The 144,179-nt window shown below is 45.6% G+C and overlaps 1 protein-coding gene across 1 annotated transcript; it reads right to left on the minus strand.

Annotated features, from left to right (window-relative positions):
* Positions 1 to 15,394: 15,394 nt before the first annotated feature.
* LOC101730497 (extensin-1-like) lies at positions 15,395 to 97,913 on the minus strand. The gene is made up of 3 exons (XM_012970608.2): positions 97,667 to 97,913; positions 35,546 to 36,725; positions 15,395 to 15,416 (listed from the first exon to the last, which is right to left on the minus strand). The coding sequence occupies exons 1-3, from the start codon at positions 97,911 to 97,913 to the stop codon at positions 15,395 to 15,397; spliced, it is 1,449 nt and encodes a 482-aa protein (XP_012826062.2).
* Positions 97,914 to 144,179: the final 46,266 nt, after the last annotated feature.

Genomic DNA, 144,179 nt, shown 5'->3' on the forward strand with positions numbered 1-144,179 from the left:
TATAATATCCCTATATGTTACAATAGGGGGCACTTTATTCACTATATATTATAAGGCACTCCTCTGTGACTCATAATATCCCTATATGTTACAATAGGGGGCACTTTATTCACTATATATTATAAGGAACTCCTCGGGGGCTTATAATATCCCTATATGTTACAATAGGGGGGACTTTATTCACTATATATTATAAGGGACTCCTCGGGGGCTTATAATATCCCTATATGTTACAATAGGGGGGACTTTATTCACTATATATTATAAGGGACTCCTCAGGAACTTATAATATCCCTATATGTTACAATAGGGGGTACTTTATTTACTATATATTATAAGGAACTCCTCGGGGACTTATAATATCCCTATATGTTACAATAGGGGGTACTTTATTCACTATATATTATAAGGAACTCCTCGGGGACTTTTAATATCCCTATATGTTACAATAGGGGGTACTTTATTCACTATATATTATAAGGAACTCCTCTGTGACTTATAATATCCCTATATGTTACAATAGGGGGTACTTTATTCACTATATATTATAAGGAACTCCTCTGAGACTTATAATATCCCTATATGTTACAATAGGGGGTACTTTATTCACTACATATTATAAGGAACTCCTCGGGGGCTTATAATATCCCTATATGTTACAATAGGGGGTACTTTATTTACTATATATTATAAGGAACTCCTCGGGGGCTTATAATATCCCTATATGTTACAATAGGGGGCACTTTATTCACTATATATTATAAGGAACTCCTCGGGGACTTATAATATCCCTATATGTTACAATAGGGGGCACTTTATTCACTATATATTATAAGGAACTCCTCGGGGCTTATAATATCCCTATATGTTACAATAGGGGGCACTTTATTCACTATATATTATAAGGAACTCCTCAGGAGCTTATAATATCCCTATATGTTACAACAGGGGGTACTTTATTCACTACATATTATAAGGAACTCCTCGGGGGCTTATAATATCCCTATATGTTACAATAGGGGGTACTTTATTCACTATATATTATAAGGAACTCCTCGGGGGTTTATAATATCCCTATATGTTACAATAGGGGGCACTTTATTCACTATATATATATATATATATATACCAGACACTAACACAATACATACAGAAATAACAAAGCTGAAACCTTAATGGCAGGGCCAGGCAGTAGATGGGGGACCATACACGTATACATACATACATATGAAGGTTAACAGAAGCCCTTTTGTGACCCCCCCTCTCTGTGCCAGATGCAAGAATGCAGGGCTTGTAGGGCTTGTCTGCTCCACAGATTGGCTGATTGATAATGATGTGGGTCGAGCAGGAACGCTCAATGGCAGCACAAGCAATGCCTTTAGTAATAAGTACACACTGGGGCCCTTGTCTGGGTGCCAGTCACCTGACCGGCGTGTCCCCGGCTGGAGCAAAATGCCATTAATTGTTATACATACCTGTTAAATTCTCCGCTCGGCAGTGACACGGTGGGTTTGCCCCCCCCCAACCCACAACCCACATTTTAAGGTCAACAAAGACACATCAGTTTGTAGGATACAGAGAGAAAGAGAGGCCTTTACGTCCCGCTCCCTAGGCGCTCGTTTCACTCCTTGGGGTTTTCGTTGTCGCTTGTAAAACTGCACTTTGGAAAATGTCTGAAAAAGAGCAAAATGGTCTCGGTTCATATGGGTCAAACAGGTGATTTCATTTGCAAAGGACAAGATCGATAATGAAATATTAAGGGGTAATATAAACAGGTAACTCCACCTTTAAGGGGTTAACTTTTAGTATGATGTAGAGGGTGATATTCTGAGACAATTTGCGATTGGTCTTTATTTTTTATTATTCATAGTTTTTGTAGTTATTTCATTTTCAGTTTAGGAGCTCTCCAGTTCTGAGTTTCAGCAGCTATTTGGTTGCTGGGGTCCAGGTTATCTTAGCAACCAGGGAGAGGTTTGGATGAGAGGCTGGTATATGAATAGGAGAGGGACAAAATAGAAAAGAAAGTTACATAAAGTAAAAATAAAACTGGAGCCTCATTGAGCAATAGCTTTTTGGCTGCCGGGGTCAGTGACCCCCATTTGAAAGCTGCAAAGAGTTGAAAGAAGAAGGCAAATAATTCAAAAACTATAACATATAAATAATAAAGACCAGTGGAAAAATTGCTTAGAATAGGTCATCCTATAACATACTAAAATATATAAACCATTCCTTCAAAATAAATACAAATATACAGAGAAGGAATGTTCTGGGCACACAATAAGCTGTACCCCCATACTGTACTGTCTAAGGGAAACACTATGGCACCCCCTACCCATATGTATAAATACAAATATACAGAGAAGGAATGTTCTGGGCACACAATAAGCTGTACCCCCATACTGTACTGTCTAAGGGAAACACTATGGCACCCCCTACCCATATGTATAAATACAAATATACAGAGAAGGAATGTTCTGGGCACACAATAAGCTGTACCCCCATACTGTACTGTCTAAGGGAAACACTATAGCACCCCCTACCCATATGTATAAATACAAATATACAGAGAAGGAATGTTCTGGGCACACAATAAGCTGTACCCCCATACTGTACTGTCTAAGGGAAACACTATGGCACCCCCTACCCATATGTATAAATACAAATATACAGAGAAGGAATGTTCTGGGCACACAATAAGCTGTACCCCCATACTGTACTGTCTAAGGGAAACACTATGGCACCCCCTACCCATATGTATAAATACAAATATACAGAGAAGGAATGTTCTGGGCACACAATAGACTATACTCTCTAGAGAAGACCCCATGTCCATCAGGCAGAGCCCTAAGCTGTAAGACTCATTGGATGTGGTCTTTTTTCACACAGAAACTTAATTATTTTGACAGGAAATGTTTTACAGGTCTGTTCTTTATGGCAGGTTTGTGTTCGGGGAGAGAGTCTGACAACATTCCGCAGTGGAATGAATATCTTAGGTGGGGAACCAATGGAACGAGTGGAAAGTTGGCTGCGAGTATTAAGGACAAAGAATTGGAAGCACAGAAAAGGAGCGAGTCAGCAGAGGAGAAGGGGGGGGTGTAAGATCCAAGTTTTAATATTAAACTAAATCTCTCAACTATTTTATGCTTCCAAGGAGAAGAATTGTCCATCAACCTGATCGTGCACATTCCACTCGTCTCTGCTAAGGGAACGGCATTTGTGTGTGGCTTAAAGGGAAAGCAAACCCCCCAAAAATAACATTTTGCCTAAAGCAAGTGTCATTCTGAGCTTATTCCCTCTCTGCGCTGCTGGTTCTGACTCTTGAAACAAAGTAGCGCAAGTCAGACTAATCGACCTCCGTTTATTTCAATGGGCGTCGGTTCATGTTTTGGGGTTTGGCCGGAGGGAACGTATTGGAAAGGACGCAGAACGTATGGGGGAATTGCGCTTGAACAGATGCCAAGAAAATCTAGCGATGTCGGATCCGCTCGACGGCAGCTGATGAGTGAAGCCAAAGAAAAGGAGGAAAAACAGCCCAAAATGAATATGGTGCCATAGAAACAACGTTTATCAGCCTTTATTTATATATATACAGATGTGGCCCTGCAAAGGCATTTTTGTGGCCCCCAGTTTGCTCCATAGACTTCAGTTTAACCTTTAGTGTGTTATAGAATGGCCGATTCTTAGCAACTTTTCAATTGGTCTAACTTTTTATATAGTTTTTGAGTTATTTGCCTTCCTTCTGCCCAGGGTCGGACTGGGGGGGTGCAGGGCCCATGAGGCTTCTGCCTCAGGGGCCCCTGCACCCCACAATGACCCTGCCGCCTTCATTACCTCCCCGCAAAGGCCCCCAACACCCTCTGACCCCCTCCCCCAAGTACTCCCAAAAGAACTGGGGGGGGGGTCGGATCTGGGCCACCGGGATTTTTCTTGGTGGCCCGGTAGCCCGTTGGCCCAGTCTGACGTTGCTTTCCAGCTTCAAACAGGGGTCACTGACCCCGGCAGCCAAAAACTATTGCTCTGTGAGGCTCCAGTTTTATTGTTATTGTTACTTTTTATTCCTTATCTTTTTATTTAGGGCCCTCCTCTATTCATATTCCAGTCTCTCTTTCAAACCACTGCCTGGTTGCTAGGTTAAATTGGACCCTAGCAACCAGATAGCTGCTTAAACTCCAACCTGGAAAGCCGCTGAACAAAAAAAAAAAAAAAATCAAATAATAAAAATGAGGACCAATCGCACATTGTCTCAGAATTCGACTCTCTACATCATATTAAAAGTTTGTGTATCTGTAATTTGGCCTTTGAATATGACGTATATAGAATAAATTGTCCCACTACATGTAACAAGTGTCATTCTGAGCTTATTCCCTTTCTGCGCTGCTGGTTCTGACTCTTGAAACAATGTAGCACAAGCCAGACCTGCTTGCTTCCTGGAAAGAGACGGATACAGCAATGATATCTACCAACAACTTTACCAAATAGATCTCCGTTTATTTCAATGGGCGTCGGTTCATGTTTTGGGGTTTGGCCGGAGGGAACGTATTGGAAAGGACGCAGAACGTATGGGGGAATTGCGCTTGAACAGATGCCAAGAAAATCTAGCGATGTCGGATCCGCTCGACGGCAGCTGATGAGTGAAGCCAAAGAAAAGGAGGAAAAACAGCCCAAAATGAATATGGTGCCATAGAAACGACGTTTATCAGCCTTTATTTATATATATACAGATGTGGCCCTGCAAAGGAATTTTTGTGGCCCCCAGTTTGCTCCATAGACTTCAGTTTAACCTTTACTATCTTATAGAATGGCCGATTCTTAGCAACTTTTCAATTGGTCTAACTTTTTATATAGTTTTTGAATTATTTGCCTTCCTTCTGCCCAGGGTCGGACTTGGGGGTGCAGGGCCCACTGGAGCTTCTGGGGCCCCTGCACCCCCCAATGGACCCCTGCTGCCTTCACCCCCCCCGCAAAGGCCCCCAACATCCTTCGACCCCCACCCCAAAGCACTCCTAAAAGAAACTTACCTGCAGCGCGTCGGGGGATCGTGGGAGCGCCCTGGGGGGGATCGGATCAGGGCCACTGGGATTTTTCCCGGTAGCCCGGCGGCCCAGTCTGACCTCTGCCTCTTTCCAGTTTTAAATCAATGATCTAGACAATCTAGAAAGAGTTTTAGGGGGGTTTGTAATAAAAGGAACTAAATTTGCCCAGGAGCAGTAACCCCATAGCAACCAATCAGCAGGTACCATTTACTGGTCACCTTTTTAAAAGCCAACATCTTAGTGGTTGCTATGGGTTACTGCACATCTGTGAATTAACACGCAGCAAAACTGGGGGTCTCGGAAAGTTCAGCTGCAAAAGAAAGGAGAACTGGACTTGTCAATTTTGGCAACACCCCTGTTTTTCTTAGGTTTTGGCCAAAAAATTTAAAAAAAAATCCAGTGTCCTTCCCTAATCATCCCTATTGGCAGGGAAAAGTGCATTCGTTCAACCAATGATCACGTAGGATTGAATAATACCTATCTATATATATATATATGGGTAGGTTAGTTTAATAGTAATTGGCCAAAGGTTACCCTATCCCGTAGGGGGGTGGGAGCAGGAATAACTCCTCCCCTTTAGTTCATTGTCGTTAACAAATCCTGCCCTTTTGTGTTTCAAGAAATAACATTTCAGCAGCGAATAGTTTTATGGCGCTCGCCAAGTCAATCTGCACCGTCGTTATGAAGCCAAGTTAGCGCGGGACTCTTCTGGCATAAACAACCCCCCGTCACTTTAATATACAACCTGATACAATCTTATTCAGTTCAAAAGACAAAAAGGAGACAGAATTAAAAATATTCCTCAGCCGAACAACAGAGAGGGGAGCAGCAGAATAGGGAGGCTAATAAGTCATAGTTCCTTCCAACAGGTCCATTTATAGCATACTAATAGTTCATTCAAAGGTAAACTTCCCCTTTAAAGGGGCTGTTCACCTTTGAGCTGACTTTTAGTATGATGTAGAGATTAATATTCTGAGACAATTTGCAACTGGTTTTTATTTTTTAATATTTGTAGTTGTTTAGTTTTTTAATTTTCTCCAGTCTGGAGTTTCAGTAGCTATTTGGTTGCTAGGGTCCAATTTAGCCTAGCAACCAGGCAGTGGTTTGAAAGAGATACTGGAATATAAATAGAGGAGGGGCCTAAATAGAAAGATGGGTAATAAAAAGTAACAATGCCAATAAAATTGTAGCCTCACAGAGCAATAGATTTTGGCTGCCGGGGTCAGTGCTGGGTTGCTAGGGTTCAAGTTATCTTAGCAACCAGGGACTGGTGTGGATGAAAGACTGTTATATGAACAGGACAGGGACTGAATAGAAAAGGAAGTAGGGATGCACCAAATCCACTTTTTTTGGGGATTTGGCCGAACCCCGAATGCTGCATGAGAGATTCGACCGAATACGGAATGCAAATTAGGTCACAGAAGGGTTAAATGTTGCCGCGCACTTTCAACTTCTGTGTTTACATGACAAAAAGTCATGTGATTTTAAAAATTCGGACTCGGTTTGGCCAGGAACGTGGATTCGGCCGAATCTGAATCCTGCCGCAAAAGGCCGAAAATCCCAAACCAAATCCTGGATTTGGCGCATCCCTAAAGGAAAATTACAAAAAGTAACAATAAAACTGGAGCCTCACAGAGCAATAGTTTTTGGCTGCCGGGGTCAGTGACCCCCATTTGAAAGCTGCAAAGAGTCAGAAGAAGAAGGGAAATAATTCAAACACTATTACATATAAATAATGAAGACCAAATGAAAAGTTGCTATGATAGGGGAGGGGGGGGTAGTCCATAGTTGGTAATGTAGCCAACAATGGCAATACCAACTATGGACTACCCCCCTCCCCTATCATAATTCCCCCTTCCCCCCTACTTACCTCCTGCTCCCCTTCACTTCTCCCCTTCACTTCTCCCCTTCTTCCCTTGTGTTATCTGGAAAAGTCAATGAAAATTTCAAATTAAAAAAAAAAAAAAAAGAATTCCTAATTCTAAGCAACTTTTCATTTGGTCTTCATTATTTATATGTAATAGTGTTTGAATAATTTACCTTCTTCTTCCAACTCTTTCCATCTTTTAACTGGGGTTCACTGACCCCGGCAACAAAAAATAGCCATTCTACCCCCCTCCCCTATCATAATTCCCCCTTTCTCCCCGCCTAAAAAAAAAAAAAAAAAGAATGGCTAATTCTTACCAAATTTTCATTTGGTCTTCATTATATATATGTAATAGTGTTTGAATAATTTACCTTCTTCTTCCAACTCTTTCCATCTTTCAAATGGGGGTCACTGACCCCGGCAACCAAAAATAGCCATTCTACTCCCCTCCCCTATCATAATTCCCCCTTGCCCCCCCCCACTTACCTCCTGCTCCCCTTCACTTCTCCCCTTCTTCCCTTGTTTGAATTATTTACTTTCTTCTTCCAACTCTTTCTATCTTTCAAATGGGGGTCACTGACCCCGGCAACCAATTCCCAATATACATTCTGTACTAATGTATATATATATATATAAATATATACATATACTAATGTATATTCTTTCTATTCTAGGTGGCTGTCCCCAGCAACCAAAAATAGCCATTCTATAACATACTAAAAGTTAGCATAAAGGTAAACTTCCCCTTTAATTCTAGAGCTTTCTCCATACAAGTAATATGCCCAGAACTTGCATGGTTTGATACTACAGTGGTGCATCATTAGCGGTGGGGGCAAACTTGCAGCCTTTGCAATGATGCTGGGGGTCTAGGCACCCCCCCCAAGGGGTAAGCAGCATTTTTGTTGACCCCTCTGGCAGCCAAAGGCCCAATCCGCTGATCCGTTTCACACACCAGCTGGCACACAGCAGCTTCAATGTCCTGAGCTATTTTAAACTCCTAAACTCCTGAGCTTCTCATCAGTCCGGTTGTGGGAGATCATGGCGGGCAGGTGTAACTTACTCCCTATACATCTCCCTCCGTGATTTATTGCTTCCTCCACTTCTCTGTGACTACAAGAGACAGATTGTTTCTGTGTCCGTGCCTCGGGAATGATATATGTCAGTCTGGGGTTTTTGTTGGCATCCAGTGGCTTAAATAACTGTTCCCCTTGCCATAAAAATGTGTTGTGGGATTTAAAGCCCAGAGCTGGTTACCTTGTGTGTTACTCAACTCCTCATGCTAACGGGGTATGTGTGTCTGTTACTGCTGTGTGTTTGGGGGTTAGTCACATTTACAGAATTACAATAATAATAAAAAATAACATTCTTTAGCAAATATTTATTATCCCCCCATTGCTACTATAGGCACCATCTCTCCCTACTATACCTGCTATCCCACAGCCCCAGTCCCTTCCCAGAGGCTATTATCCCCCCACTGCTACTATAGGCACCATCTCTCCCTACTATACCTGCTATCCCACAGCCCCAGTCCCTTCCCAGAGGCTATTATCCCCCCACTGTTACTATAGGCACCATCTCTCCCTACTATACCTGCTATCCCACAGCCCCAGTCCCTTCCCAGAGGCTATTATCCCCCCACTGCTACTATAGGCACATCTCTCCCTACTATACCTGCTATCCCACAGCCCCAGTCCCTTCCCAGAGGCTATTATCCCCCCACTGCTACTATAGGCACCATCTCTCCCTACTATACCTGCTATCCCACAGCCCCAGTCCCTTCCCAGAGGCTATTATCCCACTGCTACTATAGGCACCATCTCTCCCTACTATACCTGCTATCCCACAGCCCCAGTCCCTTCCCAGAGGCTATTATCCCCCCACTGCTACTATAGGCACCATCTCTCCCTACTATACCTGCTATCCCACAGCCCCAGTCCCTTCCCAGAGACTATTATCCCCCCACTGCTACTATAGGCACCATCTCTCCCTACTATACCTGCTATCCCACAGCCCCAGTCCCTTCCCAGAGGCTATTATCCCACTGCTACTATAGGCACCATCTCTCCCTACTATACCTGCTATCCCACAGCCCCAGTCCCTTCCCAGAGGCTATTATCCCCCCACTGCTACTATAGGCACCATCTCTCCCTACTATACCTGCTATCCCACAGCCCCAGTCCCTTCCCAGAGGCTATTATCCCCCCACTGCTACTATAGGCACCATCTCTCCCTACTATACCTGCTATCCCACAGCCCCAGTCCCTTCCCAGAGGCTATTATCCCCCCACTGCTACTATAGGCACCATCTCTCCCTACTATACCTGCAATCCCACAGCCCCAGTCCCTTCCCAGAGGCTATTATCCCACTGCTACTATAGGCACCATCTCTCCCTACTATACCTGCTATCCCACAGCCCCAGTCCCTTCCCAGAGGCTATTATCCCCCCACTGCTACTATAGGCACCATCTCTCCCTACTATACCTGCTATCCCACAGCCCCAGTCCCTTCCCAGAAGCTATTATCCCCCCCACTGCTACTATAGGCACCATCTCTCCCTACTATACCTGCTATCCCACAGCCCCAGTCCCTTCCCAGAGGCTATTATCCCCCCACTGCTACTATAGGCACCACCTCTCCCTACTATACCTGCTATCCCACAGCCCCAGTCCCTTCCCAGAGGCTATTATCCCCCCACTGCTACTATAGGCACCATCTCTCCCTACTATACCTGCTATCCCACAGCCCCAGTCCCTTCCCAGAGGCTATTATCCCACTGCTACTATAGGCACCATCTCTCCCTACTATACCTGCTATCCCACAGCCCCAGTCCCTTCCCAGAGGCTATTATCCCCCCTCTTCTACTTTAGGCACCATCTCTCCCTACTATACCTGCTATCCCACAGCCCCAGTCCCTTCCCAGAGGCTATTATCCCCCCACTTCTACTATAGGCACCATCTCTCCCTACTATACCTGCTATCCCACAGCCCCAGTCCCTTCCCAGAGGCTATTATCCCCCCCACTGCTACTATAGGCACCATCTCTCCCTACTATACCTGCTATCCCACAGCCCCAGTCCCTTCCCAGAGGCTATTATCCCCCCACTGCTACTATAGGCACCATCTCTCCCTACTATACCTGCTATCCCACAGCCCCAGTCCCTTCCCAGAGGCTATTATCCCCCACTGCTACTATAGGCACCATCTCTCCCTACTATACCTGCTATCCCACAGCCCCAGTCCCTTCCCAGAGGCTATTATCCCCCCACTGCTACTATAGGCACCATCTCTCCCTACTATACCTGCTATCCCACAGCCCCAGTCCCTTCCCAGAGGCTATTATCCCCCCACTGCTACTATAGGCACCATCTCTCCCTACTATACCTGCTATCCCACAGCCCCAGTCCCTTCCCAGAGGCTATTATCCCCCCACTGCTACTATAGGCACCATCTCTCCCTACTATACCTGCTATCCCACAGCCCCAGTCCCTTCCCAGAGGCTATTATCCCCCCCACTGCTACTATAGGCACCATCTCTCCCTACTATACCTGCTATCCCACAGCCCCAGTCCCTTCCCAGAGGCTATTATCCCCCACTGCTACTATAGGCACCATCTCTCCCTACTATACCTGCTATCCCACAGCCCCAGTCCCTTCCCAGAGGCTATTATCCCCCCACTGCTACTATAGGCACCATCTCTCCCTACTATACCTGCTATCCCACAGCCCCAGCCCCTTCCCAGAGGCTATTATCCCCCCACTGCTACTATAGGCACCATTTCTCCCTACTATACCTGCCATCCCACAGCCACAGCAGTTTCGCTACAATATCAGAAAGCAGTGTGCAAAGTGCCAAAAAGGGCAGGTTGAAACTTTACTCACTGCCCAGGAGGTCATGCAACTGTAAAAAGTACCTATAATTTAAAAACATATTTTGTACCATGTATCTAATTACATAAACTGGATCTATTGATGTCTAGAGTAATTATTTTTCTTTTTAACAATTACAGCCATTTCTCCTGCTATAGAATGGAGAAGCCACATAAACTGCTCAGACAATACCAAGACTTAACTGAAGGCTGGAGCCTGAAATAAAACCGATTGTTTTTGGGAGACTCGGCCAGAGAACGTTGAACATAAACCTACTTTTCATTCCCCGAGCCCCTCATTATTCTCACTGCAACGCGGCTCCCCCTGCCAGCACCAACAGTCCACATAAACTTATTTATGTCTTATTTTGCCTCTCACACAACATGATTGTGGCTTGGAAACTCTTCAGTGCAATCTTTATTTCAGAAACTGGACCTTACAGAGCCGGTTCCCCCGCTCCCATAGACTGGTCACACAGCCAATCAGATGGATCCTGCCTGTGCACTAAAGATACAACAAAGAGGAGCTTATGGCTAGAGCCACACTGGGCAGACTCTTCGCCTGTGGATAAACGCAATGGCTCTGGCACAGCATGGCACTAGCCTACAGGCTTATTAGAATTCCGCAGAGCAGGACTGACAGTTCTAAAATGGAATGAAGGACCCTAGAATAGAAAGAATATACAACCTTGATCTGCCCAAACCCCACCCACCCCCCACAAGCTCTGCCCTTTCCCAATTCACAAATTGCACCTTTATTTCTCTTGCCACCCCGACCGGTGGTGTCCCTGGTCCCCTGTGATGGAGGCCCTGAGTGCAGATCTCGTCTTACTAGGAGTCATGCCGCACTGTGGTCCTGGTTTCGATTCTGAAACTGTAGTTTCACAAACCAATCGTTTTCATTGGCTGCCGGGGTCAGTGACCCCCATTTGAAACCTGCAAAGAATTAGAAGAAAAAGGCAAATAATAAAAAAAAAAACTATAAATAATGAAGACCAATTGCAAAGTTGCTAGGAATGGGACATTTTAAAACATACTAAAAGTTAATGTAAATGTGAACCACCCCTTTAAAGACCTTAGATTGTAAGCTCCACTGGGGCAGGGGCTGATGGGAATGTGATAGGGACCTTAGATTGTAAGCTCACTGGGGCAGGGACTGATGGGAATGTGATAGGGACCTTAGATTGTAAGCTCACTGGGGCAGGGACTGATGGGAATGTGATAGGGACCTTAGATTGTAAGCTCACTGGGGCAGGGACTGATGGGAATGTGATAGGGTCATTAGATTGTAAGCTCCACTGGGGCAGGGACTGATGGGAATGTGATAGGGACCTTAGATTGTAAGCTCACTGGGGCAGGGACTGATGGGAATGTGATAGGGACCTTAGACTGTAAGCTCACTGGGGCAGGGACTGATGGGAATGGGATAGGGACCTTAGATTGTAAGCTCCCTGGGGCAGGGACTGATGGGAATGTGATAGGGGCCTTAGATTGTAAGCTCCCTGGGGCAGGGTCTGATGGGAATGTGATAGGGACCTTAGATTGTAAGCTCACTGGGGCAGGGACTGATGGGAATGTGATAGGGACCTTAGATTGTAAGCTCACTGGGGCAGGGGCTTATGGGAATGGGATAGGGACCTTAGATTGTAAGCTCACTGGGACAGGGACTGATGGGAATGTGATAGGGACCTTAGATTGTAAGCTCACTGGGGCAGGGACTGATGGGAATGTGATAGGGACCTTAGATTGTAAGCTCACTGGTACAGGGACTGATGGGAATGGGATAGGGACCTTAGATTGTAAGCTCACTGGGACAGGGACTGATGGGAATGTGATAGGGACCTTAGATTGTAAGCTCACTGGGGCAGGGACTGATGGGAATGGGATAGGGACCTTAGATTGTAAGCTCACTGGGACAGGGACTGATGGGAATGTGATAGGGACCTTAGATTGTAAGCTCACTGGGACAGGGACTGATGGGAATGGGATAGGGACCTTAGATTGTAAGCTCACTGGGGCAGGGACTGATGGGAATGTGATAGGGACCTTAGATTGTAAGCTCACTGGGGCAGGGGCTGATGGGAATGTGATAGGGACCTTAGATTGTAAGCTCACTGGGGCAGGGACTGATGGGAATGGGATAGGGACCTTAGATTGTAAGCTCACTGGGGCAGGGACTGATGGGAATGAGATAGGGACCTTAGATTGTAAGCTCACTGGGGCAGGGACTGATGGGAATGGGATAGGGACCTTAGATTGTAAGCTCACTGGGGCAGGGGCTTATGGGAATGTGATAGGGACCTTAGATTGTAAGCTCACTGGGACAGGGGCTGATGGGAATGGGATAGGGACCTTAGACTGTAAGCTCACTGGGGCAGGGGCCTACATCTTGCCAAGGGAACCCCATTTTCTGCTAATACATCACTTTCATCGCCCCCCCACATTAGGATGAGGGCAGTGAGGAGGGAAGGTGGCGGCCGCTCAGTGTGAGGGGAAGGAATATGTTGCTGATAAGACGTATAAATAACATCACAGGGCAGAGAAGAGGAGATTTTTTGTTTTTTCCTGTTCTGCGGATCTGAGATGCCAGCGTTTCGCCTGCTCGGCACAATTTCCCGTGTGAAGAACAGACAGGGAAGTCAGTGGGACTGGCCCATTCCCAAACACAAAGGATAAAGCTTTATTTAGAATCAAATATAAATGTGTTTTGGTTCCATTTGTGCCGCACACTTACAGCCAACGAATGAAAAGCCATTAATTGTGGAAAATAATGGATTTAATTATCAGCTCCCGGGGGAGCGATTTGTTTCATGGGGAAAAATACAACTTCACAGCTTTTCATTGTGTGTGTGTGAAACCCAGTATTATATATATATATAATGTATATAATGATGGGTAAGTGGGAGGAGCCTGTACCATATAGTTCCTTCCCCTTATATTGATGGGTAGGAGACATATTGCTTAATGATATAATGAATATCGATATTAGCGTAGGAATTCCCCTGTACTAAGCACAATTCAGCAGGAACAGCCCCCTAAGTTTGCTCATAGCCTGTACAGAGAGATACCATAAAACTATGGCACATAGGGATTCCCCTGTACTAAGCACAATTCAGCAGGAACAGCCCCCTAAGTTTGCTCATAGCCTGTACAGAGATACCATAAAACTATGGCACATAGGGATTCCCCTGTACTAAGCACAATTCAGCAGGAACAGCCCCCTAAGTTTGCTCATAGCCTGTACAGAGAGATACCATAAAACTATGGCACATAGGGATTCCCCTGTACTAAGCACAATTCAGCAGGAACAGCCCCCTAAGTTTGCTCATAGCCTGTACAGAGAGATACCATAAAACTATGGCACATAGAGATTCCCCGGTACTAAGCACAATTCAGCAGGAACAGCCCCCTAAGTTTGCTCATAGCCTGTACAGAGAGATACCATAAAACTATGGCACATAGGGATCCCCCTGTACTAAGCACAATTCAGCAGGAACAGCCCCCTAAGTTTGCTCATAGCCTGTACAGAGAGATACCATAAAACTATGGCACATAGGGATTCCGCTGTACTAAGCACAATTCAGCAGGAACAGCCCCCTAAGTTTGCTCATAGCCTGTACAGAGAGATACCATAAAACTATGGCACATAGGGATCCCCCTGTACTAAGCACAATTCAGCAGGAACAGCCCCCTAAGTTTGCTCATAGCCTGTACAGAGAGATACCATAACACTATGGCACATAAGGATTCCCCTGTACTAAGCACAATTCAGCAGGAACAGCCCCCTAAGTTTGCTCATAGCCTGTACAGAGAGATACCATAAAACTATGGCACATAGGGATCCCCCTGTACTAAGCACAATTCAGCAGGAACAGCCCCCTAAGTTTGCTCATAGCCTGTACAGAGAGATACCATAAAACTATGGCACATAGGGATTCCCCTGTACTAAGCACAATTCAGCAGGAACAGCCCCCTAAGTTTGCTCATAGCCTGTACAGAGAGATAGCATAAAACTATGGCACATTGGGATTCCCCTGTACTAAGCACAATTCAGCAGGAACAGCCCCCTAAGTTTGCTCATAGCCTGTACAGAGAGATACCATAAAACTATGGCACATTGGGATTCCCCTGTACTAAGCACAATTCAGCAGGAACAGCCCCCTACGTTTGCTCATTTTCGCCTTTTCGCAAGTTTTTTAGCCCGTTCGCAAATTTTCCAGTGAAGCCAGACACGGCAGATTCGCTCATCGCTAGTGATTTCTCCTGGTTTCGCATAACGTGCTATAAACTTGCCTCGATGCTCTGCAATCGCTCATTTGTTTTGGCATCGAAGCCATTTCTGTTGACCTTGGAAACACCGTAGAAGAAAATGCGCCTATTCGGTACATCCCGGGGTATAAATAGACAGAATCGCTCTTCTGCGTGCAGTTTCAGCCTCGTCAGCTCTCTGTTTTCCAGATGTGATCATTATTCTTCTTTTCCGTGTTTCCAGCGTCTTTTCCCATGTCGACAAGTATTAAGGACTTTAATGTATAAGACACTAAAGCGTTCCTCAATCCATGTTTATGTATATATCATTTGTCAGGCCTTCCCCGCTCCTGTGGCTTCTACCTCTGTGTCGTCAAATCTAGAACTTGTTCTCAAGTAGCCTGGAAGATACAATGTATATATTAGTAAATATAAGGTTTTACTTGCCCTTTAATAATGCATCAGTCATCTAATTGAACTTCTAATTCCTAGTTACAGCCCAACAGAGTCTGAAATCAGCCACTGATACGACAAATGCAGGTACTGGATCCATTATCTGGAAACCCATTATCCAGTTTTGCAAAGTGCCATCTCCCTAGACTCCATTTTAATCGTATTACAGGTATCGGACCCCTTATCCGGTAACCCATTATCCAGAAAGTTCCGAATTATGGAAAGGCCATCTCCCATAGACTCCATTTTAATCAAATAATTCACATTTTTAAAAATGGTTTCCTTTTTCTCTGTAATAATAAAACAGTACCTGTACTTGATCCCAACTAAGATATAATTACCCCTTATTGGGGCAGAACAGCCCTATTGGGTTTATTTAATGGTTAAATGATTCCCTTTTCTCTGTAATAATAAAACAGTACCTGTACTTGATCCCAACTAAGATATAATTACCCCTTATTGGGGGCAGAACAGCCCTATTGGGTTTATTTCATGGTTAAATGATTCCCTTTTCTCTGTAATAATAAAACAGTACCTGTACTTGATCCCAACTAAGATATAATTACCCCTTATTGGGGCAGAACAGCCCTATTGGGTTTATTTCATGGTTAAATGATTCCCTTTTCTCTGTAATAATAAAACAGTACCTGTACTTGATCCCAACTAAGATATAATTACCCCTTATTGGGGCAGAACAGCCCTATTGGGTTTATTTAATGGTTAAATGATTCCCTTTTCTCTGTAATAATAAAACAGTACCTGTACTTGATCCCAACTAAGATATAATTACCCCTTATTGGGGCAGAACAGCCCTATTGGGTTTATTTCATGGTTAAATGATTCCCTTTTCTCTGTAATAATAAAACAGTACCTGTACTTGATCCCAACTAAGATATAATTACCCCTTATTGGAGCCAAAACAATCCTATTGGGTTTAATTACTGTTTAAATATTTTTTTCAGTAGACTTATGGTAGGAGATCTGAATTACAGAAAGACCCCTTATCCGGAAAACCCCAGGTCCCAAGCATTCTGGATAACAGGTCCCATATCTGTGTTGAATTTCCCTGAATAATCGCGGATTCGCGGAGTAAAGTAACCATGTGATCATGTGAACAGGATACAAGAATGATGTCATGAGTCGCAACTGACCAGAAACGACGCTCGCTGCACTTTGATAATGAAATATCTGTTGTGTATTATAAACTCATATCCTTCCCAATGACTTTGATTCCGTCGGAGGTCTGGTTATAACATATTGTTTCCCATCCGTTACTTCTCTAACCTGGTTTTGTTTTGTTTTTTTGCTGGAAATGCACATTTTGCCAAGAAATGCTGACGGCAGCTCGTGTCCTAAACCCGGGTTTGTAAGGATGTCGAAAGGGGAGAGATGGTTATTGTGTGATTAAAGGGGATGTTCACCTTGAAGTTAACTTTTAGTATGTTATAGAATGGTTGATTCAAAGCAGCTTTTCAATTGGTCTTCATTTTTTTATTTTATATAGTTTTTAATAGGGATGCACTAAACCCAGTTTTTCGGTTTCGGCCGAACCCCCAAATCCATCCCAAGGGATTCAAGTTGGCCAGGACCGCGGATTTGGCCGAATCCGAACCCTGCCGAAAAAGGCCAAATCCGGGCCGAATACCGAACCGAATCCTGGATTCGGTGCATCCCTAGTTTTTAAATGAATTGCCTCTTTCCAGCTTCCAAATGGGGGTCACTGACCCCAGACGCCAAAAGACTTTTACTCTGTAAGGGTTACTTTTTATTACTTACCTTTCTATTCAACCCCTCTCCTATTCATATTCCAGTCTCTCATTTAAACCACTCCCTGGTTGCTAAGGTAAGTTGGACCCTAGCAACCAGATAGCTGCTGAAACTCCAAACTGGAGAGCTGCTACATAAAAAACTAAATAACTGAAAAACCACAAACAATAAAAAATGAAGACCAATTGCAAATAGCACTCTCTACATTATACTAGAAATTTAATTGAAGAGGTGGTTCACCTTTATGCTAACTGTTAATACGTTACAGAATGGCCAATGCTAATCGACTTCTCAATTGGTCTTCATTATTTATTTTTTTGCAGTTTTTGAATTATTTGTCGCCTTCTTGTAACCCTTTCCAACTTTCAAATGGGGGTCACTGACCCCGGCAGCCAAAACCTATTGCTCTGTGAGGCTCCAGTTTTATTGTTATTGTTACTTTTTATTACTTATATTTCTATTTCGGTCCTGACTTATAAATATATCAGTCTCTCATTCAAACCGCTACCTGGTTGCTAAAGAAATTTGAAGCATAGCAACCAGATAACTGCTGATATTTCAAAAGTGTATAGATAAGGCAGTATAGGTGTGTGTGTGCCAGGTTCGCATGGAAAGGTTGAACTTGATGGACGTCAGTCTTTTTTAAACCCAACTTAACTATATATATAAATATATATATATACATATAGAAATATGTGTGTGTGTAATTATGTAACTGGAGAGCTGCTGAACAAAAAGTGAAATAGTAAAAAGAAAAAATAAAGACCAATTGCAAATTGTCTCTCTACAGGACACTCTATATGATTCTAAATGTTAACTCAAAGATGAACAACCCCTTTAAAGGAAAACTTTCCCTTGGCCAGAATTAAATTCCCTATACCCTGCTGTGAGTAGAATTACTGATGATTTGTATCATTTAGAATAATTATGGGGATGTAATTATGGGGTACAGCCAGGATCAGACTGGGCTGGGAACTGGGCACTGGGAAAAAACCTGGTGGGCCCAGACCCAATCCCTTCCAGGGCTCCCCATAGCCCCTTGGGGGGGGTGTGGGGGCCCCTGTGGTAGCAGCCCCAGTGGGCCCTGCACCCCTCAGTCCGACCCTGGGTACAGCAAATTTTCATGTACAACAGCACCTCTGTAAATATCAATGGAGCAATTCAAGGAAAGCGAGGCGTCTCCGAGTTTGCTACATTAGCAGAAAGTGAGGAGGTGGTGATGATGGCAGGGTGTGTGCTCCTTCTGTTGTAATTTCCTCTTCGGATTATCTGGAAAACATAAGGTTAATGTCATTGGTTTTATTTCTGTTTATTTACCTTTGTTGTTTGGAAAAAGAAACAAAAAAATAAAATCCCTGCAGATTTTTTCCATGGATGGAAACCCAGTGCCCGGAGCCTCCAGCGCGTAACGCACAATGTGCCCTAATCACCAGCTTCCTTTTTATCAAACCTCACAATAATACAAAGCTGACGGACAGCTGGGACGCTCCCCTGGTGCCAAACTCCTCTGCAAAAATAAATATTTATGGGCGTTCTGCTGACTTAGGGAAGAGCCGGGAAGGAGGCCTGGGCTCTGCCTGAAAGGAAAACCATTGAAAGTAAGAACTGCTGAGAACAGAAGAGAAGGGGCCCTGGTCAATCAAGGGACATGGGGCCCCCGCATGGAAAAAAAAAAGTACAATGCAAATGAGGAGTCTTCAGCCTCCTCCAGCTGATTTTAACTGCAACTCCCAGCTCCCAACTCCCAGCTCCCAACTGCCAGCTCCCAACTCCCAGCATGCTGTCTTTAAAATGTGGGACAGATGAGGGAAATGAGAGAAGAGCAGGCAGTAACCCTTCCAACACTTTCCACTGTCTCTGCCCCTATATATTAGGTACCTACCTAGTGCTACCAACCCCTATTTCTGTAGGGAAATGAGAGCAGGGCAGGCAGTAACCCTTCCAACACTTTCCCCTGTCTCTGTCCCTATATATTAGGTACCTACCTAGTGCTACCAACCCCTATTTCTGTAGGGAAATGAGAGCAGGGCAGGCAGTAACCCTTCCAACACTTTCCACTGTCTCTGCCCCTATATATTAGGTACCTACCTAGTGCTGCCAACCCCTATTTCTGTAGGGAAATGAGAGCAGAGCAGGCAGTAACCCTTCCAACACTTTCCCCTGTCTCTGCCCCTATATATTAGGTACCTACCTAGTGCTACCAACCCCTATTTCTGTAGGGAAATGAGAGCAGGGCAGGCAGTAACCCTTCCAACACTTTCCCCTGTCTCTGCCCCTATATATTAGGTACCTACCTAGTGCTACCAACCCCTATTTCTGTAGGGAAATGAGAGCAGAGCAGGCAGTAACCCTTCCAACACTTTCCCCTGTCTCTGCCCCTATATATTAGGTACCTACCTAGTGCTACCAACCCCTATTTCTGTAGGGAAATGAGAGCAGAGCAGGCAGTAACCCTTCCAACACTTTCCCCTGTCTCTGCCCCTATATATTAGGTACCTACCTAGTGCTACCAACCCCTATTTCTGTAGGGAAATGAGAGCAGGGCAGGCAGTAACCCTTCCAACACTTTCCCCTGTCTCTGCCCCTACCTAGTGCTACCAACCCCTATTTCAGTAGGGAAATGAGAGCAGGGCAGGCAGTAACCCTTCCAACACTTTCCCCTGTCTCTGCCCCTACCTAGTGCTACCAACCCCTATTTCTGTAGGGAAATGAGAGCAGGGCAGGCAGTAACCCTTCCAACACTTTCCCCTGTCTCTGCCCCTATATATTAGGTACCTACCTAGTGCTACCAACCCCTATTTCTGTAGGGAAATGAGAGCAGGGCAGGCAGTAACCCTTCCAACACTTTCCCCTGTCTCTGCCCCTATATATTAGGCACCTACCTAGTGCTACCAACCCCTATTTGTGTAGGGAAATGAGAGCAGAGCAGGCAGTAACCCTTATAACACTTTCTCCTTGTCCTTGACCATAGCTTCCACCCCATGTTGTGCCTGTGTTTCTTTCTGTCCCTGTAGAAAACTATGACCCAGTCACCCCCTACACGTGTCAGTCACAGTTGTTTAATGACAAATGACTGAGGGGAAGGAGTATCTATTAAAATCTTGGACTGGTAAATCTGAGAATCCCAGTTGATTTTTGGCATGGTTCAAAGCACTGAGATTTTTACACAACAACAGCAAAATGTTTTTCTAAGCAGCTTTCCAATATACATAATCAGAAATTTTCAGTGCCGTTACATTTATTTGTCAATGTAATTGCTGTTGAAAGTTGTATTTTGTTACCCTTTTCCTGTTCCCTGGTTCTGACCCTTGAAACAATGTAGTTGAAGTCAGTTCTGCTCCAGATCTGTGAACAAACAGCGGTGCAAAGATTATTAACATTACATTCATTATTCTTTCATTGTAAAACAATATTTTTGTTAAATTATTTTAATAGGAATGCGGCTTGGAATCACATTTTCTTTCAGAATGTAAATAAATTGGTTTTGGGTGGAGTTCCCCTGCAAAGGAGCTGCTGACCTTGTACGGCAGGTACAGGGAGGCAATTACAGGGAGTTTGATGGCGGACAAGATGAAAAAGAACCAACTTTATGGCTGTAAAGCACCGCTGCCCTGCTGTGCCCCCCCCCTCCTTTTTATTGCCTGCGGCTGATGCAGCCGCTGATAGCCCTGTACTGTACATTACATCTTGATAGATAATCAGCGCTACACTGTTTGGTGATAACGACTATGGTATCTCCGATCAGACAGAGCACAGGGTATCAGGTTTAAACTGTCATAGTCTAATAGTTACTTGCACAGGTCTAACCTACAGGCTGCACTAGTAGCTCTAGTTACCTACCTGTACCTTCAGATAACAACGAGCAGAGCTAAAGGCTACAGAGAGAGGGAAAACAAATTCCAAACCTAGCGCAATATGTCAGATTTTGGGAAAAAGATAAAGATAGATATTTGTGAGTGTCCCAGCGCTGTCAAATGTTTCTATGCTGGGACACTCAAAATATCTATCTTTATCTTTCCTTCTCACTTTCCTGCTATAGCACTTCCTGGTTACCTCACAGGCCGCTTTCCTTCTCTCTTTCTGGCAAAACCCCTTTCTGGTTACCTCACAGGACGCTTTCCTTCTCTCTTTCTGGCTATAGCACTTCCTGGTTACCTCACAGGATGCTTTCCTTCTCTCTTTCCAGCTATAACACTTCCCAGTTACCTCACGGGACGTTTCCTTCTCTCTTTCCGGCTAAAGCACTTCCTGGTTACCTCACAGGACGCTTTCCTTCTCATGTTCCTGCTATAGCACTTCCTGGTTACCTCACAGGATGCTTTCCTTCTCACTTTCCTGCTATAGCACTTCCTGGTTACCTCACAGGACGCTTTCCTTCTCTCTTTCCGGCAAAACCACTTCCTGGTTACCTCACAGGACGCTTTCCGTCTCTCTTTCCGGCTATAGCACTTCCTGGTTACCTCACAGGACGCTTTCCTTCTCTCTTTCCAGCTAAAGCACTTCCTGGTTACCTCACAGGACGCTTTCCTTCTCTCTTTCCAGCTATAGCACTTCCTGGTTACCTCACAGGATGCTTTCCTTCTCACGTTCCGGCTATAGCACTTCCTGGTTACCTCACAGGACGCTTTCCTTCTCTCTTTCCGGCTATAGCACTTCCCGGTTTCCTCACAGGCCGCTTTCCTTCTCTCTTTCCGGCAAAACCACTTCCCGGTTACCTCACAGGACGCTTTCCTTCTCTCTTTCCGGCTATAGCACTTCCTGGTTACCTCACAGGCCGCTTTCCTTCTCTGTTTCCTGCTCTAGCACTTCCTGGTTACCTCACAGGACACTCTCCTTCTCTCTATCCTACTCTAGCACTTCCTGGTTACCTCACAGGATGCTTTCCTTCTCTCTTTCCGGCTCTAGCACTTCCTGGTTACCTCACAGGACACTCTCCTTCTCTCTTTCCTGCTCTAGCACTTCCTGGTTACCTCACAGGACACTCTCCTTCTCTCTTTCCTGCTCTAGCACTTCCTGGTTACCTCACAGGATGCTCTCCTATTCTCATTTGCTATAGTAATTCCTGGTTATTCACATGATACTTTACCTCAAGCTCTTACAGTGCTGTCAACCCACCCCTCCCCCCCACCACCATTTTTTGGGGAGTTACCTAATTTTGCCTTCTTCTCCCCCCCCCGGAGAATTTGTGTTAGATCATATTGAGCTGAATGTCAGTAAATCAGCCCAACGGTCTGTAAATCAGTTTAGTAGCCTAATATTGTTGCAGGGACATTTTTCTTACCCATAATGGTTGCTATGCGTGTTATTTCTCCTGGGGGGTGGGACACCAAAATAATACAGTATAATAGATATATCTCTGGAATCTGCAAGAAAGTAAAGCTGAGAAATATATTGTGAGGCTTGTATGTACTGTAGATATCCTTGCTCTAATATTAGCTGAGAATTGGGGCAAAGTTGTGCTGCAGTGCTATGTAGTAATGGTTATCATTAGTCAAACATAGTCAAAAGGATTTAAGATACCGCTAAAGGTGAGCACTGAAGAGCTTTGTTTTGGTGGATGCAAGTAAGGAGACATTATTAAGTAACATCAGGATGCAAATCCAGGTAGAAGCTACTAAAATACATCACAAGAATAACCAATTGGGCCATTTTCATTCTTAAAAAAGAAACATGCATAAAATATATTGTAAAATATAAGGATATTATAAGTCACTAGTAAGTTCCATGACAATATAAAGGCACAAGGCCGAAGGCTAAATTCTTTTTACAGATTACGGAATTCCAAGATGAAATCTAATATCCTTATATATTATATCAGGGGGTACATTCATTTGTATAATGCACTAGTCTGAGGAGGTCATGTGACACAAATTGCATCATAAAGCACTGTTTATAAAGATATCATTTACAGGATAATTATTCCCAATTCATGTGCATTATATATATATATATATTATCAAGGATAAAGGCCTTAATGTGAACCAAAACAGTGGACACAAGTAATATATGAAATAAATAGTGATGAGCAAAACAAAAAAAAACGCAAACACGCCTATTTTGATGCGTTAATTCCCGCCATGTTCGTTATTTCCCGTCGTGCGTATATTAGCGCACGATTTTATGCACCTAACCATTACTTTCACACAGACTAATGAGATATTTAGTGCGTTTAACACTTCAAATGTGTTTGTGAATCATGCGTTAGTATTATTTCTACGCGAGAATTGACGCAATGCGAGATAAATAACACAGTGCATTTTTTTGCGTATGCGACATGTGTCTTAACGCATGCAAAATGACTTCGATGAATCGGGACTTAATTATCGCATGCTTTTTAACGCAAAAAAAGTATGCTTTAAGTTATTGACCTTTAGTGAATTGGCCCCTATATATTTATCTATCATCTATCTCTCTGTATATTTATCATCTAGCTATCATCTATCTATATATTTATCTATCATCTATCTGTCTATCTCTGTCTCTCTCTATATATATATATATATATACAGGTATCGGACCCCTTATCCGGAAACCCGTTATCCAGAAAGCTCCGAATTACGGAAAGCCTGTCTCCCATAGACTCCATTTTAATCAAATAATTCAGATTTTTAAAACTGATTTCCTTTTTCTCTGTAGAAATAAAACAGTACCTGTACTTGATCTCAACTAAGATATAATTACCCCTTATTGGGGGCAGAACAGCCCTATTGGGTTTATTTCATGGTTAAATGATTCCCTTTTCTCTGTAATAATAAAACAGTACCTGTACTTGATCCCAACTAAGATATAATTACCCCTTATTGGGGGCAGAACAGCCCTATTGGGTTTATTTCATGGTTAAATGATTCCCTTTTCTCTGTAATAATAAAACAGTACCTGTACTTGATCTCAACTAAGATATAATTACCCCTTATTGGGGGCAGAACAGCCCTATTGGGTTTATTTCATGGTTAAATGATTCCCTTTTCTCTGTAATAATAAAACAGTACCTGTACTTGATCCCAACTAAGATATAATTACCCCTTATTGGGGGCAGAACAGCCCTATTGGGTTTATTTCATGGTTAAATGATTCCCTTTTCTCTGTAATAATAAAACAGTACCTGTACTTGATCTCAACTAAGATATAATTACCCCTTATTGGGGCAGAACAGCCCTATTGGGTTTATTTCATGGTTAAATGATTCCCTTTTCTCTGTAATAATAAAACAGTACCTGTACTTGATCCCAACTAAGATATAATTACCCCTTATTGGGGCAGAACAGCCCTATTGGGTTTATTTCATGGTTAAATGAATCCCTTTTCTCTGTAATAATAAAACAGTACCTGTACTTGATCCCAACTAAGATATAATTACCCCTTATTGGGGCAGAACAGTCCTATTGGGTTTATTTCATGGTTAAATGAATCCCTTTTCTCTGTAATAATAAAACAGTACCTGTACTTGATCCCAACTAAGATATAATTACCCCTTATTGGGGGCAGAACAGTCCTATTGGGTTTATTTCATGGTTAAATGATTCCCTTTTCTCTGTAATAATAAAACAGTACCTGTACTTGATCCCAACTAAGATATAATTACCCCTTATTGGGGCAGAACAGCCCTATTGGGTTTATTTAATGGTTAAATGATTCCCTTTTCTCTGTAATAATAAAACAGTACCTGTACTTGATCCCAACTAAGATATAATTACCCCTTATTGGGGGCAGAACAGCCCTATTGGGTTTATTTAATGGTTAAATGATTCCCTTTTCTCTGTAATAATAAAACAGTACCTGTACTTGATCCCAACTAAGATATAATTACCCCTTATTGGGGGCAGAACAGCCCTATTGGGTTTATTTAATGGTTAAATGATTCCCTTTTCTCTGTAGAAATAAAACAGTACCTTGTAATTGATCCCAACTAAGATATAAATAATACTTATTGGACGCAAAACAATCCTATGGGGTTTAATTAATGTTTTATTGATTTTTTTAGTAGACTTAAGGTATTGAGATCCAAATTACGGACCCCTTATCCGGAATACCCTTGGTCCCAAGCATTCTGGATAATGGGTCCTATACCTGTATATCATCTATCTATCTGTCTACCTATCATCTATCCCCCCCTCTGTGATCCAATATTTGGACCAACCCCCCAACAAAATCATAGATATGTGGAAACTATGTCCGGCGCAGTCACTTTCCTAGAGCTCCATTGAAATCCAAGAGTGTAAAGAAGAATTTACCATAAAACCCTCCTACTTCTTTAAGATGGCCAAGCCTTACAGCCTGAGGCTGGGATTAGGGTCAGACTGGCCTGCCGTGGTATGAGCGGATCTCCCATGGACCCCAGTTTTGAAACATTCCCATTAGTCCTCTTTTACCATAAGCTTTAATAACCTCTATACCGTTTAATGCCTGCATCTGTTTGTGGGTCCTGCATGTTCTCTGATGGGCCCTATTCCCACTATAGATCATCAACTCCTTGTGATCACAAAAACAGCGAGGGTGTAAAGAAATGTAATTGAATATTGAACTCATAAGCTCATAACTGAAGCCATCATCTCACACCTTCTTTTCATCAGAAATTCCCAAAGAATAGCCTACGGATACACTTTCCCATGATCCCCCTTGTGCTGTCGTTGGCAGCGTAGTGTCGCTGCTTTGGCATATCGAAGTCTCAGCTTGTTCTAGGGTATTTATAATTCATGGGTCTGACATTTATTTCAATTTGAGGATAGAAAGTTTTAGAATATATCCAGCATAACTTTCCGGACCACCCCTCCAGCAATTTAATCGCGGTTTGAAGGCCCCATACCTCCATGTGTTTATTTAGGAATAAAGGCAGTTAAGAATAGAAAGATATCAAATTAGGTTCAGCTGTTTTCATTCTTTCACTTGACGTGAAGAGATTTTACATTGAGAGAATAAAGGCTGTGAGTATTTATTTCTGACAGGGCAAGATTAAGGGCCTAATGCACACAGAGCTTCCAGTGATAGGGGCCACTTTCCTGGACATTTACATGGCTAGAAATGAGTGAAAAAAATATATCAGGGCGATTCTTCCCCCTACATGTGCCTCAATGTTAAAGGGGATGGAAACCCTTCAAAAAATGTGCCCCCTGTTTCTTTATAGAATATTGCCAAATATTAAATTACTAATCTGTGCTTAAAGCCCCCAGTTGCAGGAACAAAGAACATGGAGTCAGATTGGCACAGATCAGCTGGGATTCTGATTGGAGGACTCTTTTGCGTTTTAATGAAGCTGCTGGTCATGGAGATTTGGGGTAACGTTGAACCAAGCAATATTGTTTTAATACAACACTGATACTCTTGATAATTTGTTAACATACAATACAATGGGTTTTTGTAGTACAGCAACATTTGGGTGTTGTTGTGTAGCTGTTTATATCACCTTTAATATATAAACCCTGTGCGAAGCTTTAACTGGCCAACAGAATTTCAGTATTATAGCAGGTCCGCATTGGTAAATGCAAGTTTCAACATTAGTTTTTCCATTCAGTGAGTGCAATTCACTAGGTGGAGTTGTGTGTATGTGCAACAAAACGGCTCCACCTTTGAGACCAGACATTGCTGCAACCCTGATATGAGTTAACTATAGTGGGGTGACTGTTACCCCAATGTTTCTATATATCTGTAACCTTGTTATGGGCTAAGGGGGCCCAGCCTGAAGGCCAGTTAGGGGGGATTTGGGGTGAGTGCTTATTTGTGCCCTGGGTACCCCTGGAACTATAGCGGGGTGACTGTTACCCCAATGTTTCTATATATCTGTAACCTTGTTATGGGCTAAGGGGGCCCAGCCTGAAGGCCAGTTAGGGGGGGATTTGGGGTGAGTGCTTATTTGTGCCCTGGGTACCCCTGGAACTATAGCGGGGTGACTGTTACCCCAATGTTTCTATATATCTGTAACCTTGTTATGGGCTAAGGGGGCCCAGCCTGAAGGCCAGTTAGGGGGGATTTGGGGTGAGTGCTTATTTGTGCCCTGGGTACCCCTGGAACTATAGCGGGGTGACTGTTACCCCAATGTTTCTATATATCTGTAACCTTGTTATGGGCTAAGGGGGCCCAGCCTGAAGGCCAGTTAGGGGGGGATTTGGGGTGAGTGCTTATTTGTGCCCTGGGTACCCCTGGAACTATAGCGGGGTGACTGTTACCCCAATGTTTCTATATATCTGTAACCTTGTTATGGGCTAAGGGGGCCCAGCCTGAAGGCCAGTTAGGGGGGATTTGGGGTGAGTGCTTATTTGTGCCCTGGGTACCCCTGGAACTATAGCGGGGTGACTGTTACCCCAATGTTTCTATATATCTGTAACCTTGTTATGGGCTAAGGGGGCCCAGCCTGAAGGCCAGTTAGGGGGGGATTTGGGGTGAGTGCTTATTTGTGCCCTGGGTACCCCTGGAACTATAGCGGGGTGCCTGTACTTTATATACTGTAAATATAAAATGGGCAGATGAGCCCTTTTGTTTCACTATGAAATAGGCAATTATATGTCTGTATATGCTAAATTACTCACACTCCGCACATCATAGAGTTCTCTCTGGGGCAGGCTAGATGCCATTAAACTCCAGTCCCCAAACAAAATCAAACAATTTTTATCCATATCAGTGGGAAATCTCAAGAATGTTGGATCTGTGGAGCATTTGGCATTTTATTGTTCTTACAGAGGGCCCTGGGGCCCGTATCAGAGTTCTGAGAAGATAAGCCTGACGGTACATGGGCTGTAGCTAAGAAATACATAACAAAGGAATATATTAGTCAGAGGGAGGGATATTGGTTTAGAATTGTATTATTTTAACATTTCTAGCAGTGTCATGCAACTCCCATCCGGACTCAATCCTCTTTGACGTATGGTGGTGCTGGGAATCAGTCTTAGGCTGTATATTTGGGCTATCACTCAAACGCTCTGCTTGCCTGGGCTACTAAGCTTTCCCTCTCTACTTAGTAGCCAACTACATTGTACTACATGCATTTAAGTTTCTTGGATAACATATATATATATATACTAAATCCCTCATGGTAGGGTCATGATTAAGGTCTATTGACAGACTTGCTACATGCAGAATATGGGATTTATAACTATATAGAGAAGGAGTAGGCAAATGAGGATTCACTGAATGATAAGAAGAATGCACCCTACCATGGGATAAGCAAGCAAATAATTATAAAGGAAATTTCCAGCACGGTCTCCCCCAAAGGTGTTTCCATTTAGAGAGAAGCAAACAAAATGGCACATAGGAGACTTTCGACTACAGGTGTCTCATAGTTGATTAAAGGGTGGGTTTACCTTTATGTTAACTTTAACTATAGAATGGCCTATTCTAAGCAGCTTTTCAATTTCTCTTCATTACTTATTTCTTATACTTTTTGATCTATTTGCCTTATTCTTCTCTTTGCAGCTTTCAAATGGGGGTCACTGACCCCGGCAGCCAAAACCCATTGCTCTCTGAGGCTCCAGTTTTATTGTCATTATTACTTTTTATACCTTTTTTTCTATTCAGGCCCTCTCCTTCTCCTATTCATTCAACCTCCCTGGTCGCTAAGGTAATTTAGACCCTAGCAACCAGATAGCTGCTAAAACGCCAAACTGCAGAGCTGCTGAACAAAAAGTGAAATAACTAAAAAACAGCAAATAATAAAAAAATGAAGACCAATTGCAATTTGTCTCAGAATATTACTCTCTACGTCATACTAAAAGTTAACTCAAAGGTGAAAAACCTTTCTAGGGGCATCACATAGAAGCTTTCTCCTACATGTGCCCCATCGGAATAGGAACAAGCAAAGGAGGACAATTTCTTCCACTTTTCTTCCCAATATTTCCCTTGACCTCCACCTGTACCACTAACGCACCCCATATATACAACATACAAGTAGTAGCCGAGGAGCAGAACATCTGGGCAATGTTTAGAAACTCACAAAATGGTATTTTGGAGCCTGAGAAGTATTTTGCACAAGCGAGCCAAAAATTATTGGCTCCGAATTATTATTGCAGCCAAACAAATCCTGTTTCTTTCAGGGAAATTTTTAAAAAGGTCCAGTTCCCCCAATATTTTGACTTCCATGGTTACAGAGAGAGCGCTCACTGACTGCTGTGAGAAAAAGGTGATTAAAAGGGCACATTTGAAGAATTTTAGCCTTTGAGAATCATTCATTTGTTTCAGCTCCACAAGGGATAAGGGGGTAGAACTGAAAGGGGCAGGAACCAACAGTGGATGTGATACAACTCTTCATGTTCATGGAGAAATGTTCATTGCAATAGTTTTCTAAAACATCAAGGCAAAACACATCTCTGCAGCTGAGTAAATCTAAAACAGTTGGTTTCTTATACAGTATATCTAGATTTGTGCTAGATACTCAGAACAGAAAGGGACACTGTGGTCTCTTTGTACTAATGAATTAAGACACTGCGAGGTAAAGTTACATAACCACAATTATCTACTGTCACCATCTTATTCTATTGTTCTAATCTTGTCCTGCTGTCTCTATTTTGCTCTACTGTTTCCATCTTGTACTACTGTCTCCATCTTGTCCTGCTGTCTCAATCTTTTCCTACTGTTTTTATCTTGCCCTACTGTCTCCATCTTGCCCTATTGTCTCCGCCTTGTCCTACTGTCTCCATCTTGCCCTACTGTCTCCATCTTGCCCTACTGTCTCCATCTTGCCCTACTGTCTCCATCTTGTCCTACTGTCTCCATCTTGCCCTACTGTCTCCATCTTGCCCTACTGTCTCCATCTTGCCCTACTGTCTCCATCTTGTCCTACTGTCTCCATCTTGCCCTACTGTCTCCATCTTGCCCTACTGTCTCCATCTTGCCCTACTGTCTCCATTCTGCCCTACTGTGTCCCTCTTGCTCTACTGTCTTCATATTGCCCTACTGTCTCCATCTTGCCCTACTGTCTCCATCTTGCCCTACTGTCACCATCTTGCGCTACCGTTTCCATCTTGCGCTACTGTTTCCATCTTGCCCTACTGACTCCATCTTGCCCTACTGTCTCCATCTTGTCCTACTGTCTCAATCTTTTCCTACTGTTTTTATCTTGCCCTACTGTCGCCATCTTGCCCTATTGTCTCCATCTTGCCCTACTGTCTCCATCTTGCCCTACTGTCTCCATCTTGCCCTACTGTCTCCATTCTGCCCTACTGTCTCCATCTTGCCCTACTGTCTCCCTCTTGCTCTACTGTCTTCATCTTGCCCTACTGTCTCCATCTTGCCCTACCGTCTCCATCATGCCCTACTGTGCCCCTCTTGCCCTACTGTGCCCCTCTTGCCCTACTGTCTCCATCTTGCCCTACTGTCTCCATCTTCCCCTACTGTATCCATCTTACCCTGCTGCCTTCATTTTGCCCTACTGACTCAAACTTTGCAGATTTACCTGCCCACAATAGATGGCAAGTTAGGCATATTGTTATTGTTATATAGAGTGAAATCCAGGTTTCCCATCAGCAGCTGAATATGATGGAACCAAGAATAACAAAGATGTAGACAAGTGTAAGCTATGAGGACGTGGGAAGAAGGAAAGATTACAGAGCGGCATTGAGCTGTATGAGCTGTAGCCCCGGCTTGCACGGCTGCCTCCCTCCTGTCCCTTTGGCCATTCAGAGGAAATGCTGAACAATCTGTTTCTGCCAAGACAGCAATTTACTCACAGCTGTGCCTTCCCGTCCTGCCGGCAGGATAGTTCCAAATATCAGGCTAAAAGTACTGCATAATAGTCACATTATTATTACTGAAACAGGTTGTATATTGGACCCTATTTTATACATTTTTTTAAATGGTCTGTAGGTATAGATAGTATTTTGTACAGCAGCTTCCAATTTAAGAACCTTTACTGCCAAAAACAAATTAATTCCTATTGGCAATTACTTTCTTGAAGTAGAAGCTTTAGGCAGCTTTTTTTTCTGATAGCTGTGGTGCATGTTGGCATCTGTTATCCAAACCCAATGGGAACTGCAGGTTATACTTTTACACTGATATAAGGTGTTACTGTCACCATCATTTCTCACTGTCCCCTTCTTACCCTATACTATTTCTTAATCTTGCCCTACTGTCTCCAACATGTTCTACTGCCTGCATCTAGGCCTGTCTCCATCTTGCCCTACTGTCTCCATCTTGTCCTACTGTCTCCATCTTGCCCTACTGTCTCCATCTTGCCCTACTGTCTCCATCTTGTCCTACAGTCTCCATCTTGTCCTACAGTCTCCATCTTGTCCTACAGTCTCCATCTTGCCCTACTGTCTCCATCTTGTCCTACAGTCTCCATCTTGCCCTACTGTCTCCATCTTGCCCTACTGTCTCCATCTTGCCCTACAGTCTCCATCTTGTCCTACTGTCTCCATCTTGTCCTACTGTCTCCATCTTGTTCTTCTGCCTGCATCTAGCCCTGTTTCCATCTTGCCCTACTGTCTCCATCTTGCCCTACTCTTTCCATCTTGTTCTACTGACTCCATCTTGCCCTACTGTCTCCATCTTGCCCTACTTTTCTATCTTGCCCTACTGTCTGCATCTTGTCCTACTGTCTCCAACTTGCCCTACTGTCTCCATCTTGCCCTACTGTCTCCATCTTGCCCTACTGTCTCCATCTTGCCCTACTCTTTCCATCTTGTTCTACTGACTCCATCTTGCCCTACTATCTCCATCTTGCCCTACTTTTCTATCTTGCCCTACTGTCTGCATCTTGTCCTACTGTCTCCATCTTGCCCTACTGTCTCCAACTTGCCCTACTGTTTCCATCTTGTCCTACTGTCTCCATCATGTTCTACTGCCTGCATCTAGCCCTGTTTTCATCTTGCCCTACTGTCTCCATCTTGTTCTACTGCCTGCATCTAGCCCTGTTACCATCTTGCCCTGTTGTCACCATTTTCCTGAAATCTATTGACTTACTATAATTGCTATTCCTATCTACAACCAACATTTAATCCAATCTGATGTAGGCCATGTTCTAAAAAATGTATCCTTTCTGCATCAGTTTTAATAATTATGTGTGCACCCGAGCAGTGTTTCCAGCCCAATATAGAATATAGGTGTCCATACAAAACTTTTTGTGCTCCATGATTATTCCCGAGAGTCATATAATTTGTGCATCTCACCATACTTAAGTGTCCTGCTGAACTCAAAGCTCTTGTAGACTCTCTGCTCCTAGTGTGTGTGGGCCAGAAGCAAATCTGTAAGATATTATGTAATAGGAAGTCATATTTGCTTTATTGCAGTAACGTCTTTTCTCTTTGTTTCCATTTATTCCCGAGACAAAGGAGAAGGGACTCGAGCCATCGTTCCAGGCTTCCCAGAAGACAGTCTACTGCTTATGCAATCTAGTGCGTGGGAGGCAGGAAAAGATCTATTAATGGAGTTTGGTCCGGCATTAGTCAGTAACAAAATGTAGGCTTGGGGCCAACAGAACAGATGCCTTTTTGATAGCTTTCAATTTCTGTAATTATGCCAAATATAAAAAGAGACATTTCTATTCAACCCCCACCTATTCTACCCCGCCCCAACCCAAGATTCTGCCACCTCCAGGTTTTACAGTAAACCGCTAAATCCGGTGAATCACATACTGTAGATTTAGTCCCTAAATGCCCCAGGACATGGAATGACGCAAGCGATGGGAAGAAATAATGACTCAGATTTGTTTGCTTTTTTGTGGAGGGTTGTGGGGGGGGGAGTTACTGTGCACAATGTAGCCGAACTTGGAGAACCTTGTAGACATGCTAAGATGTACTGTAATGTTGGCAACTAATTCATCTTTCCTTTGTTTCTCTTAATAGGCTCTGAATGACAGTGACCAGTGGCACGTACACACAGCCCTCTCTGGGCACAGAATCCTCTAGACACAAGCAAAAAGGTTTGCCAAAGTTGGTCATTTTCAGTGGTTTATTCTAGGAGAAACATCTCACAATGTTCGGCTCTGGAGAAGTTCTAAAAACATTTTAACATGGGCCAACTAAAATGTGAAGATTCTTTACATCAGTGATCCCCAACCAGTGGCTCGGGGGCAACATGTTGCTCACCAGCCCCTTGGATGTTGCTCTCAGTGCCCCCAAACCAGGGAGTTATTTTTGAATTTCTGACTTGGTGGCAAGTTTCGGTTGAATAAAAACAAGATTTACTACCACATTAAGCCTCCTGTAAGTTGAGTAAGTGCATAGAGGCCCCTATTAGCCCTTATTGGCACTGACATGAACTTTTATGATGCTTGTGTTGCTCTCCAAGTCTTTTTACTTTTAACTGTGGCTCACAAGTAAAAAAGGTTGGGGACCCCTGCTTTACATGCTCATAGATTAATGAGTTAAGGTGAAACATAGGGAAAAAACGGCTTAGACCAAAGGACAGATACAATGTGAAGAGGCAGTAGGCTCCTTGGTGCACCCCACTCAGGGGCAAGCCCCCTGATTTCTTAAAATTTTTCTCATGAACCTCATTATGGACCGTTATGTCAAAAATATGTTTGTTTTTTGTTTCTATAAGGTTTGCCAAAGCTGGTCATTTTCAGTGGTTTATTCTAGGAGAAACATCTCACGTCTCACATCTCAAGTTTGGCTGTGGAGAAGTTCTAAAAACATTTTAATATGGGCCAACAAATAAAATGTGAATATTCCTTACATGCTCATAGATTAATGAGGTGAGGTGAAACATAGGGGCATGGCCATGAACCTCATTATGGACCATTATGTCAAAAATATGTTTGTTTTTTATTTCTATAAGGTTTGCCAAGGTTGGTCATTTTCAGTGGTTTATTCTTAGAGAAACATCTCACAAAGTTTGGCTCTAGAGAAGTCCTAAAAACATTTTAATATGGACCAATAACTAAAATGTGAAGATTCCTTACATGCTCATAGATTAATGAGTTGAGGTGAAACATAGGGGCAAAAAGAGGTTTAGAAGAGACAGTAGGCTCCTTGGTGCACCCCACACAGAGGCATGCCCCCTGATTTCATAAGTTCTTCTCATTATGGACCATTATGTGACAAGAAGATGTTTTTAGCTCCTATAAGGTTTGCCTCTCCGTGTTTCTATTGGATTCGTTATGCTCTGTATCTGTTCTGCTCATTCAAATGCATGTTCTCTTATTAGCTGCCAAGTCACTTGTTCACCAAATCAGGCAGGAAATTGGTCAGATATCTGCGAAGATCTAATTAGTTATGGACCGTCTGTTGATGCGGTCCTCCTCTGCCAATACGTCTTCATGGGCTGCTTTTATGAGCCATTTGATGGCCTGTAGGCCAAAATCGGATCACTCTGACTTGGCCCAGCACATAGTTGGCCACAAGGGGTAAATCTACTCATTTGGTCACATTTAGGCAAGCAGGTTGGGATTTATGTGTGTCATCTGTGTGGCCTGCAGGGGGTGAAAGCCAGATATCCATTGTGTCTGCCGTTGCTCTAGAAATTACTCATCATGACTAATGGTAAATAAACATGGTTCCTGCCATTTAATCTCAACTTTTACAGTATCTATAAAGTGAAATGTTACAAGGAAGTCATCTGAGTTCCAACCATAACAAAGCACCTTGTGTCATATGTACGGCAAGGACACCGTCCGACTGTTTGTGCTTCCAGCTCCGTGCCCTGTGATAGCCCCAGCACCCAGCACCCAGGAATCTCAGAAGGAGAGGACACACAGTTTAGACTAAAATGTTTCTCTAGATCCCTCTTATCTCGCTAATTGGCCACGTTGAGTCTATTTCTGGGTATGTGGCTGCAGCCTACACAGCTCGTCCCTTTTCCAGGCTAAATATTCAGTCTGTGCTAAAAGGACAATGAATTTGCTGCCAAAATATTATTGTTTTTTTTTCCCCCCCATAATTTAATCGCGCAGTAAAATATTTGCCTGCTGGTGCAGAAATCCGCTTTTATTTTATTTCCTAACTGCATAAAAGCAGCACAGGAACAGATTTTCCCATGTTGTCTGCCTCTAGGAATTCTAATTTACCTTTATGACATCTCTAATCCCATCTTATGAGTGAATTTGTGGCACATTTGGCCTACTTAGTGTAGTTTGCCGCAGACTCAACATTTTTTCTTCTCTCTTCACTCGCCTTCTTTATTCCCTTAATCATTCCGCTGTATGTATTATTATCAGGGCCGCCATCAGAAATCACGGGGCCCCTCACAACAAAATTTTTTTTGGGCCCCCCTCCCACAGGGCCCCTCCCCCAATGGCCCCTCCCATCAGTACAAAGGACACACAGACATAAAAAGTATCAGGGCCCTCCCAAACACAGTGCCCCTCAAACGCTATGCTGGCCAGGGCCCCAAAGACAGTGCCCCCAATTTCCCCCATACACAGTGCCCCCAATTGCCCCCATACACAGTGCCCCTGAAGACGGTCTTCTTTGGCTTCTGCTTTGGCTTCTTCTTTGGCAGCGGCGTCTTCTTCGGCAGTGGCTGCTTCCTCTGTGGCGGCGGCTTCTTCTTCAGCGGCGGTGGCTTAGTCTTCTTCGGCGGTGACTGCTTCTTTGGTGGCGACGGCTTCTTCTTCTTTGGTGTATGTGGCTTCTTCTTCGGCGGCGGTAGCTTAGTCTTCTTTGGCAGCGGCTGCTTCTTCGGTGGAGGTGGCTTCTTCTTTTTCCTCAGCGGCGGTGGCTTAGTCTTCTTTGGTGGTGGCTGCTTCTTCTTTGGCGGTGGCTGCTTCTTTTGTGACTTCTTCGGCTGCGGTGGCTTCTTCTTCTTCGGTGACGGTGGATTCTTCTTTGGCGGCGGTGACTGGTTCTTCTTTGGCAGCGGCGTCTTCTTCGGCAGTGGTTGCTTCCTCTGTGGCGGCGGCTTCTTCTTCAGCAGCGGTGGCTTAGTCTTCTTCGGCGGTGGCTGCTTCTTTGGTGGCGGCGGCTTATTCTTCTTCGGTGTATGTGGCTTCTTCTTCGGCGGTGGTGGCTTAGTCTTCTTTGGCGGCGGCTGCTTCTTCGATGGAGGTGGCTTCTTCTTCCTCAGCGGCGGTGGCTTAGTCTTCTTTGGTGGTGGCTGCTTCTTCTTTGGCGGTGGCTGCTTCTTCTGTGACTTCTTCTTCTTTGGCTGCGGTGGCTTCTTCTTCTTCGGTGACGGTGGCTTCTTCTTTGGCGGCGGTGACTGGTTCTTCTTTGGCAGCGGCGTCTTCTTCGGCAGTGGCTGCTTCCTCTGTGGCGGCAGCTCCTTCTTCAGCAGCGGTGGCTTAGTCTTCTTCGGCGGTGGCTGCTCCTTTGGTGGCGGCGGCTTCTTCTTCTTCGGTGTATGTGGCTTCTTCTTCGGCGGCGGTGGCTTAGTCTTCTTTGGCGGCGGCTGCTTCTTTGGTGGAGGTGGCTTCTTCTTCTTCCTCAGTGGCGGTGGCTTAGTCTTCTTTGGTGGTGGCTGCTTCTTCTTTGGCAGTTGCTGCTTCTTCGGCTGCGGTGGCTTCTTCTTCTTTGGCTGCGGTGGCTTCTTCTTCGGTGACGGTGGCTTCTTCTTCTTTGGCGGCGGTGACTGGTTCTTCTTTGGCAGCGGCTCCGGCAACTTCGGACTCCTCCGCAAGATGGGCCCTTTTATAAGGTTGCGCCCCGTGCGTACTGATGTCACACGTACACACATGGCGCGACCAATCGGATTGGATGACAGGACCCGTAATAAATTAAAGGTTGCCCGAGCTAGGCAGAAAACTGTAGCATGGCTGGGCCCTGGACAACTGTCTTCTCTGTGCCCCTGATGACGGCCCTGACTATTATCTATCCTTCTTTGTTCTCATATAGAAATGGGGGTGGCCACGGTATGGGTCTACAAGGCAGATGGCCAGATGAAAACAAGGGCCCACTCACACCTAGGCCCACCGGGAGTTTCCCTGGTACCCTGGTGGGCCAGTCCGACACTGCTTATAGGCTGCTCGTTATTTCCCAGGTTGCACCTTGAGCCACAGAGGCAGCGCTAATTTGCAGCATATCATAATAACAATAATAAAGAGAAATGAAAATAGAGAAAATGCCATTAGAGACCTTAGATGCCGCGTTATTCTCCCAGCAATTAGCAATGTAAGTCAGCAGTTTTGTCACATTGAGTGTTTTTATGCACAAGTGTAACCCTTTTATTGGCAGGGAGTATTCAGAGTGTAGGTTTTATGGGAAATATGAAATGCAGCCCATTGTAAGCCATGGGAACGCTGTAAATGTGAACATCAAAGAAGCCTAAAAATCATAAAGAAGGAAAATGTATTTAACGTCTTTTATTTTCTGTAATTCGACCTGTCCCGGTAACTAATGGGATCTACCCCGGCAACGTGTGGTTTTTCCTGTAGACAATTCCATGCTCATGATTTTAAAGGGGGGGTTGACCTTTATGTTAACTATTAATATGTCATAGCAACTTTTCAATTGGTCTTCATTATTTATTTCATATCGTTTTTTAATTATTTGCCTTCTTCTGCTAACACTTAACTTTCAAATGGGGGTCACTGACCCCGGCTGCCAAACCCTATTGCTCTGTGAGGCTCCAGTTTTATTGTTACTTTTTATTACTTACATTTCTATTTGGGTCCTGCCCTACAAATATATCAGTCTCTCATTCAAACCGCTACCTGGTTGCTAAAGAAATTTGAAGCATAGCAACCAGATAACTGCTGATATTTCAGTGTAGGTGTGTGTGTGTGTGCCGGGTTCGCATGGAAGGGTTGAACTTGATGGGCATCAGTCTTTTTTAAACCTGACTTAACTATATATATATATATTTTAGGAGCCTTAATGAATTTTTTCCCAGAATCCCTTTGGTCTATTTACTTTTTTTAAAATTGTTTTTCTATTCAGGTCCCTCTCCTGTTCATATACCCTTCTCTCACTCATACTGCTCCCTGGTTGCTAAGGTATTTGGGACCCTAGCAACCAGGTAGCTGCTGAAAATCAAAACTGGAGAGCTGCTGAAAAAAAAGTGAAATAACTAAAAAAAACTACAAGTAATAAAAAATGAAGACCAATTGCAAACTGTCTCAGAAAATTACTCTCTATAGCATAGGGGAACAATTCCTTTAAAGGAGAAGGAAAGTTAAAAATCGCTGGAGATTGGGTAAGGCACCCCCCAATGATTGTAATTGCTTACCTTTTACCCTGGGCTGGTTTAAATTTGCCCCAGCCTAGGGTAACTGCTATATGTTGCCCTTTGAGATAACTTTTAGACTGATGTAGAGAGTGATATTCTGAGACAACTTGCAATTGGTCTTCATTTTTTTATTATTTTTGGTGTTTAGTTATTTCGCTTTTTGTTCGGCAGCTCTCCAGTTTCAGCAGCTATTTGGTTGCTAGGGTCCAAAATACCTTAGCAACCAGGGAACGGTTTAATTGAGAGTGATTATGAGTTATTTTTCCTATCCCTGCTGCAACTGTAAGTATATTAGTAGTGCAATAGCCAAGCTACACGGGGCACTAAGGAAGGGCAAAGTGCCTCTTCATGCCAACTAAGTGCCCACTATATGTCTCACTGTGGCTGTTTCCGGGGGAAGATCATTTTGCAGGAACACAAGGCAATAAGAGCACGTACTTAAAGCTAAATAATTCCCCAGCCGTACAGACAATTACAAGTTCTTTGTGCCTCTATGGGCTGTTAAACGTCCCCACTTACACCCTGGAGTGCACTTTAGTCAAATGTAATATGCAGTGAAGTAATAAAATCCTTGTTGTCTCGCATTCAATATGGGGCGTCTCTGTGTTCCTTGAAATTAACTGTTAGTATGATGTAGAGAGGGCTATTCCGAGACACTTTGCCATTGGTCTTCATTTTTTATTCCTTGTAGTTTTTGAATTATTTCGCTTTTTGTCCAGCTTGGAACTTTGGCAGCTATCTGGTTGCTAGGGTCCAGTTTAACCTAGCAACCAGGCAGTGGTTTAAAAGCAATTGAGGGTTATGAAAAGGGCAGGGGCTGAATAGAAAGATAAGGAATAAAAAGTAACAATAACAATAAAACTGGAGCCTCACAGAGCAATAGGGTTTGGCTGCCGGGGTCAGTGACCCCCATTTGAAAGCTGGAAATAGAAGAAGAAATAATTAAAAAACTATACAAAATAATAAATGAAGACCAACTGCAAAGTTGCTAAGAACAGACCATTATATACATAACCTAACCCCTTTGTTAAAATCATGGAACCCCCGGGATCAGCAGTGAGGCATATGGGGTAGGGGGGTATGACTAGCAAAGGAAGGAGGGGCAACAACAGTTGGGCGTGGACAAAAAGGAGATGGGCGGGACAGAGCTGTCTTTCAGCAGAAGTAACCTGCACCGGCGCCACTTCAATGTCCCCTTTGAGCACAATGGCCAATGGTTGCCTTTTTCCCACACCTACGTGACCGCTAGGTGCCTTTTTTGGCATGGCCGCGCCTTTTTGACATGACCATAAATTTTTTGCTTAGAAATTTTGCTGAAGTTTCGTGAAACAATTCACAAATGGCAAAATGCGGAATTTCTCTGCGAATCCATGCCATGGACGCCATGGCGGGCCATGACGTCAGTGGGGCGGGGAAGGGGTGGGGCAGTGACATCACTGAGTGGGGCTATGATGTGGAGATCAGCGATTGGCCAATCACTGCGTCAATCTCAGTAAGTCCTTTTAAAGCAGAAATGTCAATTGTTATGCACCCCCCCAAGTAAATGTAGGGGAAAACTGCACCGGCCCGGGGTAAATACAAGCAAGTGATTCCCCTTATGTAATTCAGAACTTTCTAGATAATGGGTTTCCGGATAACAGATCCTATACCTGTACTTTTGCCTGGATTGCTAAATTGCGCAAGTAGCGATGAGCGAATCTGTCCTGTCTCGCTTCGCCATAAAATTTGCTAAAGGACAAGAAAATTTCCGAAATGGCGAAAAGCCACCATGTTTCGCGCAATTTTTTTGTCCCCCGCGTCTTTTTTGTCGAACGTCTCTTTTTTTTACGTCCAATCTGACGACTTTTTTTGACGTGAGACTAATTTTTCTGCCGCGAATTTTCACGGTTTTTCAAGTGTTGCATAACAATTCGGCAATGGCAAAATGCGGAATTCGCTGGAAATCCAGGCCTGGCGAAAAATATCGCTCGTCACTATGCGCAAGTTTTGGGTTGCGCTATTTTGTGGGCACCTGCTATTACCGTGGTAACAAGTGTCATCGCAATATGCCAGAAATTTTGCGAAAAGGCAGCTACTGCACAACTTTTTTGACATAACCGCAACTTTTTTGTTGCACCTTTTCCTTTTTTGTTGCCATTTCTTGAAAAAATTCGCCAATGGCGAAATTCCGAATTTTCGCCGCCCCCCCCCCCCAACTAGTCCCTATGGGAGTCGGCGGTTTTCCATTTCCCATGTAGCCAATAGGAATGTACCTGTTTGCTAAACTATTCTCTGTATTCCCAGCACTGAGTCACTGTCAGCGTTATTGTTGTTGTTTTTGGCACAAATGAGCCCCTATTTTTGTGTAATTTGGTGCCAAAATGAACTGATTTACAATGGATTTCTTTTCGCAAACAGACGGCAGGAGCGGCCTGGGATCGACGCGGTTTATACGAGGTTAATTGGCCTTTGTTTGTGTTTGTGCTTTTGTGTTTCGGGCACTTTTGTGGGATTTTGCCTTTGTGTGTGGGGTCGGAGGGTGTGAAGCAGTCATGTGACCGCGGTGCGCGGTTCCAAGGCCGTCTCTGTGAGACGCTGGCGGAGGAGAGGGTTTTATTAGCCCATAATAGGTTTTATCACGAGCGGAGAACTTACGGGGCTCAAGGACGCAGACAATGACTTTTAATAGAACAGGAATTCTAAGCAAATGACAAATTTGTATCATTTTCCTGGAACCCGGGGGCCGATCCGCGGTGAGAAAACGAGGGGCAGGGGGCGGCGTGGTGGGAAGAGGCCGACAACAGAGCTCTCACGCATACACAGCCAGCTTTAACCCCCGGCAACTGTCACTTCTTACACATCAAAAAGCCACATTGGCCTCTCAGCACTAACTCACTCACAGGCCTACTCACAGGTTTACACACTCACTCACAGGCTTACACACTCACTAACAGGCCTACTCATGGGCTTACACACTCACTCACAGGCCTACTCACAGGCTTACACACTCACTCACAGGCTTACACACTCACTCACAGGCCTACTCACAGGCTTACACACTCACTCACAGGCCTACTCACAGGCTTACACACTCACTCACAGGCCTACTCACAGGCTTACACACTCATTCACAGGCCTACTCACGGGCTTACACACTCACTCACAGGCCTACTCACAGGCTTACACACTCATTCACAGGCCCACTCATGGGCTTACACACTCACTCACAGGCCTACTCACGGGCTTACACACTCACTCACAGGCCTACTCACGGGCTTACACACTCACTCACAGGCCTACTCACAGGCTTACACACTCACTCACAGGCCTACTCATGGGCTTACACACTCACTCACAGGCCTACTCACAGGCTTACACACTCACTCACAGGCCTACTCACGGGCTTACACACTCACTCACAGGCCTACTCACAGGCTTACACACTCACTCACAGGCCTACTCATGGGCTTACACACTCACTCACAGGCCTACTCACAGGCTTACACACTCACTCACAGGCTCACTCACAGACTTACCTACCTACTCACTCACAGGCTCACTCACAGGCTTACCTACTCACTCACAGGCTTACTCACAGGCTTACCTACCTACTCACTCACAGACTTACTCATGGGCTTACACACTCACTCACAGGCCTACTCACAGGCTTACACACTCACTCACAGGCTCACTCACAGGCTTACCTACCTACTCACTCACAGACTTACATACTCACTCACAGGCTTACTCACGGGCTTACCTACTCACTCACAGGCTTACTCATGGGCTTACACACACACTCACAGGCTCACATACAGGCTTACCTACCTACTCACTCACAGACTTACATACTCACTCACAGGCTTACTCAGGGGCTTACCTACTCACTCACAGGCTTACTCACGGGCTTACCTACTCACTCACAGGCTTACTCATGGGCTTACACACTCACTCACAGGTTTACTCACAGACTTACATACTCACTCACAGGCTTACTCACAGGCTTACATACTCACTTACAGACTTACCCACAGACTTACATACTCACTCACAGACTTACATACTCACTCGCAGACTTACATACTCACTCACAGGCTTACATATTTACCGGCAGGCTTACATGCTCACTCCCAGGCTTACATACTGACTCGCAGGCTTACTCACTTGCAGGCTTACTCACAGGCTTACATACTCACTCACAGGCTTACATACTGACTCGCAGGCTTACTCACTTGCAGGCTTACTCACAGGCTTACATACTCACTCACAGGCTTACATACTCACTCACAGGCTTACATACTGACTCGCAGGCTTACTCACAGGCTTACATACTCACAGGCTTACATGCTCACTTGCAGGCTCACTCACAGGCTTACACACTCACCTGCAGGCTTACATGCTCACTCCCAGGCTTACATACTGACTCACAGGCTTACTCACAGGCTTATATACTCACTCACAGGCTTACATGCTCACTTCCAGGCTTACATACTGACTCGCAGGCTTACTCACAGGCTTACATACTCACTCACAGGCTCACTCACAGGCTGACATACTTGCTCACAGGCTTACATGCTCACTCCCAGGCTTACTCACAGGCTTACATACTCACTTACAGACTTACCCACAGACTTACATACTCACTCACAGGCTTACATACTGACTCGCAGGCTTACTCACAGGCTTACATACTAACTCACAGGCTTACATGCTCACTTGCAGGCTCACTCACAGGCTTACATACTTGCTCACAGGCTTACATACTCACCTGCAGGCTTACATGCTCACTCCCAGGCTTACATACTGACTCACAGGCTTACTCACAGGCTTATATACTCACTCACAGGCTTACATGCTCACTCCCAGGCTTACATACTGACTCACAGGCTTACTCACAGGCTTATATACTGACTCACAGGCTTATATACTGACTCACAGGCTTACTCACGGGCTTATATACTGACTCACAGGCTTATATACTGACTCACAGGCTTATATACTGACTCACAGGCTTATATACTGACTCACAGGCTTATATACTGACTCACAGGCTTATATACTGACTCACAGGCTCACTCACAGGCTTATATACTGACTCACAGGCTCACTCACAGGCTTATATACTGACTCACAGGCTTATATACTGACTCACAGGCTTATATACTGACTCACAGGCTCACTCACAGGCTTATATACTGACTCACAGGCTTACTCACGGGCTTATATACTGACTCACAGGCTCACTCACAGGCTTATATACTGACTCGCAGGCTTACTCACAGGCTTACATACTAACTCACAGGCTTACATGCTCACTTGCAGGCTCACTCACAGGCTTACATACTTGCTCACAGGCTTACATACTCACCTGCAGGCTTACATGCTCACTCCCAGGCTTACATACTGACTCACAGGCTTACTCACAGGCTTATATACTGACTCACAGGCTTATATACTGACTCACAGGCTCACTCACAGGCTTATATACTGACTCACAGGCTTACTCACGGGCTTATATACTGACTCACAGGCTCACTCACAGGCTTATATACTGACTCACAGGCTTACTCACGGGCTTATATACTGACTCACAGGCTTACTCACGGGCTTACACACTCACTCACAGGCTTACTCACAGGCTTACATACTTGCTCACAGGCTTACTTACAGGGTTACATACTCACTCGCAGGCTTACTCTGAGGCTTACATACTCACACATTTGAATTGTTAAAAAAAACTTACCTAAATAAATGCCCCCCCCCCCCCCCACCAATTGTAGATTTACAAGTGCCTCTCTTTGGATGCTGAGCAAGGCTGAAGGACATCCGGCAATACTAAATGATTGGGGAGCCATCTAGTAGAGGGAAGCTACGTATATCAGATTCGAGGGGGGAAAAAAATTTGATGCTTAGTAAATGGGCCCCTAAGTTTAACTCTTTGTGCCCTATACGTATGCGCCTCGGGGGCATCTCAGGGCCAATAGAAACTGGAATAATTTGGAAGTTGCTTACACTACTGTATTTAATTAGACATAAATTGGGGCGGGGGGGATTGGGCGGGGCCTTACTAGACGCTGCATAATTCACATGCCACGCGCGCCTCTGTGGGGCTCATTCCCAGATCCGAGCTGTAAAACCCAGAGAAGGAGCCTGATATGCCAGACAGGTAATATAAACGGCCCATGGGTAGGAGAACACATTCCAGCCGGAGGGATAGTTTATCAAGAGCTTTGTTTGTATTTGCCGGAGAAAATGCCAGAGACCGGACTCAACGGCTAAAAATACACCCGAGCTCCTCATTGGCCGAGGCCAGAACGCTGGATATAAACCATGTACTCGCTGTCATTGTAAAGGGCCTTGAGCTTCTGCAGGATTCAATGGGTTGCAAGAAATGCGTTTGGCGTCTTCGATAAGAAACTGTCTATGTAATCTCTTCCGTTAATTACTAGAGGCAAAAAGAGACATTTTTGTAGGGGTATTTTGTCCAAGAACATTATTATTGCCCCAGACTCAAGTCCAAGAGCTCAGGTTCCCCTGCCTAGTGGAGTATGGGTCAGTACCTCCATAGGTATTGGGCCCAGTAGGTGTTTGTACGGAGTGCGGCTGCACCTGGAGGCCGGTATGGCAGGGGGGCCCATTCACTGATTCATTCATTTTGAAATTTCCCATGGGGCTAGCCATATTCTTCATTTCCCAGGGTGCCACAGCCATGTGACCTGTGCTCTGATAAACTTCAGTCTCACTTTACTGCTGCGCTGCAAGTTGGAGTGATATCCCCCCCCCACCCCCAGCAGCCGATCAGCAGAACAATGGGAAGGGAGCAAGATAGCAGCTCCCAGTAGGTATCAGAATAGCACTCAATAGTAAGAAATCCAAGTCCGGCTTGGGACTCCTCCAGTTACATGGGAGTAGGAGAAACAATAGGTTAGCTGAAAGCAGTTCTAATGTGTAGCGCTGGCTGAAAGCTCAGACTCAGGCACACTTTACTGCTGCGCTGCAAGTTGGAGTGATATCCCCCCCTCACCCCCAGCAGCCGATCAGCAGAACAATGGGAAGGGAGCAAGATAGCAGCTCCCAGTAGGGACATTTCTCACTCTCAGGACTACGACATTGAGAAACCGTGTAAATAACACCTTAAGGGCTCTGGCACACGGGGAGATTAGTCGCCCGCGGCAAAACTCCCTGTTCGCGGGCGACTAATCTCCCCGAGTTGCCTACCCCTGCCATCCACCGGCGAACATGTAAGTCGCGTCTGCCATCCCGCCGACTCGCAAGTCTTTTTCGGCGATTTCCTGAAATCGCCCCGCCGCATCTGCCATCTCACCGGCGACTTACATGTTCGCCGGTGGATGGCAGGGGTAGGCAACTCGGGGAGATTAGTCGCCCGCGAACAGGGAGTTTTGCCGCGGGCGACTAATCTCCCCATTAGGGGCAATGAAGATGGAAGACTGATCCTCTTGCAGTAACCCGAGATAATAATTCTGTGCTCACACAGGAATTCGAAGATTGAGATTCCTATTCAGCCTCCGTTCTATTCCGCTTGGTTCCATCACTGACTTGTAAGCACCTACTAAGGGTCTAAAACTCTCTGTTAGTTTACCCACCAGTTGGTCTAAAATGTTTTCCGTGTTATATATAAACCATACTTTAAGTATGTAATGTGAGATGGGGGTCAACCAAAACAGCTTCCAATAATGAGCCCAAATGTGTTGTGTAGTGACTAACCTATAGGGTGTCAGTTTATTTATAGGCCTTTTTAATTTCTCCAATGGGGTCCCAGCAGCTACTCCATAGAGCTCCCTTAGCTTTTAGGGTGAAGACACACAGAGCTACTAGTAGCAGCTACTAAAACAGACAATGCTGATCATTTACTGATAATTGTCTCTATGTGTGTTTAGCAGAGGCAATTCTCAGTACTGTCTATGGCAGGGGATTTTCTGGTCATGAAATACTGAGGTGCCACAAAGTACCATGAAATACTGAGGTGCCACAAAGTACCATGAAATACTGAGGAGCCACAAAGTACCATGAAATACTGAGGAGCCACAAAGTACCATGAAATACTGAGGTGCCACAAAGTACCATGAAATACTGAGGAGCCACAAAGTACCATGAAATACTGAGGAGCCACAAAGTACCATGAAATACTGAGGAGCCACAAAGTACCATGAAATACTGAGGTGCCACAAAGTACCATGAAATACTGAGGAGCCACAAAGTACCATGAAATACTGAGGTGCCACAAAGTACCATGAAATACTGAGGTGCCACAAAGTACCATGAAATACTGAGGTGCCACAAAGTACCATGAAATACTGAGGTGCCACAAAGTACCATGAAATACTGAGGTGCCACAAAGTACCATGAAATACTGAGGAGCCACAAAGTACCATGAAATACTGAGGTGCCACAAAGTACCATGAAATACTGAGGAGCCACAAAGTACCATGAAATACTGAGGTGCCACAAAGTACCATGAAATAATGGAGGTGCCACAAAGTACCATGAAATAATGGAGGTGCCACAAAGTACCATGAAATACTGAGGTGCCACAAAGTACCATGAAATACTGAGGAGCCACAAAGTACCATGAAATACTGAGGAGCCACAAAGTACCATGATATACTGAGGTGCCACAAAGTACCATGAAATACTGAGGTGCCACAAAGTACCATGAAATAATGGAGGTGCCACAAAGTACCATGAAATGCTGAGGTCCCACAAAGTACCATGAAATGCTGGAGGCCATGATTTGGGGTTTTGACCAGGAGGAATGGTTCCAGAACAGGCAAAAATACAAGCAGAGTACAAGGTAACTGGCAAGGAATAGGGTCTGGAATCAGGATCAAAAACCCAGGGACAGTATCAGAATGCCTACCTAGAAGACAGGAACAATGGTTATGGTACCAGGCAAGTAGGGCCAAGGTCATGGAGACCTAGGAACTGGCAAGGTGAGGTCAGGGTTTAAATAAGGGCTGACTGGGAGCTCACTGGGGATTGGCTGGACCTGCCCAATAATACAGAGCAGATGAATGTAATTAACAGCACTAGGGACAGCCCTAGGAACCTCAGAACAGGTGAAGCCTATACCTCCAACCTGCCTCAATTGGGAAGAGGCAACAGGCTGCAATATACCAGGTACCTGGTCCAAACCCAGCAAAGGGATGGACAGAGGGAAGATACCTTACAGGCACAGTGAGAAGATAGCTGAGAAACCTTGCCCCCTATAATAACATTCAGCTACATTTATCTGAGGATCTGAAGACATTCCCTATTGGTGGTTCTGATGCCGTCAGTAGAACAGCGAGCTGCCACGATTCCATCACTGGATTGTCTGGTACGTGTAGCTCAAGTCGACTTACAGCAGCAATGTTTTCATTCTAGTTCCTCAGTTTAGGGAGGTATTGCAAGAAAAATATCTAAAATATTCCCTTCAAATTCCTTTCTCCAAAGATCACAATCAGTTAGGAACGAAATGAGTTCCACCTGTGAATCAACCCATTATATCCAGGAGTCCAGCCCAGTTATGTGGCAGGTTCTGCTCGACATGGATTTTTCCCATAGCGTCTTAAATAAATACCCCACTTGCTGAACCCCATTTCTCCCCTACGATATCAGTCTCGGCTAATGGCATGTATTAGCTGGGCCTAAATAAGCCGAATCTGTCATTGCCTTGGCATTCCAACATGGGGTGGGATCAGAACCGCTGCGTTGGTCAGGTTACCAGAATCACGATGGAGAAAGAGATAGGGGGCGTTTGGGCTGTGTCAATGGACGGCTAATTCTGGGCACCTTTTGATTGATAGGTCAGAAAAGAACTCATTAAGCCAACGGTATTGGTTGACGTCCAGTGGTTTTTGATTAGCTGAGGAGAGTGCGGAATGTATCGGTTACAGACTACGGCACTTGGCACGCCTGGTCAATTATTGAACATTTTAGACATCACTCTTCCACATAATGAACTCTGTTTCGCATTTCAGGTGGAAACTCGAACTCCGCGTCTTACGTTACCTTCCTCTGATTGAGGCTCTCCAGTAGCTAAAAGCAGTTGCCGTCCCTCAGCCACGCCGGGAAACGACAGGATCAAACCCGATCTCTGCGTTAACCCATTGCGAGTGTCCATGAATTCCAACTATTTTCCCCACTGTCATAAGATGTCAGCCGAAGAGTTGCCATTTCTGAAAATGATTTGCCCAGTGTAGACGCATCAGGAACAATCAGATTCCGGAGTTTCTTCTCCCAACTAAAGGTGGCCATACACGGGCCGATTGTAGCTGTAGCTGTGTGCTGTCCCTTGGACTGATTCAGCAGCTTATCGGCCCGTGTAGGGGCAGAAACAACGGCCATACCAATCGATAACTGGCCTGAAATTGGCCAAGCGAGCGGATCTTAACGTGTATGTGCACCTTAAGGCAATCACTACCGTTATGAGGGGTCTGGCATATTGGATAAATGAAAAAACCCCTAACCCTGTAGGCAATTATGAATAATATCCGGTGCTGGTTTCCCTTTGGGCTAAACATTAACCCTATCTGTAACAATGGCCCCTTTATTGGAGCTCCCTATAGATCCTCTCAGGTCCCTGTCTGGGTTTCAAATGAGGGGTGGGCGTGTCTTAACGATCCCTGCCAGAAGCACAGTAGGAGGGGGAGAGCCAATCACAGCCCTGCAGTCACAGACAGGCTTCAGTTCCCTATCAGGTCAGTCTAGCGGCTGATTGGTTCCTATCCTACAGTGCCGCCGGCATGGGCGTCCACAGAAGGGGGCAAGAGGGGGCACTTGCCCCCCCCTGGAAAAGTAGCAAAAAAAACCTTACTTTCTGCACTGTCTCCTCAAGCCCGTTTTTGCTGTGCTCCGATTGGATCTTTCTTCTTGTGGATTCTCCAATCAGAGCACAGCTTCCTTGACAGACAGTAAAATTGACCAATCAGAGCACAGATGCACACAGGGATCGGGAGATTTTGCAAACTGGAAACAAATGAAGACTGAAAAGAAGAATCTGCAGCTGTAACTTTACCTGAGAACCAACTCTCAACTTTTGCTGCAGATTTCATCCCACAGGTACTATACACAGGTACTATACACAGGTACTATACACAGGCACTATACCCAGGTACTATACCCAGGCACTATACCCAGGTACTATACCCAGGTACTATACCCAGGCACTATACCCAGGCACTATACCCAGGCACTATACCCAGGTACTATACCCAGGCACTATACCCAGGCACTATACGCAGGCACTATACGCAGGCACTATACCCAGGCACTATACCCAGGCACTATACCCAGGCACTATACGCAGGCACTATACGCAGGTACTATACCCAGGCACTATACGCAGGTACTATACGCAGGTACTATACCCAGGCACTATACACAGGCACTATACACAGGCACTATACACAGGTACTATACCCAGGTACTATACCCAGGTACTATACACAGGCACTATACACAGGTACTATACACAGGTACTATACCCAGGTACTATACCCAGGCACTATACGTAGGCACTATAAACAGGTACTATACCCAGGTACTATACACAGGCACTATACACAGGTACTATACACAGGCACTATACCCAGGCACTATAAACAGGTACTATACCCAGGTACTATACACAGGTACTATACACAGGCACTATACACAGGCACTATACACAGGCACTATACACAGGTACTATACCCAGGTACTATACACAGGCCTCTGTTCTGCCTCTATACAGATTTCAAATGGGGGCCAAAAATATTGCTCTGTGAGGCTACAATTTTATTATTATTATAATTTTGTATTACTTATTTTTCCAAGTAGGCCCCTTAACTATTCATATTCCCATCTCTTGTTTAAACCACTACCTGGTTGCTAGGGTAAATAAGACCCTAGCAACCAGATAGCTGCTGAAATACCAAATGGAGAGCTGCTGAACAAAAAGCTAAATAACTGAAAAACCATTAAAAATAAAAGTGAATTTGAATGCGAACTAGCCCTGATCACAAACACAAATGTTTGCAGATCCCCTCACAGAAATGCGCGTATAAATACTTTAACATACTAAACATTTTAGGGTAAAAACAAAAAAGCCCCCCCCGCACTTTTGTACAGTATCCCTGGGAGTCAGTGGGAACGGCAAGAGGTAGTTGGGAGGTTAACTTTTTACGCCAGCAGCGAATCCACTAAGTGTCACATTAGCTGTAGGTCAGTCTGTGTATGGGCCATATTTAGCCTCCCCTAGTATCATCCTGCAAAAAAAATATATATATTTATATATATATATATATTTGTCTGTTGCAGGATGATACTAGCTTACTTGCCCCCCCTTGGAAAATGTTCTGCGGACGCCCATGGCCGCCGGCCCCCCTTCACAGCCTGGGAAAGGAGGCAGCAGAAAGTGGAACAGATGGGCGGGACTAGTGGGGTTTTTGGAAAAATGTGACAAAGAAAGGGCAGTTTTTTGGGGGCTTTTGTGCAGGGACTTTTTTGTCTCGCCAAATTTTTTTTACGAATTTTTGCTGCAGTTTTACCGAAACACAGAATTTCCCTGGTGAAATCACTAGTCATTTTTTTTAGGAAGATCAATTAGGAAGAACCGCCCCCCTAATTAATCTATAGAATTTCCCGACAGGACAGGCGTTCCATCAGTTTCTACGTTCCCCTCTCCCAGCTCAGCAAGAGAATATTCCCGCGCATCCATGTTTTCCGCAGATCTCATCCTTGCGAGGTCCCCAGATAGCAAAGTGTCATGGCGGCAGAAATATTACCAAAACCTGCACTGGTTTCTATTTCCAATAGTGATGAGCGAATCCGTCCCATTTAGCTTTGGCAAAAATTTGCCAAACTGTTTTTCCTCATTCGCCAACTTTTTTGGGGGATGAATTTTTGCAGCACTTTCATGAAAAAATCTGCCAATGGCGAAATGCGGAATTTCACTTGAATCCATAGTTGCCCCCAAAAATTTGCTCATCACTAGTTTTCTGGATAAATATCAACCAGTCCCAGTAGAAATGACTTAAGCAGTAACGGTTACTGGATAAAAATCTCTTAATACACAAAACATTTTTTCCATACTCATAATTTGTTTACGGCGAGGGGGGAAGCCAGCGCCTGTCAGAGGATCCAGCACTGACGTTAACGTCGGAAAGGTCCAGTTTGGGGAAAATCTTAGGAGTTCTTTCCATTTCTTTCCGTTTCCAGCTTCACTTATAAAAGACCAAAGCTGGAACAATCTTGAGGCTCAGGGAGATCCACACCGAGCCGCATTACAGTATTTCCGGCATAGAGGAGCCGGTCATGGGAGACGCGGCGCACAAGGCTTTAATTAGCTGCAATTAGCATTACTCAGCACCACGGAGATTGGAACGCACACGGCGTGTAACTACCAGTCCATGGAACCAAGACAGGGCTATTTAGCGACTACGGAGAGGGCAATAATATTGGTCAAATAAGGATTTGGGGAACGGTAAATACCGTATATGGGTTTCCTGTTGAGTAAAAGTGCCCATACGTGGGCAGATTCGGGGTCCTTTTGACCGATATGGCAGTTTATCTGCCCTTGTACCAGGCCTAACCGACCAAGATCTGGCCTAAAATTGGGCAATAGTGAGAAGCGAATTTTTTCGCCAAGCATGGAGTCTCTGCAAAATTCTACATTTCGCCATTTCCAAAAATTTTGATGTGAAAAATTTGCGGTTGCATAAAAAAAGGTACGGATGTGTCAAAAAAGGCATGTTTGCATTAAAAAAAATTAGCGCGGGTAGCCGCATTTCGCTAATGTTTCACCGTTTTATGAATATTCGCGAATATTTCAGTGGAGTGGAACGGGACAGATTTGCTCATCACTATTGGCCAGATCTCAATAGGGCAGGTTTGATTTTCTGTATTGGGGACCAAAACGGATCATTGATGCAGTTCTCGGCCTGACAGCGCCTATGCCCACCTGCTTAATTCGATAATTTGGCCCCAGGGCCAAAAGACCGAATTAGCCAGATATTGGCAACCTTAGGTGGGCATATCGGGAGAAGATTCATTCCTTTGGTGACCTTGCCAAATGAGTGGATCTTAAGGTGGCCATCCACGGGCCGATTGTAGCTGCCGATATTGTTCCCTTGGACCGATTCGTGCCCATGTAGGGGCAAAGGACAGCCTGCCCGACTAACATCTGGCCTGAAATCGGCCAGATATCAATCAGGCAGGTTCAAAAATTTAGTCGGATTGAGGACCGCATCTGCTCGTTGATGCGGTCCCCGAACCAACTGTGCCTATTACCGGCATTCTAATTTGATCGTTTCGCCCCAGGGCCAAACAACCAAATTAGTCTGAATTCTCCCGATATCGCCCACCCATAGGTGTGAATATCGAGAGAAGATCCGCTCGCTTGGCGACCTTGCTGTGTGTATGGCCACCTTTACAGTGTATGGCCAGCTTAAAACAATGGGATCTTATCAATACATTATAAATTACATTATAAACGCAGAGCAGTAAATGCTGCCTACTGATTGGTTGTGCTTATCTAGGTTTATGTTGCCTTATATTTATAAGTGAATAAGACCTGTTTATTAAGAACACATGAAAGACCAGATGGACTGAGAGATCACAAAAGGTGTTTATGTCTTTGGCAAATCCCACTCAAAAAGATTTAAATCCTTTGGCCTGTGGTGGCTTTCATGGGGCAGAAGTGGAGGGGTGATTATATTCATAGCTATTATTTTGGGGAAAGCATATCAAAGTCATGGGGGGTTACACAAGTGAGACAACAAGTTGTACTAAAGATCTGAAGTGCTAGTGACGCCTTCTGTACTACTCAGTGTAACGGTGGCCATACAGGGGCAGATTTCAGCTGGCAATTAGGCCAATTCTGCAGCTTATCTGCCCGTGTATGGGCCCCCCTGACAGGCCTACCCCACCGTTTTCTGGCCTAGAATTGGACAGATCTTGATCAGACAGGTTTGATTTTCCCATTGGATAGGGGACCACAACAGCTCATTGGTCCTTGGTCCAATGGCCCATATATCCACCGCCTTAGGTGGATATATGAGTGGATTGCACTATGTATGGCCACCTTATAGGAGATGGAATGGTGCAAACTCAGTAAGCTTTAACAGTAAGGTCTATGTAAATACAGCCATAAGCACTCACAGAGAGTCCTCTATCAAAAGAAACACAGTATTTCTTCTCTTCTTTTATGTACACGTGTTTTTCTGTGTCAGACTTCCTGCTCTCAGAAAAATCCTTCAGGGCATGAGTCTGCGCAGCTTTCTCCTCTGTCCCTTCTCCTGCTCCCCCTCCCATAAGGATTCACTCCCCCTCCCAACTCTGTGTAATCTGAGCTACCAGCAGCCAGAGCTGCAGCAGGAAGCTACTGAGACCAAGCTAAAATGGCAGCTGCTATCTTAAACAAATAGAGGAAGCTTCTATGGCAATTTACTGAGCTATGGTAAAGCTTTCTGCAGAATAAATATAGAGTTCTATCTTGCACTACTGTGGCGAATCTATTGGCAGTAAAAGTCTGATAGGATAATTAATGTCCAGTGGACTCTCTGAACTATTGGGCTCAGTGCTGTGGGCTGCATTTTCAAAATTCAACTTCTTGCATAGCCTTGGGGACCCATATTCCAAGTCCTACCACTAGGTAGGAGTCAGGGGTAATTTACTCTCAGTAATAATAACTTTGGGGGGGGGGTTCAGCCTATTTCATCAGTTTTTGCCGGTGCATTTTGGAGCCTTGTTGCTTGGGTGCCCCCCTAGGGTGCTGTTTTGGAATGATCCTCCTCAGCCATTCTTGGCCCAATTGCTCCGTTCTATTTTCTCATCAGAACCAGAAGGTATTTCTGACACCTCCCCGGCGTTTCCCACATCTGGGCCGTGTTTTGGTACGTGGTCACCTCGTTGCAGGGTCCCGGACACATGGGAGCCATCTCTCTCCAGGTAACTCGTGTTTGCATTAGGCCGGCTTCAAACGACTGTTTCGGGGGTTTTTTTTCTGGGAACATGTATTTATATTTTCCTATAAAAATCTCCAGGTCTATTCCATAGAATAACAAACAAATGAATTCCAGGCGATAATTCCCAGCCCTCTCTCGCCACTCTAGAACATTCCGGCTCTGTTCCGCAGCCTGATGAACCCCCCCACCACCCCCAGTTCCTGCCACTTATGCACCAGATGGAGGCTTAATAGCAATTAAATTCATAGCTGGAATGTACAGAATCTGCAAAGGTTTATATAGCGAGTTCACAATCACATCCGGATGCTTCCCCTGCATTTCTAGCTCAGTATGGATAAATGAACAAATTGTATGGTATGTGCATTACATAACGAACTCTTAATGGTAATTACAGCGGCCCTAGTAAGGCTGCCAGCACCCACCCTGCGCTCAATTACGGCTACAAATCTGTCAATGTAAAATAGCCCAGGATTGGCACATTTGTATCCTTAGTTACAAGTCTGGGGGGGTCAGAATTAGGATGATAATAAAAAAACTTCATAATAAAAGCAATACTGTCATGGGAAAACATGTTTATTACAAAGCCCATCAGTTAATAGAGCTTCTCCAGCAATAGTAAGAAATCCAAGTCCAGCTTGGGACTCCTCCAGTTACATGGGAGTAGGAGAAACAATAGGTTAGCTGAAAGCAGTTCTAATGTGTAGCGCTGGCTCCTTCTGAAAGCTCAGACTCAGGCACACTTTACTGCTGCGCTGCAAGTTGGAGTGATATCCCCCCCCCTCACCCCCAGCAGCCGATCAGCAGAACAATGGGAAGGGGGCAAGATAGCAGCTCCCAGTAGGTATCAGAATAGCACTCAATAGTAAGAAATCCAAGTCCGGCTTGGGACTCCTCCAGTTACATGGGAGTAGGAGAAACAATAGGTTAGCTGAAAGCAGTTCTAATGTGTAGCGCTGGCTGAAAGCTCAGACTCAGGCACACTTTACTGCTGCGCTGCAAGTTGGAGTGATCTCCCCCCCTCACCCCCAGCAGCCGATCAGCAGAACAATGGGAAGGGAGCAAGATAGCAGCTCCCAGTAGGTATCAGAATAGCACTCAATAGTAAGAAATCCAAGTCCGGCTTGGGACTCCTCCAGTTACATGGGAGTAGGAGAAACAATAGGTTAGCTGAAAGCAGTTCTAATGTGTAGTGCTGGCTGAAAGCTCAGACTCAGGCACAAGGCACTGAGATGGCGCCTACACACCAATATTACAGCTACAAATACATTTGTTGGTTGAAGAATAAAAGGTTAAATGGCAGAGGGAATTATTTGCTGTGTAACAGTGTCATTTAGAAATAAACAGCGCCCCATAAATATCATGGCAGGGTCCCCTTAAATATTAATTCGTTAGAAATGTTCATTTGTTTTAACCGTATTTGTAAATGCAACTTATTTTTTTATCCCTGAATGATCTCTGGTTCTGACTCCTAAAACAATGTAGCAGAAGTCAGGGCTCTATGCAGAGGACATAAACAGAAATATTACTAAGAGTTCAAATATTAATTTTGCCTGATATATTCCGACAGGAATGTACGAAAATCTCAATTACACTTTGGCCGGCCCAGTAAATCCACCTGCCTCGTGGCCAGCTCATTCCCGAGCCTCCGTGCCCAGATGCAAATAAAGAATTTCTGAACAATGAGTGAAACTTTTATTAAAGATGAGCAACTGTCCTGCAATTCTTCATTGCAATAAAACATCTGACTCAGTCTGTCTCATAGCCTGGAGCTGTCACTTGTGGTTGTTTTGACATCATTGCAGTTTCTGACCCCATTACTCCCCAGTGCCATGAAATCCAGCAGTCACACATATTAGGTTCCCAGTATGAGCTTTATTTCTACTTAATGTTTCCTCTTTGTAGAATAATTCCTACCTGTACTAATGTGGAATGGTATTTATAAACAATCCTGATTAATATTCAGCCTGCGCCCTGCTACTATAGGCACCATCTCTCCCTACTATACCTGCTATCCCACAGCCCCAGTCCCTTCCCAGAGGCTATTATCTCCCCACTGCTACTATAGGCACCATCTCTCCCTACTATACCTGCTATCCCACAGCCCCAGTCCCTTCCCAGAGGCTATTATCCCCCCACTGTTACTATAGGCACCATCTCTCCCTACTATACCTGCTATCCCACAGCCCCAGTCCCTTCCCAGAGGCTATTATCCCCCCACTGCTACTATAGGCACCATCTCTCCCTACTATACCTGCTATCCCACAGCCCCAGTCCCTTCCCAGAGGCTATTATCCCCCCACTGCTACTATAGGCACCATCTCTCCCTACTATACCTGCTATCCCACAGCCCCAGTCCCTTCCCAGAGGCTATTATCCCCCCCCATTGCTACTATAGGCACCATCTCTCCCTACTATACCTGCTATCCCACAGCCCCAGTCCCTTCCCAGAGGCTATTATCCCCCCCATTGCTACTATAGGCACCATCTCTCCCTACTATACCTGCTATCCCACAGCCCCAGTCCCTTCCCAGAGGCTATTATCCCCCCCCATTGCTACTATAGGCACCATCTCTCCCTACTATACCTGCTATCCCACAGCCCCAGTCCCTTCCCAGAGGCTATTATCCCCCCACTGCTACTATAGGCACCATCTCTCCCTACTATAACTGCTATCCCACAGCCCCAGTCCCTTCCCAGAGGCTATTATCCCCCCACTGCTACTATAGGCACCATCTCTCCCTACTATACCTGCTATCCCACAGCCCCAGTCCCTTCCCAGAGGCTATTATCCCCCCACTGCTACTATAGGCACCATCTCTCCCTACTATACCTGCTATCCCACAGCCCCAGTCCCTTCCCAGAGGCTATTATCCCCCCACTGCTACTATAGGCACCATCTCTCCCTACTATACCTGCTATCCCACAGCCCCAGTCCCTTCCCAGAGGCTATTATCCCCCCACTGCTACTATAGGCACCATCTCTCCCTACTATACCTGCTATCCCACAGCCCCAGTCCCTTCCCAGAGGCTATTATCCCCCCACTGCTACTATAGGCACCATCTCTCCCTACTATACCTGCTATCCCACAACCCCAGTCCCTTCCCAGAGGCTATTATCCCCCCACTGCTACTATAGGCACCATCTCTCCCTACTATACCTGCTATCCCACAGCCCCAGTCCCTTCCCAGAGGCTATTATCCCCCCCACTGCTACTATAGGCACCATCTCTCCCTACTATACCTGCTATCCCACAGCCCCAGTCCCTTCCCAGAGGCTATTATCCCCCCACTGTTACTATAGGCACCATCTCTCCCTACTATACCTGCTATCCCACAGCCCCAGTCCCTTCCCAGAGGCTATTATCCCCCCACTGCTACTATAGGCACCATCTCTCCCTACTATACCTGCTATCCCACAGCCCCAGTCCCTCCCCAGAAGCTATTATCCCCCCACTGCTACTATAGGCACCATCTCTCCCTACTATACCTGCTATCCCACAGCCCCAGTCCCTTCCCAGAGGCTATTATCCCCCACTGCTACTATAGGCACCATCTCTCCCTACTATACCTGCTATCCCACAGCCCCAGTCCCTTCCCAGAGGCTATTATCCCCCCACTGCTACTATAGGCACCATCTCTCCCTACTATACCTGCTATCCCACAGCCCCAGTCCCTTCCCAGAGGCTATTATCCCCCCACTGCTACTATAGGCACCATCTCTCCCTACTATACCTGCTATCCCACAGCCCCAGTCCCTTCCCAGAGGCTATTATCCCCCCACTGCTACTATAGGCACCATCTCACCCAACTATACCTGCTATCCCACAGCCCCAGTCCCTTCCCAGAGGCTATTATCCCCCCACTGCTACTATAGGCACCATCTCTCCCTACTATACCTGCTATCCCACAGCCCCAGTCCCTTCCCAGAGGCTATTACCCCCCCACTGCTACTATAGGCACCATCTCTCCCTACTATACCTGCTATCCCACAGCCCCAGTCCCTTCCCAGAGGCTATTATCCCACTGCTACTATAGGCACCATCTCTCCCTACTATACCTGCTATCCCACAGCCCCAGTCCCTTCCCAGAGGCTATTATCCCCCCACTGCTACTATAGGCACCATCTCTCCCTACTATACCTGCTATCCCACAGCCCCAGTCCCTTCCCAGAGGCTATTATCCCCCCACTGCTACTATAGGCACCATCTCTCCCTACTATACCTGCTATCCCACAGCCCCAGTCCCTTCCCAGAGGCTATTATCCCCCCACTGCTACTATAGGCACCATCTCTCCCTACTATACCTGCTATCCCACAGCCCCAGTCCCTTCCCAGAGGCTATTATCCCCCACTGCTACTATAGGCACCATCTCTCCCTACTATACCTGCTATCCCACAGCCCCAGTCCCTTCCCAGAGGCTATTATCCCCCCAGTGCTACTATAGGCACCATCTCTCCCTACTATACCTGCTATCCCACAGCCCCAGTCCCTTCCCAGAGGCTATTATCCCCCCACTGCTACTATAGACTATAGATATATACACAAATAGACACACACACACACACATATATATAGATGTATACATACAAACACACATATATATATACAAATACACACATATACCTAGAAATGGGTTAAAATAGGCCAGAAATTCCAGAGTTTCAGTCACATGGGTTTCCTGTAAATTCTTGCGAGTGTTTATAATTACAGAGCAGATGTGAGGGGGGCGTTTATAGGGAGCGCACCTGTATATCCGCTGCTTCCAAATATCCTCAGCGCTAAAATGTGACCTTTTGGGGGGGAAAAAAAAGGAAAATAAAGAAAGAGAAACATTGTTTCTGCAGCAGAACAAATAAGCTACTGGCTAATGTGCCCCACATTGTGGTATTCCTCCATTTAGTGCTGCACCGGCTGTGACCCCTAAATATGGAAGAGCCCAGTTAGGGAGGGGGACACTAAACCTGCTGCACCACTTCCTGAAATTACATGAGAAATGTATTGTGTTCTAAACTGGGTTAGATCAGTTCATATACAGAGAGTTGGTTATGTTTCCATTTCAGTAAGTCTGGGTTCATTAATAGTAGGGTTTCATCATTATCTGTAATATACTGTGCAGTCATGTTACCCACCTTCTGGCTGCTAGGGTCATTACAACCCTAACGACCAGGTGCCATTTTGTCGATCTCAACTGCTGAAGAAAACAATTAGAATTATTCGAAATGTATATTATATGGTTTAAAAAAAGATACTTATTCACAGCTAGTATATCCCACAGCCCCAGTCCCTTCCCAGAGGCTATTATCCCCCCACTGCTACTATAGGCACCATCTCTCCCTACTATACCTGCTATCCCACAGCCCCAGTCCCTTCCCAGAGGCTATTATCCCCCCACTGCTACTATAGGCACCATCTCTCCCTACTATACCTGCTATCCCACAGCCCCAGTCCCTTCCCAGAGGCTATTATCCCCCCACTGCTACTATAGGCACCATCTCTCCCTACTATACCTGCTATCCCACAGCCCCAGTCCCTTCCCAGAGGCTATTATCCCCCCACTGCTACTATAGGCACCATCTCTCCCTACTATACCTGCTATCCCACAGCCCCAGTCCCTTCCCAGAGGCTATTATCCCCCCACTGTTACTAGAGGCACCATCTCTCCCTACTATACCTGCTATCCCACAGCCCCAGTCCCTTCCCAGAGGCTATTATCCCACTGCTACTATAGGCACCATCTCTCCCTACTATACCTGCTATCCTACAGCCCCAGTCCCGTCCCAGAGGCTATTATCCCCCCACTGTTACTAGAGGCACCATCTCTCCCTACTATACCTGCTATCCCACAGCCCCAGTCCCTTCCCAGAGGCTATTATCCCCCCATTGCTACTATAGGCACCATCTCTCCCTACTATACCTGCTATCCCACAGCCCCAGTCCCTTCCCAGAGGCTATTATCCCCCCACTGCTACTATAGGCAACATCTCTCCCTACTATACCTGCTATCCCACAGCCCCAGTCCCTTCCCAGAGGCTATTATCCCCCCACTGCTACTATAGGCACCATCTCTCCCTACTATACCTGCTATCCCACAGCCCCAGTCCCTTCCCAGAGGCTATTATCCCCCCACTGCTACTATAGGCACCATCTCTCCCTACTATACCTGCTATCCCACAGCCCCAGTCCCTTCCCAGAGGCTATTATCCCCCCACTGTTACTATAGGCACCATCTCTCCCTACTATACCTGCTATCCCACAGCCCCAGTCCCTTCCCAGAGGCTATTATCCCCCCACTGCTACTATAGGCACCATCTCTCCCTACTATACCTGCTATCCCACAGCCCCAGTCCCTTCCCAGAGGCTATTATCTCCCCACTGCTACTATAGGCACCATCTCTCCCTACTATACCTGCTATCCCACAGCCCCAGTTCCTTCCCAGAGGCTATTATCCCCCCACTGCTACTATAGGCACCATCTCTCCCTACTATACCTGCTATCCCACAGCCCCAGTCCCTTCCCAGAGGCTATTATCCCCCCACTGCTACTATAGGCACCATCTCTCCCTACTATACCTGCCATCCCACAGCCCCAGTCCCTTCCCAGAGGCTACTATCCCCCCACTGCTACTATAGGCACCATCTCTCCCTACTATACCTGCTATCCCACAGCCCCAGTCCCTTCCCAGAGGCTATTATCTCCCCACTGCTACTATAGGCACCATCTCTCCCTACTATACCTGCTATCCCACAGCCCCAGTCCCTTCCCAGAGGCTATTATCCCACTGCTACTATAGGCACCATCTCTCCCTACTATACCTGCTATCCCCCAGCCCCAGTCCCTTCCCAGGGGCTATTATCCCCCCACTGCTACTATAGGCACCATCTCTCCCTACTATACCTGCTATCCCACAGCCCCAGTCCCTTCCCAGAGGCTATTATCCCCCCACTGCTACTATAGGCACCATCTCTCCCTACTATACCTGCTATCCCACAGCCCCAGTCCCTTCCCAGAGGCTATTATCCCCCCACTGCTACTATAGGCACCATCTCTCCCTACTATACCTGCTATCCCACAGCCCCAGTCCCTTCCCAGAGGCTATTATCCCCCCACTGTTACTATAGGCACCATCTCTCCCTACTATACCTGCTATCCCACAGCCCCAGTCCCTACCCAGAGGCTATTATCCCCCCACTGCTACTATAGGCACCATCTCTCCCTACTATACCTGCTATCCCACAGCCCCAGTCCCTTCCCAGAGGCTATTATCCCCCCACTGCTACTATAGGCACCATCTCTCCCTACTATACCTGCTATCCCACAGCCCCAGTCCCTTCCCAGAGGCTATTATCCCCCCACTGCTACTATAGGCACCATCTCTCCCTACTATACCTGCTATCCCACAGCCCCAGTCCCTTCCCAGAGGCTATTATCCCCCCACTGCTACTATAGGCACCATCTCTCCCTACTATACCTGCTATCCCACAGCCCCAGTCCCTTCCCAGAGGCTATTATCCCCCCACTGCTACTATAGGCACCATCTCTCCCTACTATACCTGCTATCCCACAGCCCCAGTCCCTTCCCAGAGGCTATTATCCCCCCACTGCTACTATAGGCACCATCTCTCCCTACTATACCTGCTATCCCACAGCCCCAGTCCCTTCCCAGAGGCTATTATCCCCCCACTGCTACTATAGGCACCATCTCTCCCTACTATACCTGCTATCCCACAGCCCCAGTCCCTTCCCAGAGGCTATTATCCCCCCACTGCTACTATAGGCACCATCTCTCCCTACTATACCTGCTATCCCACAGCCCCAGTCCCTTCCACTGCTACTATAGGCACCATCTCTCCCTACTATACCTGCACAGTCAGTCTCTTCTACTATAGGTGCTGATTTCATACCCAAAGGCAGAACAACTCATACACTACTATATGTCCATTACCTGTGCCCAATACAGGCCGTTATAACTTCTGAAGCAGCCAAATTGTACATTTACTAGCGAGTATAGAATAGCAGTAGTTAAAGCATTACTCAGCATTCCCACATTTATCTGCATGGTTTCTGTAAAACTAAGTGCCTGTTATCAGCTTGCATGTGTTCGCAAGATCCAGAGATACTGCATCTGGCGCGCAGCTTGATAGCGAATGATGAGGCTGATAAGGTTCTATTTTAATATCGTATTTATGGATACCGGCCCAGAACTCTGAAATTCATCCAGGCGGAGGCCATCCGGCAAATTCATCAGGGCTGGAATTTTATTTTCACTTCACATTTAATTTGTATAATAATATTTTAACAGCTGATAGATGGAGAAGGAGCCTAATGGTGTGACAGATGCATCGCATGAAATCTATACCTGTCAAACATCGTGTTATATACGATCTGTTCCCTGCCCTGCCAGCCAATCACCTTCATCTGGTAAAGAATTGTGCATATAGGGCCTCAAAAATTATAAGGCATGCAAGGTACTGTAAGTACTGGCACCCCCGGTGTATAAGAACTTACTGCTACTATATTGTTTCACAAGTCAGAACCAGCAGTTCCCCCTGTCTCTGACCCTATATATTAGGTACCTACCTAGTGCTACCAACCCCTATTTCTGTAGGGAAATGAGAGCAGGGCAGGCAGTAACCCTTCCAACACTTTCCCCTGTCTCTGCCCCTATATATTAGGTACCTACCTAGTGCTACCAACCCCTATTTCTGTAGGGAAATGAGAGCAGGGCAGGCAGTAACCCTTCCAACACTTTCCCCTGTCTCTGCCCCTATATATTAGGTACCTACCTAGTGCTACCAACCCCTATTTCTGTAGGGAAATGAGAGCAGGGCAGGCAGTAACCCTTCCAACACTTTCCCCTGTCTCTGCCCCTATATATTAGGTACCTACCTAGTGCTACCAACCCCTATTTCTGTAGGGAAATGAGAGCAGGGCAGGCAGTAACCCTTCCAACACTTTTCCCTGTCACATCCCCAGCCCCTAACTTATAGTGACGCTGAGGGTTAAGTTACACACCCGTCAGGGTACAGTCCGTTAGGGATACGTCACGCCAGGACATAGTAACTACGTCAGCACCAAGACCCCAGTGACCTGCAAGCAGTAGGGGGTGAGGGACATTAAGTCTCCATCGCACACAGGGGGTGGATTCTCCTAAAACATTTGCGCTTTGTGGGTCGTAAGGTCCCGCCGCAATGTAAGCACAAATTAAAGGCGGCGTCGCTTGAAAGATGCCAACGAAATTCATACAAATGTGAAAAAAAAAATGAGGCCAAATACTAATTTGAATTTCAGTAGGAACATAACACATCGGCTTCATTGTGCCAAATTAAATCTCTTTATTACAGGGAATAGAGTTGCCAAAATGTATAAAATAAGGTCAACTGCGCCTCTGCACCTCGCAAAAATATTGGGGATTTAGATAAACCAGAACTTTGACTTTTTTGATGTGACCGTGATGTATTTGACGCAATCACAAGTTTTTTTAATGCAACTGCGACTTTTTCCTCACTCACCGAAAGTGTTGGCTGCCCACAGAGCAACAGTCATAGTAATAGGCGGCAACAGTAGGGAAAGATGGAGACAGTAGGGCAAGATGGAGACAGTAGGGCAAGATGGAGACAGTAGGGCAAGATGAAGACAGTAGGACAAGATGGATATAGTAGGGCAAGATGGAGACAGTAGGGCAAGATGGAGACAGTAGGACAAGATGGAGACAGTAGGGCAAGATGGGGACAGTAGGGCAAGATGGAGACAGTAGGGCAAGATGGAGACAGTAGGATAAGATGGAGACAGTAGGGCAAGATGGAGACAGTAGGGCAAGATGGAGACAGTAGGGCAAGATGGAGACAGTAGGGCAAGATGGAGACAGTAGGGCAAGATGGAGACAGTAGGACAAGATGGAGACAGTAGGGCAAGATGGAGACAGTAGGACAAGATGGAGACAGTAGGGCAAGATGGAGACAGTAGGACAAGATGGAGACAGTAGGGCAAGATGGAGACAGTAGGACAAAATGGATATAGTAGGGCAAGATGGAGACAGTAGGGCAAGATGGAGACAGTAGGACAAGATGGAGACAGTAGGGTAAGTTGGATATAGTAGGGCAAGATGGAGACAGTAGGGCAAGATGGAGACAGTAGGACAAGATGGAGACAGTAGGGTAAGATTTATATAGTAGGGCAAGATGGAGCCAGTAGGGTAAGATGGATATAGTAGGACAAGATGGAGACAGTAGGACAAGATGGAGACAGTAGGGTAAGATGAAGACAGTAGGACAAGATGGAGACAGTAGGACAAGATAGAGACAGTAGGACAAGGTGGAGACAGTAGGGCAAGATGGAGACAGTAGGACAAGATGGACACAGTAGGACAAGATGGAGACAGTAGCACAAGGTGGAACAGGGTAAGATGGCGACAGTATAGCATTATGGACAGTATAGGCAGGGCCAGATTTAAACTGCAGGCACCCCTAGGCCTGAATGGCTTATCACCCCTCCCGCGCCCACCATGCCACCCCTAAAATTCTGCCGCCCTAGGCCCAGGCCTTTATGAATTTTCCACAAACCCAGGCCTGAGTATAGGACAAGATGGTGGCTGTAACCATTAAAATAAGTGTTGCCCAACCTTTGACCCTCTAGATTGGATTGTTCCACTCTAACTGCATCACTTCCACCACCTTCATCTGTGGACGTTGGAGGGGGAAAAGACTGGTGTAGAGTTACTAAATTTGAAATATATTGTGTTTGTATTACCCAGGAAATTATTTCTGTATATTTGTTCCATAACATTTAGTTATGCAACTTGGTATGACCTCAGTTTTCTTTGAGGTCTCTAGTGACATTGGGGGTCAATGTGAAGCCCAGTGCTGAGAGGCAACACCATGTAGCCTGGGGGAATCCTGGCATAAACCAACCACCATAAACGAACCATCATAGACCAAGGACCATAAACCAACCTCCATAAACCAACCACTATAAACCAAGCACCAACAACCGAGAACCACAAACCGACCACCACAAATCGACCACCACACACCAACCACCATAAACCAACCTCCACAGACCAAGCACCATAAACCGACAACCATAGACCAAGCATCATAAACCAACCACCATAGACCAAGCACCATAAACCGACCTCCATAAACCAACCTCCATAAACCAATCACCATAGACCAAGCACCATAAACCGACCTCCATAGACCAATCACCATAAACCGGCCTCCATAGACCAACCACCATAGACCAACCACCATAAACCGACCTCCATAAACCAACCACCATTAACCAAGCACCATAAACTGAGCTCCATAAACCAACCACCATAGACCAAGCATCATAAACCGACCTCCATAAACCAACCTCCATAAACCAAGCACCATAGACCAAGCACCATAAACCGACCTCCATAGACCAACCTCCATAGACCAACCTCCATAAACCAACCACCATAAGCCAACCACCATAAACTGACCTCCATAAACCAACCACCATAAACCATGTACAGTATTGTGTTGTTTAAAATTACATTATTTCTTCTGGATCATTTCCATTGTTTCCCCAGCGGCTGCTTCCCACATACAATAACCTGGGGAATTTCAGGTAAATAAACCAAGTCATATCCTTATTTCCTGGACTCATAAACCACTTACAGTAAACGGTTATTACTGCCCAACAATCAGTTTACTTTAGGGTTGGGTTTCTTGCTGAATCTTGGTTGTTAGCTGGTTTATGGAACCAATATAAAGATAATAAATGTATCCTTATTACCGACTGCAGACATATCTACCTTCATCCTAAGCGGTTATTTTTGGCTGAATACATTATATTTCCATGAAAAATGCAATGGCTGGTCACCAGAGACGGTCCTGTTGGAGCAGAAGATCCTTAAGGTGGCCTTACACTGTGCAATCAGCTTGTTTGGTGAGGTCCCCAAAGGAGCAGATCTTCTCTATGGTGGGCGATATGGGGCTAATTTGATAGTTTGGCCCTAGGCCCCTTGGGGGTGCCCATACACGGGCAGAGAAGCTGCCAAATTGGTCTGAAGGACCCAAATTGTGTGTATGGGCACTTTTAAAGAACGTTTTGGGCACCAAGTGGAAGGGTCAGTGGGACAGTGGTAGGGTTGCCACTTTTTACTAGAGACTACTTTAGACGGGCAGGGGTGGGTCATGATATAAATGGGTGGGGTAATAATGCCACAGGGGTGGAGTTTAATTGTCAAGGGACTGAGCTGCGATCTGAAGGAATGTAATTAAGTTTAATAGTTGAGTATGGAAAGGAGAAAGGGCAGGGCTAGGGGCGGATCAGAGGTGGGCTGGGGCCAAATTGACAAGATATTAATACCAGCAAGATGGCAACCCTAGACAGTGGACTAGTAATAGGAAGCCAATCACCTTGTCAGTCTTAGAGAAACCGATTTCCCAATTGGGAAAACTGGGCAGGTAGCTTGGACCCAGACGGCTGGTAGTAACCCTAGGGGGCAGTCTGAATTTCTGGCTGGAAACATACAACAAACTTATGCCAAACGCTAATATGGGCAAATGTGGATGAAGCCAGTTGATCTGACCACTAAATAGTCCCACCCAATCCAAGCTTTATACGTTTGCCCCAAACCCAGCAAACTACTAGGCCTGGTCTGTGAGGTTCTGCAGCAGCTCAGCCTTCCGTGTCTCTACACAGCTCTGCTAATCCTCTGGCTTCTGCTACATTGCAGGAAAACAAAAAGCAGGAAAACAAAAAGCAAAATGGCACTCAGGGCTAACGGGAAATATTTCCTTGTTAGAAAGTCTTTATTTGCGAAAAAGATGCAACGTTTCGAGGCCAATCAGCCTCTTTATCAAGCTTGATAAAGAGGCTGATTGGCCTCGAAACGTTGCATCTTTTTCGCAAATAAAGACTTTCTAACAAGGAAATATTTCCCGTTAGCCCTGAGTGCCATTTTGCTTTTTGTTTTCCTGCTGGTTTTTGTGAGGGTGCCGATCCCTCTGGCAATGTGCACCGGGCAGTTAAATTTGGAGAACTAGGGTGTGCGGTAAGGCCTCTGTTGTAACTTCTGCTACATTGCTTCATAAGTCAGAACCACCGGGGCAGAAAGCAGAAACGGACAGACGTTCTTTTCTTTTTATTGTATCTTTAATATTGGCCTAAAGGAACGTTTCTAACATATAATTGGTTCTACTGGGTCACGCGGCTGATTTCCAGACCTAATCTGGGTCCTATTCAAAAACACATTAAGGAACGTAGTTGTGATAGGGCCAAGTCTATCTGTGTGTTTTGTATTTGGCTGTATTTGTTTATTGCCCTTTCCTCTGTTCTGCGGCCCGGCCAGCCCAAACATCTCCGTGATAAGAACTGAATGTTTGAGGGATTTCTTAGAAATTCAGACAAATGTCACCTCATACCCAACCTGAAGGGATGAAAATGGAATTAAAGAGATTTCACACTTGCCTGATTCTTTCTGCAGTCGGGGCTTATTGCACAGAGCACTAGTGTTCTCCCAACATTCTTCTATTCATCGGCATAACAAGTGTGAAAGCCCATAATGTAACCCAAGGAAAAATGAGGGGGAGTTAATACAAACAGTGACTTCAGTCATAGCCAGCAACAACTAATACACAACTCCCATATTGTGTTGTCTCCCACACTGCCGGGCTGCTTATAGGGGGTGAGATCCTGCACATACAGTACTGGGGGGCTGAAGAGTAGGAGCTGTAGGTAAGAAAGGGGGGGGGGTATTAGAAGTACAGTATAGTCGGGCAAGTTCTAGCATCGAGGTAAGATGGTGATCAAAAAATGTAGGCAAATATAGTGACAGAAGTACAAGATGGAGACAGTGGGACATTAGGGCAAAGGCAGGGCAAGGTGGTGACTGTAGGGTCACGATGGAGACAGTAGGACAAGATGGAGACAGTAGTACAAGATGGAGACAGTTGGGAAAGATGGAGATAGTAGAGTAAGGTGGTGACTGTAGGGGTAAGATGAAGACAGTAGTACAAGATGGAGACAGTTGGGAAAGATGGTGACAGTAGGGCAAGATGGAGACAGTAGGGCAAGATGGAGACAGTAGGACAAGATGGAGACAGTAGGGCAAGATGGAGACAGTAGGGTAAGATGGAGATAGTAGGGCAGGGTGGAGATAGTAGAGTAAGGTGGTGACTGTAGGGGCAAGATGGAGACAGTAGGGTGAGATGAAGAGAGTAGGGAAATTTGGAGACAGTAGGGAAAGATGGAGACAGTAGGGCAAGATGGAGACAGTAGGACAAGATGGAGACAGTAGGGCAAGATGCAGACAGTAGTGCAATATGGAGACAGTAGGGCAAGATGGAGAAAGTAGAACAAGATGGAGACAAAAGGGCAAGATGGAGACAGTAGGGCAAGATGGAGACAGTAGGACAAGATGGAGACAACAGGGCAAGATGGAGACAGTAGGGCAAGATGGAGACAGTAGGACAAGATGGAGACAGTAGGACAAGATGGGGACAGTAGGACAAGATGGAGACAGTAGGACAAGATGGAGACAGTAGGGCAAGATGCAGACAGTAGTGCAATATGGAGACAGTAGGGCAAGATGGAGAAAGTAGAACAAGATGGAGACAGTAGGGCAAGATGGAGACAGTAGGACAAGATGGAGACAAAAGGGCAAGATGGAGACAGTAGGGCAAGATGGAGACAGTAGGACAAGATGGAGACAACAGGGCAAGATGGAGACAGTAGGGCAAGATGGAGACAGTAGGACAAGATGGAGACAGTAGGACAAGATGGGGACAGTAGGACAAGATGGAGACAGTAGGACAAGATGGAGACAACAGGGCAAGATGGAGACAGTAGGGCAAGATGGAGACAGTAGGACAAGATGGAGACAGTAGGGCAAGATGGAGGCAGTAGGACAAGATGGAGACAGTAGGGTAAGATTGATATAGTAGGGCAAGATGGAGCCAGTAGGGTAAGATGGATATAGTAGGACAAGATGGAGACAGTAGGACAAGATGGAGACAGTAGGGTAAGATGAAGATAGTAGGACAAGATGGAGACAGTAGGACAAGATAGAGACAGTAGGACAAGATGGAGACAGTAGGGCAAGATGGAGACAGTAGGGCAAGATGGAGACACTAGGGCAAGATGGAGACAGTAGGACAAGATGGAGACAGTAGGACAAGATGGAGACAGTAGGGCAAGATGGAGACAGCAGGACAAGATGGAGACAGTAGGGCAAGATGGAGACAGTAGGGCAAGATGGAGACAGTAGGGCAAGATGGAGACAGCAGGACAAGATGGAGACAGTAGGGCAAGATGGAGACAGTAGGGCAAGATGGAGACAGCAGGACAAGATGGAGACAGTAGGGCAAGATGGAGACAGTAGGGCAAGATGGAGACAGTAGGGCAAGATGGAGACAGTAGGGCAAGATGGAGACAGTAGGGCAAGATGGAGACAGTACAGGATACAGTTGTCCCATGTAATGCACCTATGCATGTTCCAAATGGAAGTGCTAAATGGTGAATGGGTGAGGGGGGTGGCATTGGTATAGGCCATCTCAAGGTTGCATTTATGAGAAGAATTGCCCTGATTGCTCAGGATGCAAGTGCCCTGTGTGTTTTAATAACTAAAGTTGCTAGGTAACGAAACAACCCCCTTTTGCTGTTTTATCTTTCACCTTTTGTTTCTACCGCAACTTCTGTTTATAAACCCGGAGACCCTAAGGATCCAGGAGCGATAAATATAGATCCCCTGTCCGAAACCCTTTCCTTGCCCTTTTGCCTCCTTTGCTCAGCGAAACGCGTTTCATGCCCGCCCCGGCGCTGCCATAGGATAATCCTATGGGGGAAATCATGATCCGGCGAGGAGACAGCACCTGGAGGATCGTTTAGATTACGGCGAGTGTGAGTTACATCCCCAGGAAACGCACACGTCGTTAATCTGAGAAACGAGATGCCTATGTATAGTATCCACGCAGCGCGAGCTCCTCGTCTGATAATGTCCTGTCTTATATATCAGCCTCACTTATACGGCCGAAAATACCTCCCGCGGAATGTGAATTGAGCCCCGAGATACTTCTCAATCACTTACACAAAAGGCAACACATAAAGTTATAGCGAAATCCTCTTCCCTCATTATACCCCCATACTGTACTGTCTAAGGGAAACACTATGGCACCCCCTACCCATATGTATAAATACAAATATACAGAGAGGGAATGTTCTGGGCACACAATAAGCTGTACCCCCATACAGTACTGTCTAAGGGAAACACTATGGCACCTCCCTCCCATATGTATAAATACAAATATACAGAGAGGGAATGTTCCTGTACTGTCTAAGGGAAACACTATGGCACCTCCTACCCATATGTATAAATACAAATATACAGAGAAGGAATGTTCCTGTACTGTCTAAGGGAAACACTATGGCACCCCCTACCCATATGTATAAATACAAATATACAGAGAGGGAATGTTCTGGGCACACAATAAGCTGTATACCCTAATACTGTACTGTCTAAGGGAAACACTATGGCACCTCCTACCCATATGTATAAATACAAATATACAGAGAAGGAATGTTCTGGGCACACAATAAGCTGTACCCCCATACTGTACTGTCTAAGGGAAACACTATGGCACCTCCTACCCATATGTATAAATACAAATATACAGAGAAGGAATGTTCTGGGCACACAATAAGCTGTACCCCCATACTGTACTGTCTAAGAGAAACACTATGGCACCTCCTACCCATATGTATAAATACAAATATACAGAGAAGGAATGTTCTGGGCACACAATAAGCTGTACCCCCATACTGTACTGTCTAAGGGAAACACTATGGCACCTCCTACCCATATGTATAAATACAAATATACAGAGAAGGAATGTTCTGGGCACACAATAAGCTGTACCCCCATACTGTACTGTCTAAGGGAAACACTATGGCACCTCCTACCCATATGTATAAATACAAATATACAGAGAAGGAATGTTCTGGGCACACAATAAGCTGTACCCACATACTGTACTGTCTAAGGGAAACACTATGGCACCCCCTACCCATATGTATAAATACAAATATACAGAGAGGGAATGTTCTGGGCACACAATAAGCTGTACCCCCATACTGTACTGTCTAAGGGAAACACTATGGCACCTCCTACCCATATGTATAAATACAAATATACAGAGAAGGAATGTTCTGGGCACACAATAAGCTGTACCCCCATACTGTACTGTCTAAGGGAAACACTATGGCACCCCCTACCCATATGTATAAATACAAATATACAGAGAAGGAATGTTCTGGGCACACAATAAGCTGTACCCCCATACTGTACTGTCTAAGGGAAACACTATGGCACCCCCTACCCATATGTATAAATACAAATATACAGAGAAGGAATGTTCTGGGCACACAATAAGCTGTACCCCCATACTGTACTGTCTAAGGGAAACACTATGGCACCTCCTACCCAGGAACAGGTTCATTATATACATTTGATACAGTTTAACAAGCCAAACCAGAGAGAGAGCGTTTCAGGAAGGCAAATAAAACAGCCACTTATGGGGCAGAGAGTCCCTAGAGGGAACGTCCATTGTACGAACTCATAAGAGGGGTTTGTAGAACGGTGACAGTGAGGCCTTCATTAGCCCAATGAATGCGGAGTTATACGCCGGCCCTATACCTTGGGTAGACGTGGGTCTCAGAGCCGGTGGCCCGTATATGTGACATTTTATTTAGTTTATCTGAATATAGTCTTGTTCCCTCTCTGTCTGCCCCACGGCTTTATAGCCTCTTTGATTGGCTAATGGGATTCCCCATAAAGTCGTGATTACGCCGCCGAACTCGTTAGAGTAAATCTCATTAAACATTGAAAAAAAAACCCACACACTTCGATAATTTCCATTTAGACCAGTATAGTACCCACCACTAACGTGGGCGCATTTATGGACTGCTTGACGGCCACCAATTACCCACCGCCCGACTAACGAGTCCTCTCTGCAGTTGGTCTTGTTTACCAGAAGACGAGGCGACATAATAGAGACACTGTACGTCCCCAGATACGACGTCGGAGCATTTAAACTCGTACAATTAAGACAATTAAGACGCCATTACCCACTGGAGGTCCCGAGAGACGTCCCGCTGAGACGTACAATGGCTTTCAGATTGCCCGAGACATTCAAGATGTCGAGTATTCAAGCAGAAAGTCCGCTTATGACAGTCGGAGGATGAGAGCTTGAGACGTAAACAAAAGAGGGATTCTTTCCAAAAAAAATTGTTGGCACCGTAATTTTACGTAATTATTAGAATGTGGGGGAGAAGGAACCAAAAAATGTGTCTCTCAAAGAACTCTGACATTTAGTAAACACAACGCGGGTCTGTTGGGCCTTTACCTCATTGGGACAATAAATAATAATGACAGCGGCTGCTACATCTTCTATGTCGTAGGAAAAAGCGGTAAATTATAATCAATAGGAGGGCTTTCTTCTCTCCATTTATGTTCCTGTTTGTCCACATTTGGGCTTTCCATGGTGTATAGTGTGTTGGAATAGTAGGAAAGAAGGGCAGAACATTCTTTTACTGTGTTACTATGGGCAGAAAACAAAGGCAAAGTGATCCATTCATCACTATGCAACTCTTATTTAGGAATGAGTGGTGGTATGATCCATACACTGTATAACACTGCTGTAAGAAAGGAAAATGGTATGGTCCATTGCTCAATATGTGACTGTGTAACTCTCAAGGTGGTATGATCCATACAGTACTATGTCACTTCATAACACTGCTGTAAGAAAGGAAAATGGTATGGTCCATTGCTCAGAAAACAAAGGCAAAGTGATCCATTCATCACTATGCGACTCTTATTTAGGAATGAGTAGTGGTATGATCCATACACTGTATAACACTGCTGTAAGAAAGGAAAATGGTATGGTCCATTGCTCAGAAAACAAAGGCAAAGTGATCCATTCATTACTGGGTCCCTATGCAACTCTTATTTAGGAATGAGTGGTGGTATGATCCATACAGTACAATGTAACTACATAACACTGCTGTAAGGAAGGAAAATGGTATGGTCCATTGCTCAATATGTGACTGCGTAACTCTCATGTAGCAATGTAAGGTGGTATGGTCCATTGCTTATTATGCTTTTGTGTATCTGTTATCTAAAGTAAGGTGGATAATATTCCCTTTTGTTGAATTATTTCATAGGGATCCCCAGTACTAAGCACAATTCAGCAGGAACAGCCCCCTAAGTTTGCTCATAGCCTGTACAGAGAGATACCATGAAACTATGGCAGCATAGGGATTCCCCTGTACTAAGCACAATTCAGCAGGAACAGCCCCCTAAGTTTGCTCATAGCCTGTACAGAGAGATACCATAAAACTATGGCACATAGGGATTAACCTGTACTAAGCACAATTCAGCAGGAACAGCCCCCTAAGTTTGCTCATAGCCTGTACAGAGAGATACCATAAAACTATGGCACATAGGGATTCCCCTGTACTAAGCACAATTCAGCAGGAACAGCCCATCTGAGTCCGGAGAACATAATATAATTATTAGTGGTGGAGTTGGCGTGTGTTTGCTGAATTTAGAAAATGAAAAAATGAAACACGCACTGTGCCTACTGGGTTTAAGGCCTTGACATGCTAGAGCAATGGGCAAGTTTCCGAGGCGGAAAATATTTTCTCCCCAGACCACCAGTAAAATTAGTCTTTTGGCTGTAAAAAATAGAAAAGGGCGATTTTAAACCCTATAAATTCCTGCAGACGCCCCACCCAAACACCTGCACATCCGAACACCAATGTATTAAGTCAAGAGACACCGACATGCCAAGAATGTCTTCTCACATTTTTCCCATTCCTGATCTACATTTCTGCAGATAAACTGACAGGTAGCAGAGATTCTGAGCTGGGGCGGAGGCTGAGGGAGAAATATGTTGGTTCCATTAAGGTTTCATCACTCCTTCCGGAAAGATCCATATGGATAAACTGTATTTCATCTAAATCCGCAGCCGTTAACAAGATGGATTTTGAGGGCATTTGGGAACTTCTGGGTGGTCGGAATAACTGAATATAGAGCGGGGCTGTCAGGTAGGGAAGCCGACGGCAAGATGAGAAGGTCCTTCTATGGAAGAGTGGAACGTTTCCAGTTCAATACGTTTGGAAGATCCTCATTCGTCCAGGCCATGGTATATCTGTAGTAATACGTCAAATCAACTGGACTTGAGTTGAACTTGGACTTGAGTTTTTCTTGAAGACATTTTGCCAGTCATTAGACTGACTTTCTCAATTGAGAAATCTTGAACTGAGGAACGTCTTCAAACGTCTTGTGGTGCTAAATGGTCGAAAAGCCCATCTGAAGCCTCTCCCATTTGCTTCAAAGAAAAAATTCTTGTGTTTTCTCACTTTCTAAAAAGGCTTCCAACCCTTGAAACTACCTCATGTACCTACCAGTTCAACAGGCCCAGGGCGGAGCTTCCACAAATCACTTCCCTCAATATTTAACAAAGTCTTTCCCAACCCTAAGGTGAAACCTCCTTAACTGGATCTATCATTGCTTGAATCATTATCTCGGTAATAAAAATCCCCCAGTAAGACTTGTCCTAACATTGCAGCCTATATGGCTTCTGGTCCTCTCTGAAATCATGAGTTGATACCCCCACCCATCTCTTCATCCTCATTTTCCCTTACTATGCCCAGATCCTCATTCTACTAACCTTCCACTGCTTCCTCACCCCGTGCCTTTTCAGCCTTCTAACAATTATCTCCCCCAAAACAGCGGTACCGTCCATCATCATTGAGGTGCAACCTATCCCATCATTACTGAGGTGCAACTCATCCCATCATCACTGAGGTGCAACTCATCCCATCATCATCAAGGTGCAACTCATCCCATCATCATTGAAGTGCAACTCATCCCATCATCATCAAGGTGCAACTCATCCCATCATCATTGAAGTGCAACTCATCCCATCATCATTGATATGCAACTCATCCCATCATCATTGATATGCAACTCATTCCATCATCATTGAGGTGCAACTCATCCCATCATCATTGATATGCAACTCATTCCATCATCATTGAGGTGCAACTCTTCCCATCATCACTGAGGTGCAACTCATCCCATTATCCATGAGTTCCCATAATCACTGAGGTGCAACTCATCCCATTATCCATGAGTTGCACCTCAGTGATGATGGGATGAGTTGCACCTCAATGATGATGGAATGAGTTGCACCTCAATGATGATGGGATGAGTTGCACCTCAGTGATGATGGGATGAGTTGCACCTCAATGATGATGGGATGAGTTGCACCTCAATGATGATGGGATGAGTTGCACCTCAGTGATGATGGGATGAGTTGCACCTCAATGATGATGGGATGAGTTGCACCTCAATGATGATGGGATGAGTTGCACCTCAATGATGATGGAATGAGTTGCACCTCAATGATGATGGGATGAGTTGCACCTCAGTGATGATGGGATGAGTTGCACCTCAATGATGATGGGATGAGTTGCACCTCAATGATGATGGAATGAGTTGCACCTCAGTGATGATGGGATGAGTTGCACCTTAGTGATGATGGGATGAGTTGCACCTCAATGATGATGGGATGAGTTGCACCTCAGTGATGATGGGATGAGTTGCACCTCAGGGATGATGGGATGAGTTGTAGCTCTTTCCTGCCTTGCATTTACCAAGGGTATATTCACCAATATCAGTATTACACCGATTAAGCTACGCCGCCTACCATGGAACCCCCCAATACCCACCCTGCCCCCGTAATAGAGCAACATCCCCTATAATGCACTCCCTAATACAGGGGAATAGGCCTTTACTACTGAAATGAACAGATCTGTGCTGGAATCTGAGTGCTCACAGGAGCTGTTATTATTGGCGCTAATTGTGTATCGTTAGTAATAACGACTACGGGTGAGAGAGCCCTCCTTTAATTAGCAGTGACCTTTTACTAGAAAATTGCTGTACAGAGAAGGAATTGCAATTACCTGCAGATATTACATTGGTCATTCAGATGTTTTTCCTTTAGATCTTCGCTATGTGCCCAAAGGGGGGGCCTTTCCTGTGATTAGAATTGGGGGGGCACTTTGTAGCTTTCCCCCACCGGCAGAACCATAACTGGGGGTTCCGCTGAAGTCTAGATCTATAAATAACTGGGGGTTCCGCAGAAGTCTAGAGCTATACCGTAGATAACTGGGGGTTCCGCTGAAGTCTAGATCTATAGATAACTGGGGGTTCTGCTGAAGTCTAGATCTATAGATAACTGGGGGTTCTGCTGAAGTCTAGATCTATAGATAACTGGGGGTTCTGCTGAAGTCTAGATCTATAGATAACTGGGGGTTCTGCTGAAGTCTAGAGCTATAGATAACTTGGGGTTCCGCTGAAGTCTAGATCAATAGATAACTGGGGGTTCTGCTGAAGTCTAGAGCTATACTGTAGATAACCGGGGGTTCCGCTGAAGTCTAGATCTATAGATAACTGGGGGTTCTGCTGAAGTCTAGATCTATAGATAACTGGGGGTTCTGCTGAAGTCTAGATCTATAGATAACTGGGGGTTCTGCTGAAGTCTAGATCTATAGATAACTGGGGGTTCTGCTGAAGTCTAGATCTATAGATAACTGGGGGTTCTGCTGAAGTCTAGATCTATAGATAACTGGGGGTTCTGCTGAAGTCTAGATCTATAGATAACTGGGGGTTCCACTGAAGTCTAGATCTATAGATAACTGGGGGTTCTGCTGAAGTCTAGATCTATAGATAACTGGGGGTTCCGCTGAAGTCTAGATCTATAGATATAGTTGAGTGTCTGCAGGAACGTAACCAACCTTTCAAAATGGCTGAACCATTGCGTATGCGTCCCACGGTCGCTATGTGTTATTGGCTCGGATTCATACCCATATTATGACATTAAACAGCGAGGAATCCTCTTAAATAGCAATGAGCGAATTTTTTCACCAGGCGTGGATTCGCAACGAATTTCCGCATTTCGCCATTGGTGAATTGTTTTTCGAAACTTCCGTGAAACATTTGTTGTGCAGGATTTTATTTTGTCGCGCGTCAAAAAAAGGGCGCAGTTGGGTAAAAAAAAGGCGTGGTCCCGTCAAAAAAGTTCCGGCGACAAAACAAAAATCGCGCATCGAATGCATTTTGCAAATTTATTGCCGTTTCACGCATTTTATGGCGAAGCCAAACGAGACAGATTCGATCATCGCTAAATGATGTAGAGAGTGATATTCCGTGGCAATTTGCAATTGGTCTTCATTTTTTATTACTTGTGGTTCTTGAGTTATTTAGCTTTATATTCAGCAGCTCTGCAGTTCAGGATGTCAGCAGCTCTCTGGTTGCTAGGGTCCATATTACCTTAGCAACCAGGCACTGATTAAAATAATCTGTGGCACTGAATAGCCTGCCGTCTCCTCCTATTGGGTTTCCGTATTTATCAAATAGACCCCGCCTATTGAACGCTGCTGTATAGATGGAGCCGGCAGAGTGATCCCCATCTGTATGTCGTTGCCTATAGGAATGGCCGCAGTTCACGTTGTGTTACTTCCTAATGACAACTTTGCAGCGGAGAATGTGGCCCAAACCCACACAAAAGGCGGTCGTTTGGGATATTTACGGCTCAGACATGGTAACGAGCGAGACCCCCCCGGCTCATTAGCATACAGACCCCCAGGCTCATTAGCATATCTGAGCTCCGAGCCAATGACAATGAACCTGTTTCTCAGAACTGGAAAGACCTCAAGGCTCGGCGTCGGCACTTTATTTATTCGCCGTGACTACGACTTTTTTGACACAACCATGATTTTTGTGCCCCAATCGCAATTTACTTGAAATGCCCTCGACTTTGACGCAAGCTTGAGTTACGTGACGGGACTTTACTTTTTTGACACAACCCCGACTTTTGTGCCGCAACCGCTATTTACTTGTCACAACCGTGACTTTTGTGCCGCAACCGCTATTTACTTGACACAACCGTGACTTTTGTGCCGCAACCGCTATTTACTTGACACAACCGTGACTTTTGTGCCGCAACCGCTATTTACTTGTCACAACCGTGACTTTTGTGCCACAATCGTTATTTATTTGACACAACCGTGACTTTTGTTCCGCAACCGCTATTTACTTGACACAACCGTGACTTTTGTGCCACAATCGCTATTTACTTGACACAACTGTGACTTTTGTGCCGCAACCGCTATTTACTTGACACAACTGCGACTTTTGTGCCGCAACCGCTATTTACTTGACACAACTGTGACTTTTGTGCCGTAACCGCTATTTACTTGTCACAACCGTGACTTTTGTGCCGCAACCGCTATTTACTTGTCACAACCGTGACTTTTGTGCCACAATCGTTATTTATTTGACACAACCGTGACTTTTGTTCCGCAACCGCTATTTACTTGACACAACCGTGACTTTTGTGCCACAATCGCTATTTACTTGACACAACTGTGACTTTTGTGCCGCAACCGCTATTTACTTGACACAACTGCGACTTTTGTGCCGCAACCGCTATTTACTTGACACAACTGTGACTTTTGTGCCGTAACCGCTATTTACTTGTCACAACCGTGACTTTTGTGCCGCAACCGCTATTTATTTGACACAACTGCGACTTTTGTGCTGCAACCGCTACTTACTTGACACAACCGTGACTTTTGTGCCGCAACCGCTATTTATTTGACACAACCGCGACTTTTGTGCCACAATCGCTATTTACTTGACACAACTGTGACTTTTGTGCCGTAACCGCTATTTACTTGACACAACTGCGACTTTTGTGCCACAATCGCTATTTATTTGACACAACTGCGACTTTTGTGCTGCAACCGCTATTTACTTGACACAACTGCGACTTTTGTGCCGCAACCGGTATTTATTTGACACAACCGTGACTTTTGTGCCACAATCACTATTTATTTGACACAACCTTGACTTTTGTGCCGCAACCGCTATTTACTTGTCACAACTGCGACTTTTGTGCCACAACTGCACATTACTTTACGCAACCATGACTTTTTAGACACCACCGCAACTTTTTTCCCACACAACCCTGGTTTATTTAACATGACCACAACTAAAGGATTGCAAATTAAAGGGGAAGTACAACCAAGCCGTTCCATTCCAGCCGTTTCATGTCGACACAGGGGGGATAGTGGCGCAACAGCCGGACGTCTACAGTAGGAACTGTGCAAAATAGAAGAAAAAAAATTACTTTCACTGAGATGAATGGAAAGAAGTGCCTTCCCCCCCCCGCTGGGGGCTCTAATGAGGTGGGAACAATGCCCCGAGCCCCCCGAGCCCCCGGCACAAACACATGCTTCAATTCTCCCTCTGCTGGAGCCCACGCTGCTCTGTTTGTGTAGGGAGAACTCAGTGGGTTCCTTACATTGGGCCGAACAGGGAAAGCTCAGGGCTGCGGGATTATATACAGGGTCATTACTCTGCCTGTGAAAAGGTTTATTTATCATTTACAGGTATGGGATCCCTTATCCGGAAACCCATTATCCAGAAAGTTCCGAATTATGCAAAGGACATCTCCCATAGACTCCATTATAAGCAAATTCTAATTTTTAAAAATGATTCCCTTTTCTCTGTAATAATAAAACAGTACCTGTACTTGATCCCAACTAAGATATAATTACCCCTTATTGGGGGCAGAACAGTCCTATTGGGTTTATTTAATGGTTAAATGATTCCCTTTTCTCTGTAATAATAAAACAGTACCTGTACTTGATCCCAACTAAGATATAATTACCCCTTATTGGGGGCAGAACAGCCCTATTGGGTTTATTTAATGGTTAAATGATTCCCTTTTCTCTGTAATAATAAAACAGTACCTGTACTTGATCCCAACTAAGATATAATTACCCCTTATTGGGGCAGAACAGCCCTATTGGGTTTATTCAATATTTAAATGAATTTTAGCAGACTTAAGTATACAGATCCAAATTACAGAAAGATCCCTTGTCCAGAAAACCCCAGGTCCCGAGCATTCTGGATAACAGGTCCCATACCTGTATATAATTTATATTGCACATTTTGTGCCATTTTGCTCATTTTATAGCAGTTTTGTGTATTTTTGGCGACACGAAATGGGACAGATTCGCTCATCACTTAGATGATTAGAAGTAGGGTCAGACTGGGGGGTGCAGGGCCCACCGCGGCTTCTACCTCAGGGGCCCTTGCGCCCCCCAATGATGGCCCCGCTGCCTTCACACTCCCCCCCCCACCCGCCCAACCACAGATAAAATGCTTCATAGAATGAGCCCTTCCCAATTTAATGTACATATTGTTGTTTTCCCAATGGCCCTTCTCCCTTGCCAATTCCCCATTACCTTGACTTCAGCCCTTGATGTCGGCCCTTGGGTTACGCCCAGTCTGACATAACAGATAAGGAGCCAATGGGGTGGGGGGGAGCGGAATTTAAATGAAATAATATTATTTCCCAGGAGGAATGAGGGGAATGCGGTGTTTACACACGGATGATCTAACAGCTCAGTAACCAGCCCATAATATCCAGGGTGTAGGTGTTTTGGTCAGATCCCAGGTTAACTGGGCGCCGGGGGGGGGGGGGTACAGACATATCAATGGGGGAAAATAATGTTTTTTCCAAATTCTTCTGATAATGGAAAGAATGCAAGTTATTCATAGCAGCACCTTACTATATAGCGTGGGGGGTAGGAATATCCAGCGTATTGTGGTGGGTTCATATATAGACATGGACTGACGTACCTTTATAGGGAGCCTGAGAAATGCATTGGGCAAAATAATGTTTTTTAGTTAACAGGTATCGGACCCCTTATCCGGAAACCTGTTATCCAGAAAGCTCCGAATTACGGAAAGCCATAAAGTCTCCCATAGACTCCGTTTTAATCAAATAATTCAGATTTTTAAAACTGATTTGCTTTTCCTCTGTAATAATAAAACAGTACCTGTACTTGATCCCAACTAAGATATAATTACCCCTTATTGGGGCAGAACAGCCCTATTGGGTTTATTTAATGGTTAAATGATTCCCTTTTCTCTGTAATAATAAAACAGTACCTGTACTTGATCCCAACTAAGATATAATTACCCCTTATTGGGGCAGAACAGCCCTATTGGGTTTATTTCATGGTTAAATGATTCTCTTTTCTCTGTAATAATAAAACAGTACCTGTACTTGATCCCAACTAAGATATAATTACCCCTTATTGGGGCAGAACAGCCCTATTGGGTTTATTTAATGGTTAAATGATTCCCTTTTCTCTGTAATAATAAAACAGTACCTGTACTTGATCCCAACTAAGATATAATTACCCCTTATTGGGGGCAGAACAATCCTATTGGGGTTAATGAATGTTTTATTGATGTTTTAGTAGACTTAAGGTATGGAGATCCAAATTACAACTAGACCCCTTCTCCGGAATACCCTTGGTCCCAAGCATTCTGGATAACGGGTCCTATACCTGTATAATAATGTGGTTTGGAACATTCCCTAAGCCCCGCCCCCTGTTCCCCTGCTGATCCGGCTACTTTGTGACCCAAATAAAATATAACAGTAGTCGCCTGTCCCTTCAGCCTGCCTCCTCCCAATCCCACAATCCCCTGCTGCACACATGATGTCAATAAGGAAAGAAACATCCCAGTGCAATGCATTGTGGGTTATGTAGTTCCTGCATGCTGTCTGTAAGCTGTGGAGAAGTTGTTACAATCTGTAACATCAGTGTTTTAGTCCCTCCTCCCCTGCCAGGATTTCAGATGATGCAGAAAGAGAAGAACTGTTTTGCAGCTGGATTTCAGCATATAAACATGGGATTTATTCCTATAGGGATATTAGGGGTTTCTGAGTTGGGGGGGCTCTGTAACAGATATAGGTTTGGGAGCCGGAGTTGCCCTTTAGTATAAATGTATGAGCTCTGGCAGAGTGCAGCAGGACCCATGGGGCTCAGATTTCTGTGTCGGACCCCCCCCCCCCCAGGGATCTCAGCCATCGAGGATTTGTATTTTTGTACCGCGGATCCCAGATGGAGGCTTAATTTACCCTGCCTGTCACATGTTGCTCTTACCCCCCCCCCCCCGCCCCTCGGTCACATGTCTGCCCTGCCCAACAGCCCCTTATAATTCATTGTGGGTTGTAAAGTTTATATATGTAACCAGTACCGTCATCATCATCATCACAAGCCGGGGGGGGGGGGTCACGGATGAATATAAAGTTGTCATTCAGTGTCTTTATTTACCTATCAAAGGGGAGGTTCACCTTCAGGTTAATTTTTAGTATTCTAAGCAACTTTTCAATTGGTCTTCATTATTTTTTTATTAGTTTTTGAATTATTTCCCTTCTTCTGACTCTTTGCAGCTTCCAAATGGGGGTCACTGACCCCGGCAGCCAAACCCTATTGCTCTGTGAGGCTCCAGTTTTATTGTTATTGTTACTTTTTATTCCTTATCTTTCCTATGTACGGCCTCATCTATTGATATTCCAGTTTCTATTTCGAATCACTGCTGGTTGCTAGGTTAAATTGGACCCTAGCAACCAGATAGCTGCTGAGATTCCTCCCCGGGCCTGCAGCTGAAAGGAGCTTATTAGATCTGATGTTTGGGGCTTAACATAATCCCTCATTTCAAAGGATCCAATAGACTTTCGAAGTGTAACATTTCTGGGATTAAATACACATTTACCTTGAGGTTCTACCTCTGTTGTTGTTGTCACTTGGGGTTTGTGTAAAAGTTGCCCCCCCCCCCCCCGTGACTGGGTGCCAATTGGAGTTGATACCTTTTCCCATGGCTGACTCCGGGCAGGGGGCGGTGCTTGACTTTACTGGACAGGGCATCAATATATTGTGTAATATAGTGTGGGCAGGACATATATATAGTGTGGGCAGGCCATCAATATAGTGTGGGTGGGGCATCAATATAGTGTGGAATATAGTGTGGGCGGGGCATCAATATAGTGTGGGTGGGGCATCAATATGGCGTAGGCGGGGCATCAATATGGCGTAGGCGGGGCATCAATATAGTGTGGACGGGGCATAATATATAGTGGGCGGGGCATCAATATAGTGTGGAATAAAGTGTGGGCAGTGCATCAATATGGTGTTGGCGGGGCATCAATATAGTGTGGGTGGGGCATCAATATAGCATGGGCAGGGCATCAATATAGTGTGGAATAAAGTGTGGGCAGGGCATCAATATGGTGTTGGCGGGGCATCAATATAGTGTGGGTGGGGCATCAATATAGTGTGGGCGGGGCATCAATATAGTGTGGGCGGGGCATCAATATAGCGTGGGCAGGGCATCAATATAGTGTGGGCGGGGCATCAATATAGTGTGGGCGGGGCATCAATATAGCGTGGGCGGGGCATCAATATAGTGTGGAATAAAGTGTGGGCAGGGCATCAATATGGTGTTGGCGGGGCATTAATATAGTGCGGGTGGGGCATTAATATAGTGCGGGTGGGGCATCAATATAGTGTGGGGCATCAATATAGTGTGGGCAGGGTATCAATATGGTGTTGGCGGGGCATCAATATAGTGTGGGTGGGGCATCAATATAGTGTGGGCAGGGCATCAATATAGTGTGGAATATAGTGTGGGTGGGGCATCAATATAGTGTGGGCAGGGCATCAATATAGTGTGGAATATAGTGTGGGTGGGGCATCAATATAGTGTGGGCGGGGCATCAATATAGCGTGGGCAGGGCATCAATATAGTGTGGGCGGGGCATCAATATAGTGTGGAATAAAGTGTGGGCAGGGCATCAATATGGTGTTGGCGGGGCATTAATATAGTGCGGGTTGGGCATCAATATAGTGTGGGTGGGGCATCAATATAGCGTGGGCAGGGCATCAATATAGTGTGGGCGGGGCATCAATATAGTGTGGAATATAGTGTGGGTGGGGCATCAAAATAGTGTGGGCGGGGCATCAATATAGCGTGGGCAGGGCATCAATATAGTGTGGGTGGGGCATCAATATAGTATGGGCGGGGCATCAATATATTGTGGGCGTGGCCTCGATATAGTGTGGGCGGGGCATCAATATAGTGTGGGCGGGGCCAATAGAAAAAATAAGGTGCCAATTTCCATCTTAAAAAACTGCCCACAGTAAAGGTTTCCATTATGCTATGAGCAGGGGTTTATTTGCCCCCATGTTTCCTACCGATGGAACAAAAGCGCGAATACCGAATCCCCACAAACGATTCGCCCCAAGTTCCACCCTCATTTGCATATCCCAATTAGTAAAAATCACAATAAAAATTTGAAACAGAAATAATTGGGAACTTCTGGCCTTTCATGAGTCATGGGGGCAATTAGGGCTCAAATTTGGCTCGGAATTGGGCAAAAAAACAAAAAAAATGAAAAATTGTTATTACTTTTTACTCAGGGTTGGACTGGGCCGGCGGGATAATGGGAATGGGACCCTACCTGCCCCCCCCCGCTGCCCTGCCCCCATTACTGCAAAAGTAAGTATAAAATATGCGTGGGGGGAGGGGCTGGCAGTGGGTGAGTGGGCGGAGCTCCTGGGGAAGCAGCTTCACACGCCGCAGTTTGACCCTGTTTTCACTAATGTGAAATAAACTTTCAACTTTTAATATAGATATAGAACGGTCAGTTATAAACAACTTTTCAACTGGTCTTTATTATTATTAATAATTTCATTATTATTTAGAAAATTTAAAAAAAAAAAAAAACTTGCAAATTGAAATGAGAAGCTCGGCAGCAGGCCCCGCCCACTGAGCACCTGCAGGAGCCAATGGGAGGCAACATTCCACAAATTGTATTTTTCAAGATTATTGAAAAGTCAGAAAGAGTGGGATTTTCTGGGCACATCTTTAACCCCTTCCTTGCCTTATGGGGTGGCTGATACCTGGGCTTTAGGGTCCCTACAAGTGTCTTCATTGTAACAGAGGCTTCTCTGATGGTGGCACTGCAAGGGATTATGGGAAAATTTACAGTCATAATCTCCAGAGGGATTGGCATTGCTTCTAACTAGGTTCATGTGTTTAAATTAGGAGCAAATTTAGGGGGCTGTTCCTGCTGAATTGTGCTTAGTACAGGGGAATCCCTATGTGCCATAGTTTTATGGTATCTCTCTGTACAGGCTATGAGCAAACTTAGGGGGCTGTTCCTGCTGAATTGTGCTTAGTACAGGGGAATCCCTATGTGCCATAGTTTTATGGTATATCTCTGTACAGGCTATGGGCAAACTTAGGGGGCTGTTCCTGCTGAATTGTGCTTAGTACAGGGGAATCCCTATGTGCCATAGTTTTATGCTATCCCTCTGTACAGGCTATGAGCAAACTTAGGGGGCTGTTCCTGCTGAATTGTGCTTAGTACAGGGGAATCCCTATGTGCCATAGTTTTATGGTATCTCTCTGTACAGGCTATGAGCAAACTTAGGGGGCTGTTCCTGCTGAATTGTGCTTAGTACAGGGGAATCCCTATGTGCCATAGTTTTATGGTATCTCTCTGTACAGGCTATGGGCAAACATAGGGGGCTGTTCCTGCTGAATTGTGCTTAGTACAGGGGAATCCCTATGTGCCATAGTTTTATGGTATCTCTCTGTACAGGCTATGGGCAAACTTAGGGGGCTGTTCCTGCTGAATTGTGCTTAGTACAGGGGAATCCCTATGTGCCATAGTTTTATGGTATCTCTCTGTACAGGCTATGAGCAAACGTAGGGGGCTGTTCCTGCTGAATTGTGCTTAGTACAGGGGAATCCCTATGTGCCATAGTTTTATGGTATTTCTCTGTACAGGCTATGAGCAAACTTAGGGGGCTGTTCCTGCTGAATTGTGCTTAGTACAGGGTAATCCCTATGTGCCATAGTTTTATGGTATCTCTCTGTACAGGCTATGAGCAAACTTAGAGGGCTGTTCCTGCTGAATTGTGCTTAGTACAGGGGAATCCCTATGTGCCATAGTTTTATGGTATCTCTCTGTACAGGCTATGGGCAAACTTAGGGGGCTGTTCCTGCTGAATTGTGCTTAGTACAGGGGAATCCCTATGTGCCATAGTTTGATGGTATCTCTCTGTACAGGCTATGGGCAAACTTAGGGGGCTGTTCCTGCTGAATTGTGCTTAGTACAGGGGAATCCCTATGTGCCATAGTTTGATGGTATTTCTCTTCTTTATCTGACAATCCCCCATGCCCACACAGCAAGGAAAAACCTGGAATTTGCATTCTACAATACTCCCTTAAACCAGCAGATGGTGCTCTACAGATGTTGCATTTCATGCACTCAATAGACCAGTTGTAATGCTTCTTCCTGAGAGGAAAAGTAATTGCCTTAAATTAAATTTATATATATATACTGCTGCAGTGATTGGCATGATCTTAAAGGGACACTGCCATGATATTTATGGGGCGCTGTTTATTTCTAAATGACACTGTTACACAGAAAATAATTCCCTCTGCCATTTAACCTTTTATTCTTCAACCAACAAATGTATTTGTAGCTGTAATATTGGTGTGTAGGCGCCATCTCAGTGCCTTGTGCCTGAGTCTGTGCTTTCAGCCAGCGCTACTCATTAGAACTGCTTTCAGCTAACCTATTGTTTCTCCTACTCCCATGTAACTGGAGGAGTCCCAAGCCGGACTTGGATTTCTTACTATTGAGTGCTATTCTGATACCTACTGGGAGCTGCTATCTTGCTCCCTTCCCATTGTTCTGCTGATCGGCTGCTGGGGGGGAGGGGGGGGGGGATATCACTCCAACTTGCAGCGCAGCAGTAAAGTGTGCCTGAGTCTGAGCTTTCAGCCAGCGCTACTCATTAGAACTGCTTTCAGCTAACCTATTGTTTCTCCTACTCCCATGTAACTGGAGGAGTCCCAAGCCGGACTTGGATTTCTTACTATTGAGTGCTATTCTGATACCTACTGGGAGCTGCTATCTTGCTCCCTTCCCATTGTTCTGCTGATTGGCTGCTGGGGGTGAGGGGGGGGGGGATATCAATCCAACTTGCAGCGCAGCAGTAAAGTGTGCCTGAGTCTGAGCTTTCAGCCAGCGCTACACATTAGAACTGCTTTCAGCTAACCTATTGTGTGTGGACATGAGCGTCTCTGGCTCACTGGCTCTTGTCCAAATTTAGATTGCAAGCTCTGTGGGGCAGGCCTACAGCTAGCGATGCTCTCCCTATCATGGGTTAAGCTGACATTGTATAATCCATGTGGAGGGAAGTCAGCGCGGCTGTAACTGGAGAACGATAATCACTAAACTCACAATCGCGCTGAAACACGAATCCGCTGCGACTCTGAAACGTGGGGATTGGAAAGCGCTGATTGGAGCGCAGGCAGGGGCCCCGTATCCCTGGGAGATTCCATACACAGGAGAGGTTTATACGTGACTGAGAGCACAGAGGAGAGAGCGCCATTATAGGTTACCCCCATACTGTACTGTCTAAGGGAAACACTATGGCACCTCCTACCCATATGTATAAATACAAATATACAGAGAAGGAATGTTCTGGGCACACAATAAGCTGTACCCCCATACTGTACTGTCTAAGGGAAACACTATGGCACCCCCTACCCATATGTATAAATACAAATATACAGAGAGGGAATGTTCTGGGCACACAATAAGCTGTACCCCCATACTGTACTGTCTAAGGGAAACACTATGGCACCTCCTACCCATATGTATAAATACAAATATACAGAGAAGGAATGTTCTGGGCACACAATAAGCTGTACCCCCATACTGTACTGTCTAAGGGAAACATTATGGCACCTCCTACCCATATATATAAATACAAATATACAGAGAAGGAATGTTCTGGGCACACAATAAGCTGTACCCCCATACTGTACTGTCTAAGGGAAACACTATGGCACCCCCTACCCATATGTATAAATACAAATATACAGAGAAGGAATGTTCTGGGCAGACAATAAGCTGTACCCCCATACTGTACTGTCTAAGGGAAACACTATGGCACCTCCTACCCATATGTATAAATACAAATATACAGAGAAGGAATGTTCTGGGCAGACAATAAGCTGTACCCCCATACTGTACTGTCTAAGGGAAACACTATGGCACCCCCTACCCATATGTATAAATACAAATATACAGAGAAGGAATGTTCTGGGCACACAATAAGCCCCACCCCCATACTGTACTGTCTAAGGGAAACACTATGGCACCCCCTACCCATATGTATAAATACAAATATACAGAGAAGGAATGTTCTGGGCACACAATAAGCTGTACCCCCATACTGTACTGTCTAAGGGAAACACTATGGCACCTCCTACCCATATGTATAAATACAAATATACAGAGAAGGAATGTTCTGGGCACACAATAAGCTGTACCCCCATACTGTACTGTCTAAGGGAAACACTATGGCACCCCCTACCCATATGTATAAATACAAATATACAGAGAAGGAATGTTCTGGGCAGGTTGCTGCGATGTGGATGCAACACCTAGATGTAAAGATTTCTGAAAACGGTTTAATTTCCAAACCCGGGTCTGGGTGAATTCTCTCAGCTCGAGGCTAAAATAAAAATAAAATGAGAAGTTGCTTCTTCAGCAAAATCAGGTTACGGGAGAACCTTTCATACATCAGATTTCAGGAGCAGGAGCTTCCTAAAATAGAAATTCATGTTAATGTAGCGCATCAGCCTCCTGGGCCCCAGAATAAACACAAAAGGCTGATGTTCTTACCCAGATCCATCTGTCAGACCCACCAGAGAACATTCCATCATTTCTGTAAGCACAACTGCCATCTCTTCTTAAAGGGGATATAAACCCAAAAACTTCAGTATTGTCTCATGAAAATAACTCCCCAATATCCATTCATTCCTCATTCCCTTCCCTGCACTGCTGGTTCTGACTCCTGATACAACTCCCCAATATCCATTCATCCCTCATTCTCACTGGGTTTATAGTTATGTGTAACTGTCACTGTGTCTGTCCCTTTCCCTTCCCTGCACTGTTGGTTCTGACTCCTGATACAACTCCCCAATATCCATTCATTCCTCATTCTCACTGGGTTTATAGTTATGTGTAACTGTCACTGTGTCTGTCCCTTTCCCTTCCCTGCACTGCTGGTTCTGACTCCTGATACAACTCCCCAATATCCATTCATTCCTCATTCTCACTGGGTTTATAGTTATGTGTAACTGTCGCTGTGTCTGTCCCTTTCCCTTCCCTGCACTGCTGGTTCTGACTCCTGATACAACCCCCCAATATCCATTCATTCCTCATTCTCACTGGGTTTATAGTTATGTGTAACTGTCACTGTGTCTGTCCCTTTCCCTTCCCTGCACTGCTGGTTCTGACTCCTGATACAACTCCCCAATACCCATTCATCCCTCATTCTCACTGGGTTTATAGTTATGTGTAACTGTCACTGTGTCTGTCCCTTTCCCTTCCCTGCACTGCTGGTTCTGACTCCCGATACAACTCCCCAATACCCATTCATTCCTCATTCTCACTGGGTTTATAGTTGTGTAACTGTGTCTGTCCCTTTCCCTTTCCCTTCCCTGCACTGCTGGTTCTGACTCCTGATACAACTCCCCAATACCCATTCATTCCTCATTCTCACTGGGTTTATAGTTATGTGTAACTGTCACTGTGTCTGTCCCTTTCCCTTCCCTGCACTGCTGGTTCTGACTCCTGATACAACTCCCCAATACCCATTCATTCCTCATTCTCACTGGGTTTATAGTTATGTGTAACTGTCACTGTGTCTGTCCCTTTCCCTTCCCTGCACTGCTGGTTCTGACTTCTGATACAACTCCCCAATATCCATTCATCCCTCATTCTCACTGGGTTTATAGTTATGTGTAACTGTCACTGTGTCTGTCCCTTTCCCTTCCCTGCACTGCTGGTTCTGACTCCTGATACAACTCCCCAATACCCATTCATTCCTCATTCTCACTGGGTTTATAGTTATGTGTAACTGTCACTGTCTCTGTCCCTTTCCCTTCCCTGCACTGCTGGTTCTGACTTCTGATACAACTCCCCAATATCCATTCATCCCTCATTCTCACTGGGTTTATAGTTATGTGTAACTGTCACTGTGTCTGTCCCTTTCCCTTCCCTGCACTGCTGGTTCTGACTCCTGATACAACTCCCCAATATCCATTCATCCCTCATTCTCACTGGGTTTATAGTTATGTGTAACTGTCACTGTGCCTGTCCCTTTCCCTTCCCTGCACTGCTGGTTCTGACTCCTGATACAACTCCCCAATACCCATTCATTCCTCATTCTCACTGGGTTTATAGTTATGTGTAACTGTCACTGTGTCTGTCCCTTTCCCTTCCCTGCACTGCTGGTTCTGACTCCTGATACAACTCCCCAATATCCATTCATTCCTCATTCTCACTGGGTTTATAGTTATGTGTAACTGTCACTGTGTCTGTCCCTTTCCCTTCCCTGCACTGCTGGTTCTGACTCCTGATACAACTCTCCAATACCCATTCATTCCTCATTCTCACTGGGTTTATAGTTATGTGTAACTGCTGGTTCTGACTCCTGATACTCTCCCCACTCTATTGGATAATGCGCAGACAGACAGGGAGACTCTGGAATGAGTCCAAGCCGGAACAGCCGAGACCCCTTTGTTTATTACCCCGTAGGAGGCAGAAGGCGGGGCTACGTTGGGCAATAGGGCACCTATATTGAGGCCTATACATGTTATTCACTTGCTCAATAAGAATAACAAAGTGATACTTAACCTCTGAATATGATACTTCCGACTCCAGCCTCTGCCTATCCCTAATTGAGGGAATTCCCCCATTTCCCAATATTCTCCGGCGCCTTTTTCATTCCCCCCATAGCCCCCGGGTTGTGAGTCACACAGACAATGGCTGAACGTCTCGTTCCCACAATACCTTGCTCCCCCCGTCACACACAGACACAGTGGGAACCTTCAGCCCTTGCGCCGAGTGAACCACAAACTGTATTTATCCGCCTCCGCTTGCCCCAAACCTACCCAGGCCCCACTCCTGCCAATATAATTATCAGTTGGTACAATAGTGGCAACAAACAGAGCCCCCCGCAGGTGGGGTTGGAATAAAAATTATTGCCATGGTAATAACACTATAAGCCTACGGACTATTTGCTGCCATCAGTCGGTATCCATAAGGTTTCAGACTCTTTTCCTCCCCCTGTGCCCTAGTCAACAGTTTTTCGGTCAGTGGTAGAAACCTTCTGGTGGCTCTTGGACTGGTGTGTGCGTGGCCCCCAGAGCTGCTACCCCAGGGGCCCCCCACACCCCCCAGTGTGCACCTTATACTTACTTTTGCCACAATCGGGGGAGGAGGGCAAAGGGGGAGCGACGGAAAGGGCAGGCAAGGATCAGGTTTGGGTTAGTGGAGCCCATTGGGTGTCTCCAGAAGAACCACAGAGAGATGCCTGACTTCTCTGAGCACTACCTACATCTGTACCTAGTGGGTCAGATATAAGTGGGATCTACAAACTGGGGCCCGGGGGAGGCACCCACTTTGGCACAACACCTGGGGCCCAATACCTCCTCCCTTGGTTGTGCATTGTAACCCAATGACCCTGGGTCTCCAGAAGAACCACAGAGAGGTGCCTGGCTTCTCTGAACACTACCTACATCTGTATCTAGTGGGTCAGAATGGTGCCAGACACAAGTGGGATCTACAAACTGGGGACCGGGGGAGGCACAACACCGCCTCTCTTGGTTATGCACTGTAGCCCAATGACACAAGGATATTTGTAGCCAATCATTCTGATGCTATTGTGCACCATGCTTCTGTTAATAAATAAATCCGCCTCGCCCCGCAGAGCTTGCAATCTCATTTACAGGAACTGAGGCAGAGCATTGGACAGGGCCTGCCGCAGGATCCCAAGGAGTATTCGGAGGACTTGATGCCTGAGAAAGCAGTGCCCCGGCCCAGTGTTATTACCAACACACAGACAGATGATGGTTTGGGATAACAGCTGGAAATCTGGAGACGGCCGGAGGCTGCCCGACGTCGTTAGACTGCTGTGACCACAACGCATTTTGTGCATCGCACAAGGAGGAGAAGCCGAGTCATTAGGATAAACAGGGTTGTGACCGGCGGTCATGGGAACCGGGGCCAAAAACCCTCTGCGGTGTGCCATAATTTATGGTCCAATCCTTAATTCTTCAGTTGTTGAAATACAACTCCCAGCATCCCCTGAGAGCAACATTCATAGCTCAACAACAGTCGGGGACTTCAGGCACCACAGCCCAATAGCACAGCCCTGAGCGCACCTAAGGCCGCTATCTGCGCCGACTTTATCCGGACCCCAAACCGCCAGACACAAAGGAGTCTTCTAACTCCGAGCGCCGCACAACCCAAAGGGGAAGAAAATGCTCCGTCAGTCGTTTCCAGGGACTCCTTACGCAGAAGGATTTGTGCTCAGCCATTTGGTTTCCATTACACCAATTAATTTTCTCATTCATAAGCTTCTTAACTCGGCTAGAGGGGGATTTATGTTGCTTTAAACAAGGAGCCCCTCTACCCTTTCACCTCAGCCCCCCCCCCCCCCCCCCCCCCTCTCTTACTATAAAGTTAAGGGGGAAAAGAAAAGAAAAACAACTGAGAGTGAAATCTTTTCTCATTACTGGGATGTGTTTTCCAATCCGCACATTTAATCTGGAAGGCGGCGCAGCTCGCGGAAAGCAGCTGTTTAATCCCTTACTCAGCACTTTATCGGCAGCTTGGAAAGAGACATGAAAGTGCAAGAGAGACGGGATCCCTAGACTGTCAGCTCACTCGCCATTTACACCCAAAACTGAAGCTACTACTCTGGTGCAGTGGGCAAAATTCAGTGGCAAATCTGCAAAATGCCCCAATTCCATTTTAATATCAGGCCTCTCCGCATGGGGGGGGGGTTCAAATGTGCACAACGGGGAAGCAAATTGGTCAATTTGGTTTTTATGGGGGGTCAATAAAAGTGCTATTTACTGAGACAAGTCAGTTGGCACAACAATAAAGGTGGCGATACCTGTGCCAGTAAAAGCTTATTGCCCTCTGTATAGTCCAGATATCAATAAGGCATCAAATCCCATCATGTTGGCACCAATGGACCCAGTGTTTGACCTGATCCATCAGCCTGATTTAGCCCCGAGTGGATCCACCTAGCTTTTTAATAGGTGGAAATGGCTTCCCAAACCCATAGAAGGGGTATCTGGTCACCCCGACAGTTAGGCTGACAGCTGATTTATGGCTTTAGCTATCATTAGAACTGCAGGAAAGTAACTCAGGGTCATTTACTACCTGCAGGGCCAAGAGCTGCCCAACAAATAACTGGCGGCAAAGGGGAACCAGAACCATAAAAATTCTAGATTTGTGCTCAATGGAAAGTAACTTGTCCACAAAGTTAAGGTCCCCACACACGGGCCGATTCTAGCTGCCGATATGGGACTGATTTGGCAGCTTATCGGGCCATGTAGGGGCAGGAACAAGGGGCAAGCCTGACCGATATCTGGCCTGAAATCGGGCAGATATTGATTGGGCAGGTTAGAAAATCTAGTCGGATTGGGGACCACATCGGCTTGTTGATGCGGTCCCTGAACTGACTTTGCCTATACCCGTCATGATAATTCAATCGTTTGGCCCCAGGGCCAAACAACCGAATTAGCCTGGATTCTCCCGATATAGCCCACCCGTAGGTGGGGGATATCGGGAGAAGATCCGCTCACTTGGCGACATCGCCGAGCGAGTGGATCTGAAGGTGTATGGGGACCTTAAGTATAAGTTCTAGACCAGTCTTGTATCTATATGAACATCTGAATTAATCACTAATCAGCTTATAATGTAATTATTATATTGTATATATACTAAGGTTTCTCCGAATCCGGGATTTGGCCAAGGTTCAGCCTTTTTCAGCAGGATTTGGACACGCCGGAATCTATGTGCCCGGGCCACAGCGAATCGGAATAATTCATAAACACGGAAGTTGAAAATATTTAGCCACACGTTGCACGGTTTTCTTTTACCCTTCCGTTGCCTAACTGGTGTATGCAATTGGGATTTGGTTCAGTATTGGGGCTGAATTTTTCAGTGTTTGGGGTTAAGCCGAATCCCAAAATAGTGGATTTGGTGCATCCCTAAAAGAAGATGGGGGGCTACTGGTGGCATCTTGGGAGGCGCCGATCTTCCCTGCTTAAGGGCTGTGGGGGCCTCGGCCAATGATAGGGGTGTAGCATTTCCAGCCTAATTCCTCCCTGGGCTTTACTTCTCCTTTAAACTCTGACTAAGGACATGGAAAAAGCTGGCAGTGAAACATGAAAAGTCAAAAGCCGAGCGAGAGGAATATGAGAGATGTTACGGCTAAATAAAGACCTGGAAGAAACTGCCGTACGGATTAAAAAATGTCTTGGAAATAACTGAACCCTGGAAAGACCTGCCTGAGAATAAAAATCCTGTTTGAACAGATGGATGGGGCTCGGAGCTGCGAGGGGCCGGCTAGCTGCAGAAAGAGACCGTCTCCGGGGGACTGGAACCTTCTTGGTGCAATGACGGGAGATTTACAATGTGATAATCTGCAAGATGAAGAGAGTCTTGCGCTTAATGTTTGTGTAAACGTAGGGAGGATGAATGGGGATGATTGTAATGGGAATGGCTTGAATGGGATGGCTGGGAGGGAATGGAAAGGCGGAGGGGGGAGAGGGGGTTATGGAGACGAAACGGGGCAAATGGGAAGGGGTTGGAATGGGAATGTTTCAGGCATGGAGGGATACTGCTGTGCTGCAAGTTAGAGTGATACCCCCCCCCCCCTCACCCCCAGCAGCCGATCAGCAGAACAATGGGAAGGGAGCAAGATAGCAGCTCCCAGTAGGTATCAGAATAGCACTCAATAGTAAGAAATCCAAGTCCGGCTTGGGACTCCTCCAGTTACATGGGAGTAGGAGAAACAATAGGTTAGCTGAAAGCAGTTCTAATGTGTAGCGCTGGCTGAAAGCTCAGACTCAGGCTCACTTTACTGCTGCGCTGCAAGTTGGAGTGGGATAATGTTGGGCTTTAATTCAGAATTATCGGTACAAGAACTTTAGATCATTATCTTTGCACATTATAACACTGTATTTATTTTTATTTCATTTTATATTTGTTTTTATTCATTTAATTTCCCTTTATTTAATTTTTTTTATCTTTTTATTTTATTTATTTATTTTCGTATATATTTGTATTTTATTTATTAATTTTATTTTTTACATTATTTATTTTATTTCTTATTTTTTTATATGAATTTTCTTTATTCATTTTATTGTTTAATTGTATTAATTCACCTTATTATCTACTTTTTTATTTTTATCTGTATTTTGTTATTTTATTTTTTATTTTATGCATTTTATTTCCTTTTCTTTGATTTTATTTTGTTTCTTGTTTATTTTTTGGGGTTTTTTTTCATTTTATTTTTTTTTATTTTATTTTTTATGAATTTTCTATATTCATTTTATTATTTAATTGTATTAATTCACCTTATTATCTACTTTTGCTTTATTTTTTTTATTTTTATCTGTATTTTTTTTATTTTTTATATTATTTATGCATTTTATTTCCTTTATTTATTCAGTTTATTTTATTTTATTGTTTATTTGAATTTTATTTATTCATTTTATTATTTAATTGTATTAATTCACCTTACTATCTACTTTTGCTTTATTTTTTATTATTTTTATGATGTGTATTTTTTTATTTATGATTATTTTATGACTCCCTTGTATTTCCCTGACCCCTATTTGCCCAATGAGCCCCGCCCCCACACAGTAGCTTGCCCCGCCCCCGATACAAACGCCGCCGGTGTCACGTACACTTGGGATTTCCGCTGACGTTACCGCTTTCCTATTTGTTCTTCTCAGGTTTATATTGATTAATTGAACGTTAGCAGATAAAGGCTGACATCATGGGCAGAATTTCCAGTCTCGCCGGCTCCGGAACTTTCTCCATTGTTTCTCGTTATATTTATATATTTATATAAAGTGCAGTAAATCAAAGGTTTTGTTTTCAGTTTGAGAGTCTGAAGTGCCTGAGATTCCTGCTCATTGTATTCACCAAACATTACATCACGTTTCCCTTATCGGCAGGTGTTGTTGCTATTTACACACCTGAATGCCCCGCCCCTACAGGTGAGAGCGCTTAACCCTTTCCTGGCGCGGCTGGCACCTTGCTGAGCCATTTCAATAAGCCATTAAAGACCCTTTTCATTCCAGACATACAGTTCTGCCCCCCTTTAGGGAACATGGAGGATTATGGGTATTATTGCAGCCCTTGTGTTTCCGATTGACCAATTCTAAGCAACTTTTCAGTTAGTCTTCATTATTTATTTTTTATAGTTTTTGAATTACCTGCCTTTCTCTTCTGCCTCTTTGCGGTTTTCAAATGGGGGTCACTGACCCCGGCAACCAAACCCTATTGCTCTGTGAGGCTCCAGTTTTATTGTTATTGTTACTTTTTATTCCTTATCTTTCTATTCAGTCCCTCCCCTATTTCCGTGTCTGGCTCGCTTTCATACCACTGTCTGGTTGCTAGGTTAAGGTGGCCATACACGTGGCGATCCGACGATGTTTCGTACGACCATCGGTCGCACGAAACATCGTAAGATCCGCCACACACCATTCAGGGCTGAATCGGCAGGTAAGGAGGTAGAAACAATAGGATTTCTACCTCCTTCTGCCGATTCAGCTCTGAAGGGAGAATTTTGGTCAGGCGCCTTCTATGGCGCCCGATCAAAATTTTCAAACTTGTCCGATCGGCGAGTCGTCCGATATCGGCAGCTTCCTGCGATATCGGTCGACTCGCCGACATGCCATACACGCACCGATTATCGTACGAAACGAGGTTTCGTACGATAATATCGGTGCGTGTATGGCCACCTTTAAACTGGACCCTAGCAACCAATTTGAACCCTGTACGTTAACCTTTAGTATGTTATAGAATGCCCTATTCCTAGCAGCATTGCAGTTTATTATTATTATTGAATTATTTCCCTTCTTCTTCTGTCTCTTTGCAGCTTTCAAATGGGGGTCACTGACCCCGGCAGCCAAACCCTATTGCTCTGTGAGGCTCCAGTTTTATTCTTATTGTTACTTTTTGTGACTTTTCTTTCTGTTTAGGTTCTCTCCTATAAATATACCATTCAAACCACTCCCTGGTCGCTAAGGTAGTTTGGACCCTAGCAACCAGATAACTGCTGAAATTCCTAACTCGGAGCAGAGCCAACTTTCTCCCCCCCTCAGAATGATCCCTCCTCTTGTTCTATTGTGATTTGACAGATACTGGGACTTAGGGGCCCATTTATCAACATTTTTTTTTTATATATAAAAAATTAGAATTTAGACGGAAAAGAAAATAGTAAATGCCCCCCCCACCAAAAGTCTACTCTCTATGTTTATTATGATTGTTATTATGTTGGGCTGCCCTGCCAGTCTCCGTGCAAGTTTCTGCGCCAGTTTCCGTGCCAGTTTCCACCTGGTTTCCACACTGGTTTCGATGCCAGTTTCCACAATGGTTTTCCGCACCAGTTTCCGTGCCGGCTTCCATGCCAGTTTCTGTTTTTGTTGTGCCATGCCCCCATGCCATTTCTGTGCCAGTATTTGTGCCAGTTTCCATGCCAGTTTCTGTGCCAGTCTCCGTGCCAGTTTCCATGCCAGTCTCTATATCAGTCTTCATGCCAGTTTCTGTGCCAGTCTCTATGCCAGTTTCCATGCCAGTCTCTATATCAGTCTCTGTTCCAGTCTCCATGCCAGTTTCTGTGCCAGCCCCCATGCCAGTCTCTATGCCAGTTTTTGTGCCAGTTTCCATGGCAGTTTATGTGCCAGTCTCTATGCCAGTTTCCACGCCAGTTTCTGCACCAGTTCTGTGCCAGTTTCCATGCCAGTCTCTATATCAGTCTTCATGCCAGTTTCTGTGCCAGTCTCCGTGCCAGTTTCCATGCCAGTCTCTATATCAGTCTTCATGCCAGTTTCTGTGCCAGTCTCTATGCCAGTTTCCATGCCAGTCTCTATATCAGTCTTCATGCCAGTTTCTGTGCCAGTCTCCGTGCCAGTTTCCATGCCAGTCTCTATATCAGTCTTCATGTCAGTTTCTGTGGCAGTCTCTGTGCCAGTTTCCATGCCAGTCTCTATATCAGTCTTCATGCCAGTTTCTGTGCCAGTCTCCGTGCCAGTTTCCATGCCAGTCTCTATATCAGTCTTCATGTCAGTTTCTGTGGCAGTCTCTATGCCAGTTCCCATGCCAGTCTCTATATCAGTCTTCATGTCAGTTTCTGTGGCAGTCTCTATGCCAGTTCCCATGCCAGTCTCTATATCAGTCTTCATGTCAGTTTCTGTGGCAGTCTCTATGCCAGCTTCATGTCATGTCTGTTTCTGTGGCAGTCTCTATGCCAGTTCCCATGCCAGTCTCTATATCAGTCTTCATGTCAGTTTCTGTGGCAGTCTCTATGCCAGCTTCATGTCATGTCTGTTTCTGTGGCAGTCTCTATGCCAGTTCCCATGCCAGTCTCTATATCAGTCTTCATGTCTGTTTCTGTGGCAGTCTCTATGCCAGTTTCCATGCCAGTCTCTATATCAGTCTTCATGTCTGTTTCTGTGGCAGTCTCTATGCCAGTTTCCATGCCAGTCTCTATATCAGTCTTCATGTCTGTTTCTGTGGCAGTCTCTATGCCAGTTTCCATGCCAGTCTCTATATCAGTCTTCATGTCAGTTTCTGTGGCAGTCTCTATGCCAGTTTCCATGCCAGTCTCTATATCAGTCTTCATGTCTGTTTCTGTGGCAGTCTCTATGCCAGTTTCCATGCCAGTCTCTATATCAGTCTTCATGTCTGTTTCTGTGGCAGTCTCTATGCCAGTTTCCATGCCAGTCTCTATATCAGTCTTCATGTCTGTTTCTGTGGCAGTCTCTATGCCAGTTCCCATGCCAGTCTCTATATCAGTCTTCATGCCAGTTTCTGTGGCAGTCTCTATGCCAGTTCCCATGCCAGTCTCTATATCAGTCTTCATGCCAGTTTCTGTGGCAGTCTCTATGCCAGTTCCCATGCCAGTCTCTATATCAGTCTTCATGCCAGTTTCTGTGGCAGTCTCTATGCCAGTTTCCATGCCAGTCTCTATATCAGTCTTCATGTCTGTTTCTGTGGCAGTCTCTATGCCAGTTTCCATGCCAGTCTCTATATCAGTCTTCATGTCTGTTTCTGTGGCAGTCTCTATGCCAGTTTCCATGCCAGTCTCTATATCAGTCTTCATGTCTGTTTCTGTGGCAGTCTCTATGCCAGTTCCCATGCCAGTCTCTATATCAGTCTTCATGCCAGTTTCTGTGGCAGTCTCTATGCCAGTTCCCATGCCAGTCTCTATATCAGTCTTCATGCCAGTTTCTGTGGCAGTCTCTATGCCAGTTCCCATGCCAGTCTCTATATCAGTCTTCATGTCTGTTTCTGTGGCAGTCTCTATGCCAGTTCCCATGCCAGTCTCTATATCAGTCTTCATGCCAGTTTCTGTGGCAGTCTCTATGCCAGTTTCCATGCCAGTCTCTATATCAGTCTTCATGTCAGTTTCTGTGGCAGTCTCTATGCCAGTTTCCATGCCAGTCTCTATATCAGTCTTCATGTCAGTTTCTGTGGCAGTCTCTATGCCAGTTTCCATGCCAGTCTGGCAGATCCATACGTTGGCCACATGCAGGGCACTGACATCAAACCATCGCGGCTGTTCCCTCCCTGCCAAATTGTCTCCTCGTAGCCTTGTCCCCATTCGGTGTTCGTTCCATGGAACCCTGGGAGTTTAACCCCGCGCAGGCAGTTGATGGTGCTGAACATGGGCTCCCTGGTTCCGAGGGGAAGGGGTGGGCGAGGAAGGGGTTAAACCCGGCTCTATACACCTGGTGAGCAGGCGGCTGGGAAAGGAGATGCTGTCACCATGACATTTCCCAGGGTCATTTCCAAGACAATGAGCAGATGTTCCTGCAGGATAGGGAGGGTCTCGGCATTGTGGCCCCGGCGTGCCCGTGCCGGCACTGTTTGGCTTGGAATTACCTCCCAGACACACACCCTGCCGGGGCTTCTCTGTTCTATGGAGATGGGGGCATTAGTCTTCTATTACAGGGAACAGCCCCCCCCCCCCCCCCAACTCTCTAAACATCAACTCTTTACTAAGCTAAACGCACACAAAGGCGGATTTACCGGCAATGATGGCGCTCGGGGCTCACGGGAGCACCAATTAAATGAGACCTGTGCGGGGGGGGGGGGGGGGCAGCTATTACTTTTGGGTGCAGGGTCTGACTGGGGGGTGCAGGGCCCACCGGGGCTTCTGCCTAAGGGGCCCCTGCCCCCCCCAATGGCCCCCAACACCCAATAGATAGATGATAGATAGATATAGACAGATAGATAGATAGATAGATAGATAGATAGATAGATAGATGATAGATAGATAGATAGATATAGACAGATAGACAGATAGATAGATAGATAGATAGATAGATAGATAGATAGATAGATAGATAGATAGATAGATAGATAGATAGATATAGACAGATGACAGATAGATAGATAGATAGATAGATAGATAGATAGATAGATAGATAGATAGATAGATAGATGATAGATAGATAGATAGATAGATATAGACAGATGACAGATAGATGATAGATAGATAGATAGATAGATAGAGACAGCTGACAGATAGATAGATGATAGATAGATAGATAGATAGAGACAGCTGACAGATAGATAGATAGATATCTAGACAGATAGATAGATAGATAGATAGAAAGATATAGACAGATAGATAGATAGATAGATATAGACAGATAGATAGATAGATAGATAGATAGATAAATAGATCTATATCTATTTACCTATTTATCTATCTGTCTATATCTATCTATCTCTCTATCATCTGTCTATATCTAGACAGATAGATAGATAGATAGATAGATAGATATAGACAGATAGATATATATAGACAGACAGATAGATATAGACAGATGATAGATAAAGACAGATGATAGATAGATGATAGTTAGATAGATAGATAGATAGATAGATAGATAGACAGACAGAGAGACAGACAGACAGACAGATAGATAGATGATAGATAGATAGATAGATATAGACAGATAGATATATATATAGACAGACAGATAGATATAGACAGATGATAGATAAAGACAGATGATAGATAGATGATAGTTAGATAGATAGATAGATAGATAGATAGATAGACAGACAGAGAGACAGACAGACAGACAGATAGATAGATGATAGATAGATAGATAGATATAGACAGATAGATATATATATAGACAGACAGATAGATATAGACAGATGATAGATAAAGACAGATGATAGATAGATGATAGTTAGATAGCTAGATAGATAGACAGACAGACAGACAGACAGATAGATAGATAAATAGATAGATAGATAGATAGATAGATAGATAGATAGATGATAGATAGATAGATAGATAGATATAGACAGATGATAGATAGATGATAGTTAGATAGATAGATAGATATAGACAGATTATAGATAGATGATAGTTAGATAGATAGATAGATAGATATAGACAGATGATAGATAGATCATCATACCAAAAGCTGAATTTATACCAAAACCCCTATTGTTCTACAGATTCTGTCTACTGACCCATATAATGTACATCGCACTGTATATAAACCCCTATCCCTGTACAACACACATATATATATATATATATATACAGTAAATATCCCTAAGAAGCATCTTTAGCAAAGTCTGAGTAGTTTCCCTTTAGCTGAAGGTCACATGACCATGGGTTTGGGTTTCCCGGATAATTCCGAGAGGTTTGTGCCAGTGGAGCAGGGGTTGGTAATGACTGGATCCGGCTGGAACAGAACTGAATGCCATGACCCATGGGGGGCCCAGCGATTGTGCTGGGGGGGCTGGGGGGCTGCCAGCTACATGGCGACAAAGCGCTCTTCCTTCCCTCTAATCCCAACGACAGAATTCCAGCTTTTCTCCCTCAGACTCCAGTTCAATAGAGAAATCCTGTAAAATGAGATTCCCGAGCCCCCCGGGCAAGAAATGTCCCCCCGCTGGCAGCGAGCCCCGCTATTAATTGCCCCGTATGTATCAAGGGCAAATCTGCCCAATGGTATTTATCCGCCAGTGCCCAAGGGGGTCATGGGATATTACACGGCCCCCCAGTGAGAAAAGTCTCCACCCCCCCATAGGGAAACATATCAAACAGGGTTTATTGAATAATCTGGAGAAAGTTGCACAAAGCTTCTTAGATGTGGATTCACCCCATGATTGTACCCCAAAATGTCCTCTGATTCCCAGGCCGGCTGGGCGAGGGGCTCCCTGCAATATGGAAAGAAATAAGAATTTCTCAAATAACTGAAATCCATCCGTGCTGTTCAGGTTCCAGCTTGTAGGCCCAGGGAGCCATTGTGCTCTGTCCCTGCCCAAACTGGGGCGCTGATCCCCAACTCCGATAAACCGTCTGTCTCTGTCGCACTCACTTATTCTATTTCCAACAGCAGAAATGTCTTTTGGTTTCTTCCAGAAATATCCTTCCCTTGTCCTTCTGAAATGGACCCCACTGGCCCCCCAATAAGTAACTATACAGCGCTGTTAGCCCATAACAAGGTTACAGATATATAGAAACATTGGGGTAACAGTCACCCCGCTATAGTTCCAGGGGTACCCAGGGCACAAATAAGCACTCACCCCAAATCCCCCCCTAACTGGCCTTCAGGCTGGGCCCCCTTAGCCCATAACAAGGTTACAGATATATAGAAACATTGGGGTAACAGTCACCCCGCTATAGTTCCAGGGGTACCCAGGGCACAAATAAGCACTCACCCCAAATCCTCCCCTAACTGGCCTTCAGGCTGGGCCCCCTTAGCCCATAACAAGGTTACAGATATATAGAAACATTGGGGTAACAGTCACCCCGCTATAGTTCCAGGGGTACCCAGGGCACAAATAAGCACTCACCCCAAATCCCCCCCTAACTGGCCTTCAGGCTGGGCCCCCTTAGCCCATAACAAGGTTACAGATATATAGAAACATTGGGGTAACAGTCACCCTGCTATAGTTCCAGGGGTACCCAGGGCACAAATAAGCACTCACCCCAAATCCCCCCCTAACTGGCCTTCAGGCTGGGCCCCCTTAGCCCATAACAAGGTTACAGATATATAGAAACATTGGGGTAACAGTCACCCCGCTATAGTTCCAGGGGTACCCAGGGCACAAATAAGTACTCACCCCAAATCCCCCCCTAACTGGCCTTCAGGCTGGGCCCCCTTAGCCCATAACAAGGTTACAGATATATAGAAACATTGGGGTAACAGTCACCCCGCTATAGTTCCAGGGGTACCCAGGGCACAAATAAGCACTCACCCCAAATCCCCCCCTAACTGGCCTTCAGGCTGGGCCCCCTTAGCCCATAACAAGGTTACAGATATATAGAAACATTGGGGTAACAGTCACCCCGCTATAGTTCCAGGGGTACCCAGGGCACAAATAAACACTCACCCCAAATCCCCCCCAACTGGCCTTCAGGCTGGGCCCCCTTAGCCCATAACAAGGTTACAGATATATAGAAACATTGGGGTAACAGTCACCCCGCTATAGTTCCAGGGGTACCCAGGGCACAAATAAGCACTCACCCCAAATCCCCCCCTAACTGGCCTTCAGGCTGGGCCCCCTTAGCCCATAACAAGGTTACAGATATATAGAAACATTGGGGTAACAGTCACCCCGCTATAGTTCCAGGGGTACCCAGGCAGAGCCCCCTTTGCCCCCTCACCAGTGATCCATTACAAACCCCCCAGGGGGGCAGTTGAGGCAGAGCCCCGGGTATTTGTGTTTAATTGTTTGTATTTGCCCCAGTTAGTCAGCGCTAATGAGCCCCCCGGTCGGTATAAATAACCGCTAATGACCATAGCGGCGCTGGGAGTGACATTCCGAGGGTCCGGCGCAGGAGATGCCGTTACTGACAGGGCCCATCTGGAACCTCTCAATGGAACCAGAGCCGGGAAGGTTCAAGTGCAGAATATTTATAGTTCTTTCTTACGTTTGACCGCGCAGAGTAAATACTTTCCGTCTCCTATTTGCAACATGGAAAGAGCCCCCTGAACCTTATAACAAACGTGGGGGTCTGCACCTGCTCCGCCCGTCGCTGCCGTCGCCCTGGAAACTATGCGGAGATATTCAAGGGGCGACCTTGCACCTCCAGTCGGGGGCAGAAGACCGGGTGTCAGTTGCAGTTTCCATTCCATCCCAGAATAAGAATAATGGAGATCTGTGCAAAGCTGAAACTGCAATAATAACTGTTAGTAGGGAATGCTATTGTGATACAATTTGCAATTGGTCTTTATTTTTTATTATTCGCGGATTTTGAATTATTTGGATTTTTGTTTCAGTTCGGAATTTCAGCAGCTATCTGGTTGCTAGGGTCCATTTTAACCTAGCAACCAGGCAGTGATTTGAAAGAGAGACTGGTATATGGATAGGACTGAATAAAAAGATAAGTAATAAAAAGTAACAATAACAATAAAACTGGAGCCAGCAGGGCCCCCCCAGTCGGGGCGTCCGCATCACTGGGTCCCAGGGAACGGTACCACAGCCGACCCAGTGGCGCCATGGGGGTGATTTCCCAGTGTCCCATCGTAAACATGTGGTCGGAGGGGAACGAAGAGGCAACGATAACAGCGCAGTGTCCGGACTTACACCGAACTGAAACCACAAACAGATGTGCCAACGGGTCCAGTCAGTGAGGGCACCATTTGTTTGCTGGTAGGAACCAGGGATAGGGATTCCCCTGTACTAAGCACAATTCAGCAGGAACAGCCCCCTAAGTTTGCTCATAGCCTGTACAGAGAGATACCATAAAACTATGGCAGCATAGGGATTCCTCTGTACTAAGCACAATTCAGCAGGAACAGCCCCCTAAGTTTGCTCATAGCCTGTACAGAGAGATACCATAAAACTATGGCACATAGGGATTCCTCTGTACTAAGCACAATTCAGCAGGAACAGCCCCCTAAGTTTGCTCATAGCCTGTACAGAGAGATACCATAAAACTATGGCACATAGGGATTCCCCTGTACTAAGCACAATTCAGCAGGAACAGCCCCCTAAGTTTGCTTATAGCCTGTACATAAAACTATGGCAGCATAGGGATTCCCCTGTACTAAGCACAATTCAGCAGGAACAGCCCCCTAAGTTTGCCCATAGCCTGTACAGAGAGATACCATAAAACTATGGCACATAGGGATTCCTCTGTACTAAGCACAATTCAGCAGGAACAGCCCCCTAAGTTTGCTCATAGCCTGTACAGAGAGATACCATCAAACTATGGCACATAGGGATTCCCCTGTACTAAGCACAATTCAGCAGGAACAGCCCCCTAAGTTTGCTTATAGCCTGTACATAAAACTATGGCAGCATAGGGATTCCCCTGTACTAAGCACAATTCAGCAGGAACAGCCCCCTAAGTTTGCCCATAGCCTGTACAGAGTGATACCATCAAACTATGGCACATAGGGATTCCCCTGTACTAAGCACAATTCAGCAGGAACAGCCCCCTAAGTTTGCCCATAGCCTGTACAGAGAGATACCATCAAACTATGGCACATAGGGATTCCCCTGTACTAAGCACAATTCAGCAGGAACAGCCTCCTAAGTTTGCTCATAAAGTCATTAAATGGCTCCTGAATACTGGGCTACTCCCCCCACATACACCTTCTGCAGCCCCCAGTACATGTATGGCCCAGGGACACCATCATTACAGTAATAGCCCAACAGCACCCATAATGCTGGTTGCTAAATGCGTTACCGGGGGAGCAGGAATCGAGTAACGCTCCACAGACTCCTGAACAAATCTGCACTGACAGACGATAATGTTAACGCCTGTTGGGTTCTGCTCTCCAAAATGTTAATGGAACTGTTCCTCATGTTTATACCTACACGGGGTCTCTGGTATCTTCCCTGGGGGGGAGGGGGGGGCATGTCATTATACTGATTTGCCTGTTGCCTGGTACTGCCAATGCATCTTGTGCCCACTGTGTCCTTGTTTCCCTTCCATCTTATTCTTCTGTCTCCATCTTGCCCTACTGTCTCCATCTTGCCCTACTGTCTCCATCTTGCCCTACTGTCCCCATCTTGCCCTACTGTCTCCATCTTGCCCTACTGTCTCCATCTTGTCCTACTGTCTTCATCTTGCCCTACTGTCTCCATCTTGCCCTACTGTCTCCATCTTGCCCTACTGTCTCCATCTTGCCCTACTGTCTCCATCTTCCCTACTGTCTCCATCTTGCCCTACTGTCTCCATCTTGTCCTACTGTCTTCATCTTGCCCTACTGTCTCCATCTTGCCCTACTGTCTTCATCTTGCCCTACTCTCTCCATCTTGTCCTACTGTCTCCATCTTGCCCTACTATCTCCATCTTGCCCTACTGTCTCTATCTTGCCCTACTGTTTCCATCTTGCCCTACTGTCTCCATCTTGCCCTACTATCTCTATCTTGCCCTACTGTCTCCATCTTGCCCTACTTTCTCCATCTTGCCCTACTGTCTCCATCTTGCCCTACTGCCTCCATCTTGCCCTACTGTCTCCATCTTGCCCTACTGTCTCTATCTTGCCCTACTGTCTCCATATTGCCCTACTGTCTCTATCTTGCCCTACTGTCTCCATCTTGCCCTACTGTCTCCATCTTGCCCTACTGTCTCCATATTGCCCTACTGTCTCTATCTTGCCCTACTGTCCCCATCTTGCCCTACTGTCTCCATATTGCCCTACTGTCTCTATCTTGCCCTACTGTCTCCATCAGGGTCAGAATTAGTGTTAGGCAGAAGAGGCACCGGCCTGAGGTGCAATGATGAGGGGGCACCAGGCAGGTACCTCTCCTGCTTACCCCTACTCTACACTCCCTTGGGGCACAGGGATGCCTAGGGTGCTTGGTTGACTTGTCCCGCCCCAGTCTCCATCTTGTCCAGATGCCTCAGTCACCATCTTTTGATTCTGCCATCATCTTGCCCAACTGTCTAATTCCTGCCCTACTCTACCTGCAATCCCCCCACGGTTATCTCGTACAACTGCATCTCTACTCGGTGTTACTCTCTGCCGAGAACGCCGCAGTCTCTGCCCTGCCCAAGCCTATAGGAAGGTTCAAGTCCTAAAACCCTAAGAAGTGAGGAAGATCCGGCAAAGTTTGGCCATTTATACGCAATGAAGATAATCTCCATGGAGCAGGCGGTGCTGCGGATTTATCTGCTATTTTATCTCCCCAGATGGAGCGGAAGCGGCGCCCGGCTATAGGGACAGACTGCTGACACTCGGCTTCACTCGCTCGGGGTAATCTGATTGGCAACCGTGGAACCAACTAAAATTAGACTTTCTTTCCTGGAAAAGGTGCTTCATGTTTTTTTTTCCCAAGCCCCCTATTCAGCGATATCATTGTAACGAGCGGCCGGAAAGTTCCGACACGGGACGCTGAGTTTTACTGTATTTACTGTTTTCTACTCACACAAAAACCCTCGGGGGGGGCAGTGATTTCCCCACGTAAAGGTTTCTGCGCCTCGATACCCTTGTTAGTAACACAGGGCCACAAACGGAAATTATTCTACTAAATAGGTAGTCATTTATATTTAATTCAATTGTTTCCAATCTAGTTACATATTAATAGTGACCCCTTATCTGCTTATACTGACCCCTAAAATCCACTAAAGTTGTGTTAGAAAATAATAATCAAACTACTGTCTCCATCTTGTCCTACTGTCTCCATCTTGCCCTACTGTCTCCATCTTGCCCTACTGTCTCCATCTTGTCCTACTGTCTCCATCTTGCCCTACTGTCTCCATCTTGTCCTACTGTCTCCATCTTGCCCTACTGTCTCCATCTTGCCCTACTGTCTCCATCTTGTCCTACTGTCTCCATCTTGCCCTACTGTCTCCATCTTGCCCTACTGTCTCCATCTTGCCCTACTGTCTCCATCTTGCCCTACTGTCTCCATCTTGTCCTACTGTCTCCATCTTGCCCTACTGTCTCCATCTTGCCCTACTGTCTCCATCTTGTCCTACTGTCTCCATCTTGCCCTACTGTCTCCATCTTGCCCTACTGTCTCCATCTTGTCCTACTGTCTCCATCTTGTCCTACTGTCTCCATCTTGCCCTACTGTCTCCATCTTGCCCTACTGTCCCCATCTTGCCCTACTGTCTCCATCTTGCCCTACTGTCTCCATCTTGCCCTACTGTCTCCATCTTGTCCTACTGTCTCCATCTTGCCCTACTGTCTCCATCTTGCCCTACTGTCTCCATCTTGCCCTACTGTCTCCATCTTGCCCTACTGTCTCCATTGTGTCCTACTGTCTCCATCTTGCCCTACTGTCTCCATCATGCCCTACTTTCACCATCTTGCCCTACTGTCACCATCTTGCCCTACTGTCCCCATCTTGCCCTACTGTCTCCATCTTGCCCTACTACTGTCTCCATCATGTCTTACTGTCTCCATCATGCCCTACTGTCTCCATCTTGTCCTACTGTCTTCATCTTGCCCTACTGTCCCCATCTTGCCCTACTGTCTCCATCTTGCCCTACTGTCTCCATCTTTACTTTCTGTCTCCATCTTGTCCTACTGTCTCCATCTTTACCTACTGTCTCCATCTTGCCCTACTGTCTCCATCTTGCCCTACTGTCTCCATCTTGCCCTACTGTCTCCATCTTGTCCTACTGTCTCCATCTTGCCCTACTGTCTCCATCTTGTCCTACTGTCTCCATCTTGTCCTACTGTCTCCATCTTGCCCTACTGTCTCCATCTTGTCCTACTGTCTCCATCTTGCCCTACTGTCTCCATCTTGCCCTACTGTCTCCATCTTGTCCTACTGTCTCCATCTTGCCCTACTGTCTCCATCTTGCCCTACTGTCTCCATCTTGCCCTACTGTCTCCATCTTGCCCTACTGTCTCCATCTTGTCCTACTGTCTCCATCTTGCCCTACTGTCTCCATCTTGCCCTACTGTCTCCATCTTGTCCTACTGTCTCCATCTTGCCCTACTGTCTCCATCTTGCCCTACTGTCTCCATCTTGTCCTACTGTCTCCATCTTGTCCTACTGTCTCCATCTTGCCCTACTGTCTCCATCTTGCCCTACTGTCCCCATCTTGCCCTACTGTCTCCATCTTGCCCTACTGTCTCCATCTTGCCCTACTGTCTCCATCTTGTCCTACTGTCTCCATCTTGCCCTACTGTCTCCATCTTGCCCTACTGTCTCCATCTTGCCCTACTGTCTCCATTGTGTCCTACTGTCTCCATCTTGCCCTACTGTCTCCATCATGCCCTACTTTCACCATCTTGCCCTACTGTCACCATCTTGCCCTACTGTCCCCATCTTGCCCTACTGTCTCCATCTTGCCCTACTACTGTCTCCATCATGTCTTACTGTCTCCATCATGCCCTACTGTCTCCATCTTGTCCTACTGTCTTCATCTTGCCCTACTGTCCCCATCTTGCCCTACTGTCTCCATCTTGCCCTACTGTCTCCATCTTTACTTTCTGTCTCCATCTTGTCCTACTGTCTCCATCTTGCCCTACTGTCTCCATCTTGCCCTACTGTCTCCATCTTGTCCTACTGTCTCCATCTTGTCCTACTGTCTCCATCTTGTCCTACTGTCTCCATCTTGCCCTGCTGTCTCCATCTTGCCCTGCTGTCTCCATCTTGCCCTGCTGTCTCCATCTTTACCTACTGTCTCCATCTTGTCCTACTGTCTCCATCTTGTCCTACTGTCTCCATCTTGCCCTACTGTCTCCATCTTGCCCTACTTTCTCCATCTTGTCCTACTGTCTCCATCTTGTCCTACTGTCTCCATCTTGCCCTACTGTCTCCATCTTTACCTACTGTCTCCATCTTGCCCTACTGTCTCCATCTTTACCTACTGTCTCCATCTTGCCCTACTGTCTCAATCTTGCCCTATTGTCTCCATCTTGCCCTACTGTCTCCATCTTGCCCTACTGTCTCCATCTTGTCCTACTGTCTCCATCTTGCCCTACTGTCTCAATCTTGCCCTACTGTCTCCATCTTGTCCTACTGTCTCCATCTTGTCCTACTGTCTCCATCTTGCCCTACTGTCTCCATCTTGTCCTACTGTCTCCATCTTGTCCTACTGTCTCCATCTTGTCCTACTGTCTCCACCTTGCCCTACTGTTTCCATCTTGCCCTACTGTCTCCATCTTGTCCTACTGTCTCCATCTTGTCCTACTGTCTCCATCTTGCCCTACTGTCTCCATCTTGTCCTACTGTCTCCATCTTGCCCTACTGTCCCCATCTTGCCCTACTGTCTCCATCTTGTTCTACTGTCTCCATCTTGCCCTACTGTCTCAATCTTGCCCTACTGTCTCCATCTTGTTCTACTGTCTCCATCTTGCCCTACTGTCTCAATCTTGCCCTATTGTCTCCATCTTGTTCTACTGTCTCCATCTTGCCCTACTGTCTCCATCTTGCCCTACTGTCTCCATCTTGCCCTACTGTCTCAATCTTGCCCTACTGTCTCCATCTTGCCCTACTGTCGCCAATTTGCCCTCCTGGTTACTGGCCTTCAGCTGTGATTGGTTGCTGGGAGTTATATATCAATTTTAGAACCTTAGCTAAAATCCCCTGATGACAACCGGCCAATAATATTTGTTTTAGGGATATGTGTAGGGAGACCCACCAATCCCCATATGCATGTATTACAGATATCAGTTGGTCCAGGAATCCGGCAGGTTTTGGCCAGTTTGTGGGCCCTGAGGAGCCACAGCTTTTCCTCGCATTTGGCCATTTGGTGGGGCCCTTTGTACCCATTGGGCCAATCTGGTGGAGGCCAGTCGGCCCATTTATTACCACCTTACAGCCTTGCAGTAGTAGTAGGGATTATACATGCAAACAGAAACCTTGGAGCCCCCCACAAGTTATTTATATAGGGCCCCCCATGAACACAAGCGCTCAGTACCAACACTTTGGCCACGCCTCTTGTTCATATAAAGAGTTCCATTGATTGATGTGTTAATAAGTCTATTGGGGGTCAGTGGGGTTTGCCTGTTTAACCCTTTCCCACCTACCTGCCCCTGCTCTGTGCTGTCATTGCTGCAAATGGAACTTACGTGGAACATGGAAGCAATGAATCCGCTGTTTTTGGGTTCATCGAATCCCCGAATCCCAAACCAATTTGTAGATGCAAATTAGGATATGGAAGGGCAGTTGTACCCTCCCCGGCACAGTTGTACCCCCCCGGCGCAGTTGTACCCCCTCGGCACAGTTGTACCCTCCTGGCACAGTTGTACCCCCCCGGCGCAGTTGTACCCCCCTGGCACAGTTGTACCCTCCCAGCGCAGTTGTACCCTCCCCGGCACAGTTGTACCCTCCCGGTGCAGTTGTACCCCCCCGGCGCAATTGTACCCCCCCCGGCGCAGTTGTACCCTCCCCCGGCACAGATGTACCCCCCCCCGGCGCAGTTGTACCCCTCCGGCGCAGTTGTACCCTCCCCCGGCACAGATGTACCCCCCGGGCGCAGTTGTACCCCTCCGGCACAGTTGTACCCTCCCCCGGCACAGTTGTACCCCCCCGGCGCAGTTGTACCCTCCCCTGGCACAGATGTACCCCCTCCAGCGCAGTTGTACCCTCCCCCGGCACAGATGTACCCCCCCGGGCGCTGATGTACCCCCCCGGCGCAGTTGTACCCCTCCGGCACAGTTGTACCCTCCCCCGGCACAGTTGTACCCTCACCCCGGTGGCGGCCCTGCGTGCAGACAGAGACCAGTGATCCATTAAGTTCAGCAGAAAGGAATAAAAGAGAAACACAAGGGGCTGATTGGATGCAGCAAAAAAAGAATGGAAAATTCTAGAAACGCAATAAATCGACAGATTTAGAATTTCCACAATCATAAACCCACTTCCCTCCTGTCTCCCCTCATTAAATGTACGACGTTCTGCTGATGGCTATGGAATACTTCATGGGGGGGGGGTTAATTGCTAATTTCCCATCATGCTCCACATAATGATTATTTATTGGATTTACTTTGTCACTATTCCTCTTGAAATCTGCCCCTAGGGGGCAGTATTTGTAGTTTCACCCAATGAGCTGAACATCATTCCTTTGCCTGTTGCTTTGAGTAAGAAATACTGGGGATTTCTGCTCGTAGGAAACAGCTTTCACTTTGAGCGCACTTCCTGGTTCTGTCGAGTCGCTGTTTTCAGAGGAGGAGCTAGTAAATGAAATGATCAGTCCACAGTTTACTTTGATGGTGAACTTTCCCTTTAAAAGTTCAGTTAACTTTTAATATGTTATAGAATGGCCAATTAGTCTTCACTATTTATTTTATATAATTTTTGAATTATTTGCCTTCCTCTTCTGACTCTTTCCAGGTGTTAAAATGGGGGTCACTGACCCCGGCAGCCACAAAACTATCATTTTTTGAAGCTACAATTTCACAGTTATTGTTACTTTTTATTCCTTATCTTTCTATTCAGCCCCTCCCCCTATTCATATATCCGTCTCTCATTTAAACCACTGGCTGGTTACTAGGGTCATTTGGACCTTAGCAACCAGATAGCCGCTAAAATTCCAAACTGAAGAGTCGCTGAATAAAAAGCGAAACAACTCAAAAGCCACAAAAAAATGAAGACCAATTGCAAATTGTTTTAAAATACCCACTCTCTACGATAGACTAAAAGTTAATTCAAAGGTGAACTTCCCCCTTAAGAAGCGTGGAAAGGGGGAAATGGAGGGAGTTCTGGAGTCTCCGGAGACTCGTGGAATGATTGGGATTGGGTTTGGGAGAGGGGGGGGGCTGTTGTGATTGGTGCCGCCCAATAAATCGCGCAGGTAGCGATGGCACAGAAAGACAACGCAGTTTATATTGGGCCGGAAATAACCCTGGGATCCAGCGCTGAGACGTATTTGTGTTCAGTTAAAATACGATTGTCCTTGGGGATTAAATAAAGCAGAGGCAGGAGTGCGAGGGAACGGCCACGTAGGCTCCGTGTGGGGGAGGCACCTTCTCTCAATCTGATTGGATCCCACCGGCGTATTAAGCGCCTCAATAAGATGGGCACCTAGAAATGTCAGTATGGGGCCCTAGAGATACAGAGGCTCATAATAATGTACTAGTACTGATCACTGGAGGATCCCTGTCCTTTACAATAAACTACTCTATAGCTTTATCCCCAGGCTGGTAGATTGGCTGGTTGGTTTGTTGGCTGGTTGGTTTGTTGGCTGGTTGGTTGGTTGGCTGGTTGGTTGGCTGGTTGGTTGGTTTGTTGGCTGGTTGGTTTGTTGGCTGGTTGGTTTGTTGGCTGGTTGGTTTGTTGGCTGGTTGGTTTGTTGGCTGGTTGGTTTGTTGGCTGGTTGGTTTGTTGGCTGGTTGGTTTGTTGGCTGGTTGGTTTGTTGGCTGGTTGGTTTGTTGGCTAGTTGGCTGATTGGTTGGTTGGCTGGTTGGTTGGTTTGTTGGCTGTTTGGTTTGTTGGCTGCTTGGTTGGTTTGTTGGCTGGCTGGTTTGTTGGCTGGTTGGTTGGGTTGTTGGCTGGTTGGTTGGTTTGTTGGCTGGTTGGTTGGTTTGTTGGCTGGTTGGTTGGTTGGTTGGTTGGCTGGTTTGTTGGCTCGTTGGTTGGTTGGTTGGTTTGTTGGCTGGTTGGTTGGTTGGTTGGTTGGTTTGTTGGCTGGTTGGTTGGTTTGTTGGCTGGTTGGTTGGTTGGTTGGCTGGTTGGTTGGTTGGTTGGCTGGTTGGTTGGCTGGTTTGTTGGGTGGTTGGTTGGTTGGCTGGTTGGTTGGCTGGTTTGTTGCTTGGTTGGCTGGTTGGTTGGCTGGTTTGTTGCTTGGTTGCTTGGTTGGTTGGTTGGCTGTCTGGTTGATTTGTTGGCTGGTTGGTTGGTTTGTTGGCTGGTTTAACAGTAAAATATTGCCCTGAGCCCTGTGACAGTAGGGTATTTATAACAACCAAATTGCAAAAATGCCAGAATTTATCAAAGCAAATTTCCTAATTTTTTTTTTCTGTAAAAAATGAAAACACAATTTTCGTGCAATTTTTTCGCCATTTATTATGCAACAAAATGGTGACAATTCCAAAAACCTAAAAGGGCAAATGGCCCTTTTAGTGATGAGCGAATCGTTCCCATTTTGCTTCGCTGGAAAATTTACTTTGGTTGCGCACATGTATTTATTGTTGTCTATTTTCACACGCCCGCCGCCATTTTTACATGATTTCAGAATTGGGATATGTGGAAATGAGGTCGTTATTTTTAAAAATATATAAAACCACAAAAATCCAATGTTTAATAATTAGAAAAAAAAGACAAAATGTAAGTTTTTATGTCTTTGTTTTTTAAACGCAGCTTATTTATAGTGATGAGTGAATTCTATCACGTTGCATGGATTTGCAGCGAATTCCCGCATTTCGCCATTGGCGAATTGTTGTGCGAAACTTCTGTGAAAATTCGCAGTGGAAAAATCCGTCACACGGAATTTTTTTTTTGTTGCGCGTCAAATTGGGCACGGTTGCATCGAAAAGTGTGGTTGACAAAAAATAGATGCAGGCGACAAAAAAATAGACACGGGCGACAAAAAGATAGACGTGGGCGACAAAAAAAAGAAGCGGGCGACAAAAAAATAGACGCAGGCAATAAAAAAATAGACGCGGGCGACAAAAAAATAGACGCGGGCGACAAAAAAATAGACGTGGGAGACAAAAAAAAGAAGTGGGTGACAAAAACATTGCGCAACAAATGCGTTTCACAAAATTTTCTTGCCATTTTGCGAATTTCTATGGCGCAACGGGACAGATTCGCTCATCAATAATTATCATTTCTTGAGAAAATTCCCTCACACAACAAATAACCCCCCTCAGTGGCAAAATTGACGTTTCTGCCTCAATCTGAAAAAATTACAACAAAACATTTTTTTATTGACATAATTTAGAATTTTGCAGATTTACCAATTGAAAAAGAAAGTCTTAGAAATTCAGAACCAGTAAAACCCGACACGTTTCTGTAGGAGCCGACGGCAGGTGGGTTTTATTTCCCGAATTCTCTCCTCTCCAAAAATATCCCCCCTATCAGTGTTGTTCCTGGAGATTTGTCTCACTTCTTTGGAAGCCGGAAGACGCGCCGGGAATCTCGCTGTCCTTATCAGGAGAGACCGCTCTGCGGGATTCTCACCTCTAATGGAGCAACGTGACGTCTGCTTTGTGATTGGCTGCTCAGCATTTTCTGAATGTATCTGACGCATTGATTGGCTTATCAGAACCAGCGAATCTCCCACTATGGAATCTCTCCTATTCCTGTTGTGTTGGTTTCATCTCTACTAGTGATGGAGTCACTGGTCTAAACTGGGTTAAACGTTCCTTCTGGGTTTGGTTTGGGCCTCTCTCCGGAAACCCGTTATCCAGAAAGTTCCCATAGACTCCATTATAAGCAAATAATTCTAATTTTTAAAAATGATTTCCTTTTTCTCTGTAATAATAAAACAGTACCTGTACTTGATCCCAACTAAGATATAATTACCCCTTATTGGGGCAGAACAGCCCTATTGGGTTTATTTCATGGTTAAATGATTCCCTTTTCTCTGTAATAATAAAACAGTACCTGTACTTGATCCCAACTAAGATATAATTACCCCTTATTGGGGCAGAACAGCCCTATTGGGTTTATTTCATGGTTAAATGATTCCCTTTTCTCTGTAATAATAAAACAGTACCTGTACTTGATCCCAACTAAGATATAATTACCCCTTATTGGGGCAGAACAGCCCTATTGGGTTTATTTAATGGTTAAATGATTCCCTTTTCTCTGTAATAATAAAACAGTACCTGTACTTGATCCCAACTAAGATATAATTACCCCTTATTGGGGCAGAACAGCCCTATTGGGTTTATTTAATGGTTAAATGATTCCCTTTTCTCTGTAATAATAAAACAGTACCTGTACTTGATCCCAACTAAGATATAATTACCCCTTATTGGGGCAGAACAGCCCTATTGGGTTTATTTAATGGTTAAATGATTCCCTTTTCTCTGTAATAATAAAACAGTACCTGTACTTGATCCCAACTAAGATATAATTACCCCTTATTGGGGGCAGAACAGCCCTAAGTCTTTATAATTCTGTATCAGAGAGTTGGCAGGGAAAACTGACAAAAATAAACCAGTATGAGATGATGTATCCTCTCCTGTAAATGATAACGATATTATAATTCACAAGAGAGCTTTATGGTACAATAAAAGAATAGAACTTAGTACAATGTACCCCCTACTGTAAATGATAAGGATATTAGCAGTCACTGAGGGGTTCTGTGCCCCCCATATAAAGGCACAAGGCTGCAGGCTGAGTTATACAGGGAACTCTGAGTATCACTCATGTATTATAAGGGATAATGTACCCCCTACTGTAAATGATAAGGATATTAGCAGTCACTGAGGGGTTCTGTGCCCCCATATAAAGGCACAAGGCTGCAGGCTGAGTTATACAGGGAACTCTGAGTATCACTCATGTATTATAAGGGATAATGTACCCCCTACTGTAAATGATAAGGATATTAGCAGTCACTGAGGGGTTCTGTGCCCCCCATATAAAGGCACAAGGCTGCAGGCTGAGTTATACAGGGAACTCTGAGTATCACTCATGTATTATAAGGGATAATGTACCCCCTACTGTAAATGATAAGGATATTAGCAGTCACTGAGGGGTTCTGTGCCCCCCATATAAAGGCACAAGGCTGCAGGCTGAGTTATACAGGGAACTCTGAGTATCACTCATGTATTATAAGGGATAATGTACCCCCTACTGTAAATGATAAGGATATTAGCAGTCACTGAGGGGTTCTGTGCCCCCCATATAAAGGCACAAGGCTGCAGGCTGAGTTATACAGGGAACTCTGAGTATCACTCATGTATTATAAGGGATAATGTACCCCCAACTGTAAATGATAAGGATATTAGCAGTCAGTGGTGTCCCTTTCCCTCTCTTGCAGACAGAGATCACATCTGGCAGTTGGAACTGGTCCATAGTAATGTGACAAAGGGATCAGGGAGCTCTGCCTAAAACAGACTTTAGTGAAATGGAATGGGTTAAACCCAAATTCATTTGAGAAATAATGAAGAATAAATAGTGAATAATTGTTTTTATGATGATGAAAATGAAATGCCATTAGCAGTGATGTATAAAACCCAATGTATTTAATGCAGCTGACAGTTGCGACTCATGCACTGGGGCCCGAGGGAAAACCGCCAGTTTATCGAGTCGCATCTACAAAGCATTGAAAATCTCATCTGACAAATGAATGGAGCAGTGAGACTCACAGGGGTCTCGTAAGGGAATAAAGGGATAATTGGCCCCAACCCTCGCCCTTTGTTGCCGGAACGTAGAAAAGTAAATCAAGTCACTTTCAATGGCAGGTAAAGTTGTTTTAGAGCCGGGATCTCACGTTACACTGCGAAAGGATAAAGGGATCGGTTTGTACGGATATCGCTTGTTCCACACAGATGTTCCACTCATCCCCCCATTGTCCTTCTGTGTAGCAACGAGACACCCTGAAACCCAACCCTTCTGCCTCCAGGAATGTGGCGCGGAATAGACAGCACTTTACTGTCATTGTGTGTCTAACAGCTGTCTCTTCTGGGAAGTCATGGGACTCACGGAGCCCAATGGGGAGTCATCTCTTTTCATATCTCTCTCAGTTCTACTTCTGTGCTCAATCCCTATCTCTTTATATGGGCACAGAACCCCTCAGTGACTGCTAATATCCTTATCATTTACAGTAGGGGGTACATTATCCCTTATAATACATGAGTGATACTCAGAGTTCCCTGTATAACTCAGCCTGCAGCCTTGTGCCTTTATATGGGGGGCACAGAACCCCTCAGTGACTGCTAATATCCTTATCATTTACAGTAGGGGGTACATTATCCCTTATAATACATGAGTGATACTCAGAGTTCCCTGTATAACTCAGCCTGCAGCCTTGTGCCTTTATATGGGCACAGAACCCCTCAGTGACTGCTAATATCCTTATCATTTACAGTAGGGGGTACATTATCCCTTATAATACATGAGTGATACTCAGAGTTCCCTGTATAACTCAGCCTGCAGCCTTGTGCCTTTATATGGGGGGCACAGAACCCCTCAGTGACTGCTAATATCCTTATCATTTACAGTAGGGGGTACATTATCCCTTATAATACATGAGTGATACTCAGAGTTCCCTGTATAACTCAGCCTGCAGCCTTGTGCCTTTATATGGGGGGCACAGAACCCCTCAGTGACTGCTAATATCCTTATCATTTACAGTAGGGGGTACATTATGCCTTATAATACATGAGTGATACAGAGTTCCCTTACCTGAATACCATTTACAACACTGATTAATGTAGGACAGGGTCTATAAAATAGTGAGGATAATTTTGCTTGCATTTCTGGCATGAACTAGTGGGTACTGGTGGGTACTAGTGGGCACTAATGAGTACTGGTGGGTACTAATGGGTACTTGTGGGTACTAGTGAGTACTGGTGGGTACTAATGTGTACAGGTGGGTACTGGTGGGTACTAGTGGGTACTGGTGGGTACTAATGAGTACTGGTGGGTACTAATGGGTACTTGTGGGTACTAGTGAGTACTGGTGGGTACTAATGGGTACTAATGGGTACTAGTGGGTACTGGTGGGTACTAATGAGTACTGGTGGGTACTAATGGGTACTTGTGGGTACTAGTGAGTACTGGTGGGTACTAATGGGTACTAGTGGGTACTAATGAGTACTGGTGGGTACTAATGGGTACTAGTGGGTACTAGTGAGTACTGGTGGGTACTAGTGGGTACTGGTGGGTACTAATGTGTACAGGTGGGTACTGGTGGGTACTAATGGGTACTAGTGGGTACTGGTGGGTACTAATGAGTACTGGTGGGTACTAATGGCTACTGGTGGGTACTGGTGGGTACTAGTGGGTACTGGTGGGTACTAGTGGGTACTGGTGGGTACAAGTGGGTATTAATGGGTACTAATGTCCATATTTTAGAGGTAGTTGCTAGTGGGTACTAGTGGGTACTGGTGGGTACAAGTGGGTATTAATGGGTACTAATGTCCATATTTTAGAGGTAGTTGCTAGTGGGTACTAATGGGTACTGGTGGGTACAAGTGGGTATTAATGGGTACTAATATCCATATTTTAGAGGTAGTTGCTATATCCCCTACATAGATACAGCTACATGAGGCCTTTATGGGAGAGTATGGGGGATCCCATTGGGGGGCAATACCCTACTAATGCCAGGGGGCCACATTCCCTACAGGTGCCAGACCCCGTACAGGTGCAAGAGGGGGCAGTTTAGAGAATAATGCCTCTATGTTACATTGCCCCGGCTCCCTGCCCCCCCCCCCCCCCCCCCCCCCCCCGCTGATAAACACTTTTTACCAAAAGTACTTTCTTTTGTTGTATTTTACAGATGGAGGTCTGACCCCCCCCCCCCCCCCCCAAGCAGGAAATTCCTGATATGATTGACAGATTGGCAGCTCCATATAATCCAAGACATGTTTTTTTTCTCATAATGTTATTTCTTTAGGGAACATTCTGTCTTTTTTGGATAGAAACAGTATCCGCAGATTATCCGGAAGGCTCCTGCCAGCATCTGCCGGGGAACCGAAAAAGGTCCAAAGGGGCCTATTCTCAAGAGTCCAAACCGTCGTGCTTAAGCTCTTGGCGTGTTCCCATGGCGACAAGGTACGGATCACAGGATTGGGCGGAGGCGACGGCGCGGTTGGGCGCTATTTTCATGAGTCAGAGTTGGTCCCGGGCCCTGATTACGACACCGGCCCATTCCGGGCGGAAGAACGCTTTGCTACGAAACTAATCCGGCGCTTTATCATCGGTCACAGAGGAGCTAAATATCACTTAATGGCAAGTTGTTTAGATGGGAAACAGCAGTGACGTTTATTTATTCCCCACGAAGCAGCCGCGGCGGGATATTGGGGAAGGAATAGGGAACGCTCTGGGCTGGAACGTCCAACCGCCATTACACAATGTCCTGCCGTGATGGATGGGCACGTTTATCTCCTGGAACGTACGGCACGGGGGGAGAGGGAGAACGGTTCTAGACCTCGACAGTTATATTGATATATACAGTGAATAAAGTACCCCCTGTTGTAAAATATAAGGATATTATAAGCCCCTGAGGAATTCCTTATAATATATAGTGAATAAAGTGCCCCCTATTGTAACATATAGGGATATTATAAGTCACAGAGGAGTTCCTTATAATATATAGTGACTAAAGTGCCCCCTATTGTAACATATAGGATATTATAAGCCCCCGAGGAGTTTCCTTATAATATGTAGTGGAATAAACTACCCCTATGCTAACATATAGGGATATTATTAGCCCCCTGAGGCAGTTCCTTTATAATATATAGTGAATAAAGTGTCCCCTATTGTAACATATAGGGATATTATAAAGGCCCCCGAGGAGTTCCTATAATATGTAGTGAAGTAAACTACCCCTATGTAACATATAGGGATATTATAAGCCCCTGAGGAGTTCCTTATAATATATAGTGAATAAAGTGTCCCCTATTGTAACAGTATTAGGGATATTATTAAGCCCCCGAGGAGTTCCTATAATATAGTAGTGAATAAATGTGACCCCCTATTGTAACATATAGGGATATTATAAGCCGAGGAGTTCTTATAATATATAGTGAATAAAGTGCCCCTATTGGTAGTCATATATGGGATATATAAGTCCCGAGGAGTTTCCTTATAATATATATGTGAATAAAGTGCCCCCTATTGTACATATAGGGATATTATAAAGCCCCCCGAGGAGTTTCCTTATAATATATAGTGAATAAAGTACCCCTATTGTAAACATATAGGGATATTATAAGCCCCGAGGAGTTCCTTATTAATAAATAGTGAATAAAGTACCCTATTGTAACATATATGGGATATTATAAGCCCCCGAGGGGGTTCCTTATAATATATAATGAATAAAGTGCCCCTATTGTAGAAACTATAGGGGATATTATAAAGCCCCCGAGGAGTTCTTATAAATCTATATGTGAATAAAGTCCTATTGTAACATTATAGGGATATTATAAGCCCCGAGGAGTTCCTTATAATATATAGTGAATAAAGTACCCCCTATTGTAACATATAGGGATATTATAAGCCCCCGAGGGGTTCCTTATAATATATAGTGAATAAAGTGCCCCCTATTATAATATATAGGGATATTATAAGCCCCCGAGGGGTTCCTTATAATATATAGTGAATATAGTGCCCCCTATTGTAACATATAGGGATATTATAAGCCCCCGAGGAGTTCCTTATAATATATAGTGAATAAAGTGCCCCCTATTGTAACATATAGGGATATTATAAGCCCCCGAGGAGTTCCTTATAATATATAGTGAATAAAGTACCCCCTATTATAAAATATAAGGATAATAGAAGTCACCTTGGATCCATGACCATATAAAAGCACAAGGCCTTCAGTCGTTAGGTAAACTGTTAGTATGTTACAGAATGCCCTATTCCTAGCAACTTTGCACTTGGTTTCCTTTATTTATTTTTTATAGTCTTTGAATTATTTGCCTTTTTCTTCCAACTCTTTGCAGCTTTCAAACAGGGGTCACTGACCCCGGCAGCCAAACCCTATTGCTCTGTGAGGCTCCAGTTTTATTGTTATTGTTACTTTTTATTACTTATCTTTCTAGGCAACCCTTCCTCTATTCATATTCCCATCTCTTGTTTCAACCACCGCCTGGTTGCTAGGGTAAATAAGACCCTAGCAACCAGATAAATACCAAATGGAGATTCTGAACAAAAAGCTAAAAAATTGAAAAACCTAAAACATATGAAGACCAATTGCAAGTTGTCTCTTAATATCAATGTCTACATCAGTAGAGTAAAGGTTTAATTTAAAGGGTGACTATCCTTGGGGAAATATGGGGCTCGATGGGCTGGTTTGTCTCTTAGTTAGTCTCTAGCCTCTATGTCTCTGACTCATAATTCGTAGCTCTAGTCTCGTATCTCTAGGTCCCTAGCTCGTAGTCTCTGGCGCGTTAAGTCTCTAGGCTCTAGGTGCCTAGTCTAGTCCCTAGCTCTAGTCCTCTAGCTCTAGGTTCTGTGCTCTAGCTCTAGCTGCTAGTCCTAGCTCTAGAGTCTCTACTTAGGTCCTAGCTCTAGTCGTCTAGCTCGTAGGTCTCTAGGGCTGTCCCCTAGCCATATCGTTAGCTCTAGTCTCCTGGCTGGTAGTATCTAGCTCTGTCGCCTAGCTCTTAAGGTGTCTAGGCTCTAGTCATCTAGCTCTTAGTTGGCGGTGAGTCTACTAGTTCTAGCTTCTAGTCCTTAGCTCTCGTGCTCTGGTCTAGGGTCTCTAGCTCTGGTCCTAGCCTCTGTCTTCTGGCTCTAGTCTCTTGGCTCTAGTCTCGTGCTCTAGTCTCTAGCTCTAGGCCGCTAGCTCTAAGTATCGTGGCTCTAGTGTCTGGGCTCTAGCCCCTAGCTCTAGTCCCTACTCTAGTCGTCTGGCTGCCTAGTAGTCTAGTCTAGGTCCCTAGTCTCTAGTCTCTAGCTCTCTAGTCCCTAGCTCTAGTTCCTCTGGGCTCTAGTCTCTTACTTCTGAGTCCTTAGCTCTAGGTCCCTAGCTCTAGTCTTGGCTCTAGTATCTAGCTCTAGTCCCTAGCTCTATCTCTAGCTCTAGCTCTAGCTAGCTCTAGCTCTAGTCTCTGGCTCTAGGTTCTAGGCTCTAGTATCCCTAGCTCTAGTCTCTGGCTCTAGTGTCTTGTCTATCTCGTAGCTCTAGTCTTTGCTCTAGTTCTGGATCTAGTCTCTAGTCTGTCCTCTGGTTCTAATCTCTAGCTCTAGTCTCTGGCTCTAGTCCTCTCAAGCTCAATCTCTAGCTCTATTCCTGGCTCTAAGTCTCTAACTCTAGATGCTCTCTCTGGTCTAGCTCAGATTACTTCTCTAGTCTCTAGCTCTAGTCTTGGCTCTATCTCTAGCTCTAATCTTTTACCTGTAGCCTCCGTTGTTCTCTATCTGCTAGGCTCTAGTCTCTGGCTCTAGTCTCTAGGCTCTAGAGTTCTCTAGCTCTAATTCTGCTTGGCTCGAGAGTCTCTAACTCTAATCTCTAGCTCTAATCTCTAGCTCTAGTCTCTGGCTCTAGTCTCTGGCTCTAGTCTCTGGCTATAATCTCTAGCTCTAATTGTTAGCTCTAATCTCTAGCTCTAGTCTCTAGCTCTAATCTCTAGCTCTAGTCTTCTTGCTCTAGCCTCTGTGACTTATCTCTAGCTCTAGTCTCTAGCCTAATCTCTAACGTAAGTCTGCTACTCTTAGGTTTCTTGTCTTTTCTTGGTTTAGCTTTTTTCAGATCTGTTTCTAGCTCTAGTCTCTGGTTCTAATCGTCTGCCTCTAGTCTGCTGGCTCTGATGTGCTCTAGCGTAGAATCCTGAGGCTTATTTCTCTGGCTCTATGGTCTCTTAACTGCTAATCTCTAGCTTCGTAGATCTGCTAGGCGCTGCTAGTCTCTGCTAGTCCTCTTGGCTATAATCTCTAGCTCTAATTGTTAGCTCTAATCTCTAGCTCTAGTCTCTAGCTCTAATCTCTAGCCTCTGGCTATAATCTCTAGCTCTAATCTCTAGCTCTAGTCTCTAGCTCTAATCTCTAACTCTAGTCTCTAGCTCTAGTCTCTAGCTCTAATCTCTGGCTCTAGTCTCTGGCTCTAGTCTCTAGTCTCTAGTCTCTGGCTCTAGCCTCTGGCTATAATCTCTAGCTCTAATCTCTAACTCTAGTCTCTAGCTCTGATCTCTGGTTCTAATCTCTAGCTCTAGTCTCTGGCTCTAGTCTCTATCTCTAATCTCTAGCTCTAGTCTCTGGCTCTAGTCTCTATCTCTAATCTCTAGCTCTGATCTCTGGTTCTAATCTCTAACTCTAGTCTCTAGCTCTAATCTCTGGCTCTAGTCTCTGGCTCACAGGGGACTTCTCAACCCCGGCTCTTACCAACCGTTTCTCCTACACAGGTACAAAGCCAGAAATTCAAACCCTTTTTAGTCTTTTCTACACCTTCTGGCAGGAATGTACCTACGATTCCAAACCCCAACCTGTAAGGTCTCCATTTTTCACAAAACTGCTAAAAAATTCACAAACTTCTCCCCAAATAGCCTCAAACTCCCGATCAAATGAATCTTTCTAATGCAGAAAATCCTGCTTCTCCCAAACACATCCTCGCCTTGCTGGAATGCAGTAAAACAGCTGTCGGCACAACCCATAATTCCCTAATTTCGCTCCATTCTCACTTAAGAACTTTTGTACAAATGGAGGAGACACTTGTCATCCAGTTCTCAGGTGCGACCCCCGCATTCTACTCATCTCTGGCTGAACTCGAGGATTTTTATTTGTATTAAAGCTCAGCTCATGAAATGTAAGAAACTCGTCTGAAATGGAATCTTGTTGTTTTTACCAATTATATTGTTTTGTTGTATTTGGGATTTATGGCTTCTCAGAGACGTCAGCTCCTAAGAATGGGAAATAGAGGGATCGGTAAGCAGCAGTCCTGCCCTGCTTTATGGCTGAGATTCTAGCTATCTGTATAACAGAGCATTCTGTCACAGTGGCACAGATCCTATCTGATCCCCCCATTGTAAGCAGCAGTCCTGCCCTGCTTTATGGCTGAGATTCTAGCTATCTGTATAACAGAGCATTCTGTCACAGTGGCACAGATCCTATCTGATCCCCCCCATTGTAAGCAGCAGTCCTGCCCTGCTTTATGGCTGAGATTCTAGCTATCTGTATAACAGAGCATTCTGTCACAGTGGCACAGATCCTATCTGATCCCCCCATTGTAAGCAGCAGTCCTGCCCTGCTTTATGCTGAGATTCTAGCTATCTGTATAACAGAGCATTCTGTCACAGTGGCACAGATCCTATCTGACCCCCCCATTGTAAGCAGCAGTCCTGCCCTGCTTTATGGCTGAGATTCTAGCTATCTGTATAACAGAGCATTCTGTCACAGTGGCACAGATCCTATCTGATCCCCCCATTGTAAGCAGCAGTCCTGCCCTGCTTTATGGCTGAGATTCTAGCTATCTGTATAACAGAGCATTCTGTCACAGTGGCACAGATCCTATCTGATCCCCCCCCATTGTAAGCAGCAGTCCTGCCCTGCTTTATGGCTGAGATTCTAGCTATCTGTATAACAGAGCATTCTGTCACAGTGGCACAGATCCTATCTGATCCCCCCCATTGTAAGCAGCAGTCCTGCCCTGCTTTATGGCTGAGATTCTAGCTATCTGTATAACAGAGCATTCTGTCACAGTGGCACAGATCCTATCTGATCCCCCCCATTGTAAGCAGCAGTCCTGCCCTGCTTTATGGCTGAGATTCTAGCTATCTGTATAACAGAGCATTCTGTCACAGTGGCACAGATCCTATCTGATCCCCCCATTGTAAGGCAGCAGTCCTGCCCTGCTTTATGGCTGAGATTCTAGCTATCTGTATAACAGAGCATTCTGTCACAGTGGCACAGATCCTATCTGATCCCCCCATTGTAAGCAGCAGTCCTGCCCTGCTTTATGGCTGAGATTCTAGCTATCTGTATAACAGAGCATTCTGTCAACAGTGGCACAGATCCTATCTGATCCCCCCCCCATTGTAAGCAGCAGTCCTGCCCTGCTTTATGGCTGAGATTCTAGCTATCTGTATAACAGAGCATTCTGTCACAGTGGCACAGATCCTATCTGATCCCCCCATTGTAAGCAGCAGTCCTGCCCTGCTTTATGGCTGAGATTCCTAGCTATCTATATAACAGAGCATTCTGTCACAGTGGCACAGATCCTATCTGATCCCCCCATTGTAAGCAGCAGTCCTGCCCTGCTTTATGGCTGAGATTCTAGCTATCTGTATAACAGAACATTCTGTCACAGTGGCACAGATCCTATCTGATCCCCCCATTGTAAGCAGCAGTCCTGCCCTGCTTTATGGCTGAGATTCTAGCTATCTGTATAACAGAGCATTATTATGACAGGAGTCAGCAATGAGAAATCTGCTTGTCTCACTTGCCCTTTGTACAAGCCTTATCAGCCGCCAAGGTAATAGATAGGAATCTCGGCTGCATTACGCGACTCTCCGGCCCGGGCCGACATTGTAACAAGTCATGGAATTGTATTGCGGAGTCACATCCCAACAATGGCAACTGTTACTGCATTCCGCATGTCTTCTTGTGAAATTCCTCTCTGTACAATGAAACCATTCTGAAAAAACATGGACCGGACAATGGGGAACCTCAGTCAGTGGCGGAGGGCCCCCGGGGCAAAACAAACATTGCTGCCCCAATTATTTCTATAAAGGAGGGGTATCTGACCTATGGGGAGTCACTCGCTGCTGCATCACAACTCCCAGCAACCCCACAACCAACACAGCTGCTGCTGGACAGCGGGAATTGTTAGCCCTTAGGCCTAGAACTGACTCCTAACCAATCAGGACATTTATAGGAGCCAATCAGAATATTAGAACTTTGACATCAGAGTATCAAAACACTGAGGGATTGGGCCAACCTGTAACCAATCACAGCATTAGAATGCACCTGTTCAAAAGCAAACAGCTTATTGGTTGCTATGGGTTACTGCTCCTGGGCAAACTTAGCACCGTTTATTACACATGGGGGTTAAGACCAATCTCTAGCCAATTAGAACAGAGGTTAAAATTGAATAGAATAGAATGACCTATTCTAAGACACTTTTCAATTGGTCTTCATTATTTATTTGTTATAGTTTTTTTTGCCTTCTTCTTCGAACTTGTTGCAATTTAAATTGGGGTCACTGACCCCGGCAACCAAAAATGATTGCTCTGTGAGGCTCCAGTTTTATTGTTATTGTTACTTTTTGTAACATTATTTCCTATTCAGCCCCTCCCCTATTCATATACCAGTCTCTCATCCAAACCGCTCCCTGGTTACTAAGGTAACTTGGACCCTAGCAACCAAATAACAGCTGAAACTCCAGACAGGAGAGCTCCTGAACAGAAAATGAAATAACTACAAAACTACAAAGAATAAAAAATGAAGACCAATTGCAAACTGTTTCAGAATATCACTCTCTATATCATACTAAAATTTAACCCCAAGGTGACCACTACAGAGGGAGCAGACCCTGTGGTTGCTGGGGACCCAGTAAGGTTCTAATTCATGAGAGATTTCAGAAAGTCTCCCTATGAGATTACACGGATACATCCAAATTGCTTCCAGCGTTTGTTCAATTGATCTTCATTATTTATTTGTTATAGTTTCTGAACTATTTCTCTTCTTCCAACTCTTTGTAGTTTTTAAATGGGGGTCACTGACCCCGGCAACCAAAAATGATTGCTCTGTGAGGCTCCAGTTTTATTGTTATTGTTACTTTTTGTAACTGTCTTTCCTATTCAACCCCTCTCCTATTCATATACCAGCCTCTCATCCAAACTGCTCCCTGGAAACTAAGGTAACTTGGACCCTAGCAACCAAATAACAGCTGAAACTCCAAATGAAATAACTACAAAACTACAAATAATAAAAAATGAAGACCAATTGCAAATTGTCTCAGAATATCACTCTCTACGTCATACTAACAGAGGGAGCAGACCCTGTGGTTGCTGGGGGCCCAGTAGTGTAGGGGAATCAATAAGGTTCTAATTGATGAGAGATTTCAGACAGTCTCTCTATGAGATTACACGGATACATCCAAATTGTTTCCAGCGTTTGTCACAGATCGACGGCGACGCTTCCAACCCGTGCGTCCAACACGTGCGCAGCAGATGCGCCACGCTACACATGCTCCGTATGAGGCTTGGCCGCCCCTCGGCCGCCCCAGCTGCACTTCACTTCCAATTCCCAAATCCCAGGGCGGAACAAGTGACTAATTAATCTTGAATCAAACACAACTCGCGATTAATCAAACGAGCCGGCCCTTTAACCACTAATATCCCTGTTAGCCAAGCGCAGATATATATATATATAGAGAGAGAGAGAGTGGCGGAACCCGAGGGGAGGGGCTCGGGGTTTGGCAGCGGCGATTCCCCCGTCGCTTCGCTCCTTTACGAAGCTGCCAAATTCCTGACACTTTGTTATTTTATATTCTGATTAAGGAAATTCAAAGAGACGGGCGAGACGCTCTAATAGGAACATCGGTTAATATCCAGCGCAGAAATGGGGGAAATTCAAGCAAGATGTTATGACAAGTGCTCCGGCCGGGGGTCCCGGGGGGAGGGAGTTATATAACCGGAGCGGGGGCCACAGCCGGGCCGTGTAGCGCAACCAACCGGGGGCAATACGTCTCATATTTGGGCACCTTTATAATAGGTCCAAGCAGGAATCGGACTTACCCCGAGTTGGGTAACAAGTGGGTATTGACCGCAGTATCCTGAATATTGTGTATGTAGAAATAAGCTTCTATTTACCCCCCCCCCACCTGGGGGATCTTTCCAGTTCCGGCAGGGTGTAGGGCCCACGTCTGCCTGACAGATAAACTGTATCGTATTCAGTAGTCTAATAACAACAAACAGCATTTAAAAAAACATTAATTGGGGTCTTTACATACATATTGTTTTCTTGTCCTACTGTCTCCATCTTGTACTGTTGTTGTTGTGTTGCACTTCTGTAACCATCTTCCCCTACTATCTCAAACTTCTCCTAATGTTTTCACATTGCCCTACTGTCTCCATCTTGCCCTACAGTCTCCATATTGTCCTACTGTCTCCATCTTGCCCTACTGTCTCCATCTTGTCCTAATGTCTCCATCTTGTCCTACTGTCTCCATCTTGTCCTACTGTCTCCATCTTGCCCTACTGTCTCCATCTTGCCCTACAGTCTCCATATTGTCCTACTGTCTCCATCTTGCCCTACAATCTCCATATTGCCCTACTGTCTCCATCTTGCCCTACTGTCTCCATCTTGCCCTACTGTCTCCATCTTGTCCTACTGTTTCTATCTTGCCCTACTTTATCCATCTTCTCCTACTGTCTCCATCTTGTCCTACTGTCTCCATCTTGCCCTACTGTCTCCATCTTGTCCTACTGTCTCCATCTTGCCCTACTGTCTCAATCTTGTCCTACTCTCTCCATCTTGTCCTACTGTCTCCATCTTGCCCTACTTTCTCCATCTTGTCCTACTGTCTCCATCTTGCCCTACTGTCTCCATCTTGCCCTACTGTTTCCATCTTGTCCTACTGTCTCCATCTTGTCCTACTTTCTCCATCTTGTCCTACTGTTTCCATCTTGCTCTACTGTCTCCATCTTGCCCTACTGTCTCCATCTTGCCCTACTGTCTCCATCTTGCCCTTCTGTCTCCATCTTGCCCTACTGTCTCCACCTTGCCCTACTGTCTCCATCTTGGCATTTAGTCCTACTGTTGCCCTCTTGCCTCAGCGCCTCCATCTTATCGCGCTGTTGCCATATTGCCGCCATCTTGCCTTTTCATACCTGTCTCTGCACTTTTCCTAACTGCAAATTGTTTCCTTAAAAATGAATCCAAATATTTGGAATTAATGTGTTTCCTCCTCCCATTTGTTCCTTCACCCACAGACCACTATGAATATGTCGACTGTTACAGACTGTGACACCTCCGTGAGAAGTCGGAGTTTCTGAAGAGCCGTTGAGATGTTTTTCTGGCACAAATGCCATTGTTCGTTAGCCCCCCACCGAGCGACCCCCGAGCAGCCGGTGCCCCCCCCGACATTCCCTCTGATTGTAGCACAAGAGATTGAACTTTTTATTTCACCTTTATCTCTGCCTGTTGTTGGTGAATGTGCGTCCCCATCGCTGCTTATGTCATTCCTATGGGAAAAGTACAAAATGTTGGAAGTCTTTTTTTTATAGAGTGATAGTGTCCCTCTAATATAAATTTTAAAGGGCAAGTATAAACCCTTGTTCACCCTGAGCTCAATGACCTTACGTGTATATATGATCTATCTGACCCCCCCATTGTAAGCAGCAGTCCTGCCCTGCTTTATGGCTGAGATTCTAGCTATCTGTATAACAGAGCATTCTGTCACAGTGGCACAGATCCTATCTGATCCCCCCATTGTAAGCAGCAGTCCTGCCCTGCTTTATGGCTGAGATTCTAGCTATCTGTATAACAGAGCATTCTGTCACAGTGGCACAGATCCTATCTGATCCCCCCATTGTAAGCAGCAGTCCTGCCCCGCTTTATGGCTGAGATTCTAGCTATCTGTATAACAGGGCATTCTGTCACAGTGGCACAGATCCTATCTGATCCCCCATTGTAAGCAGCAGTCCTGCCCTGCTTTATGGCTGAGATTCTAGCTATCTGTATAACAGAGCATTCTGTCACAGTGGCACAGATCCTATCTGATCCCCCCCATTGTAAGCAGCAGTCCTGCCCTGCTTTATGGCTGAGATTCTAGCTATCTGTATAACAGAGCATTCTGTCACAGTGGCACAGATCCTATCTGATCCCCCCATTGTAAGCAGCAGTCCTGCCCTGCTTTATGGCTGAGATTCTAGCTATCTGTATAACAGAGCATTCTGTCACAGTGGCACAGATCCTATCTGATCCCCCCATTGTAAGCAGCAGTCCTGCCCTGCTTTATGGCTGAGATTCTAGCTATCTGTATAACAGAGCATTCTGTCACAGTGGCACAGATCCTATCTGATCCCCCCATTGTAAGCAGCAGTCCTGCCCTGCTTTATGGCTGAGATTCTAGCTATCTGTATAACAGAGCATTCTGGGACGTCAGTAGGTAAATGATGGAAGAGGATTCATAGTATCCTGATGACTTTTCCCATAACAGAGTGAGACAACAGGGAGCGGAGCCCACAATTCCCGACAGAATCCAGGTCAGTCATTTATGCCATGAAGCGAGACTGCTGGGAGTCACTGGGCCCCGTGCCAGTCGCTAATGAATCCCACTACAATTTCATGCCTATTTCGGGTTTCTTTTTTCCCTGTTTGTTGCTACAAATGATTTTACGTGACGCAAAGTCTCGGATTTAGGTTCCACTCGCCACGCTTACCCATCCAGACGCAACCTTCAGTCGTCAAAATCATGGCTATTTAATTTGTGCCACAAATTGTGATTTGTATTCAGCCATTTTTTCTTAAACTGGTGATATTAAAGGGTTAATTATTCTCCAGAATTTAATTTTTAGGTTAAAGGGGACCCACACATATATAGCTGTATAATAAAAGTCTTTCAATATATGATAGACAGCTCAGATTTTTAATTACTTTCACTTTCCATTCTGCACTTCCTAGATATCACCTAGATTTTGGGGTGATACAAAGCTTCCCTGTAGTACTTGATGAGGGACTACAGGCTTCAATGCCAAGACCAGAACCTCCCAGAGGGAACATAGGGATCAGGGGCAAACAAACCCAACAGCACCTCTCTGGGGGGATAAATGGCATTGCACCATGTGACCGTCTGATGGGAAAGTCGTGAGATGCCAGCGGAACTCTATCTGCCTGAATGCAAAATATCAACTGTGGAGGAATAATAGGCTGGGGCTGTTTCCATGGTTTGAGCCCCTGGTTCCAGTTAAACTATAAGGCTACAGGGTACTATGACATTCCTGGCAATTCTGTGCTTCCTACAGTTTGGGGGGCCCTTACTGTTTCAGCACAATAATCCCCCCATGTGCAGAGATAGATCCGTACAGAATGGGAAGGGAAGAACCTGACTGCATAGATCCCTGACCTCAACCCAACTTTACCCCATCTTGCCATACTCTCCATCTTGTCCTACTATCTCCATCTTGTCCTACTGTCTCCATCTTGCCCTACTGTCTCCATCTTGCCCTACTGTCTCCATCTTGCCCTACTGTCTCCATCTTGTCCTACTGTCTCCATCTTGCCCTACTGTCTCCATCTTGCCCTACTGTCTCCATCTTGTCCTACTGTCCCCATCTTGCCCTACTGTCTTCATCTTGCCCTACTGTCTCCATCTTGTCCTACTGTCTCAATCTTGCCCTACTGTCTCCATCTTGTCCTACTGTCTCCATCTTGCCCTACTGTCTCCATCTTGCCCTACTGTCTCCTTCTTGTCCTACTGTCTCCATCTTGCCCTACTGTCTCCTTCTTGTCCTACTGTCTCCATCTTGCCCTACTGTCTCCATCTCGTCCTACTGTCTCCATCTCGTCCTACTGTCCCCATCTCGCCCTACTGTCTCCATCTCGCCCTACTGTCTCCATCTCGCCCTACTGTCTCCATCTCGCCCTACTGTTTCCATCTCGCACTACTGTCTCCATCTTGCCCTACTGTCTTCATCTTGCTCTACTGTCTCTATCTTGCCCTGATATCTCCATCTTGTCCTGCTGTCTCCATCTTGCCCTGCTGTCTCCATCTTGCCCTACTGTCTCCATCTTGCCCTTTTGTCACTATCTTTCCCTACTGTCTCAGTTTTGCCCTACTATTTTAATCTTATGTTTTTGTCTTCATCTTGCCCTACTGTCTCCATCTTGCCCTACTGTCTCCATCTTGCCCTACTGTCTCCACCTTGTCCTACTGTCTCCATCTTGTCCTACTGTCTCCATCTTGCCCTACTGTCTCCACCTTGTCCTACTGTCTCCATCTTGTCCTACTGTCTCCATCTTGCCCTACTGTCTCCATCTTGCCCTACTGTCTCCACCTTGCCCTACTGTCTCCATCTTGCCCTACTGTCTCCATCTTGTCCTACTGTCCCCATCTTGTCCTACTGTCTCCATCTTGTCCTACTGTCTCCATCTTGCCCTACTGTCTCCATTTTGTCCTGCTGTCAGCACCCAGACCAACTGTTGCCATCTTGCTCAACTAACACCATCGTGCCCAGCTATACCTGCTGTCCCACACCCATATTACGTAAAACTGTGACTCTATAGGGACCCATATTGCCCTCGGCCCAGGGCAGTCCCCGTGACTGGATCCCACACAGACAGTTCTGATGCTGTAAGGTTGGTGCAAGGGAACCCTTGGCTTATTAATTCCTTCAAAACAACCCAAAATGTAACAGTCGATAATGTTTCCTTTCTCTGAAAGACAAAAGGGAATTGTTCACGTTTTTTTCTGTACAGACTAAAGAATTATGGACTGTTCCCGTTTCACTGACTCCCCCAAGTCCATATGTTTTTATCTGTCTGTGTATTATGTAACGTCTCTTTATGGAGCCTGATATCTGACCCGCGTGCCTTGTCTCGGGCTGTTCAGGTGTTAACTGACGGATATGTCCTCGCAGTCTCCTCCTGATCCCCCTGGGACTCACCTGTATGGGCCCTCGGCAGCTCAGGCGCCGCACCGATGAAATCCATCCCTCCCTGGGATTCCCCCACCTGTAACCACAACCCCCCCATTGTCCAGCGCTCAATAAATGCTGATGTAGCGTCTTCTTCTTCTTCCTGAGACTTGATGTGAGCAACGTGTTACCTTCGCTATCGTGTCCCACAGAACAATCACCGGATCTGTATCAGCGGAAGAGCTTTCCTCAGGGGACACCACCTTGGCCCCCCCCCCCCGGGGCCCCACAGAACTGCACCTGTTCATTGCTCCATACAGATTTATGTCTTTCCTGGGAAGCCATTGTAAGTGCGCGATGGGGGCAGCAGTGTTGGGGAAGGGGCTGAAACTGTGGAAGAGGGAATGTAGAAAAGCAAAATGGCGCCAGTAAGTTTTTTTTAATCATAGTTGTCCATGATAAGAGTAGTCAGGAGTAGGATGTACCCATAAGCACTTGCAGCATACTCCAATTCCATTGGATCAAGACATTGTTGGAATGGCCTACTCCTAGGATCTCCAGGTGGACCCAGTGCTCTTCATCCTAGAACAGCGGTTCTCAACCTGTGGGTCAGGACCCCTTTGGGGGGTCAAACAACCCTTCCACAGGGGTTGCCTAAGACCATCGGAAAACACATATTTCTGATGGTCTTAAGGTGGCCATACACGGGCCGATTGTAGCTGCCGATATTGGTCCCTTGGACTGATTCGGCGGCTTATCGGGCTGTTTAGGGGCAGAAGCAAGGGGCCTGGCCAACCGATATCTGGCCTGAAATTGGCCAGATATCGATTGGGCAGGTTAAAAGATTTAGTCGGACTGGGGTCCGCATCGGCTCATTGATGCGGTCCCCGAACAGACTGCCCCATTGCCACCAAACGATCGAATTAGCCTAAATGTTCCCCAATATCGCCTACCCGTAGGTGGGGATGTCGGGTGAAGATCCGCTCGCTTGGCGACCTCTCCAATCTTCACGTGTATGGGCACCTTAAGGAATCATTATATGGTTGGGGGTCACCACAACATCAGGAACTGTAATAAAGGGTCGCGGCATTAGGAAGATTGAGAACCACTGTCCTAGAAGAATAACCATCAGCCCACTCTACTTTCCACTGTTACCCTATATAATAACCAATACCATTAGAAGCTACCTGCCAGAGTGGGCTCAGGGTGGAAGGTTCTCTGATGGGCCCTTGGAGACCCAGTCCGACACTGAGGGCAGATAAACACATCACTGCCTTTGCAGCAGACCCCTGAGGGTTTTCTCAGCTCCTATTGTTCCTGTATGCTCCACCTAGTGGTAGAATGAAGAATCTATCATTATTATTATAATTGTTCATAGTTTAGGGTCACGGGTTAGGTCAATTCTCTGAGCACTAATGTATTACTGTGCGTCAGGGGCAGCTAAAGGGGTATATTGGCCACGGTGCCATAGTAATCAGTTTCATTTCTCCCGTTGTTTAGTAACTTTCCACTCTCTGTTGTGCGGGAGAGAGAATTTACATTCCATGTTGATGCTGACATGACCCATTAACTGTACAGACCTGTAAAACACTGAATTAGCCGCGGCAGTGACAGAAAACACATGGTTTTAATCCGTGGGCTTCTCCCCTATACGAACGTGACCCGGGTTGTTAGATGTCCGTGCAACGTGACTGCCATAAAGCAGTGGCCTTTCTGGAACACAACACCAAGGTTAAAGTTGTAGGGAGAGGCCAAAGCCGAGACGCCCAAACCTCTGGCCCTCCGAGTGGAAGTCGGTACAAACATCCCGATGTGGCGGGACCTGCCAAAATAAGTATTTTTCAAAGGAAAGCAATTAAAGGACAACTAAAGCCTGTTAGGGGCTTACAGTAACATCACAGACATTCACACATCCCATCGGGGAACTCTCTGGAGGGACTGAAGGCATCTCAGCATGATGGAAATGTCTGGAGATGCCAGTGGAACTCTTTCTGCCAACTGAAGGATTTGGTGGAGGAATAATGTTCTGCTTCTATGGTTTGGGCCCCTGGTTCCAATGAAACCTTAGGGCCCAATTCCTGGCAATTCTGTGCTTCCTTCTGTGCAATTCTGTGCTTTCCACTTTGTGGAACAGTTTCGGGGGTCCCTTTACTATTTTAGCTGAATAATCCCCCCATTTTTGAGATGGGAAGAACCTGACTGCACAGAACCTTGACCTCAACCCAACTGAACCCCTGTGGGATGGAACCCCGACTGTGAGCCTGACCCCCAACATCACTGCCCAACCTCACTAATGCCCTTGTGGCTGAATGGGAGCAACTCCCAGCAACACTGTTCCACCATCTAGTGGGAACCTTCCCAGAAGGGTAGGGGCAGTTATAGCAGCAATGGGAGGGGCAACCCAACTGAACCCCTGTGGGATGGAACCCCGACTGTGAGCCTGATCCCCAACATCACTGCCCAACCTCCCTAATGCGCTTGTGGCTGAATGGGAGCAACTCCCAGCAACACTGTTCCACCATCTAGTGGGAACCTTCCCAGAAGGGTAGGGGCAGTTATAGCAGCAATGGGAGGGGCAACCCAACTGAACCCCTGTGGGATGGAACCCCGACTGTGAGCCTGATCCCCAACATCACTGCCCAACCTCCCTAATGCGCTTGTGGCTGAATGGGAGCAACTCCCAGCAACACTGTTCCAACATCTAGTGGGAACCAGAAGGGCAGGGGCAATGGGAGGGGCAACCCAACTGAACCCCTGTGGGATGAATTGGAACCCCAACTGTGAGCCATACCATCGGGGCTAAATTCTCTCTCTCTCTCTAACTGGCCATTAGCCTGGGTGCCCCCCTTCCCCGGCCTTTGCTCTAGGCCCCACTGGTCTATAGACTGTTGTTCCAGATGATGTGGGAAAGGGGGCCAAATCCCTTTTAAAGGGGAAATCTCATACCTGCCGGTAGGGAGGGAGGGCCGGGCATGTTACGAACTGAAAGAGATCACAGAGCAAAGTGATAGGATAATGCCTGGGTCGCCTTCTAGGAAAAGCTGTTTTTTCAGGGCTAATATAAATATCTTAGTATTGTCAACCAGGATTGCCCCTGGGGCTGTCAATAAGAAGAGACACGGGAACATTTCCTAATTAACTGTCTCATATGGAACGATCCAAGCGAGACGTTTGGCAGAGAAATTGCCCCTGAGCGGTGGAACGCGCCTAAATATGCGCCGATACAAAGGCAGAGAAAAGGTCCTTTTTGTGCAAAGGTTTTAGCTTCGTATTAGGGAAAATGCCTCCATTATTAACCCTCCACGCGCCGGGGATACAGGATATTTTTCCTTTAATGTTGAAGACTGTTTACCTTTGCTGTGCCAGGGGGGTTTCCTGATGCTAAGAATATAATTGTGTGGGGGCCGGGGGGGGGGGGATAGAGACGTCAGCAATCAGTGTCTTATGTCATTGTAAAGTGACAGCATTGGGTTGCGTGTATCTGTCCAATTCTCTTTGCTGTGAAGTCCTGGGATTGTGGGAAATTCTCTGCATGAATGGAAAAAAATGTATTTTGTAACATGCCAGATTAGGCTTAGGGTGTGTAACTATGTGATAAAGGCCACGGCAAATAAGCACTCACCCCAAATCCCCCCTAACTGGCCTTCAGGCTGGGCCCCCTTAGCCCATAACAAGGTTACAGATATATAGAAACATTGGGGTAACAGTCACCCCGCTATAGTTCCAGGGGTACCCAGGGCACAAATAAGCACTCACCCCAAATCCCCCCCTAACTGGCCTTCAGGCTGGGCCCCCTTAGCCCATAACAAGGTTACAGATATATAGAAACATTGGGGTAACAGTCACCCCGCTATAGTTCCAGGGGTACCCAGGGCACAAATAAGCACTCACCCCAAATCCCCCCCTAACTGGCCTTCAGGCTGGGCCCCCTTAGCCCATAACAAGGTTACAGATATATAGAAACATTGGGGTAACAGTCACCCCGCTATAGTTCCAGGGGTACCCAGGGCACAAATAAGCACTCACCCCAAATCCCCCCCTAACTGGCCTTCAGGCTGGGCCCCCTTAGCCCATAACAAGGTTACAGATATATAGAAACATTGGGGTAACAGTCACCCTGCTATAGTTCCAGGGGTACCCAGGGCACAAATAAGCACTCACCCCAAATCCCCCCCTAACTGGCCTTCAGGCTGGGCCCCCTTAGCCCATAACAAGGTTACAGATATATAGAAACATTGGGGTAACAGTCACCCCGCTATAGTTCCAGGGGTACCCAGGGCACAAATAAGCACTCACCCCAAATCCCCCCCTAACTGGCCTTCAGGCTGGGCCCCCTTAGCCCATAACAAGGTTACAGATATATAGAAACATTGGGGGTAACAGTCACCCCGCTATAGTTCCAGGGGTACCCAGGGCACAAATAAGCACTCACCCCAAATCCCCCCCTAACTGGCCTTCAGGCTGGGCCCCCTTAGCCCATAACAAGGTTACAGATATATAGAAACATTGGGGTAACAGTCACCCTGCTATAGTTCCAGGGGTACCCAGGGCACAAATAAGCACTCACCCCAAATCCCCCCCTAACTGGCCTTCAGGCTGGGCCCCCTTAGCCCATAACAAGGTTACAGATATATAGAAACATTGGGGTAACAGTCACCCTGCTATAGTTCCAGGGGTACCCAGGGCACAAATAAGCACTCACCCCAAATCCCCCCCTAACTGGCCTTCAGGCTGGGCCCCCTTAGCCCATAACAAGGTTACAGATATATAGAAACATTGGGGTAACAGTCACCCCGCTATAGTTCCAGGGGTACCCAGGGCACAAATAAGCACTCACCCCAAATCCCCCCCTAACTGGCCTTCAGGCTGGGCCCCCTTAGCCCATAACAAGGTTACAGATATATAGAAACATTGGGGTAAGAGACACCCATAGGAACGTATAACAGACACACAGAACATTAAAATAACCCAGACTCGACATGACCTTTCTGTGATTTGACCTCCCGGCCCAGACACAGGAGTGTAACGCTGTCAGAAAGATCAAGTTAAAGAGACCCGGGGGGGGGGGGGTGGGGTGGTTATATGTACGGCACATTGGTCACATTTCTTACCCCGGGATGCCCCTCGCAGGGTGGAACCTTCCTAGTGCAGGTGCTTAGACATAAAGGGGTCCACTATTGGTATGTTATAGAAAGGCTAATTCTAAGCCACTTTTTAATTGGCCTCCATTATTTATTATTTCTAGTTTTGGAATTATTTGCCTTCTTCTGTCTCTTTGCAGCTTTCAAATGGGGGTCACTGACCCCGGCAGCCAAACCCTATTGCTCTGTGAGGCTCCAGTTTTATTGTTATTGTTACTTTTTATTCATTATCTTTCTATGCAGCCCCTCCCCTATTCATATATCTGTCTCTCTCTCAAACCACTCCCTGGTTACTAAGATAAATTACACCCTAGCAACCAGATAGCGGCTGCAATTCAAAACTGGAGAGCTGCCTAGCAAAAAAGCAAAATAATTAAAAAAAAACTACCAATAATAAAAAATGAAGACCAATTGCAAATTGTCTCAAAATAGCAATCATACTAAAAGTTAACTCAAAGGTTAACAACCCCTTTAACCCTCCTAGAAAGTTCCATTCCACATATATGGGCAGGGGGGTATCATTTTATAAAAGGTTCAAGCTCAAATTTCACTCAAATTGGTTCTGGTCCATGAGTTTTCACTAGTGATGAGTAAATTTCAATTTGTTTCAAGAGTTAATAACCTCGGTGTTATGTTGGGAGTTACTGAGATAGAGAAAGAAATCAAATCAAAGATGAATTAAAAATAAACAAAAATGAAAGATAATTGTGAAAAATTAAAAAATGGTAAAAATCACAAACCAAAAAACTGCTAAAAATACAACATTTCATTCAAAATAAAATAAAGGAGTCGGCAGATTTGCAAATGCAAAACAAGAGCTGAGTGAAATATTAGACTGATAATTGTGTGTAATTTGGCAGCGAGTAGAGCGGCTCCTTCCAAACGTTCCTTGTAGGGAGCTAATTATCTCTTATATCCACTCATTTGTGGCCTCCAAGCTCCAATATCGGCAAAATGCGCCGCCGGTGTTTTTCCACTTGTCACTGGGAATGGAGTTCCGGAAAGTTCAGAAAGTCACACGTTGGAGATCAGCGCTTGGGAGTCAGTCCTATTGGGTTTATTTAATGGTTAAATGATTCCCTTTTCTCTGTAATAATAAAACAGTACCTGTACTTGATCCCAACTAAGATATAATTACCCCTTATTGGGGCAGAACAGCCCTATTGGGTTTATTTCATGGTTAAATGATTCCCTTTTCTCTGTAATAATAAAACAGTACCTGTACTTGATCCCAACTAAGATATAATTACCCCTTATTGGGGGCAGAACAGCCCTATTGGGTTTATTTAATGGTTAAATGATTCCCTTTTCTCTGTAATAATAAAACAGTACCTGTACTTGATCCCAACTAAGATATAATTACCTCTTATTGGGGCAGAACAGTCCTATTGGGTTTATTTAATGGTTAAATGATTCCCTTTTCTCTGTAATAATAAAACAGTACCTGTACTTGATCCCAACTAAGATATAATTACCCCTTATTGGGGCAGAACAGTCCTATTGGGTTTATTTAATGGTTAAATGATTCCTTTTCTCTGTAATAATAAAACAGTACCTGTACTTGATCCCAACTAAGATATAATTACCCCTTATTGGGGCAGAACAGTCCTATTGGGTTTATTTAATGGTTAAATGATTCCCTTTTCTCTGTAATAATAAAACAGTACCTGTACTTGATCCCAACTAAGATATAATTACCCCTTATTGGGGCAGAACAGCCCTATTGGGTTTATTTCATGGTTAAATGATTCCCTTTTCTCTGTAATAATAAAACAGTACCTGTACTTGATCCCAACTAAGATATAATTACCCCTTATTGGGGCAGAACAGCCCTATTGGGTTTATTTCATGGTTAAATGATTCCCTTTTCTCTGTAATAATAAAACAGTACCTGTACTTGATCCCAACTAAGATATAATTACCCCTTATTGGGGGCAGAACAGCCCTATTGGGTTTATTTAATGGTTAAATGATTCCCTTTTCTCTGTAATAATAAAACAGTACCTGTACTTGATCCCAACTAAGATATAATTACCCCTTATTGGGGCAGAACAGCCCTATTGGGTTTATTTAATGGTTAAATGATTCCCTTTTCTCTGTAATAATAAAACAGTACCTGTACTTGATCCCAACTAAGATATAATCAGTCCCAAGCATTCTGGATAACAGGTCCCATACCTGTATATGAATAGGAGAGGACCTGAATAGAAAAATAAGTACAGATATGGGACCTACCCATCTGCCATCCCATAATCTGCCCCCCATTCATGGTTTGTGGGGTTATAAAAATGTCCCTCTCTTTAGCATCCCTAGATTATCCCTAGTTATTACTGGGTGTATAATTACCAGATGAACACTTTATCCATGGCCTATTGTAGAGGACCTACTATAGTTGCTTGTACCCTTGGGGCCTTTTTGAGCCTCAGCATCCAGTTGTGTTTGCATCACCTTCAGCTACACCCCTAAAACTGATAACTTCACATGGAAGAATTCTATGGATCAGCTCCATGTTGCTTGGTGATGTCCATGTTGTGATCAAGCTGTTACCTCTTCCATGGATTGGAGATGGTCATTAATGATCATGTTGCACCCATTCCCCCATAAGATTGTATTCCATTCATTCAACTGGGGCTGCTCTTGCTTTATTTTGTTTTTTTGTTTTGTTTTTTTGGGGGGTTGGTTTTGCTCATTGATTCCAACCAAGGCCTTTTTTCCTAACCACATTTATATGCCCCAGTATCTGTGATTTAGGCCTTATTATTCCTTAATAATACTCCTTAATACATAAACCCAACTTGGAGGAGAAATATGTTGATGGACTTAGAATGAAACCTTTGTCTTCCCTCATCCTGCAGTAGGTCAGAACCTTGATTCTCTGCCCTTGCTGTTCCTCAGCTGCTGACTTTGCCATAGTCATGCCGGCACAGTGCTTGAAGCCAAGTTAAAATATGACCAATGTGTCAGGACTGACTGGACAAGTTGGAGCCCAAATGCTGAGAAAGACACTGCAATAGACAGTCTACTGAAATCGTAATGACCATTCATTAACGTGTGGACAAAAGAACTAGTTCCAGAACTGCCCAAGGTCTGAGCATCAGAAGGCCAAGGTTTGGGCAGGCAAGCAGCCCAGGAAGCAGACAGGGAACAAGACTCTGGAAAGGGATACAGGACCCGACAAAGGGTCAGGAACCATGCAGGGAGTCAAGAGCCAAGAAGGGATCGGGAACCAGGCAGAAGATCAGGAACACTGGACCTTCAGAATCAACAACAGGGTAGGTCTCAGCTAATGACTAAGAACCACTGGTAGCTAGAGAATGGCTAATATAGATCCATAATTGTTACCGTACTGCAGGGGTCCCCAACCTTTTATACCCGGGAAATAGTGTTGGGCAGCAACACAAGCATGAAAAAGGTTCCTGGGGGTGCCAATAAGAGCTATAATTGGCTATTTGGTAGTCCCTATGTGAACTGGCAGTCTATAGAAGGCTCTGTTTGGTATTATACTTGGTTTTTAACTAAAACTTGCCTCCTTAAAAGAAATTCAAAAATGAGCGCCTGCTTTGAGGCCACTGGGAGCAACATCCAAGGGGTTGGGGAGCAACATCCAAAGGGGTTGGGGAGCAACATCCAAAGGGGTTGGGGAGCAACATCCAAAGGGGTTGGGGAGCAACATCCAAAGGGGTTGGGGAGCAACATCCAAAGGGGTTGGGGAGCAACATGTTGCCCACGAGCCACTGGTGGGGGATCACTGCCTTACTGGCACTGGACCTAATGACCTTGGGGAGGAGACAGGGAGCACAAAGAAGGAGAAGAATGAACCCTAGATACACATAAGGCAGCAACTGGAAAGCTTTCAGCGGCTCAACAGAGTAAAGTACCACCACCTTGTCCTACAGGCTAGGGTTCAAACCTGGACAGGTCCTGACACATTGGGGCTGATTTACTAACCCCCGAATCCGAATTGGAAAAATTCCGATTGGAAAACGAACATTTTGCAACTTTTTCGTATTTTTTGCGATTTTTTCGTCGCCGTTACGGCTTTTCGTAAATTGTCGCGACTTTTTCGTAACCATTACGACTTGCGCGAATTGTCGCGACTTTTTCGTATTGAGCGCTCGTAACCGGCGGGCAAAACTTTCAGACTTTGCATGATTTTGGAAGCCTCCCATAGGGCTCAATGGCACTCTGCAGCTCCAACCCGGCCCAAGGAAAGTCTCCCATAGGGCTCAATGGCACTCTGCAGCTCCAACCCGGCCCAAGGAAAGTCTCCCATAGGGCTCAATGGCACTCTGCAGCTCCAACCGGCCCAAGGAAAGTCTCCCATAGGGCTCAATGGCACTCTGCAGCTCCAAACCTGGCCCAAGGAAAGTCTCCCATAGGGCTCAATGGCACTCCTGCAGCTCCAACCCGGCCCAAGGAAAGTCTCCCATAGGGCTCAATGGCACTCTGCAGCTCCAACCTGGCCCAAGGAAAGTCTCCCATAGGGCTCAATGGCACTCTGCAGCTCCAACCTGGCCCAAGGAAAGTCTCCCATAGGGCTCAATGGCACTCTGCAGCTCCAACCCGGCCCAAGGAAAGTCTCCCATAGGGCTCAATGGCACTCTGCAGCTCCAACCCGGCCCAAGGAAAGTCTCCCATAGGGCTCAATGGCACTCTGCAGCTCCAACCCGGCCCAAGGAAAGTCTCCCATAGGGCTCAATGGCACTCTGCAGCTCCAACCCGGCCCAAGGAAAGTCTCCATAGGGCTCAATGGCACTCTGCAGCTCCAACCCGGCCCAAGGAAAGTCTCCCATAGGGCTCAATGGCACTCTGCAGCTCCAACCCGGCCGCCAAGGAAAGTCTCCCATAGGGCTCAATGGCACTCTGCAGCTCCAACCTGGCCCAAGGAAAGTCTCCCATAGGGCTCAATGGCACTCTGCAGCTCCAACCCGCCCAAGGAAAGCCTCCCATAATGCTCATGGCACTCTGCAGCTCCAACCCGGCCCAAGGAAAGTCTCCCATAGGCTCAATGGCACTCTGCAGCTCCAACCCGGCCCAAGGAAAGTCTCCCATAGGGCTCAATGCCACTCTGTAGCTCCAACCCGCCAAGGAAGCTCCATAGGGCTCAATGGCACTCTGCAGCTCCAACCGGCCCAAGGAAAGCCTCCCATAGGCTCAATGGCACTCTGCAGCTCCAACCCCGGCCCAAGGAAAGTCTCCCATAGGGCTTCAATGGCACTCTGCAGCTCCAACCCGGCCAAGGAAGTCTCCCATAGGGCTCAATGGCACCTGCAGCTCCAACCCGGCCCAAGGAAAGTCTCCCATAGGGCTCAATGGCACTCTGCAGCTCCAACCCGGCCCAAGGAAAGTCTCCCATAGGGCTCAATGGCACTCTGCAGCTCCAACCCGGCCCAAGGAAAGTCTCCCATAGGGCTCAATGGCACTCTGCAGCTCCAACCCGGCCCAAGAAAAGTCACGATACTGAAGCTTGAATGAATCTGAAACTTTCGTACTCGGCGCGAAGGCTACGAAAAAGTCGCGATAATTCGCGCAAGTCGTAGCGCTACGAAAAAGCTGCGACATTTTGCGAAACAGTCGTAATGGCTACGAAAAAGTTGCGAAAATTTACGAAAAAATCGCAAAATTCCGATCATTACGAAAAAAACGCATTCGGACGTTTGTGGATTAGTAAATCAGCCCCATTGTGTGCTCGCTGTATTTCTTCCTTACGTGCCAGATC

This window comes from Xenopus tropicalis, chromosome 9 (assembly GCF_000004195.4).
Source record: "Xenopus tropicalis strain Nigerian chromosome 9, UCB_Xtro_10.0, whole genome shotgun sequence".
Classification (NCBI taxonomy): Eukaryota; Metazoa; Chordata; class Amphibia; order Anura; family Pipidae; genus Xenopus; species Xenopus tropicalis.

Coding starts and splice junctions, on each gene's coding strand:
- LOC101730497 (XM_012970608.2), bottom strand. CDS start 97,913: ATGGGGGCTGGCACAGAAACTGGCATGGAGACTGGAACAGAGACTGAT. Junction 36,726..97,666: donor GGAAGCCGGCACGGAAACTG/GTGCGGAAAACC, acceptor ACCTTATAAAAG/GGCCCATCTTGCGGAGGAGT. Junction 15,417..35,545: donor ACCGTCTTCAGGGGCACTGT/GTATGGGGGCAA, acceptor TGTATCTTCCAG/GCTACTTGAGAACAAGTTCT.